Here is a 144,179-nt window from a genome sequence, read left to right as displayed (position 1 = left end):
ATGTATGCCAGGCCTGATACAGGGTGTAGAGCCGTGCTGTAAATACTGAGCAATGTTCCGGAAGCTGATACTGAAAAACATCAGTGCCAATGACGAAGGCACACCCGACACCCCGGTCAGTCCGAAAGTCATCAGTGTACACAAAAGTACTATTGCTAAGTTCTGTGCGAAGGTCACGAAACTGACGGTGATAGAGCGAGGCTGGAGTAGTGTCCTTAGGACGGGGATGAAGGCCAAGGTGAACACAAGCTGTGCATGAAGCCAAGGTGGTGAAGGGTTCAAACCCACCAGGAAAGTGGCAGGTAGTGGAAGCTAAGCTGCCAGAGCAAGAGCTGAATGTGAGCTCCAGGAGGTAACAGAGAAGAGGGGCGTGCCCCATACTCGTGATCAAAGGAGTCATCAAAGAAGGAGGCATAGGATGGGTGGCCATGCATGACAGACAAGCAGCATGCATAGGAGAAAGTCATGGTGGTAGGACAGTGGTAGTTCAGCAGCTTCTGCACACAGACTCTCAACCGGGCTAGTGTAAAAGGCACCAGTGGCCAAACAGATGCCACAATGGTGTATAGTATTAAGACAGTGTAAGAGGTGCGGATGTGCAGATGCATAAACAAAACACCCATAGTCTAGTTTCGAATGGACAACAAGCCAGTACAAACAGAGGGGGGTCATACGATCTGCTCCCCAGGAAATACCACTCGGGACACAGAGAACATTAAGGGACCACATACAGTGGGCTGCCAGGTAAGACATGTGGGAGGACCAAAAAAGTTTTCTATTGAACATGAACCCCAGGAATTTCATAGTTTCAATGAAAAGAAGAGCAACACGTCCAAGATGTAAAGACGGTGGAAGAAACCAATTGCATCACCAGAAATTCATACAAACAGTTTCATCAGTGGAAAAATGAAAGCCACTGTCGATGCTCCGTGAGTAAGGACGATTGAGACATCACTGAAGATACTGTTCAATGAGACAAGTTCATGGAGAACTGCAATAGATGGCAATATTGTCAACAAAAATGGAGCCAGAGATGCCTGGTGGGAGACAGTTCATTACAGAATTAATGGCGACAGCAAAGAGGATCACGTTCAGCATGGAACCTTGAAGTACACCATTTTCCTGGATAATGGCGTCCAACAAGGCAGAACCCACATGTAAGTTGAAAACTTGGTCTTTCAAAAATTCATGAAGGAAATGGGGCAGGCGGCCACAGAAGCCCCACGTGTAGACCGTACAGAGGATACCAGTCCTCCATCAGGTGTCATATGTTTTCTCCAAATCAAAAAACATGGCCACAGTCTGGGATCTCTGCAGAAAACCATTAGTGACATGGGGATGGGCAACTGCAGAATGGTGAGCTCATAATCCACACAGTGCAGTCGTTAGTTAATTGCGAGACTCGAGCCACCATACCAGCTGGGCATGAATTGTACGTTCTGTCACCTTGCAAAGACCGCTGATGAGAGAAAAGGGGCAGTTGCTAGAAGGAATGTGTTTGTTCTTACTGGGCTTAGGCAGGTGTATGACAGTGGTTTCATGCCAGTGTCTGGTAAACGTGCCCTCTGCTCAGATGTGGTTCTATGTATGAAGCAAAAAGTGCTTGCCTGCAAGAGAAAGGTGTTGCAACATCTGAATGTGGATATCATCTGGCCCTGAGGTGGAGGATTGGGATGAAATGAGAGCATGCTCTAATGTCCTTGCAGTAAAGGGGGCATTGTAGCAATCACGATTCTAAAAAGAGAAGGGTATTGCCCGAGCCTCCTTCGCTCATTTACGATGGAGGAGTGATAGTGGCAGGAGCTTGAAATGTCTGCAAAATGGCAGCCCAAGGTATTGGAGATAACAATAGGGACCACTATTGCATCATCTTCTACTATCAGGCCAGAAATTGGGGAATGGATCTTGATCCCAGAGAGCCGTCGGAGGTTGGCCCACATGACGGAACATGGATTGGAACTGTTAACAGAACTAGAGAATGAAATCCAGCTAGCATTTTGCTATACCAAAGAATGTGACGACACACTGCAGGCAACTGTTTATAATGAATGTAGTTTGCCATCATAGGATGATGATTAAAAAAGTGCAGAGCACATCTCAACTCGTGAATTGTGTTGCAACACGCCTCAGTCCACCAAGGGACTGGGACACACTGTGGTAAAGAGGAAGTGCGAGGAATGGAATGTTCCTCGGCAATATGGGTAATGTTTGTAAGATATTTGGTCTGGTCATCACACCTGGGGAAACATTGTTCATCGAAGGTTGCCAGGGAGTAGTAAAGCCTCCAGTCGGCCTTTGTAAGCTGCCATCTGGGTTTACATGTAGGTGGGGTAGGAGTCAGCAGATAACAAATGGGAAATTGTTGCTCGAGTATATGTCAGAGACAACAGACCACTTGAGATGATGAGCAAGCTGGGCAGTGCAGAAGGATAGGTCCAAATGGGAATACGTGTGCGTGGAGTCTGAAAGGAGCACGGGTGCTCCTGTGTTACGGCAGAGAAGGTTAAGTTAATTGAGAAGTTCAGCCAAGAGGGTACCTCGCAGATAGGTTTTGGGAGAACCCCAAAGGGGATGGAGCTCATTAAAGTCACCAAGAAGCAGAAAGGGGGAGGTAGCTGCCCAATAATCTGGAGGAAGTCTGCCCTAGTGACATCGAATGATGGAGGGAAGTAAACGGTACAAAGGGAAAAGGTCAAGTGAGGAAATTGTAACAGCTTGAAGGTGGGTAGTCAGGGAGACGGGTTGACCATTAACGTCATCCCATATGAGCAGCATGACTCTCCCATGAGATGCAGTGCTGTCCTCAGGGGGGGGGGGGGGGGGGGGGGGAGGTTGAAATGGTCCGGGAAGAACTGCAAGAGCTCAAAGCAGTTGTGAGGACACAATTTTGTTTCCTGAAGTCGGCGAACACTGTGATTCTAAGAGCAGTCATAAATTCTCTTTGTTTGATTGAAGGCCATGATCATTGAAGGAGGGTCATAACAAGGAAAGGGGAGGAGGGAAAAATGAAATGGTGTCACCTCAGTGGCTGACAAGTGCCAGCCTTCAAAGACTCACTGCTACAGGGTGCAGAGGCAAAAGCATCCTTCTCCATGAGACCTACAGGGGTGTCGGCATCTTCCTCTGTCAACCTGCAGAGTCCAGGTCAGAAAAATGGTTGGCAGTGAGCACCGGTGACATGGAGGTCGGCCGGGTGAGGGTAATGTGTGGCTACACTATCAAAGAGAATCTTCGAGTCGGTGAAGGAGAAGACCACTTGCCTTTGTCTGACTTCTTGAAGCCTTTCTGGTTGGCAGAGGAAGACTCAGATGTCTGTTGGCTGGAGGGAAATAGGAAGTCTTCTCAGTAGTATTCCTTCTGTCCTTTCTGGCCTGCCAGTTGTATAGCAGGTGACTTCACCTCGGGAGGCGAATGTTTGGTGGCTTGTTGCACAGCGGGGTGAGGAGATGGTGATGCTATCAAAACACTGAGCAATTTCACAACCTCAGTGCTGAATTTGAGGTTGCGTGTCTGTGTGGCCATGTCCTTCATGGAGCAATATGTAGGAAGTACAGTACAGTACAGTACAGTACAGTACAGTAAGTGCCAGATGGTACAACACAGGGTTTCCGACTAGCCAATAACCTGCAAGCAACAGGGTAAGGAACTTTCTCCTTTACCTTGATTTCCTGGACAGCACACTCATCAAGATACGTGGTACAATCTTGAGAGGATGCGGCCTGGTTGCCCCTGCAGATGATACAGCAAGGACGAGGAGGTGGACAACCACCCTTGTGCGCAGCCCTACCCCAGGTTACATATTTGGCTGGGTGTCGAGTGTGATGATGATGATGATGTTTGGTTTGTGGGGCGCTCAACTGCGTGGTTATCAGCGCCCGTACAATCACCCAATCTTTGCTCAGTCCAATTTCGCCACTTTCCTGGATGATGATGAAATGATGAGGACAACACAAACACCCAGTCATCTCGAGGCAGGTGAAAATCCCTGACCCCGCCGGGAATCGAACCCGGGACCCCGTGCTCGGGAAGCGAGAACGCTACCGCGAGACCACGAGCGGCGGACTGGGTGTCGAGTGTGGTTGAAATGATGACACTGGTAGCAGAGCATCAGGTTTGGAATGTATGGTTGGACTGTGATAACTTCATAGCCTGCTTTGATCTTGGATGGAAGCACCACTCTATCAAAGGTGAGAAAAAGAGTGCTTGTGGGCACTAAGGATGCATCTACCTTTTTCATCACCCAATGGATGGCAACGACACCTTTATCAGAGAGGTACATTTGGATTTTTGCTTTGGTCAGACCATCGAGCAGTGTGGTGTAAATAACACCATGGGAAGAATTCAGAGTTCTATGGGCCTCAACATGAACAGGATAGCCGTGGAGAAGTGAAACGGCAATCAGTTGTTTTGCTTGAGAATCAGTAGTCTCCAAAAGCAAAGTGGCATTATGTAAACGAGAGCAGGATTTCACAGGGCTGGTAACTCCATCAACGCCTTTCTGAATAAGAAACGGATTTAACTCTGTAAAGGATTGACCGTCTTCAGTATGTGAAACCACGAGGAACCGTGGTGCAGCTGGGAAGGTCTTTGAATCGGGAGCTTCATTCCGTTTATGTTTGGTAGACATGGACTGCGAAGATGACGATTGGCTCCTTGCGAGGAAATCACCCATGATTGCCAGCGTCTCTGATGGCACGCTCCTTCCCTCAGAGGGAGCCTCACCCGCCTTAGGTAATTGTTCACATCTCAGGTTACACCTCTCAAACACCTGAAAACCTGACAGAGGGACCAGTCGGCAGTTTGGGAAGGTAGCAGCTCAGGTAATCACCCCTCCCTAGGCCTGGCCTGTACCAGGGGGTATGTGCGAACCCTACCTGTCAACCTGGGGCTGGGAATTACATGTTACCCAGTCACCTGTTACATGTCAGACGCATGCAGTTGGCCTTCAGGAGCGCACAGGGAGGAAGAAGAAAAAGAGGAGCCTCAAATGCTGAAGCAGAGGAAGGATAGGAGAAGAAGAATGAAGAAAGGAAAAAAGAAACAAGAAACAGTAGTGAGACTGTTCTTATGACAGCTACTGAAAATGCAGAACACATTTCCAAAAACAGACCCAAGGGAGGGGAAAAGGAGTAGCAAGAGGACAGGCATGCAGCATATAAGGGAAAAGATGCTGCAAAGGCTGGGGCCATGTGGTAGCCAAGCACAAATGTGCCATAGAGCAGTGAGCCCTGGGGATAGAAGCAAGGGTGAGCACACTGTTTTAATAATTTACATCATCATCATTTAAGACTGATTATGCCTTTCAGCGTTCAGTCTGGAGCATAGCCCCCCTTATACAGTTCCTCCATGATCCCCTATTCAGTGCTAACATTGGTGCCTCTTCTGATGTTAAACCTATTACTTCAAAATCATTCTTAACCGAATCCAGGTATCTTCTCCTCGGTCTGCCCTGACTCCTCCTACCCTCTACTGCTGAATCCATGAGTCTCTTGGGTAACCTTGCTTCTCCCATGCATGTAACATGACCCCACCATCTAAGCCTGTTCGCCCTGACTGCTACATCTATAGAGTTCATTCCCAGTTTTTCTTTGATCTCCTCATTGTGGACACCCTCCTGCCATTGTTCCCATCTACTAGTACCTGCAATCATCCTAGCTACTTTCATATCCGTAACCTCAACCTTGTTGATAAGGTAACCTGAATCCACCCAGCTTTCACTCCCATACAACAAAGTTGGTCGAAAGATTGAACGGTGCACAGATAACTTAGTCTTGGTACTGACTTCCTTCTTGCAGAAGAGAGTAGACCGTAGCTGAGCGCTCACTGCGTTAGCTTTGCTACACCTCGCTTCCAGTTCTTTCACTATGTTGCCATCCTGTGAGAATATGCATCCTAAGTACTTGAAACCGTCCACCTGTTCTAACTTTGTTCCTCCTATTTGGCACTCAATCCGTTTATATTTCTTTCCCACTGACATTACTTTCGTTTTGGAGATGCTAATCTTCATACCATAGTCCTTACATTTCTGATCTAGCTCTGAAATATTACTTTGCAAACTTTCAATCGAATCTGCCATCACAACTAAGTCATCCGCATATGCGAGACTGCTTATTTTGTGTTCACCTATCTTAATCTCTCCCAGCCAGTCTATTGTTTTCAAGATATGATCCATAAATAATATGAACAACAGTGGAGACAGGTTGCAGCCTTGTCTTACCCCTGAAACTACTCTGAACCAAGAACTCAATTTACCGTCAACTCTAACTGCTGCCTGACTGTCCATGTAAAGACCTTTAATTGCTTGCACAAGTTTGCCTCCTGTTCCATAATCTTGTAGAACAGACAATAACTTCCTCCTAGGAACCCGGTCATATGCCTTTTCTATATCTATAAAGCATAGATACAATTCCCTGTTCCACTCATAACACTTCTCCATTATTTGCCGTAAGCTAAAGATCTGGTCCTGACAACCTCTAAGAGGCCTAAACCCACACTGATTTTCATCCAGTTGGTCCTCAACTAATACTCACACTTTCCTTTCAACAGTACCTGATAAGATTTTACCCACAACGCTGATTAAAGAGATTCCTCTGTAGTTGTTACAATCTGTTCTGTTTCCATGTTTAAAGATTGGTGTGACTACTGCTTTTGTCCAGTCTGATGGAACCTGTCCCTACTCCCACGCCATTTCAATTATCCTGTGTAGCCATTTAAGACCTGACATTCCACTGTATTTGATGAGTTCCGACTTAATTTCATCCACCCCAGCCTCTTTATTGCACTGCAATCTATTGACCATTTTTTCCACTTCCTCAAATGTGATCGTATTTCCATCATCATTCCTATCCCATTCTACCTCGAAATCTGAAACATTACTGATCGCATTTTCACCTACATTGAGCAACTCTTCAAAATACTCCCTCCATCTGCCCAAGGCATCCACAGGATTCACCAGCAGTTTTCCTGACCTGTCCAAAATACTTGTCATTTCCTTCTTACCTCCGTTTCGAAGACTGCTAATTACACTCCAGAATGGTTTTCCAGCAGCTTGACCCATAGTCTCCAACCTGTTTCCAAAGTCTTCCCACGATTTCTTCTTGGATGCTGCAATTATCTGTTTGGCTTTGTTTCTTTCTTCAACATAACTTTCTCTGTCTACCTGGGTTCTGGTGTGTAGCCATTTTTGATACGCCTTCTTTTTCCTTTTACAGGCTGCCTTGACTGTATCATTCCACCAAGCTGTTTGCTTCATCCTACTTTTACACACTACTGTTCCAAGACATTCTTTAGCCACTTCTAGTACTGTGTCCCTGTAACTTGTCCATTCCTTTTCCAATGACTGTAATTGACTACATTCAACTAACTGGTACCTTTCTGAGATCGCTGTTATGTACTTGTGCCTGATTTCCTTATCCTGAAGTTTCTCCACTCTTATCCTCCTACATATGGACCTGACCTCCTGCACTTTCAGCCTCACAATCCCAATTTCACTGCAGATTAAATAATGATCAGTGTCATCAAAGAATCCCCTGAATATGCGCGTGTCCCTCACAGCCTTCCTGAATTAATTAATAATTTACATGCCTGGAAATTTGCGGCACAGCTGAGTGATGGTTCAGATAATTGCCCATACTATTTACACAACTTACCTACCTCTCTTGAACTATTTTTTTACAGTTGTACAGATTTTTACATTGCTGCAAACTATCAGATCTTACATTGTGATCTCCATGTATTACCATTTTGCGTAACTTCAAGCAGTGAAGCAAGTGCTGACACAAAACCTTAAACCATTGTCTTTGGGGAACACTTTACAAATTGATTGATTGATTGATTGGTTTCTTTATTAATCCATGTAACAATTTACATTGTGTGGATTTCGTCAGCAAAATCATATACAATACAATATACCTACAATTATACACATAAAATTAGTATTTACACACATTTTTGAGGTATCTTAAATTAGTTTTATATCCTTGTGTAATTTGTAATTTTCTTATAGTACTGTACAATTTTGGATTTCATATTATAATTATTTCCTCGTGTATTACAATGCAGGCTACTTTAATTAAACTACATATTTTAATTCAGATAGTCTGTTACAGCGTAATAACTTTTATTTAATAAAATTTTTTTTAGTTTTTGTTTTGAACTGTCCGATTGTGTCAATATCTTTTATTTTTTGGGGTAATTTATTATATAATTTAACGGCATTGTACAACAAGCTCTGCTGATTTTTAACTTTATTTTTCCTCTCTAGATGCAGATTGTATTGGTTTCTAGTTTCATAGCTGTGTACTAAAGAATTTTACACATAGCAGTCAATATTTTTTTTACATACATAATACTTTGAAAAATGTATTCACAGGGGACAGTTTGGATTTCCAGCTTTTGGAAATGTTCAAGGCAGTGGGCCCTACTGCCACTCTTGGTTATTATACGAATTGCTATTTTCTGTAATTTGAAAACTATTCGAATATTTTTAATGTTGATTCCCCAAATTATTATTCCATAGGTAATAACAGAGTGGATATAAGACAAATATACAGATCTGACACATGTAGTATCACACACTGCAGTCAGAATTCTAAGAGCATAGCATGCTGTAACGATTCTGTTACTAAGTATTTTAATTTGTTCTTCCCACTTTAACTGACTGTCAACATGCATACCAAGAAATTTTGTGTAGTCTACACATTCTATAGTTTCAACGTTTAACTTAAATTTGTTATAGTGTGGTTTTTTGCATACATAGAAGTTAACAGCATTTGTTTTTTTAAGATTTAGTGTTAGTTTATATTGGATGCCCACTCACATACACTGTTTAGTGTTTGTTTGGCTTTTTTTTTTTTAGTGCATCTGGTGATTTGTCACTGATTAGAACATTTGAGTCATCTGCAAACAATATTGTTTGTCCATGCTTGATGCTCTGTGGGAAGTCATTTATGTAAATGAGGAATAGTATTGGGCCAAGGACACTACCCTGTGAGACACCTATATTTACATAATTTGGGTCTGAAGTATACTTTACAATATAGTTTGAGCAACTTGAAATATGTGAGATATCAGTTATCTGTCTTCTATTTTTTAGATATGACTGGAACCACTTTTTCACAAGTCCCCTTATTCCCAGTTCATCTAACTTATTTAACAATATGTTGTGGTCTACTGTATCAAACGCTTTAGTTAGATCAAGAAATATACCTGTTGTGTAGTTCCCTTTATCTAATGCTTCTAGAATGTGTTTTGTGAGGTGTGCTGTTGCTGATTCTGTGCTTTTCCCTTATCGAAATCCAACTGGTCAACAGACAGTAAGTTGTATTTATTTAAATAATTCATTAGCCTATCTTTCATAATAGTTTCTAATATTTTTGCAAAGCATGATAGTAGAGAAATTGCCCTATAATTTTCAATTTTTCCTGCATCACCTTTTCTGAAGAGAGGTAGTAATTTTGCATATTTTAAATAGTCTGGAAAGTAGCCCTGCTTGAAAGATTGATTTATAATATCAACTAAAGGTGGAAGTAGGCTCTTGATACAGTCCTTAATTATAAAAATCGGGACTTCATCCAGACTAGCTGAGTTTTTGTTTTTCAGTTTGCTGAGTGCTTTATAGACTTCTTCCTGTGTTGTAGGGAATAACACCATTGAGTGTGATACACCATTATTTGGCTTTTTGACCTGAGGGGCTGTTAGAAAATTTTCCTGTAATTTTATTCCTATGCTACTAAAATAATCATTTATATAGTTTGCCAAATATATTGGGTCTTTTATTAGAGTCCCTTCCTCTTTGATTTTCAAGTTTGACAGATTCATTTTCCTGGTACCACTTTCCTGCTTCACATTCTTCCATACTGCCTTATTTTTGTTTTCAGCAGAGAGGACCAGTTTGGAGTTATGAGCTCTATTTGCTGCAAGCAATATTTTCCTATATGTTTTCCTATATCTTTTATAAAAGAGTGAGAAAGCAGGATTAGTTTGGCTGTGTTTAATGGAGCTCAGGTACTTTAGTGTTTCAGACGATTTTTTGATTCCTTTTGTGACCCACTTGCTTTTTCCTGCTGTTGATAATGGACATAATACTTTAGGAAATGTTTCTTCAAAATTTAATTTAAACAATGTCATGAAATTTTTGAATTTTTCATTTGCATCTACCTCTAAGTATACTGAGTCCCATGTTTGTCCTGCTATCTGTTTGGAACACTCATGTCTATTTTGTTTAGAAAAAATTCATCTGTAAATATGAATTTTCTTTGTTTCTTCTGGGGCCACTTTTATATTAATGATTTGACCTGAGTGATCAGATAATCCTAGCTCTGCTACCACCACCTCACAGCTTTCTTTGCCTAAATCTGTTAATACCTGATCAACAGCTGTCTTTGAGTATTTTGTTATTATGGTTGCACTGTTAACTATTGGAACTAGATTGAAACTTTGAGCAAGACTTTGTAACGAGTACCGTGTAGAATCAAGATTCAGTTTGTCCACATTTAGGTATTCACATATGAGAATGTGATTCTTTGGAGTGGATATCTTGTCAAGAACATGACTAAGTTTGGAGAAAAAGATGTTGAAGTCTCCACTAGGAAATCTGTATATATATATAAGATAATCAAATTCCTACACCTGTATTGGTCCCTGATTTCAACTGCTGCCAGTTCAAAATGTTGCTCTTCACTGATTACACATAAATCGCTTCTGGTCTTATACTGATAATTTTGTTTTATGTAAATACAACTGCCTCCACACTTCATAGAAGTCTTACAGTATGCACACGCTAAATTATAAGACTGCAAGACTAATTGATTAATTTCAGCGTCATTGCACCAATGCTCAGTGAGACAAACAACTGAGCACTCTGTAGACTCCAGCTCCACTTCTAGCTGTTGGGTCTTATTTGCTAGGGAACATATATTTTGGTTAACAACTGTTAAGTAATTTTTTTCCAACACTATTTGCATTCCCACTTTTTTTCGTTTTAATGTCGTTCTGTTTTGGTTCAACTGCTTCCTTATTACGATTACACTCACGATTTTTGTTTGCATATGGTATTCTTGGATAGTCACACCCTGCAGACCGTATTAGTTTTCCTTTTTTTTTAATAATTTTACATAAGTCCAGGAGCATTTTACTGAAAGTCATTGCACCTAGTCTGTTTAGGTGCAGGCCTCCCTACCCAGACATTTGTTGTCGTGAAATTATTTGGGTCAACAAATACAACACCAAGTTCGTCGCACTGTTCCCTGATGCCAGTGTTTATTTTGTTTGTATACGCGTTACTCACCGATCTTCTTTGTAGAAATCCGTTGATAACAATTCTGGAGTTTGTAAACAAACCTTTGGCTGACCGAATTAAATTACGAATATCATTTATGATTTCTTCTTGTCTGCTGCTTCTAATAGAGTTTGTCCCTACGTGAATTATCACGCCTTTAAAATTTGTGTTGGAATCATTGTTGTTTTGGTTGGATTTTTCCGTGTTCCTAATGTTGTTGAAATGTTTCACAATCTGCTGTGGTCAGATTCCAGGGCGAACATCGACTTTATAGTTCGGAACCACTACATTTTTTAACATGGAAATGCCGATAACAAAGAAATCAATTTTGTCGATCTGTTTTGCTGGATTGCTTTCACATTTATCTTTTTTTCTTATGGTGTTCTTGGAATCATGCCAGACATCAACTAAAAGAAAGCCCCTATTTGATTAACATGATCAGAATATTGCAACCTTTCTGGTTATTATGTTCTTTGATCATTGTACATTATACAGCTCTATGTAGGTATAATATCAGAAATTATACTTACTGGGGTGGTTCTTACAAACCACTTTTTAAAAAGTTTCATATTTTTTCTTATGTTACCATGGTGCCTTCCCCCCTCCCCCTCCACTGTTTGGTTCCATTTCAAGTAAAAATTAACTGAACGAAACTGAGCTCAGTAGAATAAGTAGGAAGGGGTGCTCCTGGGCATTCAAAGTCAGAAAATCTAGAGAAAAAAACTGCAAACTTCTCAAAATATTACTTCTACATGATAAATTCATTCACTGCCTAATGCAACCAGATAGCTTACAGTATTTCAATGTCCTTAAATTAATGCATTCTCGTTTCACAGATCATGTTGATAAGGTAATGGACAGTGACATTAGAGTAGGTAGAGAGAGAACATAGCAAGTTGAGCTATTCTAAGTTACATAAGTCATTTATTTGACCCAACCCAGGAAACCCAGTTGCAGTTCACTTTTGAGAGAAGATAGTAATCATAGCAAGTACAATGTCTACATTATCAGTTTATTTATGGGAGATAATTCACTTGCTCAGGTCCTCTCTGCACAAAACAACTGGAAGTAAACCGTCATCTGTCAACCAATTGCTACTAGTTCTTTTTTACAATTTATGGACATGTAATTTACGTGTGAATCTAGCTTGTTGGGGAGCGATTATTCATTAGAAAAAAAAAAAAAAAAAAATCACAATACCTGATAAAGGAGCCGAGAAACTCCATGTCAAAATTGTGAACTTTCTATCAATAATGGAGGCAACCACAAGAATATGCTGCAAAGTTATTGGAGATTGACAAATGTAATGCAACAGATTTGTTTTCAAAAAAACTTGATTGCATAATGCATGCTTTTACTTTCAATATCATTAACATTCAAAAAGATAGTCAAACAATGGAAAATCCAGGATGTAATAATGACAATATTATGAAAAAAATAGCTGCTACTCACCATACAGCAAAGAAGCTGAGTTGCAGACAGGCACAACAAATAGACTGTCAAACAAAGCTTTCAGTCAAACAGGCATTCATCAAAACAGACAACCTGCACAGGTGGGAACTTTCCCTACAATATGTTCTATGTTCCTGTAACCCCACTGGCTTCAGCCTTCATTAGCCATTGTCCTTTACCCACCTATCCCCTTCCCTGTTCGCATGCCAACACTGGCCTCAATTCCAGCAGTGCACCCACAGTCTTTTTACTTCTCTCCTTTTCTGCTGCCACCTCCCTCCCCCCTCCCTCCCCTCCGTCCTCCATTCTAACCTTCTGACTGCACCTAGCTGTCCCACCCTCTCCCAAACTCACCCTGTATGCTCCCACTAGCAGCACTTTACTGTCCCCCTCCCCCTCCTCCCACTACCCTGCTATCCCTCATCCTCCCTGCCCCAGCCTCCTCCTTACCCCCACGTCCCAGTCTGCTTCTCCATCATGCGCTGCTGCTCGCATTCTGGCCTTGGCAGCCAGATACTGTGGTCCTGAGGCCGTGTGTGTGTGTGTGTGTGTATGTGTGTGTGTGTGTGTGTGTGTGTGTGTGTGTGTGTTTTATCTTCTGATGAAGGCCTGTTTGGCCGAAAGCTTTGTTTGACAGTCTTTTTGTTGGCCTATCTGCGACTCAGCATCTCTGCTATGTGGTGAGTAGCAACTATCCTTTCGTAATACTGTCAGAAAAATAGTCAGTTTTTAATAAACCATCAGTTAAAAGGAAGGACAACGTTCAGGCATGGATTTGATCAGCAGTTAGGTGAGAAATAAAGATGATGATTTGAGTAAGCAGAGGCAGCTGTGAAGAAGTGAGCGAACTGAATACAAAATTCAGTAAGTTATATATTTAAGTACTAATAAATTTTACACATAAATGTTTGAAAATAAAAGAAAATCTACTATTCATATAATGCTGGCAAATTTACTCTGATTTCGGGTGTTTAACTTAAAAGAAAAATGTTTATAAAACTCTCACTGAATGGAGTTTTTGTCATATACTGCAGCATTAGTTTATGACACATTATCAAATACAGGTCCTTTCTTGAGTGAAAAATACCTCTTATATTTACTTTGCAGGCATCAGGTACCTAAAATGATTCTCAGAAGCATTTTTTAGGAAAAGATGAGCATGTAGAAACACAAGCTCAATTATACCAGTCTTGAAGCTATGTCAAAATGCTTAGTTCAGAATGAAAGGTAATGTGCATCTGTGTTGAAGTGATCAATTGGTTGTTCTCACCTTAATTTCATATGTGGTGTCTGTTCTTTCAAACATGTTGCTCATACTCTCATGGGAATTGGTGAAAAGCCACACCATATAGAGTTCTTCTTAGCACAGTGATCCCTTTGATTGTCACTTGCCAGCTCAAGTGATGAACAAAGGGATTGCTGTGTTAAGAACAAATCTGCGGGTACAAGTCACAGAATGCTGGGCTCCGTATTGACTGGACCAGAGGTGGGATGCTTCCTAAATGTTGGTTGGGGCCTGAAAATAGCATAATGTAGTGCTGAAGCTGGTTGCTCAAATAAAATAACAACTGGAAACTTATACGGCTGGAAGTGTTTTGATTTGACATTTTATACTGAATAGGCAAGGTCCAGCTTCAATCTGTATAAAGATGGACTTACAGAGACCTGATGTTTCTAAAGTTTTGAAAGAAGACTAAAATGCAAATATGATGCTTTGGATTCAGAAGAGGAGTCAAATAGTGTTTGGACATGCACATTGATAAACTCAAATTTTCTTCTTGCAGTTATTATTCAAATTTGTAATGAGAACACCCACATATGCAAGTAATAAATAGCTTATACCACCCACCTAGTGTGACGTATGGCACCTGGGGCACAGGAAGATACTTCACAACATGGTGTTTCAACAAGAGAGGTTGCAGTTAATCATAAAATTTCATGCAATCCTCTACAGGCTCCACATCAGAGTATCTCAGAAAATCTAGGATTTAAAACCTATCAATTTGATCCAAGTGTTCCTTGAACTTTATGTGCTGATGGGGACACAAAGAAATGACTGATATTGGCTGCTAGCGGGCATTGATTTAAATCAATGGGGAAAGTTAAAAATTTTTGCTGGACCAGGACTTGAACCCAGGTCTCTTGCTTATTAGGCATGTATGTTGACCGCTGCACTATCTGGACACAGTTGTCATTGTGACTGCATGGACTGCCATAGCATACCTCTCGCCAGACTGAAATTCTCAACTTATCCACACACTACTGATGTAGGGCCCCCTTGCCCATAATATGGTGTGTATAAACATTTTCCTCAGAGTAATTATGTTATAACGTCAAGTTAAACACATATATTTCAAAACAACACAACATATGTAACTCACAGAGCAAGTTGACCAAGCAAAACATGTGAACACGGTAACATTCAAATTAGCACTGAGTCCAAGTCTAGCGGCCACTGGCTGGCTGGCCGCTTAGGTGGCGCGGCTGCTGCATGGCTGGCAGACAGCGCCACATGTAGAGGACGCGCGTAATTGTGCGGTGGCACTTTGAATGATCGGCAAGTCACAACACTTTTCCCCCCCTTTGAAATTTTTGCACTGGTCTTGATGGAGGTGGCCTGTAGATTGCTAACATCCATAGGCGTTGTTTGACTGGCCGTAAAGTCTCGAGGAGGAGGCTTCCCATACGGACGGGAGTGTCCCCGATGATAACGGGTCCAGATGACAGGAGACATAGGGGTCGAGTCTGCTGGGGCCCCGTGCACCAATCTGCCCATTGCGGCAAGTCCGGGGGCGATGTGTCGGCATCCGGCGTCGGAGAAGGAGGCGAGTAGAGTTGCTCCGACAAGTGATGGTCATCCGGTTCCTGCATGGGGACATCTCCTAGTGGCATCCGTTCTTGTGCTGGCACTGATATGATGGTGAGAGGGCAGCGTTGTGAGTAATGAGAGATGCCAAGATCCCGAGTGTCAGGTAGAGCCGAAGGTGGTGTAGCGGGATTCGGAACAGGCGATGCCGGCATACGAGGCCGAAGCTGGTCCAAATGATGCACTGCAACACCCGTGTCTGTCTGGATTTCATACAGGCATCGGCCACGGTGTCGTAAGATGCGGCCAGGACTCCATTTTGGCCGCCTGCCATATCCCCGTACCCATACAAGGTCGCCGACGGTAAAGTGGCCAAGCGAAGGCACCCGTGACCGTGACGTGGAAGCCGCAGAAGATGAAGTAGCGTGCGGGGTCATCGGCCATGTAAGAGCTCAGCCGGGCTGTGGTCGTCCATGGGGGTGAAATGATAAGAAGCCAGAAATTGGAGAAGCGCATCACCAGCAGCAGAAGAAGTCAGGAGTTTCCACATCTGAGCCTTAAATGTGTGGACCAGTCGTTCAGCATCACCGTTCGACTGTGGATGGAACGGAGGGGGCGTGACATGCATGACACCGTGACGGGCACAAAAATCCGCAAATTCGGAAGAGGCAAACTGCGGACCATCATCAGTGACAAGAGAAGAGGGAAGGCCTTCCAAAGAGAAAATGCGAGCTAGAGCATTTGTGGTTGCCGCGGTGGTAGGCGACGTGCAATGGACAATGAAAGGAAAGTTAGAGTAGGCGTCAATTACGAGTAGCCAACAAGTACCTAAAAAAGGTCCTGCGAAGTCAGCATGAATACGCTGCCAGGGCTTCTCAGGCGAAGGCCATAGTGACAAAAACGACTTCGGGGCGGCGGCCTGTGACGCACAAGGGCCGCAGGCAGCGACCATGTGTGCTATTTCAGAGTCGATGCCAGGCCAGTACACATGACGGCGCGGCAGAGATTTTGTGCAAGAGACACCCCAGCGCCCTTGGTGAAGCAGGCGCAAGACTGACGCACACAAAGACACAGGTACCACAACACGCGGCAAAGCATTGTCAGTGGAAAGGAGGATATCACCATCCCTAGCCGTGAGGCAGTAGCGCAAAGCGTAGTAGTTCCGCAATGGATCAGAAGTCTTAGCAGACGGATGATCTGGCCAACATTTCTGAATACAGCGTAAAACCCGGGAGTGGGTAGGGTCAGAACCCGTAGCAGCCACCAGCCGGTCCCCGGTGATGGGGAACCCGTCCACAACCCGCTGCTCGGCAACATCCAGGTGGAAACACAAAAGTTCGTCCCTATCGAATGCCAGATCAGGACCCATGGGAAAGTGAGACAGTGCATCACTGCATGTTGAGCCATCGGCCAGAAATGAATCTCATAATTGAAACAAGACAAGTAAACAGCCCAACGCTGGAGGTGATGTGCAGCCTTGTCGGGAAGTGACGTTGATGGATGAAACAAGTGGTTTGTGATCCGTAACAAGATGAAATTTGGATCCATAGAGAAAAACACCAAGAGCATAAATAATGGCCAAAGCTTCTTTTTCAATTTGAGAATACTTTTGTTGGGCATCTGTGAGCGTTTTGGAGGCATAAGCAATGGGTTGTTCAGAACCGTCAGAAAAACGGTGCGCAAGGACTGCACCAACCCCATATTGAGAGGCGTCCTTGGCAAGAACGAGATGTTGGCCAGGTTGATAAGTAGCCAGGCACGGGGCCTGTTTCAGCATAGTCTTCAATTTCTGGAAAGCCGCATCGCATGATGTGGACCAGTGAAAAGGCATGTTTTTATGCAACAGTCGATGCAACGGCTGAGCCACCGAAGCTCCAGACGGTAAAAACCTGTGACAGTATGCTATTTTCCCCAAGAAGGCCTGCAGTTCCTTAACAGATGTAGGGCGAGGAAGGGCATTGATCGCAGCAACAGTTTGCTGAAGCAGACAAATACCATCCCGAGAGAGTTGGAACCCCAAGTACATGATAGATGCCTGAAAAATTTGTGATTTCTGAAGATTACACTTAAGACCGGCAGTCTGTAAGACATGAAAAAGTGTGCAGAGATTCTGAAGATGGTCTTCAGTGGTGAAGCCAGTGACAACAATGTCGTCCATGTAATTGATACATCCAGGGACAGGGAGCAATAATTGTTCCAAGAATCGCTGAAAGAGAGCAGGGGCGCTGGCAACACCGAATGGCAATCATTGGTATTGATAGAGGCCGAAAGGCGTGTTAAGGACCAGAAACTGCCGGGAAGCAGCCAGTGACAACAATGTCGTCCATGTAATTGATACACCCAGGTACAGGGAGCAATAATTGTTCCAAGAATCGCTGAAAGAGAGCAGGGGCGCTGGTAACACCGAATGGCAATCATTGGTATTGATAGAGGCCGAAAGGCATGTTAAGGACCAGAAACTGCCGGGAAGCAGCACCAAGAGGAAGTTGATGATAAGCTTCTGACAGGTCAATTTTAGAAAAATACTGGCAAGTTTAGTGAACAATTCTTAAGGTCGGGGCATAGGGTAAGTGTCGATGAGGCATTGCGCATTTACAGTGGCTTTAAAATCACCACAGAGATGAATATCACCATTGGGCTTACCAACGACAATGACAGGAGAGGACCAATCACTGGAAGTGACAGGAAGCAAGACTCCTGAAGTTGTGAGATGATCCAGCTTCCGTTTTACCCGATCATGAAGGGCCACAGGAATGGGCCGAGCCCAAAAAAACTTAGGCCGAGCAGTGGGTTTGAGCGTGATATGAGCTTCAAAGTAGTTTGTACGGCCTAACCCAGGAGAATAAAGGGACGGAAATGTCGTCGACAAGGAATCCAGTTGAGCATACAGAATAGCATCAGAGACGATATTGACAGAGTCATCTATGGAGAACCCAAAAACGCAAAAGGCATCGAAACCAAAAAGATTTTCTGCGTTACTCTGGTCAACCACAAATATGGGAACAGCGCAAACGATGGACTTGTAAGATACCTCAGCATTAAATTGTCCCAAGAGAGGAATCTTCTGTTTATTGTACATCCGTAATTGCCGAGTGACAGGTGATAGGAGAGGAGAACCCAACTGAAGATACGTCTGAGAATTAATGATAGTGGCAGCAGAACCACTATCCACCTGCATGCGAACATCTCGACCAAGGATTTGGACTGTGAGGAACAACTTCCCTGAAAGAAAGAGAAGAAGTGCAATTGACAGACAACACAGAAGCAGAATCAGCGTCATGGTCATGAACATCATGTATGTGGTCGGATTTGCAAACGGAAGACACATGACCCTTCTTTTTGCAATTGTGACACAGGCCCAACGTTGGGGACAATCGTCACGTTAATGTTTCGTAAAACACCGCGGACATGAAGGAAGTTGCTGTGGGTTTTGCTGCAGTTTCTTAAAGGTTTGTTTACGGTTAGGCCAAGGCTGCGCTTGGAAGCGTACTGCGGCCACGTCGGCCGGTGGGGACACGCTGCATGCGTCGTCAACAGCGCACAGAGGTTGTATGTCCCCAACGTCACCCCACGCCTCTATTTGCACTCCAGCGGCGCAAACATTTCAAAAGACTGCGCGATGGATAGGACCTCATCTAGAGTTGGATTTGCCAACTGAAGGGCACGTTGCCTCACTTCTTTGTCGGGTGCCGACCTGATAATAGCATCCCGTACCATGGAATCCGCGTAGGATTCTTTGTGAACGTCAGTAACAAATTGACACTTTCGACTGAGGCCGTGAAGCTCAGCAGCCCAAGCGCGATAGGATTGATTCGGTTGTTTTTGACAACGATAAAAGGCAACACGAGAGGCTACCACATGTGTTTGCTTATGAAAAATACGGACAGAAGTGAGCACATTTCAGCAAAGGACAAAGACGCAGGATCTTTCAAAGGAGCCAATTGTGACAACAACCGACACATTTGAGGTGAAATCCATGAAAGGAACAGAGACTTACACTTTGAATGATCGGCAAGTCACAACAAATTATTCATACTTCTCATTTGTGTAGTTATCTCCAATAATAATCCAGTATGTATTTCCATATATTTATCAGTCTCACATACAACATGCACTGCAAAAACATTTGTGGTCAGGCTGAGACATATTTGTTATAGAGTTTCATACCTATTAAAAATGTTTACTTAATGAGACACTGAAATAGCAGTTTCGTAATATGTTTATTCACTTATTATTCACAATTTGGCATTAGGATTCATAAATATAACCATAGGAATTCAACATATTTATAATGCACGACTTGACATTAACACTGTACAGAAAGAGACAAGTCACTAGGCCACAAAATAATTTCACCTCTATTGAGTCTCTGTCATCAAGGAAACCATTAAGATCAGATTATGAACAGCTTTGGCCACGAAAGTAGCTAAACTCTTAGTCGTCCAAGGAAACTGGTACTTGGGGCTCAGAATCTGCAGAGGAGTATGCCAAGTTCTTTACTTCCTCTTTCATTCTTTACATTCCTCTGACATAATCATCAATATAATCTGTTGTAGCATGCATAAATTCTGTGGCCTTTGCATGATATCACCACAATATAATTTATCCCCATTGTTACATGCTTAATACCACCACAGTGTCAGTTAAAGCTGTCAGCTGCTGATAATGGCAATGGAGATGGTCATAAAATGCTTGAGATATCATTAAAAAATGACTTAATTCTGAGCAGCTTCTGTTTTTTACAGCACTTTGAAACTGGAACTTCATTTTAACAGAAAATCCATTTTATTCTCTAGATGAGTACTTTGTTTTTAAGAAAAATGAATAGAAATGTTCTGCTTTTTAGTTATTTCAGGCTCATAGCATTGTAACTGAAACAATCTAAGGACAGTAAAATAAAAAAAATAAAAATAAAAATAAAAATAAAAAAAGTTTCTTAATGTAAAATTTATTGTGAAACTCAAAACTTTAGTTTATAAATTGTAAACCACAATAACCTTTTATTGATGTAGTCAGTAGAATAATCTGAATAATGTCCTGAAATTTAAGTCAACTGGGTACCGTAATCTTCAGTTTTGATAAGCTTAGGCCGACCGGAGTGGTCGAGCAGTTCTTGGTGCTACAGTCTGGAAATGCGCGACCGCTACGGTCACAGGTTCGAATCCTGCCTCGGGCATGGATGTGTGTGATGGCCTTAGGTTAGTTAGGTTTAAGTAGTTCTAAGTTCTAGGGGACTGGTGACCACAGAAGTTAAGTCCCATAGTGCTCAGAGCCATTTGAACAATTTGATAAGCTTATGAATATCAGGGCACTATATATTAGTGCTATTCTGTCATCTGTCCAGTTAGTTTGCTAGTGCAGTCAGTATCCATGGAGATTAAAATACTTGTAAGTAAAATCACTTTATACAAAGAGCGAGCAGATGATGTCGACAATTACATTCCAATGTCCTCACTAATAAGTTTTCAAGGTTTAAGAAGGCTACGAGTATATCATGTCTCTGTAAGTTTAGTGAACAATTCTTAAGGTCGGGGCATAGGGTAAGTGTCGATGAGGCATTGCGCATTTACAGTGGCTTTAAAATCACCACAGAGATGAATATCACCATTGGGCTTACCAACGACAATGACAGGAGAGGACCAATCACTGGAAGTGACAGGAAGCAAGACTCCTGAAGTTGTGAGATGATCCAGCTTCCGTTTTACCCGATCATGAAGGGCCACAGGAATGGGCCGAGCCCAAAAAAACTTAGGCCGAGCAGTGGGTTTGAGCGTGATATGAGCTTCAAAGTCGTTTGTACGGCCTAACCCAGGAGAATAAAGGGACGGAAATGTCATCGACAAGGAATCCAGTTGAGCATACAGAATAGCATCAGAGACGATATTGACAGAGTCATCTATGGAGAACCCAAAAACGCAAAAGGCATCGAAACCAAAAAGATTTTCTGCGTTACTCTGGTCGACCACAAATATGGGAACAGCGCAAACGATGGACTTGTAAGATACCTCAGCATTAAATTGTCCCAAGAGAGGAATCTTCTGTTTATTGTACATCCGTAATTGCCGAGTGACAGGTGATAGGAGAGGAGAACCCAACTGAAGATACGTCTGAGAATTAATGATAGTGGCAGCAGAACCACTATCCACCTGCATGCGAACATCTCGACCAAGGATTTGGACTGTGAGGAACAACTTCCCTGAAAGAAAGAGAAGAAGTGCAATTGACAGACAACACAGAAGCAGAATCAGCGTCATGGTCATGAACATCATGTATGTGGTCGGATTTGCAAACGGAAGACACATGACCCTTCTTTTTGCAATTGTGACACAGGCCCAACGTTGGGGACAATCGTCACGTTAATGTTTCGTAAAACACCACGGACATGAAGGAAGTTGCTGTGGGTTTTGCTGCAGTTTCTTAAAGGTTTGTTTACGGTTAGGCCAAGGCTGCGCTTGGAAGCGTACTGCGGCCACGTCGGCCGGTGGGGACACGCTGCATGCGTCGTCAACAGCGCACAGAGGTTGTATGTCCCCAACGTCACCCCACGCCTCTATTTGCACTCCAGCGGCGCAAACATTTCAAAAGACTGCGCGATGGATAGGACCTCATCTAGAGTTGGATTTGCCAACTGAAGGGCACGTTGCCTCACTTCTTTGTCGGGTGCCGACCTGATAATAGCATCCCGTACCATGGAATCCGCGTAGGATTCTTTGTGAACGTCAGTAACAAATTGGCACTTTCGACTGAGGCCGTGAAGCTCAGCAGCCCAAGCGCGATAGGATTGATTCGGTTGTTTTTGACAACGATAAAAGGCAACACGAGAGGCTACCACATGTGTTTGCTTATGAAAAATACGGACAGAAGTGAGCACATTTCAGCAAAGGACAAAGACGCAGGATCTTTCAAAGGAGCCAATTGTGACAACAACCGACACATTTGAGGTGAAATCCATGAAAGGAACAGAGACTTACACTTTGAATGATCGGCAAGTCACAACAAATTATTCATACTTCTCATTTGTGTAGTTATCTCCAATAATAATCCAGTATGTATTTCCATATATTTATCAGTCTCACATACAACATGCACTGCAAAAACATTTGTGGTCAGGCTGAGACATATTTGTTATAGAGTTTCATACCTATTAAAAATGTTTACTTAATGAGACACTGAAATAGCAGTTTCGTAATATGTTTATTCACTTATTATTCACAATTTGGCATTAGGATTCATAAATATAACCATAGGAATTCAACATATTTATAATGCACGACTTGACATTAACACTGTACAGAAAGAGACAAGTCACTAGGCCACAAAATAATTTCACCTCTATTGAGTCTCTGTCATCAAGGAAACCATTAAGATCAGATTATGAACAGCTTTGGCCACGAAAGTAGCTAAACTCTTAGTCGTCCAAGGAAACTGGTACTTGGGGCTCAGAATCTGCAGAGGAGTATGCCAAGTTCTTTACTTCCTCTTTCATTCTTTACATTCCTCTGACATAATCATCAATATAATCTGTTGTAGCATGCATAAATTCTGTGGCCTTTGCATGATATCACCACAATATAATTTATCCCCATTGTTACATGCTTAATACCACCACAGTGTCAGTTAAAGCTGTCAGCTGCTGATAATGGCAATGGAGATGGTCATAAAATGCTTGAGATATCATTAAAAAATGACTTAATTCTGAGCAGCTTCTGTTTTTTACAGCACTTTGAAACTGGAACTTCATTTTAACAGAAAATCCATTTTATTCTCTAGATGAGTACTTTGTTTTTAAGAAAAATGAATAGAAATGTTCTGCTTTTTAGTTATTTCAGGCTCATAGCATTGTAACTGAAACAATCTAAGGACAGTAAAATAAAAAAAATAAAAATAAAAATAAAAATAAAAAAAAGTTTCTTAATGTAAAATTTATTGTGAAACTCAAAACTTTAGTTTATAAATTGTAAACCACAATAACCTTTTATTGATGTAGTCAGTAGAATAATCTGAATAATGTCCTGAAATTTAAGTCAACTGGGTACCGTAATCTTCAGTTTTGATAAGCTTAGGCCGACCGGAGTGGTCGAGCAGTTCTTGGTGCTACAGTCTGGAAATGCGCGACCGCTACGGTCACAGGTTCGAATCCTGCCTCGGGCATGGATGTGTGTGATGGCCTTAGGTTAGTTAGGTTTAAGTAGTTCTAAGTTCTAGGGGACTGGTGACCACAGAAGTTAAGTCCCATAGTGCTCAGAGCCATTTGAACAATTTGATAAGCTTATGAATATCAGGGCACTATATATTAGTGCTATTCTGTCATCTGTCCAGTTAGTTTGCTAGTGCAGTCAGTATCCATGGAGATTAAAATACTTGTAAGTAAAATCACTTTATACAAAGAGCGAGCAGATGATGTCGACAATTACATTCCAATGTCCTCACTAATAAGTTTTCAAGGTTTAAGAAGGCTACGAGTATATCATGTCTCTGTACATGTACTATGTCAGATACACACTTTGGCTTCAGAAAAGGAGCATCACCAGAAAATGAAATTTATTCTTTAATGTTCAAGGTATATTCTTTGATTTAATCTACTGACATTGATTTAACATATACATCTGTCAGTGTGGTTCACGTTATACTTTCGCATACATTGGAGCATTATGTAATTAGGAGAAAAGTTCATGTTTCCTTTCTTAGTACACAAATAGGAAGCAGGGGGGTTGTCCTCCAAAGTCAACAGGGAACAAGTTTGAATTTTATTAGGACATAGGAAAGTGGTGGAGCTATGACCTAAGTTCACTGCTTTTATTGATGCATTTCATTGATCTGCCTCTATACCTGACCGAATATTAAAAAAAGGACTAAAAATACCATATTTCAGAAAATGCAGCACATAAAATAAATGATCTTGCACACATGGTAGTTGGTAAAATCAGTTTTTGGCTTACAAATAACAAATTGTTGGTTAACTATAGCAAAACACAGTGTATGCAGTTTATTACACATAATATGGGAAAAATGAATGTTATCATTGAAAGATGATCAAACTGAACATTTTAAATTCTTATGGCTGAAGACGGGGGGAAAGCTGCTCTAATAATTTCACATACACTATCTGGTGCAGAAACTGAGTGCCACTATCTTAACTATAAGAACAGTTTTTATTGTCACTCCCAATGAGGTGTAAAAGCATGTTTACTTTCCTCTTTTTTGTTTTATTATGTCTAGTGACATTTTCCAGGGCAACTCTGTGTATTCACAAATAATATTTATACACCAGAAAAGTCAGAATGATTTGTAGTGGCTACTTGTCACCTTTGTTTGGACTGTTGTTCAAGTGTCTTGCAATTCCTAATCTCCCACCTTGCAAATACATCCTCTCAAGACATAACATACATGGTTAATAACCTGGGCACATAAAAAAGTTACATAACTCGTTCAGTGGACACGAAGCAGAAAAAAAAAAAAAAATTGCATTTGTACAGCACTACCATAAGTATTGTACAAAAAGATGTGCACTATTTTTGCAAGTTCTAGTTTCAGTATGCTTCCAGGAATACTGAAAGATGTAAATGATAAGCCCCATATTTCTAAAGCTAAGATGAAAGGCTTTCTTGTGGCACTTTCATTTCATTCTCTACAGGAATTTATCACTGTAGTTTGGAGCCCATTTGTGAATATAACTGAAAATTCCTGTATATATATTTTTTTAATTCTTTATTTCTTGATATTCCTTTTGTTGAGTCTATTACGTAATGGCTTGTCCCATGATAAACTGACTTCGGCTCACAATTTCATGGAAACTGAGGAAAAAATAAATACAAATTCAACATTTGTCTTGCAAACTGTGGTACCTTAAATTGTTCCACATCACTGAATGCTCTTCTTCATGAAGGGATGAGTGTGTGTGATGTCATGTAAACCAACTGACACATTCATTATCATAAGGAGATACTGTGAACTCATTCATATATCAGGCATATAACTAAGTCTCCAGGGGTAGTATCTAAGGATCACAGTGTCACTTGAGAAATATTTCACTCTTAACAGCATGCTCGCACCTCCTTTGAAATTCCTTTCGCCTCTAGTGTCCCATTAACTTCAAAAATGAGTCTCAAAAAAATCTTAACTTTCCAGTGAAAAGGGCTTATAGCACTGGCACAAAGTCATATATTCTCTTCTGTAATGGTTGATAAATGGCAGCTACATCAGTGATTTCATGCATAAAGATGATCCTCATTACGGTAAATATGTTTTTATAAGTTGACACAAATCAACCAATGCCAGATACAGCATCTGCTCTTTATCAGTCTGATACAGTGTGTCTGACTCTTAAAGCACCTTTCAAGTCTGGCCAAAGTTACAAACAATCAAATAATAGAAACTGCAGGTTGGAATAACAATAATACAATGAAAGGACAAATTGCTGCTTATCGTAAGGATGACACATCAAGTTGCATACAGGCACAATGAAAATATGCTTATACATTAGCTTTTGGCCAAAGCCTTCATCAGAAAAGGAAACACACACATTCATTTGCACAAGCAAGCACACCTCACACGCACGACTGCAGTCTCCAGCATTCTTGTCGGAGCTGCTGGAGGTGGCAGTCATGCATGTGAGGTGTGCTTGCTTACACAGCTATAACAACATCATCATCAATGCTTCATTCAAGATCAGTTAATATATTTTTGAGAGAGAGTGCAAAATCATTTTCCTGCATTCCATATGACCATTACAGCACGGAAAAAGCAAAATTTTGTAGCTAATGGCTGTGGCTTTTCACCAATGTATATTTCTATATAATAATACTTGATGAATGTGTAGAAAGGATTACTGCCATTTCACCCAATATTTTATTAAGCTTATTTCTCAGTACGCCTTTAATGAACGAGTTAGACTGAAAAAGAAAGGTAAAAGTGGGAGAGTGCAGCCAATGTTGAGGCAGGTGAGTGGAATGTGCTGGGAAAAGCATGGGATGTAGGCAAATTGTGTTCAGCAGACAATAGACATTGAGTGAGGGTAGTAGGAATGAAGGAAATGTTGCATAGAGTGTTACTACCTGAGCAATTCAAGAATTCTAGTATTTGTTAGTGTTGGAGAACCAAGATGGATCAGGTTCATAGTCAGATAATCACATTACATTGTGGTAGAAACTATGCAAATGGGTGGTTCAAAGGCTCTTCATCATAAATTAGCTGTGACTATTTAGCAGGATAGTTAGTTCATGGTCATACCCATCACTGCACAGTATACAACACAGGTATGTTCTCATTTGTTCTCCAAGAGCTATGGATATTCTGAAGGCACTGATATTTGAGGCAAGGAATAACAAGTGAAATGGTGATTTCAGGCACAAAGTGAAGAAGTGATTCACCAATAGTGTACAATCTGTAACGTCTGGCTACTTATTTCCCCCTCTACAAAAAAAAGCAAAAACTTATGACATGCTTTTGTACAGAAATCAGACGGAGTAGAAACCAAGGTGGTGTCTTTTTTTTGTCACTGGAATGAGGTATGGAGTTGCTTAAAGCCAGCACACCGCTCTTAGATTACATTAATTACTCATTCCATAGACCCATAAATCCTCCTGGGTGTGGAATCCTCCTGGGTGGAATCTCCCAGTCGTAGTCGGCTTCTCTGACCTTGGAGCCGCTATTTCTCAATTTGCATATGGAGGCTGAGTGCAGCCATTCCAGTTCTCCCACCAAGACCATCCGAGGCAGCACTACGAACTGGACACGGGTCCTCATCTATATTTAGTTAAATTGTCATACGAACAAAACAACTGATACTATGAAGTGTATGGAGGAACACACACTTATGATCCAAACATTATGACCCCAGCGCGAGACTGACTGCCGTTTGGTGGCGTTGTGGGCACATGATGCGGAAAGGGAAGTATAAGCGGTGCAGAAATGAATGTAGAACCATTCTAGCGAGGATCTACGGCAAAATTAAGCTTATCAATTTACCACTTTGACACAGAAAGTTACAACTTAACGTAAAATCAATGATAGCAGGCCAGTTACTAGACACGCAAGAAAAATATATTCGAGGTGAAGACAACGATGTGTTGCTCAATCCATGGCCGCTTTTGTTAATACACAGGCTACCGCGATCAAACACGAAAACTACTTGCAGCCGTGCGTATACCCAACCTAGGAACACCGCAGTAAATATTTTCTATACCGGTACAGATAACTGATTTTTCTTGTTATGGATGTATCATAGTCTACTGTTATGGAAATCCACCTTTTCTCTTTCGTTACAAAACCTCGAGTAGGCCTACGAGCTGGAAATAAAGCGAAAGATGTTTTGTGCACTATGTGGTGGTTCAAATGGCTCTGAGCACTTTGGGACTAACATCTGAGGTCATCACTCCCCTAGAACTTAGAACTACTTAAACCTAACTAACCTAAGAACATCACACACATCCATCCAGGATTCGAACCTACGAACTTAGCGGTCGCGCAGTCCCAGACTGAAGCGCCTAGAACCGCTGGGCCACACCGGCTGGCCACGGTGTGATCACCGTATCTCATTAGCTACAATTAGAACCTCAAATTACGTCTGAACGAATATAATTTACTCCACAGCCAGTGATTAACCAGTAACGACGCCCGTGTTTTTGTTTTGCGAGTGTTCTTTGTAAAAACGTCTCTTGATATGTTTATTCACGATAAGTCTATTGACACTTATTTGGAACAATCTTTAACGCTTATAGTGCACACAGTAACTTAAGTCCTTTTTGAAAACTTACAGGTTTGTGGCTGCTTTTCATATTAATGCCTTAAATTACAATTTACTCGACTGAATATAGTAATTTAACCATAATTTTTAAACTTTGGTTTCAGCTGCTGTGCTACGTTCCTGCAGTCAACACAATAACGTGGTTGTTACGATATTTACATGTTAATAAAACGTTACGCACATCTGTGACCATGTCTGACTAACGTGTGGTGACTGCTTGAGGAAAAATAGACTTTAAAAGACGTCGGCAAAGTTAGCTGTTCTCTGCCGAAATTTGTCATCTCTCGGTTTCGTTGTTCTAACGTCTGATTCCATAGATGCACTACCATTCGTTTTGAACAGTTTTGAAATTCAGAGCTGTGCTGCCTACATACTCTGACGGACCAATAGGAGGTGCGCTCGGATTCGGTTTACGCCGGTTAGCGTTCAGACAGATCCACCTTAGAAACCCGCAAACCACAAAGAGACTGGTGAAAATGACGTCCACAAGCTTTAACGTCGGGCTTGACGGCTCGAGCCGTAATTCCAGCAAGTAAGTATAAACTGTTTTGGACAACGTTTTATGTAATATTCACTCAATCACTGTTGTTATTTTTTTGTTGTTGTACTTGGTTTACAAATATTGGTAGTTTGTCATGATTTTGTGAAAATGCCTTTGATACATTAGCTAGCTATAACAGCAGTTAGTTCTCTTTTATAGCGTAATTGAATCCCCATTTATGGTATGTTCTTCTAGCATAGTTGTGGAGTGTTGAAATCTTGTGACTGCAGTGGCTCTGCTCTGCGGAAAAATTATTGATTTCTTTCGTGATTAGTATGGATGAGAATTTAGCCATTGACTCGTTTTAGACTGTCAGATTAACCACTTGTATAAAGTTAAGTTCTTTGTAATTGTAAAACGTGATGACTCCTGCCCTCCCACAATAGGCGGTTCAAGTGACAGTTGGAAGCGCATCGATTTGCAACAGATTTTCGTGCCATGCATCATTTATAAATCGTCATGGGAAGCATTACGTAGGAACACATCCTCTCGATGCACAATAACTCTGCAAAGACTGACACATATGGGGTTTTGGACATGTATATAACGCAAAAATGACCTTTTGCTACCATTCGTTGACAGATTTTAAGAAAGAAATGCAGAGGTATGATGAAATGCGGTGTTCGGCAGATTTACTAAGTATATTGACTGCTGAATGACTGCAGATAAAACTGCACTTAAATTATTGGTGTACTTATAATACCGTAAAATACTTCTCCAATTTGAAAGGGACAGACAGAATACACATAAAATAAAGTCTTAATGTTTGTGTAATCCAGCACTCATTGTGGAATAAATGTTGATACATCTTGTGCCCTTGTACTGAAATCGGAACTGAAAATTGTTGGTGATTGTGTTCAAACTGCAAATGTCTCCATTTAGAGTAGAACAGAATCATAACACAAGGAAAAGACTAAATTGTTGTCAGTGTGCCTGTTTTCTTTCCTGAAGCTGCTGATTCAATAAGTGGTCACACAACATAAAACGGTTTTTGGCGCACTGTCATTAGGCAGTACAGTGTAAAAAAACTAGCTAATAAAGTTTAATTCAAACTGTTCTAAAAAGTGTGTGGATTTTTGTTTTGTTTTAAAACTAGTGTCATGTAGTGAAATAAATGGACTGTTTTTAACCACAGCAATTTGTAAGCAAATGGGAAAGGGTGAGGAAAAATAAATTTAAATAGTCTGTTATTTATTCGTCCTTTGACTATCCAGCACAGCCGTATAGGTAATGTCTGTTACATTGCTAAAATAATATATATGTGTATAAACATATACAATACAAAGCAGACTAGGATTAGGTGAGGACAGAAAATTGGCCATTCCTTCATCAAAGGACCCATTCCTGCATTCACCTTAGCAATGTAGGAAAACCATTGAAAGCCCATCGGGATGACAGGACTGGGTAAGAACATCCTCCTGTCAAATGCAAGTCCAGTAAGTTTGCTCACTGTGTAATATGGAAAGAAGGAAAGAAAATGTCTCATCAACAAGAAGCTGACATCAAGCATAAGTAATAGGATCACTGGTATAACTAGAACATGGAAACTTGGTTATATTACACTTTTGAAAACATAAGCCCATTAGTTCATTATATTACGCTTCGAAAATTAGAAACAGAGTAAGACGTGCCCTCACTATAGCCATCACAACTTTTTAACTTTTGCTAAGAGTAGGTGACCTGTCTTCCAAAGTTTACCACCTTGTGGGTCAGATAATATTGTCGAAACACTTTGAATCCAAAACAGTCTGAGCACATATACAAAACAATGTATTTCTCAAAATAAAGGGAGTAAATGCCATGGTAACATATTTTTTAAAATGTGAAACCTTGTGTGAATCTGATTTTCTTTAAGAGGGCTAAAGTGCTGCTTTCATTTTTCTCATTGAATCCATTGTATAGAAATCGGATGATGTCAATGTAGAAGCCTGTGTAGAATTTCTTTAATGTATAGTGAAATCTTAAATCCTTGAAAATCAGAAATGTATTCACTTATAATATTAACCCATTTCTGAGTTATTTGCAGATAGACAGACAACTGCTCCCAGTGATTTGAATGGGACACAAGAACAGATTCCTGAAAGCATCCCAGCACTTACCTTTACTACATTGTAGTATATGTTTTGAGTTCTGACATTAGTGGACTGTCCTCCTACCTCACAACCAGCTCAGCTTTCAAAGCAAAATACCCTTGAAGACAAAAAAGCAGATACACAGCGAAGTAATTATCTGAATGGGACAGAAATCTGTAGATCTGATGTACATGTAAAGACAAATAAATGATTACAACTTCAGAAAAAGTGGATTGTTTATTCAGGAGAAAGAGATTCACAACTCGAGCAAGTTAATAATGCGTAGGTCCACCTTTGGCCCTTATGCAAGCAGTTATGCAGTGCTTGGCATTGATATTTGTCAGATGTCCTTGTGAGGGATATCATACCTAATTCTGTTCAGTTGGCACATTAGATTGTCAAAATCCTGAGCTCGTTGGAGAGCCCTGCCTATAAGCTCCAACAGTTCTAAATTGTGGAGTGATCCAGCGATCTTGCTGGCCAAGATAGTTTGCCAAGCACAAAGACAGGCAGCAGAAACTCTCACTGTATGTGGGTGGGCATTATTTTGTTGAAATGTAAGCCCAGAATGGTTTGCAACAAAAGTGTGTGTAGAATATTGTCAACATACCGCTGTGCTGTAAGGGTGCCAAGGATGACAACCGAAGGGTCCTGCTATGAAATGAAATGAAATAGCACCTGTGACCATCACTCCTGGTTGTGGGGCCATATGGCAGGTCGCAGCTTGGTTTCCCACCACTGTCAGAGGCATCTCAAGACACATCTTCAATGGTCATTGGGGCCCAGTTTGAATCAGGACTCATAACTGAAGACAGTTCTACTCTGGTCAGTGAGATTCCAGGATGAATGTGCCAGGCACCATGGCAAACGGGCTTGTTGGTATATGGGAGATCAATGGTAGTTGGCACAAGGATATCGTGAGCTCTGCCCCCTATCCATGAGCCGCCTATTAATGATCCTTGTGATCACTGAAGCATCAGTTGTACATTGGAGCGATGAAAATCAATAATAAAAAATCATCCAGGGCTTTGAGTACTTCTGATGATTGCTTGGTTCTCACATTCTGTCGTCTCTCTAGGCTGAACGCTACCTTCTTGGCACTGTGTTTGGCCATGGTTAACTCATTTCTGCAAACATTGTCCGATAGTGGCATTGCTCCTATTCAAAGGTAAAGTGATTCACCAATTACTCCAATCAGCTTCTTTTAGCCCAACTCCATTTCATGTCTCAAATGCTGATATCTGTGTACGTTGTCCGTGTGCCTGTCCGTGGGGCATAGGTACTGTCCCTCTGAGTACACAGAATGAGATTCTCAGAGACTTCATGACCTGGTATGAGCATGTCAGCTGTTTACTATCCTTGCAGCTGTGGGATGAAATTACGCTGCAGTGTCACGCATTCATCTGTTGGCTGACAGTTTACAATTTTATGTTTTCCTTTGACACCTGTATGAATATCAATTTGTGACCACCCATATGAATATCAGTTTGTGACCGGTTTGCATATATCTTTCGTGGTTTGTCGTCATTCTTGTCTGAGTGTACCAATTGCCCCTACACATGTGACATAAAGAAGTAGTAAAATACTCAGCTCCACATAATCTTTCTCCACCTGCCCAGTAATGTGAATACATATAGATAACAAAACTTAACTTAACACAAACTGCAATTGTACCTGCATGGTGAGAGCAAGAGCTAATGTTTCATTAAAATCTGTGCAGAAACTTGTGAGAACCTGCACCCAGTCTGGAAGGTATTCTTCCCACTTGTGAAGGAATGGATAAGTTCTTACTTAGTGGTGTCTATCCCCACAAAATTAAAAGGAGTTGTTGGTGTCTTCAGTCCAAAGTTTAGTTTGATGTAGTTATCCACTCTAGTGTATGTCCTGAGCAAGCCGTATCATCTCTGAACAACTCCAGTGAAACCTATATCCATTCGAATCTGCTTACCAGATTCATCCCTTGGTTTCTCTCTATAATCTTTACCTCCCACACTTTCCCCCAAAATCGACAGTTCCTTGATGTCTCAGATTGTGTCCAATCAGTGGATCCCTTCTTTCTGTCAAGTTGTGACATAAATTTCTTTTCTCCCCAGTTCAACTCAGTGCCACCCTATTAGTTACATGATCCACCCATCTGATCTTCAGCATTCCTTTATAACACCACATTTCAAAAGCTGTTCTTTTGTCCAACTGCTTATCATCCACCATGTTAACAGTTCCTCTTTTTCAGAAATTCTTTCCTTGCTCTGTAACCAGTCTTGTCAGCTCTGCTTTGACCACCATCAGTTATTTTGCTGACCAAGTAGCAAAACTCAGCTATTACATTAGTGTCTCATTTTGAAATCCATGCTTGCAGCACTGTCTGATTTAGTTAGACTATGTTCTGTTACCCTTGTTTTACTTTTGTTGGTGCTCATTTTATTATCTCTTCAAGATATTATCCATTCTGTCCAACAACTCTTCCAAGTCCTTTGCTGTCTGTGACACAGAATCACAATGTGAATGACAAACTTCAGAGTTTTTATATTTCTTCTCCCTGAACTTGAAATCTGTCTACAAATTTTTCTTTGGTTTCAGTTACAGCTTGCTCAGTGCACATACTGAATAACATCATGTATAAGCTACAATCTTGTCTCACTCCCTGCTTAACCACGGCTTCATTTTTATCCCCTTAGACACTTACAAATGCCATGTGGTTGCTGTATGAGCTGTATATAATCTTTCACACCCTATATTTTACTCCTGTTACCTTCAGAATTTCAAAGACTCTGTTCCAGCCAACATTGTCAAAAGCTTTCTCTAAGTTTACAAATGTTATAAAATGAGTTTGTCTTTATGTAGCTTATCTTTTCATAGTAGTCACAGGGTCAGTATTGCCTCATGTGTTCCTACATTTCTCAACACCTTGAACTGATATTCTCTGAGGTTGGCTTTTGCCAGGTTTCCCATCCTTCTGTAAATAATTTGAGTTAGTATGTTGCAACTATGACATACTAAACTGATAGATAATATTAATACCTGTCAGGACCCACTTTCTCTGGAATTAGAATTATTACTTTCTTCATGTAGTCTGAGGGTATTTCACCTGTCTCATATATCTTACTACACGCCAGTTGGAAAGTTTTATTATGGTGTGCTCTCCCAAGGATGTCAGTAACTCTGGGGATCATTGTTTACTCCAGGGGTCCTTTCGTGTCTTACGTGTTTCACTGGTCTGTCATATTCTTCTTGCAGTATCGTGTATTTGTTTATCCCATCTCATCTTTGTCTCCTTCCTCATTCCTTTCTATAACATACATTTGCTGAGGATGAATGCAGTATTAACCTATCATAAAGTTAACTTCCCTTGTAAAGCCCCTCGTTATATTTCTTCCATCTCTTCACTTTCCCTTCTTTGATTAGTTGGCTTGTCATCTATGCTCTTGATATAGATTATGAATGAAACATACACCCAACACTGGTGTAATACAAGTTGACTCTTACTGAGGAGGCAACAGCAACCAGCCACTTTTTGCAGTGCCATTCATCTATTTAAACCGCACCTTTACGCATTTCAAACAGAAAGGTTCATTTTCAGATGTTTAGTTCATGTTAAGATAAATTTTACATTAGCTTTCAATCTTTGTTTTCTCAAATTATGGAATTTTGGGTGGTGGTGTTCTACAACCAAAACAGTAATTAGTTTGTCGTTTAAAATCGTTGTGAGTCACAATTACAGTTTAAAAAAAAAAAAATTAACATTCTTGCATCTTGTTTTCATTGTAGGACACCACCATCAAAGGAAATTTCGTCATTTGACAGCTAATGTAAAATGTGTCATAATATGAACCAGCCATCTGAAGATGAACCTTTCGGTTCGAAACTGGTAATGGTGCTGTTTAAATAAATAAATAGTATTGTTGCTGTTGTCCTCTCTGTAAGAGTCAACCTATATTTTGTACACAGCCACGGGCTCAGAATGTCCATTTTTGACAAAATAGCAACTGGTGTAATATTCTACAATATTTAGTATTTATTACATAAACAGGTTTTTGGCTGCCTGCTCCCAGCATCAGGTACAAAGGTAAGTATGTGGTGTAGAGAAATTTTGTTGGGTCAAAGATTTTAAACTAGTGCATGTACAGTGTGTCTCCATTTCCAGAGATGAAAATATTAATGTTACAGTTATGAATAAAAGAGAGATTACTCACTGTAAATGCAGTGTAAGATTATTTAACGTAGATAAAATATGTAGCATATTAACTAACGGACTATAGACAAATCACAACAGTGGTATATAGAAGAAAACAATTGAACAATAAACTTAGGTGACATATTTCAAAGATATGGCTGAATAAAATAATCTTGTTTTTAATAGATCTAAATTACAAACAAGTAAGATATAATAGTGCATTAAACATGTGAGTAAAGCAGCTGTTGTTATACAAGAAAAGTTTTTTTTTAACACAATGAGAGAAGTTATTCTAACTGAAATAAAGGAAATGGAGCATATGACTAAGAGGGGTAATTTACAACACTGCCTGGATCGAATTATGAGTAGTACCTGCAGTTAGAAGTGGTCAGCAAGGGAGCTGTGTCTGGTCATACAGTACTAAGCTTGGGTTAGTGGACATGTTTCATTTCCATTATTTCAAGATAGTTCATCTTGGTTCCTTTATGGATGTGATGTAATACTTCATTTCACGTTGTAACTATGGTCTTGTTTAATCAGGTGGTGTGCAAAACTAGTCTCCTTTCCTAAGTTTCCATCCTGTGTGGTGGTCCTTCAAGCAGCTACATTCTGCTCTGCCAGACTGAACTATACAGAATTTACCACAGTTACAAGTAATTTTATATCTCTCTCACTTTTTACAAAGCTGGAATTCTGTCTTTACCACTGGGTTAAAGTGTAAAACAGTGTTGTGCTCATTAAATAATGTTTTTATGTTCCTGGATTTAACTTTCCTGGCTCCATCCAGTGAGACTTTTCCTAAGTATGGAATTGTGCATCATTTATGGCATTCATGAGGTGGGATCAAGGACAGGTAAAGAAGACAGTACACCTGGTGTTTCTGCTTTTTGTGCATTACGGAGTCCACTAAGGTATGAGGATATCAGTTGTTTGATGCTATTTGTTTGGTTGCATTTAATTCCATTTGAAAGTTGTCTTCACCCTTGGGGATGAATATTAACCAATGTATCATACAATGAAAGGCAGCATGTTTATGGGTCACCAAATGTTGAGAATTGGCCTGTATTGCTGCAGCTTTGGTGGTAGGTTTTGTATAAATCTTGAAAGTATGGATACAGTCACTGAGGTCTATCATTAGACCTAAATAATTTATGCAGTTACCACCAAGCTCCATTGTGAATTTTGTATATTGTTTAGCATTTAGTTGTTTACGGAATTTTTGAAGACTTAATTCAGTTGACTTACTGAAAAAGTTGAGACATGAAAATCCCACCTAGTTCTAAGCTGGTTTGTTTTGATGTTTTCAATTTATTCACCTGTTCAGGAGTGGCTTAAATTCTCACAGACTTACTAGATAATTCAGTAGTTAACATGGTTGTCACAGGTGATGTAAGATTAGCTACAGAAACTTGTCTAATATGAAATTATTTCTGTTTCAATGACAGGGTGTACTAACAGTTGAATGGTCTAGCTGTGAGATTGCCGCACAGTCCAGTCCTTCATGGACAATTTTGAAACAGTTTTCAGAAAATAATCCACCAATGCTGGTTTAGGTATGTTGATGTGTTATGCCAATGGACAGATGCTACCTAGCTTCAAAAATTTCTCAAACAGTTAAATTCTAAACACAGTATACAAAATTCACAACAGAGTTAGGGGGTAACTGCATAGATTATTTAGATTTAACCATAGACATCATTGACTGTATCAGTACTTTCAAGATGTATAGGAAACCTACCACCAAAGCTTCAGTAATACAGGCCAATTCTCAACATTTGATGACCCATAAACATGTTACCTTTCATTCTATGATACATTGGCTAATATCCACCCCCAAGGGTGAAGACAACTTTCAAATGCAATTAAATGCAACCAAACAAATAGCATCAAACAATAGATATCCTCATACCTTAGTGGACTCCGTAATGCACAAAAAGCAGAAACACCAGGTGTACTGTCTTCTTTACCCTGTCCTTGACCCTCACATCAAGAATGCAGTAAATGATTCACAATTCCATTTTTAGGAAAAGTCTCACTGGATGGAGCCAAAAAAATTAATCCAGGCACATAAAAACATCATTTAATGTGCACAACACTGTTGTACACTTTTAGCCCAATGATAAAGACAGCATTTCGGCTTTGTAAAAGAGTGGAATATATAAAATTACTTGTAACTGTGGCAAATTCCATATCGGTCAGTCTGGCAGGGCAGTATGAAGCTGCTTGAAGGAACACTTAGAAAAAGAGACTAATTTCCAGACCACCTGCTTAAAGAAGGCCATAGTTAAAAGGTGAAACTTGTAGTATTATATCACATTTATGAAGGAAGGAAGGAAGGTGAACTGTCTTGAATTAATGGAAATTAATAAACACATGTCCATTAACTGAAGCTTGGTACTGAAAAACCACACACAGTTCTCATACTCACAACTTCTAACTATTCATAATGCCCTCCAGGCCAAATCGTAAATTACCCTTTTTAGTCACATGCCCCATTTCCTTTATTTCAGTTACTATAATTTCTCTCATTGTGTTAAAAGAATTTTTATTCATAACTGTAACATTAACATTACCATCTCAGGAAATGGAGATACTCTGTATATGCATTAGTTTAAAATCTTGGATCCAACAAAATGTCGCTGCATTACCTGCTTATCCTTGTACATGGTGATGGCGTAATGGCTGAAAACCAGTTCCTGTAACAAATAATAAATATTGTGGAATGTTGAGTGAGTGTTGTGTGTATTTCATTCATGATGTGTAAAATATTCATACAAGACCAGACAGAACAATCAATCAATGCTTGGTATGCAGTTGCTTTCTTTCCCCTAAGATCTCTTTAGTATTTCTATTGTCTGTCTATATTTCTCCTAGATAAACATGCTTCTACAGTCTTGCACTTGTCCTCTAGCCATTGGCACTTAACACTTATGCTCTTTTTACCAACTTCATTTTTTAGTTTTTCTGTATTCTGGTGTGCCAGATATGTTTGCTGCATTTCAGTACTTTCTCTTTTTTGTCAAACTCAGTATTTCCTGTGTTGTTATCCGATGATTTCTAAGAGGCCTTGTCTTGTTAGTAATGTGAACATCTGCTGCCTTCACCTTCATCTCTCGAAGCTACCCATTCATCTTCTATTGTATTACCTTCTCCTGTTTTAGTCAAACATCACTTAATGCTCCCACTGAAACTTTGTTGTCTCTGGTGCTTTCAACATATCCATGTACCATCTCTGTAATTTCATACCTTTTTGCAATTTCTTCATTTTTAGTCTACAGTTCATAACCAATAAATTGTATGTCTGTCCTGAAGGTGCCACACAGTTTAAAATAAGATTTCAAAATCTGTGCCTTATCATTATATAAGTAGTCTGAAACCTCGGTGTCTCCACATCTCTCCCATGTTTCCAACCTTCTTACATAATTCTTAAACCAAGTGTGTGCAATCACATTCTCCTCCCCCCTCTAGTCCATCTTCTACTACTATTTTTCCTTTTTTCATTACACCACATTCCATTCTCATTTATTTAGATAAGGGAATGGGATGGATTTAGATAATATGTAAAGGAAGAGAGGGGGGAAAATAGTAGTTCAATGGAGTAACAAGCAGTAAGTATTGATGATAAACTGCAACATTCAGTAGAGAAGCCAATGTAACTTGAGTTGGGCTGTAAACTAGTGACTGTTAGCAAGTGTGTTTTAATATTGTTATTGTTTTTTTTTTAGTTTATTGGCATACATGCTGAATGATTACTAAGTCAGTCAGGTGACACACAGATTGCACTAGGTAACAGCATTTGATGACCATGTCAGATTTGCAACAGAAAAAGAAACTTAGACAGCACATCCTTCACATGTTGGTATATAACTGGTGACTGCAAAGTCAGTAAAGTGAACAATGATATGCTTCTGTTGGAGATAGCTAGAGCGTGTCAAGCATCAGCTATTCTTAGCATCAAAGCACATGTGATATACTCAGTAGTTACTAAGAAATATTGCTTTTATTTTTAGTAAGGGTGTAGTCTGTTGGTATGCAATATTTGCATATGAAGGTACAGAGTTCTGACAGTTGAAGGAAGTAAGTATTGTTGGAGTGAAAAATAACCATCTACATTCATAGCACCATCTGCTTCAACTCTTTAAACATATGTAGTGCGAGCCAGTTGTGACGATCAAAGAGAAACAAAAGCTGCAAAAAGGAGAAAGAAAAAAATTTACTACTCATTACCAGAAATTTCCCATTAAGGCTGCTGGACTCTGAGCCCAGAAATCCCTCATATAAATGTTGCAGGCTGTACACCTCACCAGAAGAAAAAGAAAGAAAAGGAAACCTCGTGATTGTCTTAAAACAATATGAATGATTACAGTCTAGGAATTTTAGCTTCTGACGGAAGAAATCAGTGTATGTTCACTAAAAACCCATTGGAAAGCAAATAACAAGATTGTACTAAGTGAATCACGCACGTTGGTAATTTGTTTTGGAATTGTTTCACCATCAATGTGACAGTTTGATTTTTTAGTTACCATGTATAGATATTAAAGCTCTGAAAGATTTCCTTGAAATAAAGACTTTAATGTGCTCTATGGACTGGGGTTCAACTTCAACACACTCAAAGAGAGGTGTTACTCAACATGGTTTTTTCCCAGTTATTGGAGAAATGAAACTTAAAAATTCATAGGTTGTGGCAGTGTCATGTAGAAAATGTCATGCAGGTTCAACATTCAAATTATTTTCTGTATTCTTTGTGGGAGTGTTTCATGCTAGCTGGACTTGTTAAAGTTTCATATTTGTCTAGTTGATATTCTGATAGTGAATACATCAAAATGTGTAAAGTGATGACAAATAAATGCTTGAGTTATCAAGACTTCATAATAGTTACTTAAGAGCATGGCGAGGTTGTGGAAAATGTTTTTGGAGTGGTTCAATCTTTCTGTTAACTCAAGGAGAGTTTGACATGATTTCTGGTAAATACATACATCCACCTATAGCAGCTTTATTAAAACAGTGATGAATGTATACACGTGGACACTGCTCATATTATGTTGAATCATTTCCCAAAGACTACAAAAACCACCTGCTAGGATGTAGTGTTCCATCTCCTCTCTCTGTTGATAGACTTCAGCTGTGGGCTTCAAATACAACCAAAATTGCTTGTATAATTGCTGCTTCTCCAGATGGTAGCTGGATTGAAAAATGTCTGAGATAGTGATAGGGTCATTCCATATCAAATCACCCAATAAAAAATAAATTTTACACCCACCTCCTTAGATTTTCGTGAAATTTGGCTCAAATGGTTCTAATACCATCCTGACAACACCTGCAAATTTTTTTTTTGCTGTATCTCTTATATATATATATTTTTTTATAAATTTTTAAAGTTTTTGATATATATATATATATATATATATATATATATATATATATATATATATATATATTTTTAATGGATGTACTGTTTTATAAGCATTGCAATATCTAGAGTCTCAGACCTGATAGAATGCTCAAATTTGTTTTAATTTACTCTTAAACATATAGGCTACTTGATAAAACAAAAATAATGATGGCTTTTTAACATGTTTATTAATTATAGTAGATTACATTAGAATTATGTACAAAGATAGTGTACTTAAGACACTTACGTATAACCCAACTGATTGCTTGAAACATTGAATTTTTTGAGTAATTTTCTTTTTAATAAACATTAATGCTGATTCAAACAGTTTTTCCACTTCATCCAAGAGCTTTCAGTTCTTTTGATACAGTCTTTTTTGAAGTAATACATTCTTCCAGTGCCGCTTGATTGAGGTGCGTCTACTACACAGACTATGTGCTCCAAAGGCACTATGCAAGAATCTTCTCTTTCAGGCCAATAAAATGATGTAGCTGGTCCTGAAGGAAGTAGAAATAGAATTTTTGCATCTTCTTCATCACTGAATATTGTTTTTACCAGTCTAAAGTACCAGTTACCATCATAATTTGCAGCCACATAGCTATTTATGGATGGTTCAACACGAACCCAATCAGAAGAGAAATGGAAAGAAAAGACTAAGGAGGGTTTTACACTATCTGTAGTCCTTCTAATTTCAAGGTTGTTTGTTGGAAGTGGTTTGAAGTTATGAAAACTTCTTGTTCCAGGAATGGTTCGGGTTGCTGAAAAACGTTTTTGTAGTTTTAACCGTAGCAAGTCAGCTTCTTTTTTGTCAATAAAGTGAAAATTAATGTTTTCAATATTTTTTTTCCCAAGACTTGTACACATAGATTGCTGTCATTATTTGTTCTTCGTCTGAAAGCTGTAGCCTGGCTTTCCTTAAAATTCTTTTAATAGTTCCTCCTAGGCCATCACAAATTGACTTCCCATGACTTGTTGCAAAAAAAAAAGTGTGTTGGGCCTTCAAATTAAAGTCTCAAGTGTTCAGTCAAATTTTTAAAACTGTTTCTATTTTTGTACTGCCCAGCACAACCATCTGTAAAGTAGTGAACTGAGGCAATGTCAGTATGATGCAATGACAGACACTTTGTAATTTCTTTTTGTACAACGTTAACAAAACCAGTGTAATGTTCTTGGTCATCACTAATAAAACAGTGGTTGGAAACAAAAACATTGTTTTCCTCATTTCTTAGAAAAACTCCAACTGGGTGTAGAGTACAACCACCTCTATTCCAGTGGTAACTTTGGATCTCATTTTGTATAACAAAGGAATAATTTTCACAGAAATCCATCACAATAATTGCCGTTTTGGGTGGTGGGTCTTCTTTCAATCTTTTAAAGGCTGCTGATTAGGATTTTGCTATAAACGAGTGCGGGATGAGCTTTTCCAATGACCTAACCAATAAAGAAATGTAGTCTTCAACACTGATAGACTGTTTGATCATTTCTGCCCTGTCTGTGTTAACCCACTGAATGATTACAATTTCTTCTTCTAAATCATAATCTTCACTTAGTTTTTCAGTTAAGTACTCAGTTAGTGCAGTATTTGCAGGACAGGTGTCTCAATGATGTAGCATGCAGTTTTGGTTTTCCGTGTTGCACTCAAGCATCTTAATTAGGTCTTTATAAGATTCTTCAATTTTCACAGCATCCAGTAATAGTTTAACATTCTGGTGGATACTGCATACACATACAGTGTGTGTGCCTGCAGCACCAGCAAGGATACACCATTTAGGTCTCAAGAAACAAAATTTTGAAAATCCTACTTCTACCTCGGGATTCTCCCGTTTGAAAGAATAATAGTTCTCTCAAGTTACACAAAATGACTCTTTTTTGCATGTACACGTTTTTTTGAACACTTACTTTGTCTTTTGTTCCAGGTAGCACTCTGGAACTTTCATCCTTTTCATAAAAATCTTTTAAAAGTCTTACTGTATTTTCAGAAAGAGTTTTACCTTTTTTGGACCAGGAGTTTCCAAAATACCCTTTTCAGATTTTTAGCTTTCTAGCTTGTCGCACCATGTACTCACTTACATTAAATTCTTTCATCACTTTACTTTGACTCCAAGAATCTGGAGCCAAGGTCAGAATCTGGATTTTTCTAGACCTCCCAACAGATGAAATCTTCTCTTTCATAAGAGAAATCATTACATCAAAATCCTTTGCTTTCTCAGCCACACTTGTATCTTCTTCGTCATCATCAGAACTTGGTGCATCATATTTTAATGCTTTTGAAACTGCATTTTTTGCAGTCTTTTCAATACTGCTAACCTTCCTTTTAAAATAAGACCCTTTACTTTGTTCTCACAAGCCATGAAGCTTTATCGGTGTTAACCTAAATTATCAAGAGCAATGTTTGTTTGTACGAGGGATTCATTTCTGGATTCCAATGATTCTAATTCAACCATGACTTCAACTGTTTCACTTTCATTGACTTCAACTCTTAATTTTTCTTCACAAAAGCTACGGCATGTTGAGTAAAGCTTTTGTCCAGGTTTTATGCTAATATTTTTTGTCAGTAATTGTTTAGAAACATCCAAGCCTACACTTCTCAACGATTTTTTGATGGGCCTTTTGTGTTTTTTTAGTGGGTCTACACATGTTGTTTGATACTTTCCAAAAGCATTTAAAAAGTAGTAGCTGTGGTGTGAACATATATTCTTAAATTCACACAGATTAATTCCAGATCGTAAGTGGATAAAATCTTTTTCTTCCTCACTCAATTCTGATACCGGTTGTAACTTTTTTGCAGGTGTGTAGGTTGTTTGGAAACAGTCAGATTTCTTAAATAACCCTACGCTATAGGTTTGAATATCTGACATACTGATTTCACTTTTGGTCTGATTACTTTTCTGGTTACTTTTATAGGATATTGGAAAAGAATCTCTGTAAACTAAGTAACAGTAATTACTGAAAGTTCGAATAAACTTAATAAAATACTATCCAAGCACTATTTAACACTGCAATAATTTTTTACTTCAAAACACAGGAGTAACAAAACAAAATCCAAGCATTCATTGTTACTCCAAGAAGACAAAAACTTATTTTCGGTGTCTGTCACTTGGTACTTTTTATTTTTAAAATATAATTAATATTATTTTAAAAATTAGATAACTATTAAACAGATTAAAAAGCCAACATAATTTTTCTTTTATCTAATAGCCTATACAATTAAGAGTATTTTAAAACAAATTTGAGCTTTCTATCAGGTCTGAGACTCTAGATATTGCAGTTTTTGTAAAACTAAACATCCGTTAGCTTAAAGAAAAGAAAGGAAAAAAAAAAAAAAACTTGTAATTTTTTTTTCATTTGGAAGGTTTTAATATATCTTTATGGTAATTTTTTTTTAACATTTAGATATAATACACAAACTTATTCCAAAATTTCATACTGATATCTTGAGTATTCTTTAATATACAAATTTTTTTAGTTGTGAGGACACATTTTAAGTTATGATTTCAGACTGCTGAAACAACGCCAAATCTAAAACCTTTAAAAATTTATAAAAAAAACTATAAGAGATAGAGCAAAAAAATTTTAAAAGTGCTTTCAGGATGATAAAAGAAGTAATTGTACAAAGTTTCATCAAAATCTGACATGGTTGGTGTCAAGGCCTTGGTGACTTGACGTGGAATGACCTGATAGTGACTGATAACGATTATATCCTGAGTATCGTACACTACAGTCACACTAGAATAAACTGAAGGAAATATTACTAGCACCATCACTGGGGATTCTGTGGTTGTCTACCAATGTTCACAAGTTCTTATCTCGATCAAAACTTTTAATTCACAGTTTGTAAAGCTATGTCTTACAGGTTGTAAAAGGAGAATTATGTCACTCAGAAATATTCTATTGGGCAATGTTGTTCTGAAGAAACATCAAAATAAAAGTGTTCTTTCAGTGGCATATGTTCTTGCTGATCATTGCTCTTGCAGTGGCGCTCTTCAGCAACCTTTGAAATTTGTGATCCAACAATATTGTCTCCATGGCCAAATAACTTGAACAGTGATTTTTTGCATTGTAGGCTATGCATGCTAATCACAATGTAAGAATCATATGTCATTAATTGTTGTTGTCAGTATTTAAGCCCAGTTATGAAAAGAAATGAACATTAAAATAAGGATTAAATGTGAGATTTCGTGTAAAATACATTGAAGTTTTATAGTCTGAGGTACATAAAGTGTAGTATGAAAAACAGTTTGTTAGCAACACTGCTCTTAGTAGTTGTAACATAGGTGTGAGGGATGGTAGACATTGAATCTTATCCGTAAGTTGTCTCTTTTGAACATGGTAATTACAACTTCATAACATTACAATCATCATCATCATTTAAGACTGATTATGCCCTTCAGCGTTCAGTCTGGAGTATAGCCCCCCTTATACAGTTCCTCCATGATCCCCTATTCAGTGCTAACATTGGTGCCTCTTCTGATGTTAAACCTATTACTTCAAAATCATTCTTAACCGAATCCAGGTACCTTCTCCTCGGTCTGCCCCGACTCCTCCTACCCTCTACTGCTGAATCCATGAGTCTCTTGGATAACCTTGCTTCTCCCATGCATGTAACATGACCCCACCATCTAAGCCTGTTCGCCCTGACTGCTACATCTATAGAGTTCATTCCCAGTTTTTCTTTGATTTCCTCATTGTGGACACCCTCCTGCTATTGTTCCCATCTACTAGTACCTGCAATCATCCTAGCTACTTTCATATCCGTAACCTCAACCTTGTTGATAAGGTAACCTGAATTCACCCAGCTTTCACTCCCATACAACAAAGTTGGTCGAAAGATTGAACGGTGCACAGATAACTCAGTCTTGGTACTGACTTCCTTCTTGCAGAAGAGAGTAGACCGTAGCTGAGCGCTCACTGCGTTAGCTTTGCTACACCTCGCTTCCAGTTCTTTCACTATGTTGCCATCCTGTGAGAATATGCATCCTAAGTACTTGAAACCGTCCACCTGTTCTTTGTTCCTCCTATTTGGCACTCAATCCGTTTATATTTCATTCCCACTGACATTACTTTCGTTTTGGAGATGCTAATCTTCATACCATAGTCCTTACATTTCTGATCTAGCTCTGAAATATTACTTTGCAAGCTTTCAATCGAATCTGCCATCACAACTAAGTCATCCGCATATGCAAGACTGCTTATTTTGTGTTCACATATCTTAATCTCACCCAGCCAGTCTATTGTTTTCAACATATGATCCAGTGGAGACAGGTTGCAGCCTAGTCTTACCCCTGAAACTACTCTGAACCATGAACTCAATTTACCGTCAACTCTAACTGCTGCCTGACTATCCATGTAAATACCTTTAATTGCTTGCAAAAGTTTGCCTCCTATTCCATAATCTTGTAGAACAGACAATAACTTCCTCCTAGGAACCCGGTCATATGCCTTTTCTAGATCTATAAAGCATAGAAACAATTCCCTGTTCCACTCATAACACTTCTCCATTATTTGCCGTAAGCTAAAGATCTGGTCCTGACAACCTCTAAGAGGCCTAAACCCACACTGATTTTCATCCAGTTGGTCCTCAACTAATACTCGCACTTTCCTTTCAACAATACCTGATAAGATTTTACCCACAACGCTGATTAAAGAGATTCCTCTGTAGTTGTTACAATCTGTTCTGTTTCCATGTTTAAAGATTGGTGTGACTACTGCTTTTGTCCAGTCTGATGGAACCTGTCCCTACTCCCACGCCATTTCAATTATCCTGTGTAGCCATTTAAGACCTGACATTCCACTGTATTTGATGAGTTCCGACTTAATTTCATCCACCCCAGCCTCTTTATTGCACTGCAATCTATTGACCATTTTTTCCACTTCCTCAAATGTGATCCTATTTCCATCATCATTCCTATCCCATTCTACCTCGAAATCTGAAACATTACTGATCGCATTTTCACCTGCATTGAGCAACTCTTCAGAATATTCCCTCCATCTGCCCAAGGCATCCACAGGATTCACCAGCAGTTTTCCTGACCTGTCCAAAATACTTGTCATTTCCTTCTTACCTCCGTTTCGAAGACTGCTAATTACACTCCAGAATGGTTTTCCAGCAGCTTGACCCATAGTCTCCAACCTGTTTCCAAAGTCTTCCCACGATTTCTTCTTGGATGCTGCAATTATCTGTTTGGCTTTGTTTCTTTCTTCAACATAACTTTCTCTGTCTACCTGGGTTCTGGTGTGTAGCCATTTTTGATACGCCTTCTTTTTCCTTTTACAGGCTGCCTTGACTGTATCATTCCACCAAGCTGTTTGCTTCATCCTACTTTTACACACTACTGTTCCAAGACATTCTTTAGCCACTTCTAGTACTGTGTCCCTGTACCTTGTCCATTCCTTTTCCAATGACTGTAATTGACTACATTCAACTAACTGGTACCTTTCTGAGATCGCTGTTATGTACTTGTGCCTGATTTCCTTATCCTGAAGTTTCTCCACTCTTATCCTCCTACATATGGACCTGACCTCCTGCACTTTCGGCCTCACTATCCCAGTTTCACTGCAGATTAAATAATGATCAGTGTCATCAAAGAATCTCCTGAATACACGTGTGTCCCTCACAGCCTTCCTGAATTCCTGATCTGTTATTATATAGTCAATGGCAGATCTGGTTCCCCTGCCTTCCCAAGTATACCGGTGAATGTTCTTATGTTTAAAAAAGGAGTTTGTGGTTACTAAGCCCATACTGGCACAGAAATCCAAGAGTTGTTTCCCGTTCCTGTTGGTCTCCATATCCTCTCCAAATTTACCCATAACCTTTTCATACCCTTCTGTTCGATTCCAATCCTGGCGTTAAAATCACCCATGAGCAGAACACTGTCCTTGTCCTTTACTCTAACAACTACATCACTGAGTGCCTCATAAAAACTACCCATCTTATCTTGATCTGTCCCTTCACAATGCGAATATACTGACACAATCCTAATTTTCTTGCTAGACACTGTCAAATCTATCCACATCAGTCATTCGTTTACATACCTTATTGCAACTACGCTGGGTTCCACTTCTTTCCTGATGTAAAGCCCTACTCCCCATTGTGCTATTCCTGCTTTGACTCCTGAAAGGTAGACCTTGTATTCTCCCACTTCCTCTTCTTTCTCACCCCTTACCCGAATGTCACGAACAGCTAAAACGTCCAGCCCCATCTTACTTGCAGCCTCTGCCAGCTCTACCTTCTTCGCAGAGTAGCCCCCATTGATATTAATAGTTCCCCATCTCATTACCATTTGTTTGCCAAGTCGTATCTTAGGAGTTCCTGGTTTGTCTGTTAGAGGTGGGACTCCGTCACCTCCAAAGGTCCAAGGCATTTTGCTCTGATTATTGCCAGCATCATATTTAAAGTACCAGGGAAGCAGGTTGCTAGCCTTACTTGCCCCGAGTCCCATTGGGTTTTACCCCTAACGGCTGAGGGACTAACCGGTGGATTTGGTAGTCTTTGCCGTATGAGCGCAAAGGTGACCACGACTCGGAATATGTCAGAGATGCCCAGCCTTATTCCAAAGTAACTGGTGTCCCGAATGTCGGGACCACTTACTTGGCCACTCATACGTTGCCTGTGGGCGCTAATGACCATAGAAGTTTTGCACCCTAAAACCAAAAAAAAAAAAATACGTTGCCCATGGTTCATGAACTAGGACATGACTACAGGAACCCACACCATGAACCATAATTACAATATTTTAGGATATTTTCTGCCAACTATCTTGTGAATACAATAAAGAAACTAATCTCCATTCAATGCAACAGATGACTAAATCTGCGAACAGTGAAAGAAGAGGAATGATTCTGTTGTACTCCATACAGTATACACACGTGGGTATTCGTGGGTATTGTCAGTAAGGATTCTTACACCAGTTACTGGATAGAAACAGGATAGACACAATTTTGGGTATTATGAGTGTGAAATATTTGTTAGATCTTTGAAGAAAAAGAAAAAAAACCAATGACATTACATCGTAGTACAGTGAATTGACAGTAGGTGCTAATGATGTAATGTGAAAGACCAGTCCACTTGTTAAGTTGTACTGACCTAGAAGACCGTCATTGGATGCACAGCCAGCTTAGAGGAAAAGAAGCTAGTAGCTCCTGTGCCAGTTGTGACAGTATTGGCCATTATCTGAATATGGGCCATGGGGAGATGCAGATTTTTTTTGTGTTATTGAGCTGTAAAATGTGGAACTAAACAAGATTGTTCATGTAAAGTAGTTAAAATGTGTGTAGCTTTGTCAACTTTATAAGCAGACTTGTATAATAATATGCTGTTGGGAGCTTGTAACTTAAGTGGACGGCTTACAGGCAGCGTACTATATTTTCTAAAAATAAATTATGATACAATTAATATACATGATATATTACAATGTAAGTAAATCCTGTACATTTCTCTCATTTGTGGAAGATTTTCAGGTTCTTCTGCCCCCCCCCCCCCCCCCCCAAATCTCCAGTTGTTGCAGCAGCCAGCCACTTAGTCGCATTGGGCTGAAAATACTGTTTTTACAATTATATTGAATTTAATTCTCCTTAGTCTGTCTTAAATTTTCCAGATTTACATGTGAGGGATGTTGTTAACAATTTGGAGACAGGCCACTTACAAGAATATTGGGCCTAGGAAACTGGGCATTTGTGTCTTTATTTAAATAATCACTGGCACATATGTAATTGATGCATCTTAAAGTGCAATACATGCTAAAAAAAGGGCCAAGCTTAAAGGTTTATATTGCATATTTACTTTAGTTCTTAGATAGATTATGAATTTTAAAATAATGACAGAAAATGTGTGTTATTGAACAGTTTCTTCCTCTTGAGTTTCCAAACTTTCTTGCTCACTCAACAAATGTGGAGTCCAGTTTTTGAGAGATAGGTGGCTCACATGCCAAGAAAATTGTGGCCTGCCCTGTACTTTGATGTTGTCAATCTAACACATTACAGGTGGAGCTGTGGTCAGGGTTTGGTCTCAAAAGTGTTGTTTATGCTAATGTTTGTGGGTCAGTCATTTATTATGTTTAGCACACCTAAGGCACCTGAAGAAAAGTCTCCAAAAGCAGCTGAATAACCTGAAGTGCCTTATTTACAGTACTTGTCAAAATAAGATGTCTTCTCCAGTTATATACAGCCCTTACAGATCCCAACTAGATTATGGTATATGGAAAGCCAAAACCTACATACCTCAATATTTAGAACACTGTGTGAAGTCTGGTGCCTACAGCACTGGCCCCAAACTCAGCCTCAACACTGAGGCTGGAGAGCCATCACTTGTCATCTTACAGCAGCTCCCTGTGGTGTCAGACTTACAAGTTCTTCACTGTGCCAGAATCATTGACTTTCAAATCATAGCTCCTCCATATGACTGAAATGATTTTCAAAAATACACCAGAAGCCACAAGATGATTCAGGATCTATGCAAAGCAAAGCTTAGTTGTGGTTGGAATGGGATGTGCACTAACATGAACTCAAGGTTGGAATTGACTGCCGTCCACATTACTGAAGACTTCCAGAATTATTCCTGGTGTATGAGAATGGCAGTACTGCAGTGTATATTTTTAATTCTACATTTTGTGAATTTTTAAGTGTTTGCTAAAACTAAAATGGTGGTATCGAGATGTGGGTATAAGCTGTGGTGACTTCCTTGACTGCTATGAAATTTTTTCCTGGGCTTGTTCACAAAACCACTCACCAGATGAATGTAAAGTGGTGCAATGTTTATTGTTTTGAGACACTGGAACAAACAAGGTAAGTTTGTGCGGTGAAATACGCAGTGCACTCAGGCTGCATGACCTGCTAGGATACAGAGCATAGATGCTAAACAGACTATTCAGGGCACAGTTCTCTGCCTGCAGGTAACTGCAAAAGACTTGTCACGGTGTCATTCTGCTGGATAGCAAGGCATGTGGGAATTCAGAGAAACAAATTAGATGAAGTGGCAGCCAAGGAAGCACATATTGCAAGTCCTGTGGCTTAAGGATCCATTCCACAAAATACTACCACCCTGCTGTTGAGTAGGTGGGAAGAAGATTGGTGGAAATGAGACAGAAAGTGGCAGCTGTTAGATTCCTCTACTATGACATACCTCCTTTCAGCCACTCTGAGGTGAAGTCCTCCTCCACTCATCTACAGCTATGACAAAGTCCAGTAATTGTTGAGTTCCTGCTTTGGTGATACCACGTTCCTAGGTGATTATATTTTAGATGTTGCATGCATTTCTGAAATAGAGTAGTGGATTGGATATATCTGTGACACTTGCACTGAGGAGAAGGGTGCGTCAGTAAGCTTTATGCACCCACGTGGCTCAACAAATTCACTTTATTGCCCATGAAGGAGTCACAAAAGCTGGATTCCATAGCAGCCCATTATTGCAGTTATTCCAGCACTCTCGGTGACAATCATCTGGGTGGCAGTATATTTTTTTCTCGTGACATTCTACAGCAACAGGTTACCTTCCATTAGGAATGGGGCTGCACTCAATGACTGTGATAGGACTTTGAAATGATACAGCGCAACAATCAATCGTCCTTTTTCTTGCAGGTTTTATTCGGCAAATCTAGGTTTCAACTAGTGCCTAGCCGTTATCGAGCACCGTTTCATAGTATCAATGCATGTTCTAGTACCTCAGTCCCCTGTTTGGGCATCTCAGGTAAGTGGGAAGATGATGGGTGAGAATCATGAACAACAGAGGACTGACGTACTAGAACATGCATTGATGCTATGAAATGGTACACTGATAATGGCTATGCACTATCTGAAATCTAGATTTGCTGAATAAAACCTGGAAGAAAAGGACAAGTGATTGCTGTGCTGTATCATTTGAAAGTTCTACAGCAAATTAGTGAAACCTGTAAAAAAATTCAAGTAAATTGAAGGAAACATTTGCTTAGGGTCTTAAGAGACCTCTTCTAGCTTTGTTCTGACACTTAAAGAAATGTATCATCAGGCTGGGAATCCTGTGTAAAGAAACCCACCTATGGCTGCTGTTGCATAGCCATTGTGTGTGGTCCCTTTGGTAATGGGGATACTGGGTTTTTACTTGAAAAGAAATTGGCACTGGTTAAGCCACCATGGGCCATAGCAACACATTTACATAATTTTTCATCGGCTCACATAAAGTGCAAACTATGCAGATGTAATGTGTGCTATACTTTTAACCTCAAACTAAAATTAAAGTAGTGTGGTAACATCATTGGACAATACAGGCATATTCAAAATTCTTTATAACATGAATCCTTTCAACAACAAAAAAAGTGTCAAGCAAACTGCTGAGAAACTTCCCCAAACTTACACAATTTGACAGTGGTGTAAAATTTCAAGGCACTTCATACAGTGTTTGTTGCAGTGTTTACACTACAGTTTTAATACCCTGATGTCCAGTGCCTTCACATTGCACAGTTCAATTTTGGAGAATACTGTAACTAGTTCAATTTTGTAGTTACTGTAGCAGAAAAACAAACTGAAATTTGTGATGAGTCATGACAGAACACCCCTCCCCCCCCCCCCCTCTCTCTCTCTCTCTCTCTCTCTCTCTCTCTCTCTCTCTCTCTCTCTCTCTCTCTCTCTCTCCCTCCCTCCCTCCCTCCCTCCCTCCTCCCACCCCCCCTCCCTGCCAACATGTGCCGGTAACACTTTGCTGTAGACTAGAACATCTAGTGAATCTCTGTTGGGTTTCCGTACCTCCCTACAGTTTTTTTTTACCTACATAAGTACAGGATGACAAATTTGTGCTGTATATTTCATTCACTGATAGGATTTAGAACATGCTTTGAAAATTTCTCTATATTTTTTGACTTGAAGTGTGATCTGCTAATAGCAAATGTACTACCTGCCTACAGGCAATGTTTCCTTTTTCATTCTACACTGTATAAAAAGGAGTGTTATGGAAATTTGCTGTTAGTTTTGAATAAAGCATCTTATTCAAACAATGTATGTCACCAGAAATCTGATTACCTTTAACTCTCTGTAGAGATGGACATTTTTTAAATTACTGTGATTTATAACAACTTTCCCTTGGAAGTTTTAATGAATAAAAAACTGCAGGTGAGTAAAAAAAATTGAAGCCTTTGTAAACCTGTTGAAAATATTGAATTTGTCTACTCTTGGTCATTAACTGTTTACCAGGTTCATTACTACTGGATCCCAATAGCCATTCAAGTACTTTCCCGTGATAGTTGCATTGCACAACTCTTTAATCCCAGTGGTTGTTGGTATAAAGAAGTAAGAAGCAGTAGTAGTTTTCATACATTGATGTGGGTGGACATATCAATTCAAATATGAGATTACATGTGCAGCCTTATTTGATACTTAAAACTGGGCCCTTTGTACATGACCTCTGGTCATGTTGGGATTTGGGAAATTAATGAGCTGACTGGATGGCCATGCTGGCCACCAGGATGCTGATTCTGGAAATGGCAGTGCCAGAACCGGACTCTGTCATTAATATGCCATCGATTGCTGGAACTCGTGACCTCAGAAAGGTCTCCCCAAACAAACTGAGGACCGTTAAGGAGATCACGACCATCTGGCCGTCTTCCCTGAGGGCTTCTTGCAGGGAACCCACTGTCTGCTGTAGACTCCGCATTGGCCACACTTGGCTGACCCATTTCCACATTCTCAGATCTTGAGGATCCCCCTGTCTGCTGATGCGGAGACCTCCTGATGGTGGCCTATTTACTCATAAACTGCCCTAATTTGGCTGCTTTGAGACAGTATCTTAAAAACACACACACACACACACACACACACACACACACACACACACACACACTTGCTTCCCCCCCCCATCTCTCCGTACCCCCCCCCCATCTCTCCGTACCCCCCCCATCTCTCCGTACCCCCCCCCATCTCTCCGTACCCCCCCCATCTCTCCGTACCCCCCCCCATCTCTCCGTACCCCCCCCATCTCTCCGTCCCCCCCCCCATCTCTCCGTACCCCCCCCAATCTCTCCGTACCCCCCCCCCAATCTCTCCGTACCCCCCCCAATCTCTCCGTACCCCCCCCCCCAATCTCTCCGTACCCCCCCCAATCTCTCCGTACCCCCCCCCCCAATCTCTCCGTACCCCCCACCCCATCTCTCCGTACCCCCCACCCCATCTCTCCGTACCCCCCACCCCATCTCTCCGTACCCCCCACCCCATCTCTCCGTACCCCCCACCCCATCTCTCCGTACCCCCCACCCCATCTCTCCGTACCCCCCACCCCATCTCTCCGTACCCCCCACCCCATCTCTCCGTACCCCCCACCCCATCTCTCCGTACCCCCCACCCCATCTCTCCCTCCTCGGGTTCCCTTGGCCACCCTTGCTGGCTGGCCCAGTCTGTCCTCTCTCCTTTCCACCTTTTTATTCTGTTTATTCTTCTTCACTTTCTGATTTTAATGCCTTGTCATGACTGATCTTTTAACTACTTGTCTGTGCTGTCTATTTTCTGAGCTTTATCCTTGTTTTTATTGTGTTAGTAACACTTGGGCTTTTGAGGATTTGCCTTTTGCCTCCTCCATTTTACAGCTACTCATGATTTGCTGTTTAACTGATGAAGGGACTGATGACCCTGCATTTTAGTCCCTTTCACTCCAAACAAACAAACCAACCAGCCTGGCCGTGATTTCTTTTGCTCATGGAATGGGATGTGTGTTGACAATGGCTAGGGCTTTCACAGCCCCAGGGGTCCCACTGTCGACTGTGCACCAGTTCGATAATGCCAGCTGCTTTGTCGGTCCAACTCTTGTTTAACCTTGTGCCACGGTCCAAAAGGAGCAGGATGTGCCTTACAAAATTTTTGTGTTACATCAGGGTGCAGGTGATATTTGCTTCATTGTCCTTAATACCATCATATGAGCCCAAAAACATATGCCTGTACTTGGTGTGTGCAGGCTGTTCCTCCAGCCTTGACATGTATGCTAATTTGTTGAATCTCGAACTGAGAAACCCAGAAGGTGAAATAGGTCTAGACCCAAGGTACTGACTGCTGTACACAATTGTTACCAAAAGCAGAGAGTGCACATGTTTCTTCTTGTACTTGACGACGACCTCTGTTGTGAATAGTCTGGTCACTGTAACTCAACATTCCATGAAACTGGAACAACTGTGGGGCCCCAGTTAAAGCATAGGTATTACTTTGTTGCTGATGGTTTTCGATGAACCAATGTCTAGCTGAAATTAAATTATCCAGCAGTTGGTGTCGGTGTAAAATGTAAACTTCCATGGCCAGAATTGCACAATTAATAAAATATTCCGAGCTATTATACTGTGGTCAAAGGGATTTCACTTTAAAATCTGACGTTTCATCCCCATCCAGTGAAATCCCTTAGACAACGGCATAATAGCCCGGAATATTTTATTAATTGTGAGTTGGTGCCAATATCCTCCAACACAGTGTCATCATTTTGTGAAAGAACACTGTACACATTACTTTCAAATCAAATACCATTAGAATTATCCTGTTGTGTAACTCTATACACTTTATTTTCAAAATTGCCGGCATTAAAATCAATCAATCAAATAAATCATCTGTGACACGAATGTGAGTGGAGCATTTGACAGTCCGACGTAATTTCTTCAAATAAATTTCCACCTTACTATTCATCTTCTGACAAAATAAGCACTTCATGCATATTAGCAACACAGAGCAAGATTTGGCTCATGAAGAGTTAACAGTGGTAGATGATTTGTCCTTGTTATGAGGCATAGCACAAGGCCTAGGTGCCTGGTGGTGTTTCCCATTTTGTTGTCTCGTGTGAATATCATTACACTTGAGGTCTGTCTAAAAAACTTTGGTTTTCTTGCAGTTGAGCACTTACATCTGTTTGGTCGGTTTGTTTGAAAGGGTTTGTAATATAGCTACTCGTTCTTGAAATGATTGCTCACGCTTCTTATGTGTACTGTAAAACTTATGGTATGCTGCTGCAACTAGAAATTTACTCTGAAAATATCCACGTAACATGTCCTCGACACTACTGTAACCCTCAGGTTTGTGTATGGGAAAAGTTGAACTGGTCTATACACATCAGCACCACCACTAGACAAAAGTGTCTTTAGTTACATCACCGAAATTTCTGTGTGCATTAAAATGTTGCCGATCTCTCCACGTAACTGGCCCACAGTTCCTGTACCGCATCAAATGGGTGGAATGGTGGTGTTATTAGCCGAACACTTGTGTCGTCGTTTCTGATTCTCCAGCTGGTGTACAAAGTTCTGAGCGGCATTCAATTTTTCCACAGAGGCACTGACTGCCAGCAGTACGTTCATAAGGCAAAGTGCTTGCGCCACCTAGGACAGATGTGAGACAATTAAATTCTTAATCACCTACTAAGACTACAAGAGGCAGAATCCTAGTCCAAAACATCCACCAAATAACCAAAAATTTAATAAAGTCCTACATGATCAAAACCAATTCAGTGAGAAAATCTGGTGACAAATATGTTCACAATAAACACTGAATGTTCTGAAGACAATATTAAGAGATAGGAAACCTGGAGAAGTACACTGTACTGTATAACTTTGCTACACAGAATTAGTTGTTGGTGAGGTCCACATACTGCCCACCGAAGTATAACAGCTGCAGTGGCTGTCCATAAATTTGCCAACTATCTGGAGAAATGCAGTACATGTGTAAGTCCATTGTCACACTGATGGAAGTATAGGTGTTGTCACCACCTTGACATGAACTCTATTATTTATACAATACAGACAAAAATTTAGTCCATGAGAAGTTAACACTTACAATAGTAAATATCCTCCAAATACTGTCTGTACCTGCAATGCAGCAACTGTAGCTGTGGTGATTTCAGTAGCAAGTCTGCTTACTAATACGGTGTGTTAAGACAATGGCATCGCTCAGTAGTTCATGCTCTTGCTTTGTAACTGTGACTGCAATTCGATCTGGAGAAGAACTGCAGCTGCCTTTGCCGATCTCTGGCCGCAGGTTACAACACTCGGATTGCTACGTGGGATCTGTGCAATCGGCTGCCGTTGTCTGAGATAATGAGCTTCTCACCTGTTGACTCTCCTGGTTAGATGTTGTTTTTGTAGTCTCCAGTTGGTGTCTGTGGTAGGTGTGGTACTCTAGTCTGTCCGCTGCAGGCGACATCTGTAAATGGCCACGGAGGCTCGCACTGCTCACAGTCTTGCCTGTGGGCCGTGTAACCTGAAACACGGTGTTATGGGAAGGGGTGTCTGTAAGGGATAGCTGGAGAATTCAAGAAAACCATCCTTTTAGTCAGAGGCTAAGTTGTTTACAATTACAAATTCACAGGGCTGCATTCCTACCATCCCCTACAATGAAAAATTAAACTATGGTGTTAGCCCTTTAGGATCTGACAAGAGAGCATTGTCTGAAGTGTTCCTTAGTCAGCCTGTTTACACTCAGTGGGTGGTGGCAAATGATGACTATCACATGGAAGTTCACCCAGTAGTGTTTGTATTTAGGTTTGATAAATCCAGGATACTGAACTGAGTGGTAAGTGCTATGAGCTGTCATTATCATACTTTTGGTGCACGTTATGACCACTCATTTGGTGCAACATTAAATTTTGTGTTGTGGAGAGAGTAAATTCTCCTAATTCTTTCGCTAAAAGTCTGGTAGGTGGTGTCATTCTATTAGTTATTGTAAACCCAAGAAGTGGGGAAATGAAAATAAGTAAGCCGACAGAAGTCAGTTGAAGTCTTGTTAGAGAAACATTGACATTGCACCATTATCAGTGAAGTTAAATACTTCACTGTCTTGTACCTCCTACAAAGTAGCTTTGACCGTCCTGTTAAGGCATTTCCTATTAGATGGGTATTAACCACAATTAGTGGGGCAATCAATAAGCTTCATATTTCAGCAGGGCCCACTTTGAGTGTTCCATAGTATGCAGGATGTGAATTTATATGTGGACCTACCTTCTGTTCCAACTGTGGATGTGATATGTGGTGCTCTGTATAAAAATTTGAATTAAAGTTTGTATTAGTATGGTATTTGCTGAAAAGATCATTTTAAAATGAAGGGGGTAAATTTAATAAAAGGAAAACGCGAGCCGTGTATATAGATATATGAATATACTCACACATTTAAAAATGATAGGGCAGGTGATCAGCCATGATTTTGTTGAAAGAAAAATCCTTGCATTTGCACAAAGTGATTTGGAAGAAAAAATGAGATCAAGATGACCAATCAGTTTGTGCCCCGATCCTCCTGACTCTGAGGCCAGTGTCTCAAAAAATGCACTACTTCATTCAGTTATGCCCAACATATTTATTTTATGTTTTATGTACTTGGAACAAATTGTGTTAATAACATAAAAATTATACTCTGTTCATGTAGCCTCTGACCACTTTTCAGTGCCTACAACCCCACGCCTTCTTCTATAAGGTGTTCGTATACAAGTTTTTAAGTGTTACAGTGATTGGAGCATTCTCTAGTGCAGATACCAGCAAGTAACATATCTTGCAGCCCTTAGTTTTATAGTTATATTGCCATTTCTTCCCATCTTTTATACTCAGTTGTATGTACTCTTATCAGTGACAGTGGTAGCTTCACTTGTATATTCCCTCATCGAGTTTGCTGTAAATAATCCCCTACAATGGAAAAGGAATAGTGATGTACATAATTACAATACCAGAAGAAAAAATGACAATCATTACTCAACATTCGAGTTATCTTTACCATAGAAAATGGTGCACAGTGCTGCGACAAAATTTTTATCACTTACCCAGTGATATAAAATGTCTGACAGACAGCAAAGTAAGATTTGAAAACAAGCTAACAGGTCAAGTTTCTCCTTGACAACTCTTATGGTGTAGAAGAATTTCGATCACTGTAATGTATAAAAAGTGGTGGGTAGGAATTATTAAATTGAAAACTATGTAGCAGCAAGATAATGTGCATTGCTTTTATATATTGAATTATTCGGTCTACATTTGTTACATTGTTGTTGTAGCATACAAGTGAAAAGGGGAAGTTAAGCACACAGTGGATAGGTCAAGCATTAAACGGAATAACTGAACTGGATGTTTGTCTTTTTATCTGGATCATTTATTTTTACATTCCAGGACCAGAGTTCATAATATATTTTTTTTTCCAGCAATAAAAATGTTGATAAATCGTGCATGTACTGTTTTCTGTGTGCTTTTATATATTTCAGATGTTTCTAGTGGTGTTTGAAATAGTAACTGCTAAACAAGTGCCTTATTTACGCAAGTGTGAAACTGAAGTGTACACATTTTGACACTCCAAATTTGTTTTGTACCTCTAAATGTGAAAGGAGGATATAAGATGGACATCAACAAAAGCAAAACGAGGGATAATGGAATGTAGTCAAATTAAATCAGGTGATGCTGTGGGAAGTAGATTAGGAAATGAGGCACTCAAATTAGATGAGTTTTGCTATTTAGGAAGCAAAATAACTGATGATGGTCGAAGTAGAGAGGCTATAAATGTAGACTGACAATGGCAAGGAAAAATGTTCCTGAAGACAGATTTGTTTACATCAACTACGGATTTAAGTGTCGGGAAGTCTTTTCTGAAAGTATTTGTATGGAGTGTTGCTCTGTATTAAGTTAAACATCGACGATAAATAATTTAGACGAGAAGAGAATAGAAGCTTTCGATATGTGGTGCTACAGAAGATTGCTGAAGATTAGATGGTTAGATCACGTAACTAATGAGGAGGTACTGAATAGAATTGGGAGAAGAGAAATTTGTCTCACAACTTGACTAAAGGAAGGGATAAGTTCATAGCATATGTTCTGAAGCATCAAGGGACCACAAATTTAGTGTTGGAGGACAGCGTGGAGGGTAAAAATCACAGAGGGAGAGAAAGAGATGAATACACTAAGCAGATTCAGTAGGATGTAGGTTGCAGTACGTACTTGGAGATGAAGAAGCTTGCACAGGGTAGAGTAGCATGGAGAGCTGCATCAAACCAGTCTCTGGACTGAAGACCGCAACAGCAACAACTATGAATGTGAAAGATGACGGGTCCTAAAGTGAGACTGTGGTCCTGTTGGCATTGTCACAGTTTTTTCCTCGTACTTGTGTAAAGGGGGAGAACTGCCACGTGATCTTCCAGTTAATGCTTAGTATTCCTGTTGTAGATTTTTACTGTTTATCAATCACACATTCAAGTATGTGGTGTTAATGAAATCCAAAAAGCTTCTTTAAATAATCTCAATCCAGTGTTACGCATGTAGGAAGCAGAATTACGGTAGCTTAACTTGTACGGAAGTTGACAACTGTGTAACCCTGTTTCTCGTGAGTCAGAATGAAGCTTTTGATCTGTAGCAGTATGTTGTAATATAGAAATTCTGGAAAGCTGAAAACTATTAACCCTCGCCGCAATCTTTCCCTTTATTCTGTTGGTAATGTTGCTCATGATAGTCAGATGCATCTTCAGTTCGTGGCCTAGCTCATAATTTTTTGTCAGTAAGCTTCAGGTTAGGTGATGTACAGTGTTGTTTACTGATGAACCTTTTTAGCAATGATGATCTTCATTGTCTAGTAGGTTAACACACGGGACAAGATTCTTTTTCAACAAATGCTGCTGTGCAAGAATGCTTACACACTTTCATGCAGCTCTGTTCTCTTTAGTGAGTAGTCACTATGTTTTGGAGTGAACTGTCATTTCTCATTTGTGACTAAACTCACTCCAGAATAACCAAAAGCTGAAAACAAAAGGAACTGTAACTTTTCAATAAAATGTGATTTCATTGTCACGTGGACCAATTTTTTGGCTACTGTTGAAGGTGGCTCTTATAATGCTTGTGGAACGCCTGTTGCAACAGTAGGTGAAATATTGGTCTTTGTAACATTATGGAGTTACATACCTGGAAAGATTTTCTTGAAGATGACAATGGCTGCAAATTCTACACTTACACAAAACTGTAAGTCATTGTATGTTTAATGAAATGAAAGCATTAAATTTAGCTCTTAAAAACCTCATATCTGCTTGGGCCGTGTAAAAACTTTTGGAACACATTAATTAGGGAGCTCTCCTAGTCACACATTTGCAATGCACTGCTCGTTATTGTTGACGTTGTCTTTGAGACATCTAGGCTGGTGACTTCTCTTTAGGTTGGTGGCTTTTTTGCAAAAACAGTCAGCTTCTAGGCTGCTAATGAAAGAAGAGTTCGCCATCAGTTGAAGAGTAACTGTGTATTTTCTCCTCTGAACCTGCGACGAACTACAGCGGCCAGTTTCTCTACATAAGCTGCCAAGCGTAAAGCTTCCGTCTCGGCTGACTGTTGATTTTTTGCCCCATTGCGTTCAGGTAGAGCGAGTTTCTTTCCAGGACGGCATACTTTGTGCTTTCAGTATTCAGATCTACTGCGTGTGATACGTGACTAAATTATGCTTTTTTTGTATTTACGCTTCTAGGTTAATCATAAATGTAAACCGTGTATTACAGTTTGGAGATATATGTCCAAATGAACATGATGTAAGTGGGATATGAATTATTACTGTGCGCGAAAAGCTGAAGGTCGTCGTGTATGGAGGAAACTGGAAGAGATCTATTCCTTACTTCTCTGGACATTTAATTCTGGTGAGGTTCTGAACTTGTTTACTCGCAAAGTATTAAATAAAGGTCCTCTGACATGTCAAAAGGGCGACTGGTTGAATTTTTTAGCAGAGTGTGTGTGTGTGTGTGTGTGTGTGTGTGTGTGTGTGTGTGTGTGTGTGCGTGCGCACAAAAAGTCACCACTCTTTGCAGAAGTATATATGTGAAGATGTATCCAACTATAGTTAATGGATTTTAACTTGTCATTGATCAGTCCCGGTACCAACTTGATCAGCATTGGGAAAAGGAATTCTTGACTAACCGAATCTCATGGAATCCTTCTTAATGGGTGTCTACTAGGGATTTTAGAGGTTCATGTGCCGTCTAGTTTACAGCCTTCCGATAACAAAACAACCAGCGCTATCTAGCTATTGGTTATGACTTCGAAAGCAGCAGATCGTCATCCGTCCACGGTGACATACCTTTGTCTGCTTCTGCATTTTTCGGCCGCATGCTGTGCTGTCTGTTGTAGTAGTAATGTACGTTTGTGTTTAGCGAAGGAAATTTTTGCATTTTAAGTACATAATTATTTTACGTCGGCCTCTGTAAATTGTCATCCATTAAGGGGAGGGGGCATCGGTCCTTCTTTGGTGAAGTCACTAAATCGCAATGATATCGTAGTGGCATTTAGTCTCATTGACCGAATTTCGCCTGTATGGATTAGAAGAGATTGTGGCACCCAATTTCTAATCAGGATGAATAAAATCGCAAAATTCTGCGCTGTCTGCGGTTAGTTACAACTCGCGGTCACATTTTGTATTCTGCAGGATAAAGAAGCCAGTGCCCGCTACATTGCACGGGCTGTTATCCCCGTACTACTGCTATTTCTTCGAGAGGAAAATGATATGCTTTTCCAGCAGGACATAAGGCTGCTACGGAGTAAGGTGATCATCGTGGTTTACGATTACTGTCCTAACGAACAAGATCTGATCTCTCGCCAGTTGAGACATGTATGGGACATGATAAAGCAAGAACTTGTGCGTTCTCCAGGACCTGCAAGAACCATTGCCGGATTGCAACAAAAGCCGGAAGATACTCAAGACTATCACAGGATGCCATTCGACACCTTTATGATCGTTTGCATGCGAGAATACACAACTGCTTTGCTGCTAGGCGGGTGGGGGTTGGCGCACTATGGCAGGATGAGATTGTTTGGACATTCTTTACTGTGACATGTAATTTTCTTTGTCTTTATTTACCATATACTCCTTCAATGACGAAGTACCTGACATCTCACATATCAGTAAAATGGCCTTGTCCTTCAGGGTGTTGCTTTTTTACCGGCAGTGCATAATCTTCCGGTCTGCTTTTCTTAATGATTTGTTTGCGTAACATTTCACTCACTACTCTTTTCATTTCTAGTTTCATTCCTGTCAGCAGAAACAGCAGCACAACTGTCATGCACTCGAGTACATCCATGTTTGCTATGGAGTTTTAAGTCTGACGCGCAATACGTTGTTGCTGGTAAAAAAAAAAAAAAAAAAAACCGCAACACTGAATGTTTCTCATATAGCCCTCCCCCCTTGTCTTTTCTGCTGCGAGTATCGTATTACGTGTTTCTTTAGCAGAATCTTTTATTTGTTGGTAAAGCAATCTTACTCGCCACAATAATTATTTTGGGAGACTGTATTTGCAGCAGTCTAGCAGAAATCCTACTTAGTGTTTTCATAGTGTTCTTTGGAGTAGGTCCAGTAACGATTTTGGTGTGAAACTAACACACGCCTTCTGCTAAGCAGTAGGCACTGATAGTGAACCTAGGTATTACTGTTCACATGTTAAAACATGACGGTATCATCGTGACCTGCGGTGTTATGATCCAGAAGCAATCGTCCTACAAATGACGCTCGGTCGTATGTCTCGCAGCCTAGTCATCGTGACTGACGAATGCGATGTAATATGCGGGCATTAGAAGTTGAAGAAGAGCATTTGTCCCTCGGCAGTATAAATTGAAGCACTGCAGTTTTCTTCCTCTCCTAGCATCCTTATAATAAACTTGTCCTCCCCAAGACAACCAGTCGTGGAGAGCTTGGTCTCCAAACCGGATGTTTAAAGTGATTCCAAAGTGGATCACAAACACTCATTAGACATATGATTGTCCAATTCATTTGGGAAGTTACGGAGTCAAAGGAACAAATTTAAAAGTGTGATAAACTAGAAAATCGCGCAAACTACAAACGGTTAATATGAGGATGTGACCAAATATAGCTGCCACATGTGTGTGGCAGCGACATGGCAAGTTCTCTAGGAGGTAGCTCAAGAACTCCATTGGTTGTGTTATCCTATTTCTAAGAAATACCTGTGGCCTGTGCGGTGCCTTGGAATTAGACTACGCTGGTCATTCCATAAAATGGATATCTGCACATAAATAAATAAATAAAATTCACGAGAGTAACTCTATAAGGATGGAAGCCCTGTCCATGAAGAGATTCTGAACTACCTCATAAGTAGAGCACCCAACTTCAGTGCTTCCTCTCCATATCTCTGAACACTTCATTACTTCCCCAACCACCTATGTAGACATGAAGGTAAACCCATCCGACATGCTTCCCCATATTGCATTCCCTCCAGCATCAAACTGGGCTCTGTCCACAGTATACTTGTGATTATACAGACTACCTCTTTCCTTTCGCATGACTGCGAAGAACATAATTCAGTAAGCGAAAATTGATATCTGAAGAGCATATTCCTGCATTCATTCATTGTCTAATCTTAATGTTGTTAACGCCACAATAAAGTAGGTCGTCTTGGCTACGCCGCGTGAAACACATATTGTCGTATGTGTGTAATACAGAAGGATCTGCAGTTTCACTAGGTCGTGCAGTTCAAGCCAGAGCCTTCACATTATGGTCTGGTACACTGAGTGCGGCTGAGACTGTGATCTGTCTCTAATCTGCTTAAGTTTTAGATTATTTTATCCTGAAAAACAGGGTTATCCTCTCCATATCATTTCGTTGTAAACTTCAGAACGAGTCTACGCCCTGCGTCAATGGAAGTGCGAACAGGAAAGGCACTTAATGTTGAGAGTACTGTCAGAATAGGAATTTCGATAATTTCATGCCACTGTAGTTTTACCGATATTCAAAACAAGTCATTAATAGTAGGAAGTCTGTTTCACTTCTTGGTCTCTATGGTTAGTCTGTTCTTAATTACGTACGGGCCCTAGCCACATACTTTGACTTCCCCTTAAATTCTCTCTCTGTTTTGGTCTAAATATTTTCAAGGAATATACCGTTCCTACATACTTTCATAATTTGAACAAATTTGTGGCGGAGTCGCCAACTCCAGACGAACCACAGAGGGACTGATGACCTCACTGTTTAGCCCTTAACCCCCAACCAATCACCCAAAACTGTGTGAGTCGAATTACTTGCGTAGTTGGGGTGTCGCAGTTGTTATCTGAATAGGATTTCGAAATGCCTCCGTTGGACCAATTGAATTCAATGCGAGACTGCCATGAGCGCCTGCTCTTTGAATTGCAAGGTCTTCTATCCGGCCTTGAGACATGCGTGGGATTCAGGTGCCGTGATCTCGCGTACATGGCATGACATGTGAGATATGTGCAGCCCAAATGGGATGTCGAGAGTGGGTTGATGTCTAAAGTGGTTAGGGTGTTCTAATCGGGGAAGAGGAAAGGATGAATAGGCTCTTGTCGGAAAAATACACGCAAGCACGCACGCACGGGAACAACCGCTCCTGTAAAAAAACGGCTGGTTACTGCTCAAATTGTAGTCATTCTACCTGCAAATAATCGATCCAAGTGAAGCAGATGGCTTCCATCTCCTTAATTTCCAAAATGCAATAGGCTCTTACCACATCGTAGACTACCGAGAAAGATACGACCGTACAGAGTATCTTCGCAGATACCTAATTGTATTTGTGAATATTTGACTAATAGAACCCATTTCGTATTACTGCAGAATGAATGTTCAACACAAACGAAAGTAACATCGGGTGCGCTCCAAGGAAGCGAAAGAGGCCCTCTAATGTTCTCGGTATACATAAACTTCCAGATAGGATCAATAGCAGTAAAAGATTGTTCACTGACGCTGCTGCTGTCAACAGGGAAGTTTAGTTGTTGGGCTATATTAAGGAAATGCAGAAACGTTTGGACAACATTTCCGCTTGGTGTTATGAATGACAGCTCTCCTTAAATGTGAATAAATGCAGGATAATACTTACAGCAAAGAGAAAAAATTGGTTGTATAATATTGAAAGACGAGTGGTGAACACCTTGACCATGTAACATCGTATAATTATTTAGGGAGCAATACTAAGCAACGTGAGGCAATCTTGTAAAATCAGTATGATAGAAGACTAATGGAGTACTTACATTTGTTAAATTATCCTGAGAAAATGCAAAGCATCTGTAAAGCAAATCGTATACAAGACTAATTGGACCATTTAGAAAGTATTGTTCCAGCATTAGAAGTCCTTGTTAAATAGGCATGATGTCAACATCGAACGAATTCAGAGACGTGATAAGGTCCTAACAGGTCTGTATAGTCCATGTAAAAGTGTAATAGAAATGTTTGGGAACTTAAATGAGAATCCTTGGAAGAAAGACCTAGGGTTGTTAAGATGTCGATATATCTATATTTTTTCCAAGAAATGTCATTATCTACAGACAATAATTTCATTCCAAATGTAGACATAGCAATGTCGAGTGCCGATATTTTTATTTTATATATTTTTTGCAGTTTTCGGTAAATGTTTGAAATTGTAGTTGAACATAATTTCACTTTAACTGTGTGAAGGTGTCCTACTTTCCGAGGTTTCATCACGCCCAGTATTTCTCTTTGACTGTGTGAAGCGAGAATAGGTGGCACAAAGTATTAGTCAGATTGCACTGGGTGGGTGGGGGGGGGGGGGTGAATGTAATAAAAAGATTTCCGATGAGAAGAAATAGCAGATCAGCTGCCTTTAAAAAAAAAATTAAAATCTTGATGACAAGATTCATCTTTGCTGTGGGTAGAGACGTGTGAAGGGATAGCTGACGTAATTCGCGCTCGGTGCTACCGACAGAAACCTGCAGCGTTTAACTTCGCCACGCATTTTTTTACTCTAAAACTGCTAAGTCGCTGGCGTTTGCAGAAAAGGCAAAAAAAGGGGAGTCGACAAGAAGCGTTCTGGACAAAATGATATGTGACGAAACCGACGACTGACCCACCGGACACCTTTTATTGTGCCACTCACATGCAATTACCATTGTTAGCAAAGTTATTATCGCCAAGCGTGAACGTGCATTGTTTTCCTTTCAGTTCTTGCTATAAGCAGGCTGCTAGCTTATTGATGTACAGAATATCTAATAATAAATCATTACTTAAATATACAGCTCTAAAAACGGCAATATATTTACACTGTGCAGCCGATATTTTCATAGGGCGGTATGTCGATAATTTATCCGTCGATATATCGATGTATCGGATTCCTGATATTTTCAAAAATATCAGCCGTTCTAGTAGGGATATGGATGATACATTTTTCTATCTCTCAGTACGTCAATAGAAAACAACAGAAAATAATTGTTGTACGAAGTTCCCTCCACCATACACTGTATAATAAATTGTGGAGTATATTTGTAGATGTAAATGCTATATTTCATTTCCCTAAATGTGTAAACGATTGTAGTTCTGCCGTATGGCTTAGTGAAGAATTTACTGCTCAAATTTTAGCTGTTCTTCCCACCAGTTACAGAAAGTAAACGATGTATTGGCGAAAACAGGATAACTCAACCCCTTGAGACGTTAGCGACTAAAGCGTAGATAATGTGCAGAGCACACAGCAAGTTGATGATTAGACATTATTATTATTGTTGTTGGTGTTGTGTCCTTTTCATAATCCTATAAAACATAACGAGCAGGCTGTAAAAGGGTTTCAAAACTCTTTTCGCTCTATGACCTCAAAGATTGTTGATTTACAATGTTTCTATTTGCTAGATAATTATTTGCGCACATATTCGACTCTGTGAATTCATAGCGACACACAGAAATATAAAAATTACTTTGAATGTGTAGTTCACGCGGCGCAATTTTTGTTCGCGGCTGTAGTCTGCCCACAACAGGCTAATCTGTCATGGGCACTATTTAAAACTCTCTCGTAAACGTACACCCGAAGAGAAACCAATGGACAGCAGCAGCAGCAGCTTCCTTCCTCTTTTCCATCTTCCTTTCATTTGGTATCGACGTGTCATTGACCAGTGTCCGCCGAAATAGTGTCAACAAGTTTCGGAAGGATGCCTCAGATATGGTGAAGTAAAGACCCTGCATATCCAGTTATTGCTGCAGGGGAATAAATGGATACTAAATCTTGCTCTTTATTAATAACTAATGGCCAAGAGCGGTCACGACGTGTGATTGACATGTGGAGGACAGTGGTTAGATTCCTGGTGCTGTCAGAGATTTCCCTTGTGCGAGGACTGGAACGGGATTAACTCAGGGTCGGGGTGCCATTTGAGGAGCTATATGAATAGAAGTGGCGGCTCCAGGGTCTGGAAAGCTGACGTCTGAGATCTTTGTACTAACTCCTTGCCCTTCTACACCGTATCCAAATGGGGTCATTTGGTTGTAATGCCACAACTGTCTGTCAGCACCGCGAGGTCTCTGGGCTTGGTTACCGATTTTCGTTTTGACATCATAACTTATAAAAAAAAGTCAGTGGGGTACCTACGAGGTATAGGCAGTTTCATCACTCCGAAAAAATAGTTAGATAATTTTTCTGTAGCTACATGTCTGTAGTCCTGTTGCAAATTGAAGAAATCCCCAATCTCATTATCGTAGCATCCTGCTAGAGGAGCAAAAACAAAATTGAGCAGCCTGTTGATGGTGTATCGTGCTGAAATTCCTTTTCGGCTGCAGCGTAAATGAATTACCGGACGATACTCTACTTCATTCATAGGCTGCACAATATTAATTTTGCTCCTAGAGGCATGCTGCGGTACTGTGGAGCGGGGATTTCAGTGTGTTCGACTTATGCAAACGTACCTTCAAAGAAACAAATATTGCATAGCTTTTTTGACTACGCTTTGTAAGCGACAAAGTATAAGAATAGTTGAAACCTGCCTGTGAAATCTTCTTTAGCAGTCAAATATAAACTAAATAAACTTCCCCAAAAGTGCACGAGCCCACATCCTGAAGGGGAAAAGGGGAGAGGGGGGGAGGGGTTCGATATGGTTACAAGGTATATGCCAAAGCAGTTTCTCTAGTTTTCACCTTACTGGGTTTTAAATTTCTAACCACTAAAAGTAGTAACATTGCAGAATAAGTTTCTTCTTAAAATCTATTAGATTAATGAGTTATAAAGTTCTCAAAGTTGATTTACCTTTATCTCTCACTCGTATTAGTAAGTTAAGTCTTTCATATTGAACCGTATAATAGTTGATCCTTCCTAATTATGTTTAAGCGTTCGTTGTAATCATAACTTTTGGAGTATGGAGGACAAGAATATTAGGTCATGCAGCTGTGCCGGTGAAAGGGTTCATCACACTTTTGTCTCAAGCGACACAGAAACCTAGTTCCTTTAAAGGAACTCATTGACGGCGAAACTGGTCACTAAAGCGCTAGAGCGAGACGTGCGCAGGACGCCATGACACTCTCCTGGTTGACCTGCAAACGTTAAGTGCTGGCTTTTCCTGTACGTGTCGAGTCGCACAGTGATCCCGTTGGGATCGATGCTCACTTTGAAAACAGTCTCTCTCTCTCTCTCTCTCTCTCTCTCTCTCTCTCACACACACACACACACACACACACACACACACACACACACACACAGAGAGAGAGAGAGAGAGAGAGAGAGAGAGAGAGAGAGAGAGAGAGAGAGAGAGGCGTGTGTGTGTGTGTGTGTGTGTGTGTGTGTGTGTGTGTGTGTTTGTTGTTGTGGTCGTCTTATTGAGACCTCGTAACAATCTAATGGACCCTACAGCTGCGAATACAGGCATATTTAGGATAGCTGCTGCTCACCCCCAAATGGGAAGATGAAACAGCAACACCGGAAGACAATTTCAAGCAGTCTGAGATTGCTACATCGTGAAAAGGAAAGAAAGAAGGGGAGACACTGTGCTCACAGATTAGGCTTCATATTCAAAACGAAACTTGGTAAGTTTCCAAAACGTACTACAAGCACAAGTAATTTAGGCATCATGATGACGTCTTAAACTTAAAACTGATCCCTAAATTGCTCTCGTAGGCACTTCCGCCTCTACATTTAGTGTAGATATGAAGAACGGACCCAGCCAGCTAGATGCATTGCAAAGATGTCCTATAGAGATAACTCTTGTGGGTTTAAGTAATAATTATTTAACTGGTATAGTAACGTCATTATTTAAATCATTATTTACACAGTTGCAGGCTTTCCGAAAACATGTTTGGTGGATGAAGTGAAGAAGGCTCTTGTTACTTGCCGGCTTTAACGCTTGAGTGGGTAGTGACATCGGCCGCGGGTAAAATGTTAGGGCAGCAATTGTCTCTGAACAGTAACGCCAATGGATTACCGCCCTCTTGGGTTTTTGCGTTAGACGGAAACTGTTGATCTTTAGCACAAGGTTTCGACTGCCTAATAGAGTCACCAGTGCGAAAACCAGAACCAGAAAAATGGACATCTGCTGGTCACTTCGGTCAACTAAGAATTACAATCCACCATAATCAGCAAAAAAAAGTGTACATAGGAGATCTGCTATTAATTTTCAGACTATTTTTTATGGTAGAGTTCCGAATATTTTTAGAGCGAGTGGCTAACAGTCTAGTCTGCACAAATAAGACTGCGAGACGTTGCGAATTATCGTTTTTTAGCATATTTTCTTAAAAAAGTTTAATAAGTTCTAAGTGGTCAACTATTGCAACCTTTCTTCGAGATCGAAACTGCAGGTTTAAGGAGGGGAATTTTGTGGAACTCGAGCGAATGCCATGAAGAAACTATGGTAACAAAGTTTCAGATATTTCAGACTTCTTAAGTAATAGAACACTATATGTTGCCCTCGACAGCGAGTGTTCATTGGAGGCGGGGGGAACATCAGGAGTGTCCCAGGGAAGTGTGACAGGACTGTTGTTATTTTCTTCATACATACATACATACATACATACATACATGCATACTTAAATGACCTGTCAGACGGTGGGCAGCAATCTGCGGTTGTTTCCTGACGATGCTGTGATGTTCAGGAAGGTGTCGATGATAAGTGATTGTAGGTTGATACAAGATTTAGACAAATTTTCCAGTTGATATGATGAATGGCAGCTGGCTCTTAATGTAGAAAAAATGTAAGTTAATGCGGGTGAGAAGGAAAAACAAAATCCGTAATGTTTGGATACGGCATTAGTAGTGTCCTGCTTGTCACAGTCAGGTCATTTAAATATGTAAGTGTAACATTGCTAAGCGATATGAAATGGAACGAGCATGTGAGGATTGTGTTGGGAAAGGCGCATGGTCGACCTCGGTTTATTGGGAGAATTTTAGGAAAGTGTAGCTCATCTGAAAATGAGACTGCATATAGGGCGGTAGTGCGATCTATTCTTGAGTACTGCTCGAGAGTTTGGGATTGAAAGGAGAAATCGAAGCAATTCAGATGGTAGCTGCTAGGTTTGTTAGTGGTAGGTTTGATGAGCATGCAAGTGTTACGGATATGCTTCGGAATCTCTAGTGAAAATCCCTGGAGGGAAGAAGACATTCATTTCGAAAAACGCTACTGAGAACGTTTAGAGAACCGAATTTGCAGCTGACTGCAGAACGAGCCTACTACCGCCAGCCACATAGGGACCACGAAAACAAGACACGAGAAATTAGGGCTCATACCGAAGCATTTAGACAATCATTTAACCCTAGCTCCACCTGCGTGTGGAATAGGAAAAGAAACGACTACCTGCGGTACAGGTTACCTTCCGCCACGCGCCTTACGGTGTCTCGCGGAGTACGTATGTAGATCCAAGTCTAGAAAGACTAATCTGATGCTACAAGACTAAATTGTTTGGTCCAGCCCATTGCTCATCCAGGGCTCTGAAAGCTCTAAAATTGTACCTTCTTGATCCATTCAAGAGCTCTTGGCGCATTGGAAGAAATATTTCATTACTATTCTGAATAGAAGTTGTGGTGCAAGACCTTTCCAGAGTCCCCTCAAAAACCGTAGTAATGAAGGATGGCCGCACAGACAGCATATAAAGATTAAAGTTCTGGTGTGCTTGAAATCTGGGAAGGCTTATGATCCAGATAACATCGCTTTGATGTAAATTCAAGAGTAGCGCCTTATTTCTCGGGTCCTACTCTCTTGATGTGCGAAACAGCGAAATTACGTGGTGGCGTAAAAAATTCAGAATTTATACTCTATTGTAAAAGTGATCATAGTGTGTGGCATTTGCAAAGGCGTATCACTGTCATATCAACATATTTTCAATTGAATCTAGCTTAATTGCCTTACAAAGTTCTGGGGGACTATGATTTCCAAACCATTACTGGTTACCAAATCTGTTCACGCAATAAAACACTTACGGACTGAAACATATCAGTGTACTTGCTCCATCATATTTCACCTTTCACTCGTCGTCTTCGTCGCACGCCGAAAACTGTTTTGATTCAGCTCTCCATGCAGGACTATACTTTACAAGCATCTTCATCTCTCAATAACTACTGCAACCTATTTGCATATGAACCTGCTTTACTATATTCATCTCTTGACCTGCGTCTATAAGTTTTGCTCCTTCACTTCCCTCCAATACTAAATTCACGATTCCTTGCTGCCTCAGAATGTGTCCTATCAACAGACTCCTTTAAGTTAAGTTATACCACACATTTCTTTCCTCCCAAATTCTATCCGTGCCTCTTTATTAGTTAACTCGATCTACCCATCTGATAATCATTATTCTTCTGTAGCACCACATTTCAAAAGCTTTCATTCTCGTTCGGTCTGAACTACTTATAGTCCACGTTCCACTTTCATACAAGGCTACATCCAAGACTAATACGGATACCTTCGGAAAAGACTTGCTAACACTTCATTGTTAAGAAATTCCTCTTCAGAAACGCGTTTCTTACCATTGTCAGTCTACATTTGGTCTCCTCTACTTCGGCCTTCATCTTATTTTACTACCCAAATAGCAACACTGATCTCATTATGTCTCGTTTCCTAATCCAACTTCCACAGTATCACTTGCTTTGACTACATTCCATTACCCTTGTTTTGCTTCCGTGGATGTTCGTCGTACATTGTCCTTGTAAGACGCTGTCTATTCTGTTAAATTGCTCCTCAAAGTCCTTTGCTGTCTCTGAAAGTACTAAGTCATTGATAAACGTCGAAGTTTATATTTCTTCTCCCAGAACTTTTAATCCGCCTCCAATTTTTTCTTTGATTCCCGTTAGTTATATACGGAATAACAACGGGGGTGGCTGCAACCCTGTCTCACTCCCTTTTCAACCACTGCTTCGTTTCCTGACCTTCCATTTATAACTCCCGTCTGGTTGGTGTAAAAGTTGTAGATAGCCTTTCGGTCCTTGTATTTTATCCGTGCTACCGTCAGAGTTTCAAAGAGTGTATTCCAGTCAAAATCGGCAATAGCTTTCGCTAAGTCTACAAATCCTGTAAATGTGAATTTGACCATCTTCTAAGAGAAGTCGTAGGACAACCAAAACTGATCTTCCCTTCGTGCCAGAATTTGGCAAACATGGAATACGGGTAGTGAACTGATAGCTCTGTAATATTGATAGCGATCAGCACCTGCGTTCTTTGTCATTTGAATTATTACATTCTTCTTGAGGTCTGAGGGTATTTCGTATTTCTCTTACATCTTGCACACCAGGTGGAATTGTTTTGTCATGGCTGGCTCTCCCAAGAACATCATTAGTTCTGAGGAAATGTCGTCTTACTCCTGGGGCATTTTTTCGACTCGCTTCTTTCGGTGCTCAGTCAAATTCTTCTCGCAGTATATTTCCCACCTCCTCTTCATGTACTACCTCTTCTCTTTCAATAATATTGCATTAAAATTCATTTCCCTTTTATAGCCCCCGTATATACTCCTTGCATCTTTCAGCTTTCCCTTCTTTTCTCAGTTCTTGTTTTCCTCCGAGTGCTTGATATTCGTACAGATGCTTAGAACTCTCTTCTCCAGAGGCCTCTTTCATTTTCCTGTGCTTATGCTGTATGAAATATCAACAAGCACCTGAAGTGTTGAGCTCAAGTATCATTTCAGCAAATGGGTTCCCAATTTTCGTAGGTATCCCTACGAACTGAGGCACAAAGATTATTGAATTGCAGTACGCACGCGACTGAAACACCACTTGGTACGCGAGGTGAGGTAGGAGATGCAGTAAACCTTCGAGCGCATGTGGCTGATTGGCGATCGCCATTAATGTTCATTAAATAAAGGTACCAGCACGATTTGCAACATGGACAGTCCTTCCAGATTTCAACATCTGTATCTTAGATACTGTATCGGAGTAGACAGACAACTAGTTACTAACGTATGCAAGCACTGTGCCTGTGAGCAAGAAGCGGAGATGATGATTAATCCATATCGTGCAACCATTGCAAAAATGGCGCATCTAGTAGTCAGGAATAAAAATCTGAGGATGTGCACATAGCTCATTGTGTGTAAAGCGGTTAACACCGGTATACGTCTCTGAAATTTTGTCTGTAACTCTTTAAGACTTGGAAAAGCTGTTGCGCTTCCACCAGCAGAAACTCTCATTATGAATATAAAATGAAAGTCTTAGCCGTCAAAATTAAACCTAAAAAGAGAACATTACTGTTCAATAGCAGCTGTGATGGTTAGGACGTATCCATTGCGTGAATGATCTAGACTTTTCTTAGAAAGGTGTTTCACAGCGAAATGTGCCCTGTTTAGACGCAGTGGAGTTTCTATGAAGTCGTGGAAGCAACAGGTTAAACCGATCTTGGAGATTTTCCGGTATCAATCCATATACACTGGAATAACTTGCAATAGATCTCAAATTCTATCGCCAAATTCCTCAAAGGTCCGAAGAAAAACGCCAGAACAAGACAAATGATGAACATAGAACCGTTGCCACATTGTTCACGCAGAAATCAGATTTCATACAGGATGTAAACGATAACTGTTTACAGTGTACTACAGTGGTGTAGTTGAAGTTGAAACGAAGTTTCCGAGCGGTCTAAGGCGCTGGAGTCGTGTACTGTGCGGCTGGTCCCGGCGGAGGTTCGAGTCCTCCCTCGGGCGTGTGTGTGTGTGTGTGTGTGTGTGTGTGTGTGTGTGTGTGTGTGTGTGTGTGTGTGTCGATAGGACAATTTAGGTTAAGTAGTGTGTAAGCTTAGGGACTGATGACTTTAGCAGCTAAGTCCCATAAGATTTCACACACATTTGAACATTTTTGAACGAACAGTTGGATAGAGGACACTTATTGTGTATCAAACCGGAAAAAAAAACAAAAAACTGGCCTTGCGAAGCCGCAGCGCATGCGCGCTGCACAGTATTTTCAATATCATCTTGCTCTCTCACGTCACCGGCTTAGTCGGCTATTTGGGTTAACATTGTTAATTTAATCTTTTCCGTTAGGGCAATGAAAGAAAGAGTTTTGTAAACGTAATGCAAAAGAAATTACGTTTACCATTCGATCTAAATTTATCCCTTACAAACAAAGCAGTTTTATAGTAAGTTGGCCATACAAACAAAACTATTTGATTGATACTTTATGCTGCTAAAATTCACAATATATTGAGGTAAAATTTAGAAAAGTGGCAGTTTTACATCCTGTAAATGCAATAACAATGTTTTTAATATTAAAGGACTATTTTTGCCAAAATCTCGCGCGGTGTAGCTTAGATGGGTTGTAGGCCATTTTGAGTCTGTTTCCCACAAGTGTCCAATCGGTCTGTGCATGATTCCAATAAGTTCCAAATGGCGCGCGCGAAAAAGCAGTTGTTGAGGGGGTTATATCCCTGATTCTTCTGATCGGAGGTGAAGCGTCAAGTACAAAATGTGGAAGACAATTTAAACTCAGAGATGGTAAAACAGTCTCTATTAAAATTGAGCGAATGTCCAAATCCGCAATAGCTGTTTGTTTTTCCACTCTGTGACGACAGGTTTCATACCCTGGAGGTATATCTTCAAGGTTTTACCGTGGAGTGACATGGTTTTCGCGCACTTGTAGCTTAGAATTCGTCGCACATGAAGTATCAGTTTTATATGACTCGAAGGTATACCTCCGGGCTATGAAGCCAGTCGCCATATAGTGGAAACTCAATCAACAGCTGTGCTGGTTTGGACTCAGTTTTAATGTAGACTATTTTAACATCTCTAATTTTAAATTGTCTGATTGTCCTTCACACTATGTAAAAGGTTTTTAGCTGTGGTGGTCCGATCTGTAAGGTTATTTGAAGGGGTCATGAGTTTTGGCCTAGCGACCATTTGTATACCCATCGAGAGAACGGGTATCCTTTAGCTATCTTGCTGTACCGGATCAAAATTTAAACATCGTACATGTCTTCCAGACAAAGCAAATTAAGCAAATCGGTTGGCTCTTTTGCATGAGGTGTGTTCTAGGGTGAACCTCAGGTGGCCTGTTCGTGGTTGGCTCCTGAGGAAATAGCCAAAACCCAAGATTTCTGGGTACCGAAGGTACTATTTGTGGGGATGGCCACTTCTATACTTTCTATTCATGGCAGAGCGTGGAAATTTTTACCATATGTTTTAAAATTGTTCTCAGGGAACCTCGAACATTTTTTTATATTGTTATTCGTTACGCAAATCTAGGTTCAAAGTTACCATACTAATGCACGTAATATCCGATCTGAGGCGTAAATGTAGTTTTAACTGACGTAGGGAACACATGGCAAGGGTTCTAGAGTCATCGCAAGGCATATGAGGTCACCAGATTGTGTTTACAGTCAGCACTTTCTCACTAATAAAATTTAATTACGCACTGTCTATATAGTGGTTACTTCATGCCTATAAAAATGTGAGCGAAGTGGTACTGCAGTTACGGAAAAAAAGGTTTTAACGTGCCTGAAAAGAATTTAAAATGACTGCCAAAATTGTGAAAAACTGGAAATACTGCAAATTCAGTAAAACGTTTCTACTAATATTTACAACTTCAAAGATGTAAATTATAGGCCGAGCGTTTTCGATGAATTTCAACTGGTGAGCAAAGTATCCAGAAAAACTGTAAAACGATTTTGTGTTAACCCTATAAACATGCGTACTTTTTTGTTTGTGTGACAAAGTAATCTGACACGATCATAGACCTGGTGTCGCAGTAAACGTGAGTCATTCGAACAGGCTACACGTTTCCACGCTCCAGTCTCTATGATGCCGTGCCCACCGCAGTCGTAGTTGACCAAGTCGTTGAGAACAAGTAGTGGTCGTCTGTTGCGCCCCATATTCGACAATGCGCTCTGAACGATGTGCTCCGAAACACTTGTCTACAGCGGCATTGTAGTCAGTCGTCAGATAAGGTCACCGCTTGAAATGAGGGGGCAAGCGTGCGACCTCCACATTCTGTGATGAGACGTGGACATTTAACACCTTGCCGCCGACTCGTGATTTCTATGGATGTTAACGACATTTGCAAGCGAACAGTCGAACAGCTTCGCAGTTAGAGATAGTCGTTCCCACGCAGCGGATGTAACAACCAGGCTTATCTCATAGCTGCTTAAGTTTGTGGATTTCACCATTTGCGGATTGAAAACGTGTGTTTTCAGCTTCAGATCTCTGAACAGTTGAAGTCCTGCTAAAACTCATCCGGTGTGGGAAGAATGTTGCATAGTTTGCGGTTCTTCTGTTTTGAATTTGGAAGCGTATTTTTCCGTGTGGAAGCTCCGTCGTACCTCCTCTTGAAAGCAAAAGTTATGGTTACAGTTTACCTTTCACACTTATTAACTGGCGTAAATAAAGTTGTATTGCGTAAATATGTAAAATTTAACTGTAGGATTGTGGCATGTGCATTTTAAGCTATAGGTGGTATTTCTCAAAAACGACAGGTATCGAAGGAAACATTGTTATTGTCGCATACCTACATACAGTATTACGGTTACGTGAAGGTCAAAGAATGCTGTGCAGAGTTTCACTGAATGAGAAACGCAAGATTTTACGAAGACCTACAGGTATCATTGTTACGAAATGTTAGATGAAAATCTGAAAGAGGTTGCACTCATTCTAAACTGTGAAAATACGCTTTCTCAATACCCAAAGCGTGGTAGCAGCAACTCCTACATTAGTTCAGATGCTAGCAGATAATCAATTTTTTTGCTATGCCGCAATCTGCAGTTTTTTTTTACTGTAGATCTCGAATTTTAGCATAAAGTTATTCTATCTCAATTACAACATATTTCAGTGGTATACGGTGGAGAAAATCCTGCAGTTGTAGCAAAAAAGGCCACTTCGAAAATAATAAACAGAGAGGTTATTACTGGCATCTGCATTCTGGTTATCAGATTTAGTCGTGTTATCAATGATTTTTTCGTTAAAGATGTTTGTAGAACAATAGCTACGGTGGAAGACAGCAGTGGAAATACGCCTTGCTTTAGTCAGTCTGGCGCTCCTGGGTGGCGAGACGATACGACTTCCGGCTTCCTGTTGTTCCAGAGCACGAGATAACTACTGTCTGTCAGCACTTCAGCGTAATGCCGCGCCTAGGAGCAAACCTATTCAGACATGCGATTTGCATTCTAAGTGTTACTCTTGAAGGTCGTGCACAGCGCGTATCGCTCAAGTGTCGGAGCGACCGTACATTTTTCACTCTTCTATTGCCAGATAGTTTTCAGTAAGTAACGTCTGTATTTGCTTTCTATCGAACGGATGAATCTGCATATCGTGAAGTAATTGCCAAATTTGTACGGTGCTCAATACATAGTGCATTTCTTGAACGGTTCATATTAGGGAAAGAAAAGCTTTACGATGTATGGATGTACCTAATTAGAATCATCTCCAGCAGTTGTATCCATGTCTCCAAACGACGAGAACTTTCTGTAAAACGCTGTTTTGTTGCAGGATTGTTTTTGTGTTCACTTGTGGCTCATTTGGGAACATTGTCGTTGTTCGAAAGTTTTTTTCTTTCCCCCTACTGATAGAAGGTAGACATAATTCTCTCTGCTTTATGTATGTGTGTGGCACTCATACAAAATTACTAATTTATTCAGATCACGTGATGTGTGACGCAATTAACCGTTTTCAGCTATCATGGCATAATATGACGTGATGAAGATCCCGAATATCAAAATCGAGCAGCACCCTATTTGACCATTAGTACAAATGTACTAGGTGGGGCTAGACTTCCCTGAAAGCCTGCAATGCGCGACAGACCGTCTTTGTTCCGTGGAAGCGCATGGTTGCCATTCTTCCGGACCTTGGTACGTGCTTTCTACGGAAGCCTGAGTGGTACGGATTGCTGGCAAGCTGTGCGTTGTCATTGGGTCCACGGAGAGTCCACAATGGCGCGAGTACACGCCCATCATCGCATGCTAAATCAAAGAGTGAAGGTAGTTTCTATACCTCTGATAATAGCAGTTCGTGTCTTAACTTTAAATGTCGACAAGAAAGATAAATTTAATTTCCGTATCATTATTGCAGCCCTCACCGAAACGCCAAATGGAAAATCTAACTCTGTACATAGCTGTGTAATCGTGATTAAAGTTCCAAAGGGCTGCGATTCTATCCTCGGATGTCGCAAGAATTTTTCTGTGGGTTAAGTAGAAGATATCTTCTACATAATAAGAAGAAAAATAAACAGCACGGTGGTTCGGAGTCAGCGTTAAACTCGGGCTACCATTGTAACTGACGGTGTGAGCATAGTGTTCGGTAATACGATAAGATCATACCTAGTAAAACACTGTGATGTTCAAACCAACCTTAGAATTGAAGACATCTGTAATTTTTTTTATCCTTTGGCCAGCCTTGTTGTTGTTCACCTGTTGCGGACAGTGAATGTTGTCTTTCAAGGCTCTGGAAGTCAGCTTATTGTTTACTCTAGTATCCGTTAAGTCGCTTATGGGAATTGTTTCGTGTGGTATGGCGAGATAAGTCACTGTAGCTACAATCCCTGTATCCAATTTTGACTTACCCGAAATGTAAATGACGTTTTGTGCATGGAGGGTAGGAGATAAACTTCAGCATCTAAACAAGGTGTAGTAGTCAGAAGTGAAGTAACGCGACAAGAATATCTTAACCATTTTAATTACGAGGGAGACTTGACTGGTACAGAGTCGCTGTTACTTTGTTAATCACGGCAACAATAGAGCCGATAATTTGTGTAATGGGTAATCACCTTTCCGCTAAATCTCTTACCTAAAGCGATTTGAGGCAGGGTTTAATGAATAACGACCGATGTGAGGCCATGATAATACACATGGAATGGTCTTCCACATTTCGTCACCCGCCTTTTAAGGTGTTTGTTTTGAGAGTACGGTTGATTTAATCAGTCTGTTACGTGGGAGGTTACGAGTACCTCTCATTTAGTTCTAAGACTTTGTGGCAACTATCGTCTTCGATAAAAAATGAAAAATTGCAGCGTAACTTGTTCTACGTGTTGCACTCTTAGGTTTGCCGTTAACTTAGGTTTGCGCACCCGTGGTTCACAGAAGGAAGCAACAGCATACCATCTCTGACTGTGTCTATGGTGCTCATACCAATATTCGTTGTAATGACATACGGTCTGTTAAGTAAGATCGTTGTCGTATTAACAAGTTGAAAAATGTATTTGAAAACACATATACACATACATACATCGTATATGAACAAACGAAAAATGCAGTTACAGTTAATAATACGTCAAGTCACCCGCAGCGTCAATAATTGCTTGGCATCGCCGAGGAATGCTTGAAACAGTTTTCCGCGTATACACGTGGAAGAGACCTACAGGTGCGTCGAATTTGCATTGGCAGCTGTTAGAGTGAATTTTGCTTGCGCTTGACGCAGTGTTAAGAATTGGTTTCCCGAAACAAGGTTAATACGTTTTTCCACTTTACCGATTGAGCCGTGTTCTTAAATATCATCCACGTTTTTAACCATTTTATAACGTTTTACCCCCTGTTGTACAAATGATGACTTCCCCATATATGTAGACGCCGCGCATGACTCACTTTCGGACCTTGGCGAAACACAGCCTCAAAACTCGACGCGTAAGCTGCGCTCACGTCTCATCTTGTGTATACCAGTCAATAATTTAAAGTAAACTAATACTTTATGTACATTGAATGAAGGATAAAGGTTCCTGCTGTTGGACGGTGGAAGAACTAACGTGATCTATTCCACTGTGTGTAATGCCGACCGGGCTCTTATTTAGTTAATTGGTATGGGTAGAATTTAAGCCATTATTCGGGACCTGTAACAAGGATGAATTTAGAGTTGCTGTGTTTTACGGAAAACCCTCTTGCCGTGACTACGTGCATAAAGGCTTTTTCTTTTTCACTAAATATTGTAAGTTAAAATCCTCTACCGTGATTTGCTGTCTATGTAAAGGCTAATCTCAGGAACTACTGCAGGGATTCTGATACGGTTTTCTCTGATAGACTGACTCACGAGGAAGGTTCATGTATATAATTTATAAGTATTCCATGCAAGTTGAGGGTGAGTGCCGATTGAGTTGTGCCTCCTGAGAACTTAGCTGGCGTAAATCGTTTAAGTAATAACAGAATTCGGAGTTAATATTCAGTTACCTAACGTTGTTCCCTGAATCTTAGCGCTACACAGTGGTCCGTAAACACAATTACCACTACGCCACTCAAGTCGTCCGAACTTAGGTCTTCCCGAGCGAACCCGGGGTGGATTGTTAGTAATATTCAGGGTGGTCAGAAACCGTTTAAGAAGCTTTTGAGGTTATTGCAGCGTAGGCTGCGTTGAGTAATAATTGTTTAGATAAAAATTTCGATACGTTGCCTCGTTTCAGAATTAATTAGCATTGAAATTGGCTAACCAGACCGTTGCACGGGCGCAAATTCAAGCGGCCCACCAGTTAGATCTTCTCATAGCGTAGAAAGTAGATGATAGCACATAAGGCTGCTCCTCTTTTGGTTCGAGTTTGGGCCTTAATAGTGTCCCAGATCCAATTTTTATATCGCTCTCTTGTTTCGATGCACAGTCGGTGACGTGCCGCTTAAATTTAAGCGCGCTACGGCCTGATTAGCTAACTTCAATGCTAATTGACTCGGAAACGGTGACTTATCGAAATTCTTTTCTTAATAATTATTTCTGCACAGCCTACTCTATAACACTCTTAGTCTTTCCAGACTGCTTCTGAACATCGTGTATAATTGTAAGTGTCCAGCCCAATCTCCTTGAAATAGGTTGACGAATCGCGATTTCACTCAACCCGCAGGTACATGTTCGTAACTTTTCTGTGAGAAATGGCCTATTTTTGTAATAAATAACTTTTTAATTACGGTTCGTTTTGATACTTATGAAAAGTTTCGAGGCTTTACTGTTTTTCAAGGGCTTCGTGCGTATTGTATTTGATGAGTGCGTTTCCCGAGAGGAAGTCGCTTTCATACTTAGTACCATATTTGTTTCGCTACAAAGCGAAAAAAAGTGGCATACGTACATTAGACAAAGAGAAATGCAGTTTAAGACATTTACTTGCAGCAAATTACATTAGAAGTAAAGAAATGCACTTAAAAAGTGTACTTTCCTTAGAGTGTATAAGGTCTTTGGAGATAATTAACACATTTATACATAGCACGCTTGTAGAATTACAGAAAAAACGTGTTAATATTACAAATTCAGTGGAATTACGATGTGCTGGTACCATCCGTTTGTGCGGTTCTGACAAGACTGCAGCGTTAACCAGTGGCAGTTCCTGTTGTTATGATGATTAAAAATGAAAGGCCATGTTTCTCAACAGCACTAATTTCCTCTATGGTTTTTATTGTGTATATAGGTTTTATTTAACAGGTTTGAGCAGCACAGCGAGCGAATTCCCTATGTAGGCAGTGAGTCATTACTCTTTCTCAGAGTTGAAAGTAAACACCTCACGTCTTAACAGTTCAAAAGTCAAGCGGCGGCGCCGGTTACTCATTAATCTCTGCTCCCTCGTCTACTCCTTGCAAGTTACTGCATGCGTCATTTGATACAGAGCAGAACGCCGTGCAAGCATGAAAAGAGTGTGATATCTTTGCCCGTGTCCCATCCTGCTATCACTAGTGTCAGAAAACAGTGTGATTCACGAAATAAACATTCACCATGAATCAACACTGCTATGTTTCATCTTAGAAATGGTGACACCTGAGTCATAGTTGTTACTGAGCAAGTGGAGTATTTAAGGATACGAAGATTATTGTAATAGAATATAACATCGCAATAAAATAGCGTTATTTCTGGTTGTATATACAAAATGGTTTATACAAGAGGTTGGTCATAAAGCTATATAAGAGTTCCCTTCTTGGAGAACCGTTTCTCAGAGATCTTCTGATTCACAATCTTTTCTTTAAAAAATGTTTCCGTAAACTATCTTTAAATACTTTATTTTTCTCTGAAGTCTGATAATGGATACAGCGTGGATGCGCTCGACATCAGCAGCAGGAGCGATGACTTCCTGTTGTATGCACCACTGGTTTTCAAGATGGAGGTAAGACGACTGCTTCCTTCTGCCGAAGTAGGCTGTTTTTCGTTTACGAAATCGTATCATCATCTTCGCGTTGGTTGTGCCCAAGAATAGAACTACTTCGTAGCGCAACTAGTTACTGAAAATGCGAATCGGTTGAAAACCATTCTTCTCGGTAGCCAAATTTTCCTGACACAGGAGACGATCAAATCGAGTGAGGCTAGAGTGCGTGCATGAGTAGGTTTCATCCTGCCTTCGTGTAACAATTTTAGTGTTTTCATCCACATTCGTTTCTTTTGTGTTAGGGCGTTGATAACCTCGCCGTTGAGCGCCTGTAAGCTCGAAACACACACAGACAAGAGACGAGGATCTAATACACACACCTCTGTAGCACTGTGTGGTCTAACCCTTGAACTATAAACATATCCACGATCTCTTGCTCATTATGTGTTATGGTATAAACGTCTCGTGTAATTAATCGAAGAGGTTACGTGTGACACGCAACACGTAGATTTCTTCTTACCTTGCCTTGCCTTATGGTTTTAGACGGAGGAAGATGATCAGAATTTTTGTTGCTAAGAGACACTGCAAACATTTTTAAAAAATCTTGAAAATAGCCAGATCCGTAACTCGCTAGGCGGCTAGAGGAACACCCCTACCGCCGGTGTTGCAGACAGCACATGCACAACACGGCAAGCAAAGTGGTTAACTGCACATCGATAAACAGATAACACGTAGTTCGTAAATGAAATAAACTCAGTTGTTCAGTTACCCTTCGCTCGAATTTTCAGCTCATTCAATATCCATAATAGCTAGTTGTTGCCTTTGCAGTATTGCTGAGTGTTAAGTGGAGATAAAACAATTAAATTTCTTAGTGTAATAACACATTTATGATTCATTCGGTTTGTGAGCATACTTACCTTTGTCTCTTTAAATATGCCTTAACAAGAATGAAGAAACCTGTAGTATACAACCACCAAAACGTACAACACAATGCACAGAGCAATACAACCACTTTCATTGCCGCGGCATTGATGCCATTGCTGCGGGAACTGCTTAGGATAGCGTCCACGGCTCTCAGTGGGCCTACGCGCGATGTGAATATCGACCAAAGCTCAATCAGTACACCTATCCGTACTGCTGTGTACCACTACGTTTTAACGTATAATTAACACTGCCGGAAAAAGAAACCAAAGACGGAACGTAGCAGTAGGAATGCAAGCTTGAGGGCGAATATTGATTGGGTATTACTGTTGTCAATAGCAAGCACCGTCACACACACCGCGTACCGTCGGCACTGCAATGTTGTGCTGTAATTTAAAGTGCGGTACATATTCTGATCTAATTTACATTTAAATACAAGATTGTAAGTGTAGCTAGGGATCATAAACTGGCGAAATGACTTTTCTTCGGTGTGGGGGGGGGGGGGGGGGGCAGGGGGGGGGGCGTAGTTTCTGCTATGAATGTCCGTCTGAAAATGACGGGTGTTTAGGAAATTCCAGCGTTCGTAAATGATTTCCGCGAAGCCTTCAGAACAAAACATTGTAAAGAAATAGCTCATTCGGAAGGGGAACGTTTTCGGAGCCTGTCAAAATTAAAACATTTGGTTTTGAATTCAGACGAACGGAAATCTCATTTTTTCCCCGATCCCGTTAAATGACATAATGGTTCGCTGGAATTGTGCAGCGCGTTTCCTGCTTTAAGCATGTCTCACACAGCTAATAGTTCGTCTTTAATTACCTTGGTGAGATTTAAATGTTAACCGCGATGTTCCTTTTTCCTAGGAGGCGATAGTGATGAATCATTCATAATGATAATGATTTTATGTTTTGTCTTTGAACTGTAAACGACGGCATTGTAGATCACGTAACACGTCGTTGTAAGTTTGATAGTCGCTTAGTTAGGAATATTTTTTAATCAAACATCAAATATTGCCAATTGTTCCTAGAGTCCAGTGTCTAGATACGTGTCTCGGCTTTTTAAATGTGCGAGCAGTAATTGCTTCATGTAAAAGCTTTTGCGATGCATGCCAAAATTCCAACCGTAAATTTCAGGAACTTCATTGGGTCATATCGTCGGAATTACTCTATTGACCACTGTAGTTGCCGCACTCTTAGATGAAATCTAATTGACTTAATACGGAATACCACGCAACACTTCGAATTCTTGTCGAGTCTTATGAATAATTACTTGCTGTCTTCGTATGGGTCTACTTTTCTCAAAGTGCAGCGTGAGAAGACGCACCTAGTGCTGTTAATTGTTCGGTTGTTGATTTGAAACTCTCCGACCCGAAACTCACTTAGAAATGACAATTCGTCGTTCTGAATGTTTTGATTTTTTGCTGCAAAGCTAATTGTGCCTCATCAGAATTAGTTTACTTTCCTCACACAGGAATATAGTGCAGATTACTAGCATCTTGGACAAAGAATAAAATCTGTGTTGACCGAAAGTTTTGGCAATTTGAAAAACATGGTCATTCGCGTGTTAAAGATTTTTGAAACTGAAATTATTCAGAGAAACCATTTGAAGAAACTATCCATACTAACAGGAAACTGCTTCAAAGTCGTGGTGACTCGCAACCCAAAAGTCTTGCGATAGTGGCAGGAGGTCGCTCGGTCTAAAGTGCATCTTCGTGGCTGCATTAAGTCAGGTGGCACCGGGTCGCAGGTCTTATGCTACCGTATGTGCCGAAATTTTCAATCATTGTAAAAAGCTTTGTTTCGTGAAAGCTAGTCACGGGTGTGCTACATTCCGTTGCCCTGGTCGCCTGAATACTCTTAACGCGAGCATTGTGCTAAGTGGCGAGCTGGGACAACATCGCCAATAATATTAGCTGTCGATTTGTGCATAGCAGATAAGTACGTGTCATTCGTCAGGAGAGAGCAGAGGGGTGGAGGAACGGCTTATCTGCAGTAGCGCCAGGCAGTGGCGGAGACGTGGCGCAGTGCCGATTATCGAACCGACGTCAAGCTGCTAAGTGCGAATGCTCCGCAGTGATAGGCGGGCCTGTGTCGCTGGGTAGTGTCGGACAAAGAAGTTGCGTAAGCGCGCTAAGGGTGGCTATGCTGCCTTATTAGGCAGCGCTGTGTCCGCTGCGGCAACCCTGGCGGCTCGTCTGCCCACATGTCGCGGCGGCCTCGGCTGCACCAGACTCAGCTTCCAGTCTCCTGCACGCACGCGCTCCGTCCGGCAGTCATGTAAGTCACGCCGCATGCAGCGACGCCCCTCGTCCTGCTTCTCGAGAACCTTCTCCTTCCCGCCCGACTATCGACAAGTTGCTCTAGAGTAAGACGAGAGATGCTCTCGTCGGAGCCGCTCAGCTGTGGTTGTCTTTTTGCAAACGCTGACCGCAGCGATACAGTAGCGTTATTCAGTGGCCTGCTGGGATAAGGCCGACTCTGTGAACGCCAGGCAACGAATCCTTCATTCGGATAGTTAGTGATTTATGCCTCACTCTTGATCCTCGTTCAGCCTCAGCGCTTCTCATAACCGAGTATGACAACACAGACTGTTAAAGGAGAGGATTCCCGAGAAGTGCGCTGCATGTTATTTCTGCGTATAGTCTGCGGTGCTCTGTTAGGTTAGTAGGTAACGTAGGACGACAAAGCTGGGTCATGTGTAACATTCCTCTTGTACAAGCCGGTTGCCCCGCCTCCTCACCTGCGGCTGTTTGTCGTTCACTGAGCCATTGCAGCACGGTTCGTAACTGCCGAACCTTCGCTGTGTGCTAGGCGCACTTGATGGCAGTGGAGTCGTGTAAAAGTAAATCCAGAATCAGTGGTGTAATGAAGAAATGTTTTAAATTGTAACAAGAAAGATTTTTCTAATTACTCGCGAGAAATGTTCTGTCGGAGCACTATGCGATCTTAATACAAGGCACCGCTGACTCTCTCTCTCTTTGTTTGTGTGTGTGTGTGTGTGTGTGTGTGTGTGTGTGTGTGTGTGTGCGCGCGCGCGCTGTTTCGCGGGCGCATTTTGGATAGGATGGTACTCGTTAGCTAGGTTTGAATGCTGATAACCATCTGGTATAGAAAAAGGTAAAATATTAGTTGTGCTGGCTTTTCATGCTAAGTCTGCACGAGACTGAGTAAACTTTTAACAACTGTTGTATTTTGGTTGTTTAGCCCAATATTTCGTGTTTCCGAATATGTGCCGCACATTCAGTTAATACTAGGAGCAAATCTGATGAGATCGTCTAACGTGGTTTTACTTAGTACAGGCCAAGTACTCAAATTCGGAAACCTGCATCCGGGCAGGAATTTTCTGGAAACTGAAAAATATTGGTTCTTTATTGCAGCTGAAACTTGTATAATAATTTCACGAGATTTGCTCTTCTAAACTTCTCGGAATCACGTGCAGTGAGTGGATAACTAGCCAACTATACTTGTTAACAAACGGTAATTAAAACAAGACAGGTGCAAAGAAACGTGTAAGGGATGCATTAAGACTTAACTAGCTGCACCGTAGCTTCGTTTTCGTCAGTCTTATTTCGCGGCGATCCAAGTAGCTGCTTTTATTTCTGGCAGGAATTCTCTGGACTATTTTAATTGCGTGGAGGATTCTTGAGACTGCCGCCTGTCCAGAGTGCGCCCAGTTTCATGTGTTGTTTGTGTACGGTTAAGTGTTCAGCCAACCACTTGAAAAAGCCATATTTGCTGCTGCTGCTGCTGCTGCCACAAATCGCAAATTACCAAGTGTGTCCCATGTGCTGCAAAGAAATATAGATAGAAGCGTCGTCTAGAAAGCAATTATCTCTTATGTGGTCAAAGGCTTCTGATATTTAGTAAACCATCCCATAGAAACTGATACATGACGTTTCGATGGAAGCGTGTCTTCGGGGTTCAAACAAGAGAAATATTAAATTATATGTAGCGCTCATGCTAACAGACTGACTGTTGTAAGGATAGCTTTTCTTTTGTGCCGTAAACCAGTGTCCAAAGAGTAATGGTACCTTTAAGAGCTGATCAGCACATACAGCAGCTTTTATTTCTGTGTTATTTCTTCATTGCTTCATCACAAGTGCATTTGGAAAACAGTTCGTGGGACGAATGGGTGACACGTTGCGGTACAGTTAATATTCTCGTCGTAAGCGCCATGAATGTTTGACGCCAGTATCTGTTTTAATTGGTAAATAAGTATTCTTCATTCTTAATTGTTTGTAAGAGTTAGAGGTAACATTTTTCTCGTATTATTCTTGTTTATTGCTATGAAATTTTTGAGATGATACATATGCATCGAGATGTAGTTGTAGACGCTGTTTCATCCAGATTCAATTTACCATGATTTCTTCTAAAGCACAGTAGGCGAACGTCGGGATGGTTCTTTTAAAGATTACACGGCTGAGTTGTTCTATGTCCAATACAAGCTGCTTATTGGTCTGTAGTGAACATGTTACACCGCAATATTCCTTCTCTCATTTCTTTAATCTTAAGAGCACTGAAGGGGGAGAACTTGCATTGCTACTAAACCATCGTAAACTTCACTGCTCCACATTTTATTCACAAAAAATGATAATTTATAGGTTATGCATTTGTTAAGTAAAATTAGATCTCCAAAGGCATGTTCCATACCAAATTACGTACAAAATGCCCTGTTCTATACACTACTGCAAACGTAAATTTTACGAGGGTTTAGTAATTCAGGGTTAACCACAGCCTATTATGACAGCTCTTCTTTGATATCGGCCCCCACCTTCTCCCCCCCCCCCCCCCCCCCCCCCCACACACACACACAGCATTCTCTTGCAGATGGCGTTGAAAACAGATTAGGAGCCACACCCTAGCTGTGGGACTCGCTGGGACATGATAGTCGTTGAGCGATTCTGGTTGTGTGCATGACAAACACCGAAACAGAAAACTGATTGTGTATGTGTTAGTAACAGGGTTATTTGGTAACCGTGATAGCGTTACGGAGATGTTTAACAAACTCAAGTGGCAGACTCTGCAAGAGAGGCGCTCTGCATCGCGGTGTAGCTTGCTCGCCAGGTTTCGAGAGGGTGCGTTTCTGGATGAGGTATCGAATATATTGCTTCCCCCTACTTATACCTCCCGAGGAGATCACGAATGTAAAATTATAGAGATTAGAGCGCGCACAGAGGCTTTCAGACAGTCGTTCTTCCCGCGAACCATACGCGACTGGAACAGGAAAGGGAGGTAATGACAGTGGCACGTAAAGTGCCCTCCGCCAAACACCGTTGGGTGGCTTGCGGAGTATAAATGTAGATGTAGATGTAGAAATACCGGTAATATAGGTACGGGAGTTTCATTTTTATCTTGCATTGAAGTAGAGCTTTTCAGGAAAGAAATGCAGTTTTAATTAGTAACATAGCTGTAATTTAATATTATTATCTTTGATTTTAATATTGTTACACGGAGGAACGTATTTAATTACCTATCACAGACTTTATGTACAATACGAAGAATAGCGTTTCTCATTAGTTGTGAATGTATAAAAGTTAGAGTTTTTGTTGTTACAGCTTCCTAATGCAGACATCTATGTTTGCAAACATGTGGAGAGCGTCTTTTATAGTTGCATTACAACGGCGTCAAAGTTCTGTTTAACTCTAGACCTCTAAAGGGGGGAAAGCTGCATTGCTACTAAACCACATTACATTGTAATGCTCCAGATTTATCCAAAGAAAGTCATAATTTACAGTTAATTACAATTATGATCTCCAGTGTTGCGCTACATACCAAATTACGTACAAAAGGTTCAAAAGGCCCTTTCAGACTGCAGTGATCTGTTTGCCCGTTCTATGGCCTAATTCTATTGCAGCAGTTATCTTTTCCATACCAAAATCTAACCGGGCCGTTCAATCCTTAAAACAATGTACGTCAGAAACCGTCTCTTGCGATGGCGCAGTGGTGCAGATCCTAGATAAGTATCTGCAAATAGTTTCGGCGATTTTGGTTTGTAATGGGATATCGGAAGACAAACATTTCGGCTCTTGCTATGTTCTAGTTTGGTTCTTGTTTAGACCACAAGTGTCTAGACGTAGACTTATGCCACCGGAAGCTGGAATACGACACTGTCGTGGGCCTTTGGAACGCAGTGGTTGACACTACAAACATTTTTAGCAAGGTAATCGAAGTGTCGTATGCGACGACATTGTGTCCCACTGATTGACTGTGAATCGTAGAAGTGTGTAACAATAATTCACACTCCTGGAAATTGAAATAAGAACACCGTGAATTCATTGTCCCAGGAAGGGGAAACTTTATTGACACATTCCTGGGGTCAGATACATCACATGATCACACTGACAGAACCACAGGCACATAGACACAGGCAACAGAGCATGCACAATGTCGGCACTAGTACAGTGTATATCCACCTTTCGCAGCAATGCAGGCTGCTATTCTCCCATGGAGACGATCGTAGAGATGCTGGATGTAGTCCTGTGGAACGGCTTGCCATGCCATTTCCACCTGGCGCCTCAGTTGGACCAGCGTTCGTGCTGGACGTGCAGACCGCGTGAGACGACGCTTCATCCAGTCCCAAACATGCTCAATGGGGGACAGATCCGGAGATCTTGCTGGCCAGGGTAGTTGACTTACACCTTCTAGAGCACGTTGGGTGGCACGGGATACATGCGGACGTGCATTGTCCTGTTGGAACAGCAAGTTCCCTTGCCGGTCTAGGAATGGTAGAACGATGGGTTCGATGACGGTTTGGATGTACCGTGCACTATTCAGTGTCCCCTCGACGATCACCAGTTGTGTACGGCCAGTGTAGGAGATCGCTCCCCACACCATGATGCCGGGTGTTGGCCCTGTGTGCCTCGGTCGTATGCAGTCCTGATTGTGGCGCTCACCTGCACGGCGCCAAACACGCATACGACCATCATTGGCACCAAGGCAGAAGCGACTCTCATCGCTGAAGACGACACGTCTCCATTCGTCCCTCCATTCACGCCTGTCGCGACACCACTGGAGGCGGGCTGCACGATGTTGGGGCGTGAGCGGAAGACGGCCTAACGGTGTGCGGGACCGTAGCCCAGCTTCATGGAGACGGTTGCGAATGGTCCTCGCCGATACCCCAGGAGCAACAGTGTCCCTAATTTGCTGGGAAGTGGCGGTGCGGTCCCCTACGGCACTGCGTAGGATCCTACGGTCTTGGCGTGCATCCGTGCGTCGCTGCGGTCCGGTCCCAGGTCGACGGGCACGTGCACCTTCCGCCGACCACTGGCGACAACATCGATGTACTGTGGAGACCTCACGCCCCACGTGTTGAGCAATTCGGCGGTACGTCCACCCGGCCTCCCGCATGCCCACTATACGCCCTCGCTCAAAGTCCGTCAACTGCACATACGGTTCACATCCACGCTGTCGCGGCATGCTACCAGTGTTAAAGACTGCGATGGAGCTCCGTATGCCACGGCAAACTGGCTGACACTGACGGCGGCGGTGCACAAATGCTGCGCAGCTAGCGCCATTCGACGGCCAACACCGCGGTTCCTGGTGTGTCCGCTTTGCCGTGCGTGTGATCATTGCTTGTACAGCCCTCTCGCAGTGTCCGGAGCAAGTATGGTGGGCCTGACACACCGGTGTCAATGTGTTCTGTTTTCCATTTCCAGGAGTGTATTTTACTAATTACGCGTTACCGGGATCAGTACGCTTTCAGAGGGCTTGCAACTTTTCTCTATTGTGTTTAACGGCGAAGAGCAGAGAATAATTATTTTAAATAGTAATGAATAAATAGGTATTCTAGTCAAAGCCTATCAAAATAACGACTGTAGTGGTTGGGGTTGGGTTGCTTGGGGAAGAGACCAAACAGCGAGGTCATCGGTCTCATTGGATTTGGGAAGGATGGGGGAGGAATTCGACCGTGCCCTTTCAAAGGTACCATCCCGGCATTTACCTGAAGCGATTTAGGGAAATCACGGAAAACCTAAATCAGGATGGCCGGACACGGGATTGAACCGTCGTCCTCCCGAATGCGAGTCCAGTGTGCTAATCACTGCGCCACCTCGCTCGGTCACGACTGTAGTGGGTCAGAGGTAGCTAAGCGGAATATTCTTATTATTTGTATGATGCTCCCATCTTCCGTCTGTTCGTCCTTGGCTGCGCTTTTTTTTTTTGTCTTGAAATTCACTCAAAGAACCTCTAGATTTAATTATTTAACAGCGAGAAAAAATGAACTAAGCTGAACAGAGATTTGTCGGTAATATATAGAACTGAATGAATGCCGAGTGACAGTTGAAGATGCGATTGCTAACATGATGATGAATGTCAGCTGGGCATATTTGTAAAGTAGACTCATTTCATGGCTAGTTGATCGGTAACATTAGTATATTTACCTACTCACTTCAACAAAGTTCTGTGGTGTGTTGCTTCTCTTAGATAGAGCAAACGGAAGTTGGGTTAGCATGCCTGGCTATGCGACTTGTTAACAAGCAAGCCTCTGCAGAAATGTCACACCGCCACGCCTTTACGATCTAATTTGCCGATGTGCGTTAACTACTTCACTGACGAATGTGACGGTGAAAGTGGTAAAACTAAGTGGAAGTAACTACTGTTCTGAAGTTGATAAGAGGCTATTCTACCGTAAGGTAGACACGGACATTCGAGGAGCTCGGTACAATGCTTGAAGCTGATCGATATGAAATTAGACATGCTATCTGTTAAGTTCGGGTAATGGCGTGAAGGAACACCCGAAGACATTTGAGAAATATTCACATCGCTTCAAACGTATTATGCTTCATTTATTTGTACTTGTACTAATCAACCTTGATATTATTGCACTTCACTGTTATCGGAAACAAGCGGTGACGTTACGATAAACAAGTACAGTGCTGACTAAGGAAAATGCAACGCACTGTCAATGCTTTCACGGTCAGTTGTGCGAATACTATCAGTCCCGTTTACTCGCTGACTCATATAGCTCGACCGAAGCATCGTCATTCTCAGTTGGAATAATATTGTGGTCGACTAATAGTTACAAACGTAAATCGTTGTGCCATTGTACGAGGATACATCAAAAAGTAAACATGCCGTCCCGCGCACTATTGCACAAGAAGAATGGCGCGTTTCAGAACAGGGAGTGCATCTTTTAGGTTTCCTGCATATGCAGTTCTGCTGTGGTAGGGATAACGTGCATCGCAGTGGGGAGTAAAATGGGACGGAAACTGTAAACTTACTCCAAAGTTAAAGTACGCGGGTGGGGAGTGTGATTTTTGTGGGCAAAACGTCTAAATTGCACGCGCGCGCACACACACACACACACACACACACACACACACACACACACACACACACACACACACACACACACACTGGCAGTGTCGCGTCCTGCCGTAGTGAAATGGTTCCAAAATGTGACTAAGGCCGCCCACACGTGGATGAAGGAAGGTCATCGACATCGACCACAAAGTCCGGCCAATCGAGGAACTGACTCGCAGCAGAAGCAAATTTTTCCGTGATGAAGTTCACACGGCGGTTCTCAAATGTCTCAGTGATCGTGGAGCGGATTTCTAGCGTCGAGAAACGGAACGACTGGCAGTGGTTAAAAGAGGCCTGCTGACTACGGTGAAAAAATCATGTATATGTCATTTGGAAGTGTGGTGTAGCATTCAATAAAAGTTAATCGGCCTGCTATAATAATGTGCAAGTAGCGTATAACATTTTGAAGTCCCCTCGTACTCCCCTGCGGGTCCGGGGGTTAGAATAGGCCCGAGGTATTCCTGCCTGTTCTAACAGGCGACTGAAAGAAGTCTCTCACTTTTCGGCCCTATGATATCAGGTCCCATTCTATGGTTTGACCTGCCACTTCCCAAATTCTACAGAAGTGCGAGCCATATGGGGAAGGATCCCTTACGTGGTGCATGATTTATCCATAGTGCCCTTCGATTAGATCTCCTGAACCTCTTGTCATGGCTTTGCATCTCCACCTGCAATTCAACTATTTGGGCGAGGACACTTTCTGGGGTATGTCATCTTCTTCCAATGTCTCCTGTCCTCTTTCGCCCTCATGACAATATTGGATTTCTCCTCATCCAATATCCAGAACGGTAGCCAGTCCGTTGTGGTGGGGCCGTCATGTAGCCATTTGGGGGTAGTCCCCTGACAACACAGGGATCGCGCTGCTGATACCTGAACTATAAACTCCCCACGTATGCCAAGGAGTAGATGCCTATTTTCCTGGGGCATCAGGACTCCTGGCAACGGCCATCATGGCAGTTGGCCTTTGCTGTGGCGCCCGTGGGAATAGCCCCTGTCGGAGTGGGTGCTGGTAACTGTACGGACCCAGCAAACTCTATGAAGGACAAGATAGAATAAAATGCCGACAGGTATGACCCTAAATAGTTTCCCACCCGCACTACACAATGGGAGGAACGTAGAGCTACAGAACGAAGAGAGCCATATTCGCCTCGGTTTTTAGTCTGTAGCAGACCTGAAGGGGAATTTTTTCTACCAACGAAGTCTCAGTTTTTCCTTGAACATCTTGCGGATAAGTTTGGAGAAGTGACAGCGCTGTCAAAGATGCGAAACGTCGCAGTCTTGATTCAGACAGCATCCCCAGCCCAATCCCGAGTGTTACTCGCCTGTGATAAGCTGGGTGATATTTCTGTTTCTGTCGTTCCCCATAAAAGCCTCAACATGGTCCAGGTGACTATTTTCTATCGTGACCACCTCTTGCAGTATGACGACGAGCTCCGAGCCAATTTAGAACGGCGGGGTGTTCATTTTATCTGGCGCGTTTACAGGGGACCCAAAGACAAAGGGGTTGCTACCAGTGCCGTCATCTTGGCCTGTGAGGGTGATTCATTGCCTAAAAAGGTAAAGGTGATGGTTTAGCGCTGTGACGTTAAACCATACGTCCCTCCCCCTATGCAGTGCTGGAAGTTCGGGCACATGTCTTTGTGCTGCACTTCCAGCGCCACATGTCGAGACTGCGGACGTCCACTGCACCCAGGTACTCAAAGTGCGCCACCTCTCACTTGCATCAGCTGTGGAGACTGCCCAGTACTCCAAAAGAAGCGGAAAATTGAGTAAAAGACCCTGGACCCGTTGACTTACACAGAGGCTAAACATAAATTCGAAAGATTACACCCCATTCAGTTAATGCCAACATACGTTGCAGCTACAGCTACAACACGATCGCTGTCCCTAGTGCCAATGGTTCCTCACTCTGTTTCACGAACAGTGGGCCCTCTGGGCTACCAGAATACATCCGCACCCTTGGTGGTAGGGGGTAAATCTTGCTCCGTTGCTCCCAAAGTACCTACTTTGGGAGCAAGCGTCCCCCCCCCCCACCCCAACGCAGGACACATCGGTCTCTTCCCCCCCCCTCCCCCCCCCCCTTACACCCTGTCAGAGAAGCAACAGCCTTCTCCGGCTCCTGTCGTGCGGAAGGGATCCGTTGGGGCCCTCTCTTCCCAGGTCGCCACTAATGCCATGGCGGAAGTTCGCCAGTGGCTTAAGGAGCCAAAAGCTGCTAGACGAAGAGCTTCACGGTCTTCCTCCGTGCCTGAAGATGCTTCGGAGAAATCTTCCCAGCAAGCTAAAGAGAAGTGAGAGAGCAAGCAAACTAAGTAGTAGTCTGCTAAGAAACAGGACGCTCAGGTGGCCCCAACACCACCACTCCCCATCAATACTGCATCTGAGGATGCAGTGGAGATCTTAGCATCCCCTGCGAACCTGGCTCTCACTGATGCCTCATCCACCATAGAAATGGGTACAAACACTCAGTCGGAGGCAGAAGGTGACCCTGAGGTATAACCTGCCTCCTTGCGCACTTCGTGCCTTCCCAACCTCACAATGCCCATGTGGGCACTTGCTGACGGTTAGACACATTTTAATGTCCTGTCCCGATCTTAACCAACTGCGCCTCGATCTTAACCTGCCTAATACTTTCGATGACATTTTAGCGGATGACCCACGAGCAGCTGCTCGTGTTCTTTGTTTTATCAATTTGACACACCTCGCTAAGGACATTTGATGACGTTTTTTAATCCTATGCCTGTCAGTCTGTCTTTTATTGTGTTTTTCCTTTTAGTTGTTGTTGTCAACTTGTGGCTCGCGGTGCATTTTTAGAGTAGTCAGGGCGCTAATGACCATTGAAGTTGTGCGCCCTAAAACCACAAAAAAAACAAAAAAAAAAAACCAACCTCACAATAACGTCCTCCTCCAGTGGAATTGCGGCGGTCTTTTCCACCACCTGGCTGAGCTACAGCAACTGTTAAGCCTTACACCTGCTTTCTGCCCTCCGTGACTATAAGGGATATTACAGGAACCGTAGCAACTATAATAGAGGGTCAGGTGGAGTTTGCGTCTATGTCCTGAACTCAGTATGCAGTGAACCTGTGCCCCTTCAAACCCCTCATGAAGCTGTGGCTGTCAGGATAAGGACGACGCAGGAAATAACTGTCATCCTCCAGATTTTGCAGTATCCCTGAATGCATTGGCTGCACTGATTGATCAACTCCCTAAACCTTTCCTACTTTTTGGAGATTTTAACGCTCATAACCCTCTTGTGGGGTGGCACAGTTCATGCTGGCTGGGGCAGAGATGTCGAAAATTTACTGCCACAACCCGACCTCTTCCTCTTAAATACTGGGGCTGTCACATGTGTGGTACATGGCACACATTCGGCCATTGATCTCTCGGTTTGCAGTCCTGGCCTTCTATCATCTATCCACTGCAGTGCACATGACGACCTATGTGGTAGTAACCACTTCCCCATCTTTGTCACTGCCCCGACGTCAGGACCAATGACGCCTGCCCAGATGGGCTTTAAACAAGGCGGACTGGGAAACTTTCGCATCTGCTGTCACCGTTGAATCTCCTCCACACGGTAACATCGATGTGGTGGTTGAGCAGGTAACTAAAACGATCGTTTCTGCGGCGGAAAACGCGATCCCTCGTTCTTTAGGGTGCCCCCGGCGAAAGACAGTCCCTTGGTGGTCGCCGGAAGTCGCTCAAGCAATTAAGGAGCGTCGGCGAGCTCTACAGCGGCATGAGCGCTTTGCTCAAGCCTCTGCGTCGGAGAACTACCCCCCCCCCCCAGCCGTTCGCACCCTCAACGTTTCTCAGTGCCCTTGCGCATTGGCCCTTGCACTTGCGCCCGATCGGATCCACAGTCAGACGATTAAACATCTAAACATCTCTCATCTGACTACAAGCGACATCTCGTCATCTTCAACCGGATGTGGTGCGATGGCGTCTTTACATCGCAATGGCGGGAGAGCACTACCATACCAGTGCTCAAACCCGGCAAAAACCCGCTTGATGAGGGTAGCTATCAGCCCATTAGCCTCACCAACGTTCTTTGTATGCTGCTGGAACGTATGGTGTATCGGCGTTTGGGTTGGGTCCTGGAGTCACGTGGCCTACTGGCTTTCGTGCCAGGGCGGCTTCCGCCTGGGTCGTTGTACCACTGACAGTCTTGTGTCCCTCGAGTCTGCCATCCGAACAGCCTTTTCCAGACGCAAACACCTTGTTGCTTTCTTTTCTGATATACGAAAAGCGTATGACACCACCTGACGGCATCATATTCTTGGCACATTATATGTGTGGGATATCAGAGGCCCGCTCCCGATTTTTATCCGGAATTTCCTGTCGCTCCGTACTTTTCGTGTCCAAGCTGGTGCCTCCCATAGTTCCCCCCCCCCCCCCCCCCCCCATATCCAGGATAATGGGGTCCCGCAGGGCTCTGTATTGAGTGTATCTCTATTTTTAGTAGCCATTAACGGTCTAGCAGCAGCTGTAGCGCCATCCGTCTCACCCTCTCTGTATGCAGACGACTTCCGCATTTCGCACTGCTCCACGAGTACTGGTGTTGCTGAGCGGCGCTTACATGGAGCCATCCACAAAGCGCAGTCATGGGCCCACGGTTTTCAGTTTTTGGCCGCGAAGTCGTGTGTAATGTACTTCTGTCGGCGTCGTACCGTTCATCCGGAACCAGAATATTAACTTACTGACGATCCCGTCACTGTAGTGGAGACGTATCGATTTTTAGTACTGGTTTTCGGCGCCGGATTGACTTGGCAGCCTCTCAATGCCCTCCCTCCGCTGCCTGAGCAACACCAACTGGGGTGCAGATAGCTCTACGCTGCTGCAGCTATACAGAGCCCTTGTTCACTCCCGCCTTGACTATGGGAGTGTGGTTTATGGTTCAGCAGAACCTCAGCATTGCGTTTACGCGACCCAGTGCACCACTGTGGCGTTAGACTAGCGACGGGATTTTTAGGACGAGTCCGGCGACCAGCGTCCTTGCGGAGGCTGGAGCTGCTCGCCAGTTACGTTGCACACGTTCTTAATTCTCATGCGCGTCCCATCACCGACTCCTCTGCCTTTACCACCTATACTCGAGGTCCAGTCGCGTACACCTCCATGGTGTACACCTAGGCCGCGGTTTCCCCTGGACCTTTCACATGGCGCAAAGGACTCAGTTCACCCCGCGGCTCTCCGCTGTCACTTCATCTCGACTGTTGACAAATACCGAGGCCATGAAGTGATTTACACCGACGGCTCGATGGCTGAGGTTCATGTTGGCTTCGCGTATTCCTTGCCCGATGGCTGCAGTGTTTTGACTGCAGAGCTGGTGGCTATATCTCGTGCTCTTGAGCACATCCGTTCATGCCCTGGGGAGTCATTTCTTCTGTGTACTGACTCCTTGAGCAGCTTACAAGCTATCGGCCACTGCTACCCCCGTCATCCTTTGGTAGCGATCATCCAGGAGTCCATCTTTGCCCTGGAACGGTTCGGTCGTTCAGTGGTGTTTGGACCCCAGGACACGTCGGAATCCCAGGCAACGAACTTGCCGACAGGCTGGCCATACAGTCTAGACGGAAACTGCTTATGGATTTCGGCATTGCAATAACTGCCGAAAAACCTGGCGAACGCAGGTCAGTTATTGCAATGCCGAACTCCATAAGCAGTTTCCGTCTAGCCTGTATGGCCAGCCTGTCGGCAAGTTCGTTTTGTGTGTGTGTGTGTGTGTGTGTGTGTGTGTGTGTGTGTGTAGCTCCCTCGCTTTATAGTTTGACTCTTCTTACGCACGTACCTTTTGAATTGCGGGACTGATGACCTCGCCGTTTATTCCGATAACCACACTCAACTCAATTAATAGGAAAGGAAATAGCTAGTAGTGGTACGTAATACCCTCCACCATGCACCGTACGATGCAGGCAAAATACAGCCCATAAAAGTTTTATATTGCCCTAACTGATGCAAGCGAGGCTTGCTGTCACAGAACAACAATCATATCTTTAATACTGAGAGGTCGGCTCTCCAGTTAATTTCACTGTACACTTTCATTTGCTACTGTAAGTACGTCAGTTTTTGGGCGTTCACCCGTTGCAGGCCATTGAAATAGACTTCCCGTTTTCACGTTTATATGAACGAAGTTTCATTGTTTCCGTTTAGTGGCTTTGACGGCGACGAGCCGTGAAGCTCAGTGACCATCACGTCATTTCCGGCACCGAGAAGTGAATGGGAGCTGCGACATCAGTTACCTGCGCTGCAGTGGCCACTATGTTGAAAGTACGCCATAAGTTATACCGAGCACGCGCACACCTGCAATGGGACACACGTATATTCTCTTCACACTTGTGGTATCAGCACATGGAGTGCATAGACATTGAGGCTGACATCCGGCTTAGCAGTATTGATCGCAGAAACCGAATACGGAGTTGGCTGGTTTCCGAAAGCCGAGCCATGGGCTTCCGCAGTGGCCACGTGCTGCAGACCGATTACAGAGCTGCGGTGTTGCGTTACCGGCTCTCCTTGCTGGCTTCGTTTTCGCAGCGTGGGATCCACGCCCCACACTTCACCTACTGGAAGCGCGTCCCGCGCGTGCATGTGCGTATGTGTAGTGGGCGCAAACCATTGGTACTACAACCAGCGTCGCGGTAGGTCCTACTGTTCGCCTTAGTAATCTGAAATTTTTAGTTTGCATAGGAGCACCCCGGGGCACTGATGAATGAATTTTCAACGATTTTCACAGGCGTAGCAAACGTGATACATTCATCTCGAAAAGCTTCAGGATAGTCGCTCTCCCTAGTAAAGCTATCTCTTGTTTACTCTTTGTAGAAGGTCTTCTAATCAGCTTTGCCTCTGAGCAGAATGTCAGTTATTCTTTCTTGTGTTCTATAACAGGTGCTATGTTCTGCGCCCCTCTTACACAGAGCTGAGTAACATTGTCTCATTTCCAGATACGATAGTTCGATAGTTATCTAAGAGTGCGAGTGCTGTTACTAGTTTAGAGTTTATCTTGCGCCATGACTCATAAGCCAAGTCTTAGCAGTCGTCTGCAGTTAGAATTGTTGGCTCCGTTTCGTTACGGTTATTGCTACTGACCGTTCGAATCGGCCTAGCCTTTCTGCCACTGGAATACTTGGAGGCATTTGTGTGGAGTTGCAGGGCATGGGAGAGGACGAGCCATTAAACGTTACAAATGCCCCAGCAGTGTTATTAGTACTCTATCATACTACGATGTTCATACAGGCGGACACTTCTCCATGCTCCTCCAAACTCCCCGAGTGGCAAAATTGCTTACCCTAACTTGAAACTGAACATGAGACAAAGGAAAGTACGGTCGCCTGAGAAATTTTCTGTTCACTACGCGTAGTCTGAAAAATCTATATTACTGCTATAAGTTCCTCTAATTCAAAGTACCCCATGCTTCCGCACTTTGCATCTTTGTGATATTTTGCTATTATTTTGAACTACAACAGGAGTTGCGTACTTTACAGACGGAGCTGGTCTTCTATGTATCTGGCTTAATTTACCGGTAGCAACCTTTGGTTTTTGGCTAAATTGCATTTTGCTGTTACTAATTTTCACAAAAAGAAATTTTCAATTGCCACCACCATACAAGTAAACCGCTCTGCACCTATCACGCTTGCTATAGATGTTAGTATGGTTATCTAGGTGCTCCGAACATCGGAAACTTCTTTCATAATATAAAGTTTATAGGAATCTCTGCTGCTCTTTGTGGTTCGTTTGTATAAAAATTGTCAGATATTTAAAATGCGGGTCACACGATTTATCATGTTTAAATTGGAAGTAGGTCGCAAAAGCATACTACTATATGGCTACAGAAAAATACTGAATGTATCTTTGGTCCGACAAGCTCGAAATTCAAAATTGCTCTACTTTCTGAAAGTCAGAAGCTAATGCTAGTTTTTAATACCTTTGCCGATTCTGTTCGGAAAATTACACCGCAATGTGCAATGTACATCGCAGGTTTTAGAATGCATTCAAAAAAACCCAGTACCTGTTGATCATTGTCACCGTGAGGAGAGTAGTTGAGTCCTAGGTGAATAACTTAGGCATTGAAACTTATTCACTACTTCTAATTGCGCTGAAGCTGTGAGGGCAGGAACTTCTGTTTATATCAGTTCCGGCTGTGTCACTCATCCGAAGTGCTTCACAATTGTGTGAGAAGATGCGTGACTGACGTTAAAGAAGTGTCCTCCAGAGTTAAAGCGTTGAGGATAAAAGACGCAGTTCCTCTTACGTTTTGTCGATTTATCTTGGAGTTTATTCTAAGAAGCCTCGAGCTTCCGTGCTGCGCAGTATAGCACTCCTGAACAAGGCATTGGAACGAGACCAGTTCACGCGTGAGTCACTCGTACGACAGTCCAGCCTTATCCAGCGATAGGCACGCATTAGCATTTAATGGTAAACATGTGGCTGGAACGCACGTTAAAGGCTTTCATTTTGTGTGTGTGTGTGTGTGTGTGTGTGTGTGTGTGTGTGTGTGTGTGTGTGTTTTTTTTCGGTGGTCTGCTGACAAAATATGGTTACGTGGGCTTTCCACCATTAGGACAAGTCTTGGCAACTGTAGATCGTGTTTAATATCAATGCATAAATGCTCTCTCTACTTACTGAACAAATAACCGCAAGCTGGACATTCTTGGATACATGAGTACACAATACGTACGTTTAGCGATGTTGAAATTACTCTTGTGATGCACACAACACACACTAAAGATTTTTTGATGAGAAATGAGTATTTGTATTGACAGTCTGCCTATTGTGAACAAGCGCTTACAGCTGTTCTTATGACTGCATCGTCAGACAACCTAAAGATTAATGGAACATTCAGACGCGCACGTAACTATTTACGTGCACGTCTGAATGCTCCGTTAATCCTTGATTGTCGTAGAATAGTAAACTGTGTGTCAAAGTAAAGCGGTCACCAATCTAGGCTGAACACCGTGTTTCATTAGGCGTTAACGCATTGAACGTAGCACACCATCGGATACACACAACTACTGGAATAGACAGTAACGATAAGTGACAAATGAAATCGTAAGACTGGCCAGAGATCTATGCTCAGAACGTTGTATATAGTCTGACGCTAGAACTCTTGTCTGTATCATGCCATGCTTTCGGATATGACTTAGTTTTTTCCTGCCCTGGAGTAGTAAAACATAAATAAAATGGAACGTTTCCATTATGTATACCCTGTGACATACACAGCCGAACATGAATTATTAATTAAATGGCACAAACAGTGGAGGTACAACGTTGTTTTGCTAACTGGGAGATCGTAATAGTGATGGCTTCCCCTTTATCATTGTTGTAATACTTGTATCGCTGATATGTGGCATGTACATTACGCACCGTAGTGCCGAACAAATATTCTCAAGCTGATGATTGACACCTGCAGTGCGTAATTGGCACATAATCTTTTGTATCGTCTAACTCATAACGCTTTAAAGAAATTGTGCGTGCAATTCCGGATCTACCAGGGTGTTGTAAACGAGTATGTCAAAGTTGGGACTAGGTATTTTCTTGAATTCCATTTTGTGTGTTGACGCTGTGTAGAAGTGCTGCACTTGAGCGCAATTTGAACTGGGTAATGCCAGACAATATGAAAATTTAGGCGCTGCTGATACGAAATCGGGATGATGGTGGTAATGAATTAGACTGCATAGCTTTACCACAGAAATGTACAGGTAGTAACAAGCACAGTAAAACGGATACCAGGAACTCGCAAATACGGTCTTCCCCTTTTTATGATGTTGCGCGTAGTTCCCGTTTGAGCGCGTTCAAACGAAGTAGTTTTGGAATCGATCGACATCGACAGTGGGAGCGGCTCGAGCGTCGTGTGTAGAGCGCAGGGTGTGTGACAATAGGCGGCAGACGCGGCGGGTGGAGAGCCCGTCGCGCCGCCCACGCGGGCCGCCGTAACAAAGGCCGGACGTGGGCCGCCATTGTCAGAGCCTCACGGGCGCCCCACGAGCGGTAGGCCTCCCAGCTCTTTGTTGCCGTAGACCACCACCACCACCCAGTGGACGACGCCCGTCACTGCCCGCTAATTGAGACAGATTCTACTGTCTCGTGTAATTGCTGCTCACCTAGTAGCTCTTTTTACGGACTTTCTTTATTGAATGAAAAACAGCCAGCCTTGTCAATTGAGAGCGCTCCTTTTCGGTCTTGTACTGCAGTGATTAAATCGTATCGGCCTGTAAAAGTTGCTGTCGTCAGCAGTAGCTTCTTAATTCGAACATTGACAAATTTTATGGATGGTTTTTATTTTCTGTTGATATTTACACCTTCTAGCAAAACACTTGTTTCATTATCATTTGAAAGTACACCGCAGCTTGAAACTAAATCAGTGTGCACAACAAATCATTGCTGTCATTGGAGACCAAATATGAAGTGCAATGTATTAATGGTTAAGTAAATCAGTTACAACTGGTTTCGCGGTATTATAAAGGCAGTGTCGGTAAACAGTACTGAAAATCCTCATTCCTTTTATGAGGAGGATGTTCATAAAGACCTTATTCTAAGCGTAGATGCGCTGTAAAGGGCCAGGCTCGAGTTCTATGCATTAAAGCTTGATGCAAGTCTGGTGTCACTCTCGTTAGCTGAGAGAGTGCACTTTCCGAATTCAGACAGTGTCGTAGGAAACTTGCCGAAATCTAACTGAAATAAATCACATAAGAACAGGGTTTCTGTGTGTAGACATGCCATGTGTGTAACTCAAATGTTGTAAGCGTAATAATTAGGGTAGTGAGAAACGAAATACTTACGTATTCTTACTTACCTACCATCCATTACATTCCTATCGATCATTACCGTTGTCAGTACTTAGTTTTCCGATGAGTTCTTAGTTCTGCCTGAATGTAAAGTAGTCCTGCATCGAGCGATGCGACACAGTGCTATGATACTGGACTCGTATTCGGGAGGGCGGAAGTTCAAACCTCCATTCAACCATAGGTTTTTTTTGTGATTTCCTTAAATCACTTGAGGCGAATGTAGGGATGTTTGCTTTGAAAGGGCACAGTCGATTTGCTTCTTCATTACGAACACATGTTCAGTCACTATTGACCTCGTCGCCAACGAGACGTTACTCTACTCTTCCTTTCTTGTCTTTTGGAAGGAAGGAAGTAAGAAAGAAAGATTAGGGTTTAACGCCCCATCGGCGACGAGATCATTGAAGGCGGAGGACAAACTAAGATTGTTTTTGTTAAGGGTGGGGAAGGAAATCGACCGTGTCATTACAAAGGAACCGTGCCGGCATTTGCATGGAGAGATTTAAGGAAATCACTGAAAACCTAAATTTGGATTGCCAGAGGCTGTTTTGCACCCTCGTCATCCCGAATGAGAGTCCAGTGTGGTAAAAGTGCGCCACCTAGCTCTGTCTGTCTGGTAAGCATTTCTTGGTGTTTGAGGCTGCCTGCGAGCGAGGTGCACAGTCATTAGGGCAATATACAACCATCTTTATTTGCCTGTATGCATGGCTTCCGAAGATCACACTAGCCGATGTGGCTGATTCCTTCAGGCGGTCTGATTGTCACACAAGGGGGAAAAAAAGTTGAGCTAAAGATCGTTATGACCAGTGGTCCAAGAGAAATGTTTAGGGCTGAAATATAGAATGCGTCGCAAAATGTATGTTAGGTGCAATTCTTCCTCTTCATATCAGACGTCATGCCATAATAGTGGTGCACAATTTGAAAACATTGTTGGTTTTTGCTGATACAGAATACCGACTGCTCGAGGGAGTGTATATTTGGTGCCGATGAATCTTTGTGGTTTACTTTCTTTATCTTAAGGATATAAAGGCTGCGTGTCTCGACAGGGCCGAGCGGTCTAGGGCGCTGCAGTCGTGGACTGTGCGGCTGGTCCCGGCGGAGGTTAGAGTCCTCCTTCTGGCATGGATGTGTGTGTTTGTCCTTAGCATAATTTAGGTTAAGTAGTGTGTAAGCTTAGGGACTGGTGACCTTAGCAGTTGAGTCCCATAGGATTTCACACACATTTTTGTCTCGACAGGACTTTTGGGTGTGTAGATTGTAAGATCAAAGTTTACAGTTCATAAAATTTTCTTATGACCTTTAGTACGACATGGAGGGCGATGGCATCGGATTGCTAAGGCGCATTAGTATGAAATTATAGTTTTTCACAGACTGCGAGAAGGTTCCCAGCAGTCACACATCGCATGTTTCCCCATTTTTCAGTTGTAAAGAAAATTCGATTTTGAAGGCTAATTCTCGCCGTTGCTAGGTTAGGTACTGTTCTCATAAAACCTACGGTCCTCTCGTCTTAAAATCAGTTACCGGTCCTAGAAATGTGTGCGATGCAGAGTTAATGCATTTACGATGTTTATATTCAAACGGATGTGAGAAACATACATGACAGAAATAAGCTTCGAAATTAAATGCCGAAGTTTTCTTCCTCCTTAACTGTGGGAAAAGTAGTCAGGGTAACTGTTTCATGTAGTTTAGTTTGCCGCTTGTCTGTAAAATTATGGCGGCAGCAACGGTAAAGGCAGAGAAAAAAATACCTCTAATTTGGACTCCCCGTGCAGCTGTATAAGCCTGTAATTTAAAATCCGTTCAGGCGTGGCTCTATTGTGCAACTTCGACTATTGAGATTGGAACATCTTTCGATCTGATTTCCTCTTGGGACGTTTACACAATGGCTCGGCTGATGCAAGATTTACTTCCGCTGTTTGTCTCAGCCACAGCGGGGGACATACAATTAATGATCAGTTTCTAGAGTCACGTGCGTGAATCACGATATTCGGGATGAAATTCACATGTGACGTGACCCTCCGTTAGAGAACGTAACAATATGGTCCCTATTACATGTGCAGTATTTATAAGCGCTTGTAGCTTCTTTTTTGTGCGAGGTGGAGAAAAATATACCCGGCATACATTCGGAGGGTAACGTTAGTACATGGCCCGTTTTCATTACACCGATCGGATTCTTTGATATATGTATAAAAAGAATGTTTTCCTGAGTTAGGTTTTTCACATTTCCGGAAACAAAATTTGAATTGTTTCACGTCCTGCAACCTCAGTTTTTAGAACTGTATTCTGATGTTTCTATAAATTATGTAACATGACACTTAGTTTCCTTATCTACTAAATTAGATTATTCGGCTCCAGCTTACAGTGTAAATTCGATTGCTGCACTTAATATATTTAACAGGTTGTAACAAATGTTGCTCATCAGATATATTAATAGGCCTCGGATTTCAGAGTCCATTGGAAAGCCTTCTATAAAGTAAGGCTTCCGTATTACTCGAGGTTTCCTGCCTGGAAACGTAAGAAGCTCGCGTGACGGAAATTGAGCCTTCTCTTTCAGGTCTCACTATTGTTACAAAGTTTCTTTTAAGGAGAGAACTTTGTGCAAAAAAGACTGTTGTCATGGAACAAAATTATGGAACGATGACTGAAACGTTTAGATTACATTATATTTAAAGCATTCGATCATTAAGTGTAATTACCCAGCGTTGTTCTTAATGTAGTGTTAATTCGGCTGTGCAGATGAAAGGTTATTTATAAAGAAATGCTATATGGCTTTAATACGAAGTATAGGCGAACTGATTGTTGCATTTCACTGACGTTTCTCGTTCTTTGATGTTTTCTTCATAGATATCCTCTTAATAATTTAACGTTTAACCCGTCTGCTGCGATGGCGTCTAAAAGTGGTTCAAATGGCTCTAAGCACTATGAGACTTAACATCTGAGGTCATCAGTCCCCTAGACTTAGAACTACTTACAACACTCATCCATGCCCGAGGCAGGATTCAAAAACCTGCAACCGTAACAGCAGCGCGGTTCCGGACTGAAGCGCCTACAACCGCTCGGTCACAGAGGCCGGCGATGGCGTTTAGCTGGACACATGAAATGCTACCGACCATGTGGTGGCAACATTGGTATGTTCTTTGGTGGAGACAGGTTCAAATTCTAACAATGTATTGTGATCTAAACAGTTATCATAGCTTCATAAATGTTTACAGGCAACCATCTTAAAAAGGAAAAAAAAGTTCTGTTTGTAGCGAAGAATAATATGCCAGAATTTTTTAGTATCGCCATTTCCGTACAAAGAGTTATCGCCGTGTAGTAACTATATGCAATATATACTTTAATATATCACTGATACAATTATTGTTTATTGGAGGGTGACCTGCAAGTTACTTCCGAACATACACCGTTATCGTCCGGTGTTATTCAGCTGGCGTACAGGTACTGCTGCCGTATATGCGCGCGACCCAGATGACACAGTCCGTTGCCCGAGCAAATTATTTCGGCCTGGCGTGCAGTTGTCTTGGTATTTTAACGGCACGAATCTACAAGCACACTCAACATAAGTATCCTTGTCTTACCTCATCTGGGGAGGGGAATTTCGTTCTGTGGTTGTTTTCCCGGTTGTTAAAATTACTCTCCTCACGTAATAGAATATTCGTAATGTACACGTACCAGTAAATGCAGGCACTAGCACTTTCGACGTGGACTATTCCTGTCTTTTAGAATGTGCTTTAAAACTGCGTTAATGTCCCGGACATGACATATTAAAAGTAATGCAGCACAGCGTACCTGCTTCTCATAGCATGACTAATGGAGGGGGTTGACGAGTAGAGCGAGGAAGAGCGTCGTGCAACTGAAATACTGAGTACTTGTGTGGAAAGCTAGCGCAGGTCACAGTTGGGAAGTGTAGAGGTAGATGCAGTGGAGAAGAGGAACGAAAAGTGAAAATCGGGTTGCTTGCGCCGATGAGCGTGGTAACATGCCTGTACGTCGCAAAGTGCACATCGTAACGCTCTCCTGTCGCTCTCTTTCCGCGCAAAATCCCCTGCCAGCGAGCTTTCTATTAAACTCGTGCTGTTTGACCGCAACCGAGTGACATGTGATCTTGCGATGATCACAATTTCCATAATGAGAACGTCATCACGATCTCCATAATAAGAACGTTAAAATATCAGTGTGACGGAAAGTTTTTCCTCGAAATTTCCCTGTGTAGATTCTTGGTTAGCACTATTCTTGAGAGGCTATTCTCAGTGACTGCTGTCGGCAGGGTGTTTGAACAGTAACATACATTTTGAAGTATGTAGGGACAGGGTAATATTATATTCCAGTACTATGTATTAAACGTAGATAAATATTGATCTAAAGTGTGTTGCATATTGCGCGCTTATAATAAATTCTGTGTATGGAAAGTGTTGTTTCTGACTCGTTAAATCTCTTTGCTTTACCGTGCGTAGTGGGTTTCCATTTATATAATCCTTTTTGCTGATATCACAAAGAGTCTCGGTCACTGTTAAAAACTCCATTACTGTCACTGCCTATGGCTGTTGGCGTGTACTTAGCTTGTGTGTGGCTGTAAATACTTAGTCAAAGGCAAGCATTCAGCTCTGCTCGACCTTAAGAAGTCCATCTAGGAAATCGGTGCTTTAAAAGGAAGTCTGCTTGTCATATAGCGCACTACTACCGCTTCGAAGGCTGGACAGCGGTTGAAAAGTGTGTGCAGATAGTAAATAACTAAAATTTACACCACCGGAATGCAAACAGAATTGTACTAGTAGCTCATATGAAAAAATAATACTCTCCGTAAATAGAATAGTTTCTCGCGTATGTTTACCACACCAATGGTTTTTTATCCTCATGTGGTGTCCCACGTAGTGAAAAATGAGCAAATCTACAGCATCCACAGTCATTGGAATAATGCATCTTGAGAAATGCACACTATGTGTCACATTTTCAGTGGAAAAATCGTTCGATGCACACTATAAATTCTTTCACCACTGTAGCGATTAATGTTGAAAAGTACGGTATCGGCTGACAAGTGGATGGGGGGAGGCTTGTGGTCAGTAGTACGCTAACTGTCCTGCAATTTGGCCCTCAGCGTTTTTGGAGCATTGCTATTGCTAGGGTTTTCACCAACAAGCAGCAGGCAGAACCGGCGTGTCACGGCTGATGGTTCTTGCCTGGTTGTCGTTGCTGAGCTAACGGTGAACGGCGCGCATCCGTAGCCATGACCACGGAACGTGCAATCTCCGCACCGGCTCGGCGCGGCTAGCCAGCAGTAGCGCTTCCTAAGTGGACTGCCGCTCATTAGCCGACGGACAAAGCAAGTTTATTAACGCCAACATGGGAGGCGGCTGCTAATAACCTGTACCGAAATTTGCTAGCACTATTTTTTGTTAGTATCATCTAAACCGTCACCCATTCGAAAATTTGATGCATCGACTCATTTCTTTAAAACACCAAAGATGTTAATTTTTTGATGTCGAATAGGGTTTGGGAACTTACAGAACAAGCGACTGTATAGCAGTTTGTGATCGAAAAACTAAATTCCAGAGCTGTAACTAATAATAAGAGCAGTGTAATAAAAGCAGTGTTGGTAAAAAAGAAACACTGGAAAAATATTTTCAATCTTTGAGGACGAAGTTTGAAGTCGTTACTCCTAGCGTAAATGTACTCTGTAGGAGTCCAGGCGCCAATTCCATCCTTTCAAGCTTAAAGTAAATCTGGCATGATGATATCGATGGCTGCCGTTTCCACCTTCTGAATTCCTACACTGTTGCTGGAAATTTTGACTGAATCTAACGATAAGAAATCGCATACAAAAAGGGATTGTTTGTGTAGATTTGCCATGTGCAGGTGGTGTTTTCTTTGTCCAGTGCTCGACGGATACTTCGACCTGCTAGGTGTTGACTCGCATCAGTCGCGGATGTCCTTACGTTAGTGTGATGGACGTCAGCTTGTTGGAAAATATGGTTAGGTGTCATTGCAGGTCACTATCGGCCGCAAATAATTTACCTCCTGAAGACAATGCCGGTGACAGCTATAGAAACGAATAGGGTTACAGTCGGTCATGCTACCGCGAAATACTCGCCGGCACAAGGTTGCATTTACATATTTCGTACTTTCAGCATAAGAAAAGAAGTCTAAGGTTGAAATTTGTGAGGTGTTCAAGAAGGCTAACTTGTAACAAATCAGCTGTACTAAAGCGTCACCCAAGACGCGAGTTTCCGGGAAGCGCTGAACGTTGAAGCAATTTCCGCCGCCTCCTGTAGCCTTGAGTTGTGTAACGTTGATCTTGCAAATTAAGTGTGGAAGCCGACGCCGGAGAGTGCGAAACGCGATCTTGCACAGCGGCTCCTATTGGATGAGAACTCGACACCGATCACTCGGGCTGGGCTTCCCTCGCTGCTTACGTTACCTCCTCTCTGTATCCTTAGCTGTCCCCACCTACTCACACTGAGTCTGAATAGGGAAAGGAAGAAAAAATGCCATCTTCTCTGTTGTTACATGAAGACTTGAAAAGTATTCGCCCAAGATTACAGGGCGAAGGGTAACATTAAATGTCCCTTCGTCGTAGACCACTGCCTTAGCTAGATAGTGAAACAGAAGGAAATCGACTATGGTCCGTTAAAGGAGCCATCTCAGCATTCCTCTGAAGTGATTTTGAGTAATTGAATAAAAATTAACCTTATTACTGGACTCCTAATTTGAACCCTGCTCGTACTTATTAAAAATTCAGTGACACTGCACCACGCACCATCCACTGCTGTATCGCAGGTTAGGTTTTTTAATCTGCAAGAATCGTAACCATTAGCTTTCTAGAAGATCAAGAAAGAAGTCCTGCTAAAACATCAGTAATTACTGACGGTTTGGATTAGCAGTAGCAGCAGTAACAGTTCCGACAAAATTCACGACTGGTGATGGTTCAGGAATATACAACGTGGCTTCGAACATTACTTGATATTTTGAAATACAACTGACGTTCCCTCGCAGATTTCGAAATGTTGCAATAACAAGCATAAATGAGGTTTCTGTAGGTGTGTAGACTGTTCGGAGGTGAAGAACGTGTTTGTACTATTACGGTTCTCGGCATTTGGATTTTGATTGACAACATGATTTCATTTCTATGTGAGTCACTGTTGCTTTGTTTCAAAATATAGTGTATGACAAACATTGCTACAGAACATGTCAGCATGCTTTAGCTGACGTACTGCACAAAATACAGGCGTTTAATTGTACATGAAAAAATATTCACGATAGAGAGAGATTGCGGGATGAATGCTTTCCAGGAACCATGCGGACGTCAAACCATTAGAATTAATACGAGGGTAATCCCAAAAGTAAGGTCTCCTATTTTCTTATAAGTACATAGACCTTTTTATTTCTACAATGGTTTGCATCAGTTTACAGCTTGAACAGTAGCTGTTTTTCGGCATAATCACAATTTCTGTCGATGCATTTTTGTAGACGCTGTGGCAGTTTTTGTATGCCCATGTCATACCAGCTCGCCGCCATGCTGTTCAGAAAGTTATGAACCTCTTATTTCACCTCGTCGTCGGCGCTGAATCGCTGGGACCACAATTAACGCTGGCAGGTACGGTGAGGCTGAAAAAACTCAAACGGGCAATTCAGAACCGGAGAAGAGCAATGTTTACCAAGGGCGTACACATTCTCCATAACGCTCGCCCACACATCGCTCGGCAAACCGATGCTCTCTTGCAACAGTTTCAGTTGAACATAATCACCCACCCACCCTATAGTCCTGACTTGGCGCCCAGTGACTATCACCTGTTCCCTACGTCAAAAGAACATTTGGCTAGAAAGCGATTCAGCTCCTACGACGAGGTGAAAGAAGAGGTTCATAACTTTCTGAACAGCATGGCGGCGAGCTGGTATGACATGGGCATACAAAAACTGCCACAGCGTCTACAAAAACGCATCGACAGAAAAGGTGATTATGTCGAAAAATAGCTAAATGTTAAAGCTGTAAACTGATATAAACCATTGTAGAAATAAACAGGTCTATGTACCTAAAAAAAAGGGCCCTTACTTGCGGGATTACTCTCGTATTTTGTCTTGTCCTTAGTAGTACTGAATGATAATTTGCTGAGTTATTGCCTGCCATATTTTAGAGACTAAATTCCATATTTTAGTGACTTAAGTGCACAGCAGTTTTATGCCGACTGTTACAGTCTTACATTTGGGGACACATCGTCAATCAGTAGGTTGTAATACAAAGGAAGCTTAGATATTGTGCACAGGATATAAGAAGTGCAGAATTACATTGATTGTATTGAAGGAATATACTATTTACGCGTTGAACGTTTCCCGAGATATTGAATACTGTTCAATGCTAAGTAATTCTTATCAACTGTACAGTCAGACGGATTAGAGTTCGGTAGGAGGGGCATCCAGATCACCAAACGGCGAGACAGTTTGAGGTTTCCTGCGGTTTGCGTGTGTTAACTAAGGTAAACGGCCCGTTGCCTGTACCATCTGTGGCCAATTATTGCTTGTATTTAATGGTGCCGTCTTGGACTGCACGTTACTCTTCTTGCCGTCGAGGTTTTTGAATGTTTACGTTGATCTTTATCAGAATTTCTTATATGCTTTTTTTATGGGAGTTCAAGTCGAGCCTCACTATACAATTTGACAGTCAAGAAAGAATCTGTTTATCGTCTATAGAAAACTATCATCGAAAAGTAAAGGGCAAATTCAGAACATAATAAGCACTAGTGATGAAATATGCATAGTTTCAGTGGACGCTTCATTTGATGGGTGAGGTTCAAAATAATGTATCAGTGCATTCAGCTCTTTGTCCTGAGATACTCCTTACAAGGGAACCTCCCCATCGCACCCCCCTCAGAATTAGTTATAATTTTGCACAGTGAATAGGCCTTGAAATACAGGAGGAAGTTGTGTGGAACTAGGAAAAAAATAACCAAATATACAAACTGAGTAGTCCATGTGCAAGATAGGCTTCATCAAGGAGAGTGTGAGCTTAGGAGTGTCGTGGTCCCGTGGTTAGCCTGAGCAGCTGCGGAGCGAGAGGTCCTTGGTTCAAGTCTTCCCTCCAGTAAAAAATTTAAATTTTTATTTTCAGACAGTTATCAGAGTTCAGGCACTCATACGTAATCAATTTCGCTCTCCAAAATTCCAGGACACGTTCAGATTTGCTTGGACATATGCAGGATTTGACGGTCTACACACGGAAAAATTTGAAAACGTTAAAAACATATTTTTGACAGAGCACAGAGAACACTGTGCGACTGTGAAACTGCTGCATTCATTTGTTGCAGTTTATGTGACACACCATAATACATAAGATGTTTAACCTTTCACCTTCGAAATGTCACTTTTCTTTGCTTTTTTGGCTTATACTTTCCTTGAAACAGTTAAAATTTTTGAGGTTATGGGTGGAAAGGAGAGACTACTGGATTTGTACCATAGGCGCGGCAAACAGATGGCCCCTGGGGAAAGTGTTAGCGTCTTGTAGTTCTTGTGTTCTCACTATAGCTTTCGCTGCCCATCCAGTATGTTTATTTCATAAAATTTGCGTCTGCATTGTGAGGACAGTGAAAAAAGCGACTTGGTAAACGGCTTTCGCCGTGACACCTTTACCGAGAAAAGGCGCAGAAACCATTCCAATGCAGACGCCGGGCGGACAGCGGCGAATTGGCTTCTGGAATGTCTGAGTGCATTTTAGTGGCTCGCTGCTTAGTGTAGGAGTAGACGATAGACGAACCCTGAAAAATTTTGATGCCCTATCGCAAGCAGATGCCTACTTACCCCCGATACCGGGAGGAATTTCGAAATGATTGGCTGGATACTTCAGTGGTTTCTCTAAATCTGCTACACTTTTGTAGGTTTCACTCGGCATCGATCTATAGTAACGAACGTGTACGCTCTCAGAGATACAGCTGTTTTTTGTCGCAATTATAGAGCTACATGGAAGAACAGTTCCCCCCCCCCCTCCCTCCCTCTCTCTCTCTCTCTCTCTCTCTCTCTCTCTCTCTCTCTCTCTCTCTCTCCCCCAATAGGTTGAGCTTAGTACTTTCAGCGAATTCTCTGTATGGCTGGAAATTACAAATCGTTACACACACTCTGTATCTCCTTGTTCAATCGCTGCGTAACCTCCACCCCCATTCTCGTTGCTTGTTGTGAATTAACAAGACTTTTATGGGAATACTACAGGTGGATTGTAAATCCCATGCCACAGGAATTGCTTTCCATGAATTATTCTAGTCGAATTACAACTAGATACCTACGGCACATAGAAGCGAGAGCAAGGAAGGAAGGGGGGGAGAGATTTAACGTCCCGTCGGGAGAAGGAAAGTAAGAGATTAGCCAATCTGTTTGGGAATCAGTTTACCGATAGAGTTGTTTGCGACTTATCTCACTACACGGATGTTCGTATTGAAGCATAAATGTCTTCTTGTAAATAAATTTTAGTCCACCTTCTTATCACCGAACTTCAGCTGTGTGAATGAAGCCATATAGATGTCCACGTTTACATCTTCCTGGGGCAGTTCTCAAGTACATATCGGTTTGCCCCTTAGTCGGATGAAATTTGGACACACATTCATGACTCGCATCTTGTAAGTATATTACCCGAAATTCGGAATGCACATGGAACATCCCTCGTGAAATACGAAAATAGTATCTCGTTTTCGGAGCGCGCTAGGAATTTATTTTGGCGTGATACTACAACTGACGAAAAAGACTTTGTGCCATTGCATCTCTTGACAGAGGACTTCATTTGCAGTTTTTGGGGCAGAGTGGTGGCTAACTATATATAGTGTGTGTTTTGGTGCGCGCTGGGCGTATCGACGGCGAGAGCCCCCCGCCGTCCTGCTTGGTAGGGTGAACGAACGGTACGCCGCGTCGCGCCGCGCCGCTTCCAGGTGGAAGGGTGGAGAAGGGAAGGGAAGCAGTCTATATAAGCGCGCGGGAGGCGGCAGGCGCGCAGTTGCTCGCTACCAGGCGTCATGGCGGTGTACGCGGCATATCGACATATCGAGCTCGACAACGTGGGCTACGGCAAAAAAAGGTGAGGCTGCAAGCATGCGCTAGTCAGAAAATTGACATAGTCTGACTGCGCGAAATACCACTAGCTACCCTAGTGTTAATTCCCTTTTGCATTTCTTATATTCCGCCCCCCTCCCTCCAACAAAGATACGTGGGAGGCTTCGCACTTCAAATTATCCTGCAACACCTTTAGGAAAAATTTAATTAATTAGTCCGCCAAAATACTAAAACTTAAGTGCTCACGATGGACGTCTCTTGTCTTACGCTGAATTCGTCATAAGAAAAAGAAAAATTGCTGAAGATTGTCTAGTGGTATGTATGTAACACTACAATATTGTTAATAGTTTCTCGCTGTGTTGTGCCTAAATTTTTGTCTCCGTTAAATCCAGAGTATAAGCCTAATTTTTTCTGTAGTGATAGCTCTTATTAGACAGGAGTTCATTGTGTGATTTGTTCATCGAGAAAAACTGGAGAAATCATTTCCGGACAGTTATTTTCAGGTAAGTGTTGGTTTCTGTCGCCATTATATATTCGAAATGCTGGTTGAAACAACATATGCTTCATTTTTATGTCGGGTATTATTGTCGCAGTGTGTGTTGGGAGAGTGGGGCGCAGAATGGGGTGCGCTGCGACGCGTGGTTGGCGCTTTTGACTGCAGCAGGCGAGGGGTCCGAGCAGACTGTCTGTTCTATTCTGTTTTGACTTCCGCCCCAGAACCGGAAAAGCCCCTGTTCGATGCTTAGGGTTCGTTATTAAGGCGTCGAATGTCACTCTACTGTTCTAGATATTTTTCCTCTCTTTAGTGAATTCCGTTCAAATGACTGGATTTTAGTTAGGAGAGTGCAGAATTTAACTGCTTCCACAGAAAGCGGATTATTTAAATTTTCTGTTACTGTAATCAAAAAAACACGCGAAATTTGAGTAGCTTATCGCATGCAAGTAGTCACACAGTTGGTGTACACCTATCTTCAGCGCATTTCTCGTGTGTTTTAGATTGGTGCAGTGAGTGGAAGTGGCAACAGTACGAAAAGAAATAACAAACAGGCACAGCGGATGTGTCACGTTATGCGTGTTCTGCGTTGACCCTGATGCGTTTTCGTGCGTGTGGTTGTTTTTATTGCATGTACCAGTATAATAGTGTGATATTAAGGCAAGTTATCCCATCCCTGTTTCTACATTTGGTCGCTAAGAATTTGCGATTTTTAGACGATATGTTTATTAAGCCACGTCATTCTCATGGCCGTTGACTTGGCTCCGTTGAGGAATGTTTAGTATGAAGGGCCAAAGTAACAATATTTACACGTTTTGTCGGCTTCGACCAAGTTTACACAGAGGTTGTTAAAAAGAATGGCATAAAGAAGATTGTAGTTTGCAGACAATGGAGCTACAGATAGTACGATTTGAACATTCTTTGTCTGTACATAGGGAATTTTCAGGAACACCATGTAAGCCCAGTCGTCGTGTAGTTGTACTGTGGAAACGCTAACGCGAAGTACAGACTAATATTCTGAGACTTTGTACATTATTATTAAGTCGGTGATCCTAAATGCCCACAACATAAGTCAGTTTAAAAAAAAAAGTGTTTTAATGAGTCAAAGTGGTTCTTGATGAAATACGAAGTTCTTAACCTATGGTTATGATATTCAAACGCTTGTAACTGAATACTTCTGAGTTGTTGCGCGAAATAAAACGGTCGATGTACAAATGCACAACTCCACCTTGGTTCAGTGCAGCCCCACAGATATCCATAAATAGCTGGATGACAGTTTCAGACAGAAAAAAACGATTCACCTCTATGTATAACCACCATGTGGTATTAACGCTAAATTTCAGGTTGGTTTAGTTAGTTCTACATTTAAGTGGCACTAAAAATTGTAATGTTTCCAGCACTAAAATGGCGATACTGTTTAGTTTGTGTCGAAACAGTGGTGCTTTCGCTTTGATATCTCACTCGTACGTATTTGCTGAAAATAATCAATCATGCGTCTGTACTGTATTCATTGGAACCTATACATAATACTAGCGAGAAACTTAAATTACTACTTGAAGAAGACTTATCTGGGAGGTTCTATTCATAAAGTTCGAATGATACGTAAGAGGAGGTATAGAACTATTAAATAACTTGTAATTTTCATACATAGTTTTACGTCTCATTGGTGCTTGCTCTTAGATAAGACTACTTCACCAGGCTACTGTGGATCTCCTCAAACTTTGGAACGCTAAAGATCGACTTTCCACTCTGCAATACGAATAGATTCTAAGAAGCATAATATATGCTATCTGATGACAAGTATATGGACATTGAGAGATGTGTCCACCCTTCGCCTTTATGCCAGCGTGAACTCTTCTGGTGACACTTTCAGTGAGGTGTCTGAATAAGTCTTCGATCCAGACTATATACCAATCAGGTTCCTTGCAGAGTATGCTGATGCAGTAGCTTCACACTTAACGATTGTAAACAATCGCTTGCTCGACGAAAGATCCACACTCAAAGACTGGAAAGTTGCACAAGTCAAACCAATATTCATGAAAGGTGGTAGGAGTAATCCACTAAATTACAGGCCCGTAACATAAACGGCGACATGCAGCAGGATTTTGGAGCATATATTGTGTTCGAACATAATGAATTACATCGAAGAGAAAGGTCAATTGACACACGGTTAACGCGGATTTAGAAAACATCCTTCTTGTGAAACACAACTAGCTCTTTACTCACACGAAGTTGGTTCAAATGGCGCTGAGCACTATAGGACTTAACATCTGTGGTCATCAGTCCCCTAGAACTTAGAACTACTTAAACCTAACTAACCTAAGGACATCACACACATCCATGCCCGAGGCAGGATTCGAACATGCGACCGTAGCAGTCGCGCGGTTCCGGACTGAGCGCCTAGAACCGCTAGACCACCGTGGCCGGCTCACACGAAGTGTTGAGTGCTATTGACAAAGGATTTCAAATTGATTCCGTATTTCTAGATTTCCAGAAGGCTTTTGACACTACCACACAAGCGACTTGTAGTGAAATTACATGCTTATTGAATATCGCCTCAGTTACGTGACTGGATTAGTGTATTCCTGACAGAGGGGTCACAGTTCGTAGTAACTGGCGGAAAGTCATAGAGTAAAACAGGAGTGATTTATGGCGTTCCCCGAGGTAGTGTTACAGGCCCTCTAATGTTCATTATGTACAACGTATATAAACGATTTATGAGATAACCTGAGCAGCGGTGTTGTTTGCTGATGATGATAATGTTGTCGTTCACCATCTAGTAAAGTCATCAAAAGATAAAAACAAATTGCAAAACGATTTAGAAAAGATATGTGGGATGCGGCAATTGGCGCTTCACCCTAAATAATGAAAAGTGAGAGCCCATCCATGTGAGTGCTAAAAAGAAATCCGTTAAACTTAGATTACACGATAAATCGGTCAAATCTGAAGGCTATAAATTCAATTAAATTCCAGGGAATTATAATTACGAACAACTTAAATTGGAAAGAACACACAGAAAACATTGCGGAGAAGGCAAACCAGAGACTTTGTTTTACTGGTAGAACACTTAAAAAATGCAACAGATCTACTAAGACTGCCTACACGACGCTTGTTGGCCCTCTTTTGGAGTACTGCTGCGTGGTCTGGGATCCTTACCATATAGGATTTACGGAACAAATCGAGAAAGTTCAAAGAAGAGCAGCGCATTTTGTATTATCGCGAAATAAGGGAATGTGTGTGTGTCACTGACGTGATACAGGAGTTGTGGTGGGTTTTTTCGTTGCGGGTGGGTTTTTTCGTTGCGGGTGGGTTTTTTCGTTGCGGGTGGGTTTTTTCGTTGCGGGTGGGTTTTTTCGTTGCGGGTGGGTTTTTTCGTTGCGGGTGGGTTTTTTCGTTGCGGTGGAACCTTCTCAAGAAATTTCAATCACCAATTTTCTCCCCCGAATGCGAAAAATATTTTGTTGACTCCGACCTACAAATGGAGACATGATCATTATAATAAAGTAAGGGAAATCAGAGCACGCACGGAAAGCTATAGGTGCTCCTTTTTTTCCGCACGCTATTCGAGAGTGAAATAATAGATTCGAATTATTGTGACGGTGGTTCGATGAATCTCTGCCAGGCACTTAAGTGCGATTTGCGGAGTGTCTAAGTAGACGTAGAATGACAGCCCATTCTTCCTCAATACCCAAAACCAGAGACGTTAGTTATGTTGGACGCTGGTGCCTGGAACGAAGTCTAAGCTCTACCTCATTCCAAAGGTGTTCTGTTGGGTTCAGGTCAGGACTCTGAACAGGTCATGCCAGTCGATTTCAGAAAGGCTACTGTCCACAAACCATTGCCTCACAGATGCTGCGTTTACAGGGTGTATTTTCATGTTGATACAATGAATCATCTTCTAACTGTTTCTCTACTGTGCGCAGTGCGGTAAAATGTGTTCCGCATTTTAAGCTACGTAAGGGGGACCACAACCTAACGACGAAAAACACCTACCCTGCCGTGACGCCACCTCCTCCTCCGTACTTTACCTTTAGCTAAGTGTCTTATAACATTGACTACGTAAACGTATGGCTAACGAGGAGCTGGCCAAACATTGTATCCTATTCTTTTTATCTCTCTGCGCAGAGTCATTGTGTAGCTGGAGTGCTAGTAGCATTTTGGAACTGATGAGTGATTTCTTGTGCTGATTCCATATCGTATTTTTATAACCACCCACCATAGTGCTCGTCACTCCTTTTCGGTCAGTAAGAGGTCTGTCTAATTGAGGTTTAGTTGCGGTTGTTGGTTTGCGTTTCCACTTCATAATCATCAGCAGGCGACTTGTGTGGCTTTAGAAGGGGTGAAATGTTCCTTTTTGATTTGTTATTCAGATGACATTAAAGGACGTGGTATACGTTCGATATTACTGACCTTTCATGGTTGACGCACTCTGCTGTTAGTGCTTCTCCAGTGACAACATACTACTTTCCGCCTACTTTTACACAGACTGGTCCGCCTCATGACATCCAGTGGTCAGTTCCGCATTACATGTCCTCCGGATACTTTTGGTAATGTAGTGTCAAGTTCTTGTTTCAAGCAACCAGTGCACAACATAACTGTCGATCATGATGGCAAGATTACATTTCATTACTGGTGGGAGCAATTATTATTACCTTAGCAATACTTACTGATTTAGTTTTAGCAATAAATGTAGCAGAGAAGTCATGTTTCGCCAAATAAGATCAGTGGATACTTTCAATCCCTGCTGCTTAGCTAATGCCGATTTGCTGACAAAGTATATAACTAAGGGTCACATTCTACTAAATACCTTTGCTGTAGACATAAAGTGGTTTGTAGGACCTGTCGATTTCTTTTGCGGACGTTGCCCTTCCTCTTTTAAGGACCAGCTCCACATGGCCACAACCTGCTTTGTGTTCATATTGTTCATAGAATGCGCTAGATAATCCTGTAATCTCATTTCGACAAGGTCCTGCCTTGCTGGTTCATAGGAAATTTCGCTGAAACTTGTTTCTTGTCCTTCGTTCCAGTTTAGAAGCCACTTACTAGTGTTCAACAAATAGAACGTTGGGCTGCGGCAATGTTTGCTCTGAAACAGAAATACATGGCTAAAGTGGTAGATGTGTAGACAGATGCTGTTGGTACTGTGACCTGTTGCCTTTACAGAGGTTGGTACTGCTAGACGGTATTACAGTAGTACACTTGTCAGACATCATCCGCAGAGAAAGGAAAAATGCTGGTTAATTTCTTACAATTTGTCAGAGATATAACGTTAACCACCTTTAGCGCTTTCCAGATGTCTCATTACATTTGTGGATGCATGGTGACACTCCCCGGCATCGCGAATTCTATAGAGACTTGTACGTATGGTAAAGACGTTAGCAAATCATGTCGCGTCTCATCGTCAGTTTCGGCGTCTAGAGAAGTGTTTCGCCGCCTGACAAATTGTAAAAGTCAGAACAGAAAAGGCTATCTTCAGCTTCGTCGCATTAAGTGTAATTTCGTCTCTGAGCCTGTAAAATCGTTCGCGGTTTACTTCTTATTAACATTCTCTGATGCCACATCACCGCAATTTACCGTTAAAGGTGACTACCATATAATCAGAATGAAACTAAATGCAATTGTTATCGGCTTAATTTGCGATGATGATGATCTTGGTAACTCATCTTAAGTCCTGATGAATCGCTCAGAATATCTATGCTTAAAATAGCCATCACAACTAGGTGTGACTACAAAGACTGTTTGCATCAGTTCGTTTACTTCAATGTCTGTACGATATATTTTTGTAGAAGGTACATTTAGTAATTTGTATTAAAAGATAGCAGAATTCCTCGACATTCCTCAGTTTATTGCGTCTGGATTCAAGTATTATTACTCAGATAGGTTCTATGGAAAGTGTTAGGTTCTGGTAATAAAATACACACTGCACATTCTTGCTACAACAACTGGCTAGTAGATTTTGTTTTAGTCATTAATCTCGATTGCAACTTGCTGGATGTACTTTCCACTTTCGTACTGACATTTTCAGAAACTAACCTAATGACATTGCTACAAGATGGTGACTCTTTAAGGACGTAGCGTTTCTTCCAGATGATTCATAGCATTTTTCAAATAGACTTGTTACGCTATCAATCAAGACAATACTAAATATCTGTAGATTCATTTTTATGGGCGCTAATGTGTGTTGTTTTTAAAATTGGAAATTTTTTTCAGGTGATGGTGATGATTGGTTATCAGAGCCCGTACAAATTCCCAATCATTACACTGTCCAGTCTCCCCATTTTCCCGAATAATAATGAAATGACGACACAATACTCAGTCCCCCAGGCGGAGAAAATCCCCGACCTGGCCGAGAATAGAACCCGTGATCCAGAGGCAGCAGCGCTAACCACTAGACCACGAGTTGCGGGCAGTTTTTCAGAGAGAATAAACGCAACGCGGTAGACACTAAGGCGTGTTCGTTGCCAAGACTGAATACATTGACTAGCTGGTCTTCACGTCCCTCTTCCATTACGGCGCAGGGTGGGTGGGTGGCGCGTCACGCAAGGTAGGGGAGAGTGGTAACAAGCACGGGGAGCGTTTCCGTCTCTCACGGAATGGATCGAAGTACAGACACGATTGTTGAGCTCGGAAGTAGTTCGGCGTGTAATGTCTGTAAAATTCTGAAACTACTGATTAATTGTCGAACAAAAAATCTCGAACAATGCGCGCGATGAAATGTATGGTACAGTGGTTAAACTTCAAACCACAGTAATATTATGATGTGGAACTTCTGGTGATCAACATGTTTCACACAGAACCAAATTCCCCCAACAAAATATTATGCTAATATCTTTGTAGCAGCTACATTTGGGCTGCAGACACATCCACGTGGATGATATTTGAGATGTTACATTGGTAATTTCTTTCCAGCAGAAGAAGATGTTGTTCTTGTTTGGGCACATGAACATGGCAGATGCAAAACAAGTTGTTTTTAAATTGCTGGTGTTTTTGTTAATTAGAGGGTGTGGGGAGCGGGGGGCAGAGACATCGACCCTTTTCATCTGGATATTTCATCTCTTGAGCTTCTAGCTAATTCTACCTTAATATTGCCGTGAAGCATTCAGCACTTGCAAAATTTTATTTTTGGCGCATTTACTTTATTTTTCTTCCTTATTTGGGAGGTAGAACTTAGCACTAAGCCATTTTCTAATGAGATGACGATTATTGTGCGATGTCTATTTTTAATATCACAGCTGTCTGTTTTGACTGAAGTCCTAAATGTGGATGTTTCCATCAATAATAGAATACCGTGATTTGATTTAATTTTAGAAATATTTGTTCATTTGGCAGAGTCATAATTAATGCAATGTATTATTTCCATGACACTTTGTTAACAAGTAATTGCATGTTTAAATACATGCACGATCAAACTGACAGCTGTGGCACCACATGTGACTGAACTTGCAGTAACTCCTAATACAGTGGCATGACAGTAATAAGAACTGAAGGCAGTTGTCTCATCAGCTAATATCAGTAACAGTTAGGGTGACGTTGTTGAATGGCTTAACAAAAATCTGTAGTTTTAACTGACAGAGGGATATGGAGCTACTGATAATAGTATTATTGTCCTTGACACTGGGAATCCTATAGGTTTTGGATTCCAAACTTAATTGAAACTACCTGTAAAATGCAGCAGCAGATGGCTTAACTACCAAATTTGGCAGAAGTGGTACAGCTGAACACACTGCTTCAACAAGTGATGCCCTACTCATCCCTGTGATGCAGTATCATAAAGCTGAAAAATTTGCCATTTTATCTGCATTCCTATATGCTTCAATAGTGTAATATTCCAGGTCAGTGAAACCTCCAGGTGGTGAATGCCATGATCTCTTTGGAGCAGATTGTAAAGGATCACCAGGTCACCTGAGGCAAGTACAATGCTTAAGAAAATAATGCTGGAAACGCTACGATAAGATTTGTTAGAATGTTTTTACTATCTAAAAATTAATCCTTTAGCTTTTCTTTGCAGTTGGTGATAGATTTTATGAACAAATTACTTGTGAAAAGGGTCAAACTGTAGTTCAGCAGGTCTTCTCACTCGGTTCATTAGTCCAGCATATTTTGACACTTTTCTCGTATGACTTTCTATAAGATAGTGTGACCAAAAAATCTTTAAAATGTTAAGATGTGTCATTACAGTGTGGAAAATTTGTGTTTTGAGGCAGTGGAATGTCATACTTGGATCATAATAAGGGGCGGGGGGGGGGGGGGGGGGCTGGTGACAGTGTTGTTGGAGGAGGATTCTTTTGGGAGTTTCATGTGAAACATTTATGGTTGTAGCTAAGCATAGTTGGAGTGGAAACACAGCAACAATAAGAAGTGTCATTTGCTGTTTTCCCAAGTTGTGATGGTATCTGTACATCCTATATTTAGTTACTTTTAATGTTCATTGCCTGACACAAAACTTTAAAACTGCATGTCCTTTAGCTGCTTAGAATTGACTGACTATAAACTGGGTTTTTATACAGTGGTGCTGTGTATGTGATTCCATTGACAGTGAGGTCAAAAGAGAGAGATGGAGCCTGAAACATGGCATCTGTATGTGGATTAATAGCTTAAAATAGCACTAAGGTATTTGAAAAGTTTAGGCTGATGATCCATCCTTTAGATGGGATTCTGACATGCCGTACTTCATGAGACATCGTAAAAGATTTGGGTTTTGATTCAGTATGTGGGTTAATGATCTGGTAATAAAGAGCTCTGGTCGACCACCTACTTTCTACGCCTAGGTTTAACATGGCAGTGACATCTGAGTAAGACTCCACAACTGTGTGTAAGCTGTTAAGAGTGTACAGACAGGTATTACTAAGCACACCTTTGAATTTAGTTTAAATCCTTCATTGCTTAAGTGTGAAGTTATTTGTATGACATAATTCATTTTATTGCTTCTACTACAGTGTAAAATTGAAACTGCTGTTTGTTAAAATTCAGCAGTTTGTTACTACTGGGTTCCATATCCTTTTGTGTGTTCAAATGAATCAAAATATTTGAATTAAAGTGTTAAGAGAAATCATGGCTCTATTTTATTTCTAGTGCATTGAAGCAATTTTCCTTTAGATGCATAAGTAATTATGTTGTGTGTAGCCTGAAATTTTCATTCATGTCTGTTATGTCATTGCAGGGTACTGAAACCACCAGGTGGAGGATCAAGTGATATTTTTGGGACTGCACCTGTGGATCAGAGCCCCAAACGCCGCACCAATTATATGCAGTCATCATTATTCGTTGAACCAGAATCTGTTAATACTACACCTGCTCGTGTAAAGTCTGGTAATGATACCCACAATAGATTATTTGGTGAAGTGACCACGAAACCTGTTACTCCATATTCATTGAAATCTAAATCTAACCTTGGCTTTGGTGATGAGCTGGATAACACACCTGCTGCTAATGGCAAGAACATATACTCTCCCAGAGGTGAGTGGCTGTCTCAAAATTGCATCTGTTTCTATGGCATCTATCAGGGACCTTAAGCATTTTTGCCAGTGACAATTAGAAGCCAGATTCTTGCTACTAGCGACTGGGAACAATAAATATTGGCCCAGTTTTGTGATGAATATTGTCAAAACAATTGAGAACTGTAGAGAAAAATCTAGTTTTCTCTCTGAACAGTTTGAGATAGTGTTTTGGAGCGATTGTTCTCACCTTTAGTTAACAGATGCAGTTTGAGACAACATTATGTAATGTTCAAAAGAATTTAAAGTTCCTGCATATCTCTTGATTCTGCAAAGGATATCAATGTAAGTGACATGCATGCATTATTTTGGCACAGGTATCTGGTATGAAAGCATGTTTCCAGTTCTTGCCCAATACCTCCTAAGGGTGCTTAATGTTTGTTAAGTAAATTTTCTTCTTTTCTTTAATAATTGCCACTTATGGTGGTGGACATGATTCCTGGAAAGTTGTAAGACATCTAGCTGTTCAGTTATGGTTTATAGGGAATTATTTTTCATGTTTTGAATAAAGGTATTACAAAAGTACAAAGTCTGCATACTAAATATGTATGAGTAATCACATGAAAAATGTTGTGGATTGTGAGCATTCAGAGGTTAGAGTGTGAGAGAAATGGAGACTGTTTTTACTAGCCAGAAAGATTTCTCTCTATGCAGACAGGGTCTCCAACCTGATCCCTTATTTTTCACAGGCATTGCTTTTACTGATAAAGCTGAGTTTAACTCGTGATCTGCCTGCAAGCTTAAATTTTGCTAGTGCACTTCTTCTACATTCTAGACACAAAATTGAAACTGTGGTTCTGGGTCACAAACTGAATAGCTCAGTCAGTAAGAACATAGCCATGAAGGCAAGGCAAAGTGCTGGTCCAGTGCACAGTTTTGACCTATCAGGGAGTTTAACAAGAATATCTCACTATAAAGTGAAGGATTAATTCTGGAAGAAGATAGAATTGCAGTTGAAACTCAAGTGTTGTCAATAGTAAAATGTTTTTCTCGTCTTTGATGTAAGTGAGTTGGTAGAATCATTCTAATAAAAAAAAAGTGTAGAACTCAACATGTTTGGTTAGACATTTAGCTTGTTGCTGGAGGAGGGGGGTGGGGGGGGGGGGGGGTTACAGTGTGCTAAATTCTGAAATATTCCCAGATTGTGCTTGTAAAATTTCAGAAGCAAAAGCAGTCAAATTTAGTGTTAATATTAGTCATCTATAAAGTTTATTATAAATCTGAATATACCTCATGAGAAAGGTGCAAGTTTATTGAGACTTGTATTCAGACACCTGGTAAATACTTGGGAATGTTGATGGAGGAAAACACAGTGTGTGTGTGTGGGGGGGGGGGGGGGGAAGAAGAGAGAGAGAGAGAGAGAGAGAGAGAGAGAGAGAGAGAGAGAGAGAGAGAGAGAGAGAGAGAGAGAGAGAGGGGGGGGGGGGGGGGGGTTCATTGTAAGTCTTTGAAGAAAGTTATTTGCGGTTCTTTGAAAACTACATATTTCCTGCTGAAGCTTTATTCTCTACTAGAGTTGTTTTTGTGCAGTCACCTTACTTTCCTTCTGTCCACCCCTTTGTTTGAAATAACTGTTCTTACCTGCTTTATAAATACTGTGTCAGTGTACTTAGTTGTGGGCTGTAATCTATGGCATGTTTGGTGTGGCATGTTCTGCGTTTTCAGCAGAAGTCCGTCGTAACCCTGTTACTGGTGATGGTATTGAGAGTGCAGATGGACTTAACAGAAATGTACGGAGGAGGATAAATAAATTTCTTGGTATGTTGTATAACATAGTAGTGTTTTTGGATTAGCAATCTGCCTGCTGTGTGACTGTAGGTAGTACTTTGGGTCATAGAGCTTTCACACATCTCAACATAGTGAAGCAGTCAGGGCAGTAGATAAATATATTTGTGTAACTACTGCATAGTTCTACAAAACAGACTGCTAAATACAGGAAACGTATGTGTAAATTAGTCTCATTTTTAGTTCGTATCAGTGTAGTGTCTTAATTTATTTTGATGTTCAAAATAGTGTGTTGTTCATATGCAGTGTTGCACAGTACTAAATATTTTTCAGAAATAGATCCTTGTTAGAATCTTTTAGAATAGATCATTAACAACTGCAGTATATTTTTCTAGACTGTATTACTTGGAAAGTATTGTGTTCAATTCAGACTCCAAACTGCTCATGCGCTTCTGTATGCCTTACATTCAGTAGTTACTTTAGTTGACCACATGCTTTTCCTTTCAGGTGAGTGCATGCTTTATATAGTAATAGTACATTTGTAGAGCACAAATTGCATGATAATTATGAAAGAGAGAAATGCATATCCAGATAATGGCTTGATGGCATGATAATTTCACTGTAGTCACACATTGCTATTACGTTATTTAGCAATTACCAGGTTTGACCATGAGATTCCCCAACTCATTCCTTACAGTGTGACATCTTCAAGTTGCTGGTTAAATATTTTGTAAATCACATCCACAATAAAGGTTTTAGTATGGGAGGAGTCAACTGTAAAACAGTTTCATGCTTGAATAAATATTATTACTTGCTGGCCACTTATACATGTCTAACTACTCCAATACAAGAACTTATTCACACCCACCTGCGGGTCCGGGGTAAGAATAGGCCCGAGGTATTCCTGCCTGTCGTACGAGGCGACTAAAAGGAGTTTCAACCGTTTCGGCCTTCCATGTGATGGTCCCCCTTGGGGTTTGACCTCCATTTTTCTAAATTTCTACGGAAGTACGAGCCTTTTGGGGAAGGACACCTTACGTGGTGTACCACTGGTCCTAAGTGCACTCAGACCTTGGCACTCAGCATTGCACCGGCGTTGTAACCATACCCACTATTACTCAAATTGGGCCTAAACGCCTTCTGGGTTGTCCCAGTTACGCCCATATGCGTCTCCATCTGCACCAGCGATCATGATGGACTTTCCATGGCACCAGAAATCCAGCACGGTAGCCAGCCCGTTGTGGTGGGGTCGTCATGTACCCTCTAGGTTGTAGCCCCCTGACAACACAGGGATCGTACTGCCGATACCTGAGCTGCACCCTCCCCACGTCGGCCAAGGAGTAGATGCCCGTCTCCTTGGGGCATCAGGACTCCCGGCAATGGTCATCCTGCCAGGTGGCCCTTGCTGCGGCTGGGTGGCGCCCGTGGGGAGAGCCCCTGGTCGGAGTGGGTGGTATCGGGGCGGACGTTTCGCAGATGAAACGTCACCACGTATCGGGTCGCTCTGCGGCCGAGTCTTTCAAAAGAAAAGGTACCGTTTCTAGTTCTGGTTCTCCTGCCCCTTCCCCCTTGGCCACTCCATGGGAGGAGGGACAGGCCCGCCGGCTTGGAGCGAAGTACTTCCCCCACTATTTGGTCTGTTCTCGAACCGATGGGGGGACATTCGCCACCTCCAAGCCCATGTTCTTTGTTCAGCACATTGAGGACATCTTCGGGGAAATCGAGGCTCTCAGCAAGATGCGTTCAGGGTCCGTTCTTATCAAGACCACGTCCGCCACACAGTCGGCGGCGCTCCAGGCGTGCGACCGCCTAGGGGAAATCCCAGTCTCCATTGTCCCACATCTGGCACTCAATAGGACGCAGGGGATTATTTTTCATCGTGACCTCCTGCTACAATCTGATGAGGAGCTCAGGGCCAACCTGGAGCGCCGAGGATTGCATTTCGCCCGGCGAGTCCAGCGCGGCCCCAAAGACCGTCGCATCGACACTGGGGCCTTTATCCTCGCCTTCGAGGAGGACGTTCTCTCGGAGAAGGTAAAGGTAATGTGCTACCGGTGTGACGTGCGACCCTACGTTCCGCCTCCTATGCGCTGTTTTGGGTGTTTGCGCTTTGGGCACATGTCGTCACGGTGTGAGGCTGAGCCCCTCTGTGACGATTGTGGACGTCCTCTTCGTGAGGAACATACATGCACCCCACCACCTCGGTGCGTTAATTGTCCTGGCGTCCACTCGCCTAGATCCTCAGACTGCCCCGCATATCAGAAGGAGAAGAAGATACAAGAAATCAAAACTTTGGATCGGCTGTCTTATTCGGAGGCCAGGAAGAAGTACGACCGCCTCCATCCCGTGCCATTGACCACTTCGTTTGCCTCAGTTGTGTCCACTCCTTCCGCGGTATCCTCACCCCTCTCCTGTCCCCCCTCCGCCTCCTCCGCCCATCAGGGGGCTCTGCCTCAGCCTCCCAAATCCCTCCCTTCCAAATCCTCCTCCCCCGTGGCCCCCACCCCCTCTGCCCCAGGGGCCACCCTTCCTCCTCCTTCTCCCCACACGCCACCTGAGAAGCGATCCTCTTCTCAGGCGTCCATCGGGGAAACGTTCCGGACCCCGGCTTCCGAGGTCCGGCGTTCCAAAACGGACCCCGCGCGTGAGGACCTTCTTCGGGTCCAGCCCACCATCCCTGTGCCGCCTCGGCCTTCCAAGAAGGCCTCCAAGAAGTAGTCTCTATCCCCCTCTCCACCCCGGCGCGTTTAGACTGACGCTCCATCCGTGAGTCGCCGCTCCCGGCCGTCCTCAGTTTCGCCGGGACGCTCCGCTGCCAGGCGCTCAGCTGGCCTTTCGTCGGCAAATGATGCTGCCCCTCCTACACAACCAGGGACAGCGGCCGCAGCTGGCGACCAGTCGATGGAACCGGATCCGCCTCCCGTCGGTTGTAGCGTTGTTCCCTCACAACCTGGCCCTCCGCGGCCGTCGAGGTGACCAGCTCTTCCCCCGTCTCGTTCCCCCAACTTTTTGACTAGCGATGCCGTTGTTTCATTGGAACATAAGAGGTATTCGATCTCATCGGGAGGAATTACAACTGCTCCTCCGCCTGCACTGTCCGCTCGTCCTTGGACTCCAGGAAACCAAGTTGCGCCCGACTGACCGTATTGCCTTTACCCACTATACCTCGGAGCGGTATGACCTCACCCCTGTGGACGGTGTCCCAGCTCATGGTGGGGTCATGTTGCTCATTCGGGACGACGTCTATTACCATCCCATCCCATTGACCACCCCACTCAAAGCAATAGCTGTCCGCATTACTCTTTCTGCTTTTACTTTTTCAGTTTGTACCATCTACACTCCACCGCCGTCTGCTGTTAGTCGGGCTGACATGATGCACCTGATCGTTCAGCTTCCCCCGCCGTTTTTATTGTTTGGCGACTTCAATGCCCATCATCCCCTTTGGGGCTCTCCTGCATCCTGTCCAAGAGGCTCACTCTTGGCAGATGTCTTCAACCATCTCAATCTTGTCTGCCTCAATACCGGCGCCCCGACTTTCCTCTCGGACTCCACTCATACCTACTCCCACTTGGACCTCTCGATATGTTCTACCACTCTTGCCCGTCGGTTCGAGTGGTATGTCCTTTATGACACCTATTCGAGCGACCACTTCCCCTGTGTCGTTCGTCTCCTGCACCACACCCCATCCCCACGTCCTTCGAGCTGGAACATACTGAAAGCTGACTGGGGACTTTACTCATCCCTGGCGACCTTTCTGGACCACGATTTTCCCAGTTGTGACAGTCAGGTCGAATACCTCACGGCTGTTATCATCCATGCTGCCGAACGTTCCATTCCTCGTACTACTTCTTCACGTCGCGTTTCCGTCCCCTGGTGGAACGAGGCTTGTAGGGACGCTATCCGTGCTAGACGACGTGCTTTACGCACCTTTCGCCGCCATCCTACGTTGGCGAATTGTATTGAATACAAACGACTCCGAGCGCAATGCCGTAGAGTCATCAAAGACAGCAAAAAAGCTTGTTGGGCCTCTTTCACCGGCTCCTTTAACAGTTTTACTCCCTCTTCCGTCTTTTGGGGTAGCCTGCGCCGGCTGTCGGGCATTAAGGCCCACTCCTCGGTACCTGGCCTGACCTCAGGTAATGCGGTCCTTGTTGATCCGGTGGCTGTCTCCAACGCCTTTGGCCGCTTTTTCGAGGTGGTTTCAAGCTCCGCCCATTACCATCCTGCCTTCCTTCCCAGGAAAGAGGCAGAAGAGGCTCGGCGACCTTCCTTCCACTCGCTGAATCTGGAAACCTATAATGCCCCCTTTACTATGCGGGAACTCGAACGTGCGCTTGCACTGTCCCGGTCCTCTGCTCCGGGGCCGGATGACATTCACGTTCAGATGCTGGCACACCTTTCTCCGGCGGGCAAAAGCTTCCTTCTCCGTACCTACAATCGCGTCTGGACCGAAGGTCAAGTCCCCATGCGTTGGCGTGACGCCGTTGTTGTTCCTATACCCAAACCCGGGAAGGATACACCTTCCTTCTAGTTACCGCCCCATTTCTCTTACAAGCTGTGTCTGTAAGGTGATGGAGCGCATGGTTAATGCTCGGTTAGTCTGGATTCTTGAATCTCGACGGCTACTTACTAATGTCCAATGCGGCTTTCGTCGCCGTCGCTCCGCTGTTGACCACCTCGTGACCTTGTCGACATTCATCATGAACAACTTTTTGCGAAGGCGCCAAACGGTAGCCGTGTTCTTCGACTTGGAGAAGGCTTATGACACCTGTTGGAGAGGAGGTATCCTCCGCACTATGCACAGGTGGGGCCTACGCGGTAGCCTGCCCCTTTTTATTGATTCCTTTTTAACGGATCGAAAGTTTACGGTACGTGTGGGCTCCGTATTGTCCGACGTCTTCCTCCAGGAGAACGGAGTGCCTCAGGGCTCCGTCTTGAGCGTAGCCCTTTTTGCCATCGCGATCAATCCAATTATGGATTGCATTCCACCTAATGTCTCAGGCTCTCTCTTTGTCGATGACTTCGCGATCTACTGCAGTGCCCAGAGAACATGCCTCCTGGAGCGCTGCCTTCAGCGTTGTCTAGACAGCCTCTACTCATGGAGCGTGGCAAATGGCTTCCGGTTCTCTGAAGAAAAGACGGTTTGTATCAACTTTTGGTGATATAAAGCGTTCCTTCCGCCATCCTTACATCTCGGTCCCGTTGTTCTCCCATTCGTGGACACAACTAAGTTTGGGCTCACGTTGGACAGGAAACTGTGTTGGTCTCCACATGTCTCTTATTTGGCAGCCCGTTGTACACGTTCCCTTAATGTCCTCAGAGTTCTTAGCGGTTCATCTTGGGGAGCGGATCGCACTGTCCTGCTTCGCTTGTATCGGTCCATAGTCCGAAGCTGGATTATGGGAGCTTCGTCTACTCGTCCGCTCGGCCGTCCCTCTTACGCCGGCTCAACTCCATCCACCATCGGGGGATACGTCTTGCGACCGGAGCCTTCTACACTAGTCCTGTTGAGAGTCTTTATGCTGAAGCTGCCGAGTTACCGTTGACCTACCGGCGCGACGTACTGCTGTGTCAGTATGCCTGCCGGCTGTCGTCTATGCCCGACCACCCCTCTTACAAGTCCTTCTTCGCCGATTCTCTCGACCGTCAGTACGGGTTGTATGTGTCTGCCCTGCTGCCCCCCGGAGTCCGCTTCCGTCGCCTGCTTCGACAATTGGATTTTGCCCTCCCTACCACCTTCAGAGAGGGTGAGAGCCCGACACCACCTTGGCTCCAGGCTCCGGTTCATATTTATCTCGACCTCAGCTCACTCCCGAAGGATGGTACTCCGGCTGCAATGTATTGCTCACGGTTTGCCGAACTTCGTGCTCGACTTGCCGGTCACACCTTTATTTACACCGATGGCTCCAAAACTGACGATGGTGTCGGCTGTGCCTTTGTCGTCGGGGCCGCCACATTTAAATACCGGCTCCTCGACCAATGTTCCAGCTTTACGGCCGAGCTTTTTGCTCTCCATCAGGCCGTTCAGTATGCCCGCCGCCACCACCATTCATCATATGTACTCAGCTCTGACTCACTCAGTGCTCTTCAGAGCCTTGGAGCTCCCTATCCGGTCCATCCCTTGATTCAACGGATACAGCAGTCCCTCCATTCTTTCGCTGATAACGGTGGTTCTGTCAGCTTTCTGTGGGTTCCCGGACATGTGGGAGTGCCTGGAAATGAGGCTGCGGATGCTGCAGCCAAGGCTGCAGTCCTCCTGCCTCGGCCAGCCTCCCATTGTGTCCTGTCATCCGACGTTTGTGGGGATGTCTGTAAGAGGCTTGTGTCGTTGTGGTGGGATGCTTGGTCATCCCTCCAAGGAAACAAGCTCCGGGCAGTAAAACCGCTACCAACTGCTTGGACAACATCCTCCCGACCATCTCGGCGCGAGGAGGTCCTTTTGACCAGGTTGCGGATTGGGCATTGCCGGTTTAGCCACCGCTGCCTGCTCTCCGGTGACCCAGCCCCGCAGTGCCCTTGTGGTCAGGCATTAACAGTGCGCCATGTTTTATTGTCGTGTCCCCGTTTTAGTCAATTTCGTGTTGTCCTGTCCCTGCCATCTACTTTACCGGATGTTTTAGCTGATGACGCTCGAGCAGCTGCTCGTATTCTGCGTTTTATAACTTTAACTGGCTTGTCCAAAGACATTTAATCTTTTTACTTATTTTGTCTGCATCTTTGTCGGGTCCTTCTGGTGTCCCCTCCATCCCCTTGAGTTTTACCAGATTCCATGTGCTCTAACAACAGTGACTGGGCGCTAATGACCTCAGCAGTTGAGCGCCCTTAAACCCAACAAAAAAAAAAAACTTGTTCACACTTTTGGAACGTGGAAAGAAAATAGAAATTAATCTAAATTAAGTGCATGTCTACTGCTGTTGATAGTTGTATTTCTGTGAGGTGGTTATCAGAATGTCTTATAGCTTGTACTTCATGCCATTATGGGCTCAATTTGTGACATAGTATAGTAGTGTAGCTCATATTTCCTCCTAGTATTGTACTTTTTTACATAATTTTTCTCAAGCTAAAATAGTTAGCTGATTTTAGTGGAGCTAATTAGTATGAACCTATAATTATTTCCAGTTTCTTGTTTAAGTTATTGAAAGATTGACATTGGTGAACAGTAACATAATGTAAATTCTGTGGTACAGAATCTACACTTCAACAAAAAGTGTAGATGTATTCTCCCCCTCCCCAAAGTATAATCCTGCTGTTCCCTGATGAATTAAAATATACCAAATGCATTGTAGTTCGCTGTTATCTTTTCGCAAAAGTATCTAAAAATAATGTTTCTAGCAGCTTTATTTGGACCACTTCCTTTTTCAGTTTGTCACTGTATACTTGTGACAAATTTTAACTCTTTTTCTGGTGACTTATTTCTTGCTGGTATGTTATGTTCTTCACTGACTTTGAAAGATATCTGTTGGTGGCAAGTAGTTAAATACATCCATAAAATTATCATTGATGATTTTTCTCTGTAGATGTATCTGTGGTTTAACAATAAGCACTTCAATCATCTGGAGGTGCAAAAAGCCTCCTCTGTTTGCAACTACAGATAAATAAGTAGTCCACATGGGGCCAGAAGAGCAGCATGATCAAACATTGTGTAGAACCCGACTCCCGTAGCATGTCTCTTTGTCTTCCATGTACGAGAGTTCTTAATTATCAGAAGTATAAACTTGCTTCTGTCTTCCTTCCAGTAAAATTCTCCATTATCTTTCCAGAATATTCCTCTCTGAGAAAACTGTTACAATAATCCACTATCTAATTGAAAGTATCTGGACACCCATCAGTGGACATTAATATAGGGTCTGTCCACCCTTTGCCTTTGACAGCATGAACTCTGCTGGGGACACTTCCAGTGAGGTGTCTAAAAGTCTGTGGAGGTATGGCAGCCAATTGTTTCTCTATAGCTGAAACCAGAGAACATAGCGATGTTTGATGCTTGAGTCTGGAGCTAAGTTGACATTCCAACAGTCCCAAAGACGTTGCCTTGGGTTCAGATTTGGACTCAGGGCTGACCATTCCATTCAAGAAGTTTCTTATCCACGAACCATTACCTTGCTGATACTGTTTTGTGAGAAGTTATATTGTCATGATGATAAACTTGTTGCCTCCAAACTGTTTCTCTACTACACAAAGCACACAAAGATGTAAAATGTGATCATATCCATCTGCATTTAGCATTTCCTTGAGTGCAATAAGGGGACCACACCCCAAACTGCCCTAAAACTGAAAAATACCCTCTACTGTTCCTCTACTCCACTCCCCACCCCCCCACCCCCCCCCCACCCCATCCCCCTCCTCACTGTTTTCAGTGTTGGCACTACACATGATGGGAGGTAAAAGTTTTCCAGGCATTCACCAAACCACTCTCTTCCATCGAGTTGCACTGGGTATGATTTGTTTCGTCACTCCAAGTCACTACTTTCCAGTCACCCACTGTCCAGTATCGCCAATTTACAATGCATCAATTTGGACTGATATGAGAAATGTGTGGTTTATAAAAAGCTAACTGACCATTGTACCCCATTATTTTCAACTCCTTTTGCTCAGTCATTCTGCTAGGTGGACTGCTCGTAGAACTTCAGAACTCAAATGGTTCCTTGACTGATTTTGTGCGATTTGTTACAGTCACCCTCCTTAGTGCTTTAAGGACTCTGTCCTTCAGTACAGGTCGTTTTGCCTGGTCTTGGTTTAACTATGATTGTTCCTTCACATTTCCACCATAGTCACATCACCGACAGTTGACTTTGGCAGCTTTAGTGGGGTTAAAGTATTCTTGATGGATTTGTTACTCATGTGACATCCATACTCTAAGCCACTGAGGTCACCTGACAAAACCATTCTATTATTTTTGCTTCTGCATTGATAACACAGTACTCCTCACATCCTTTTATACTGGTGGGTTTGCCTCCCATGACATCTAATGGGCAATTCCGCATTACATAGGGTCTTCGGATACTTTCAATCACATAGTGTGTAACTGTCTCAAGATACACAAATGCAACTATTACAACACTGGTTAGTGTTTGGTAGTAGAAAGCAATTAAACTCTCACATAACTTCGTTATCATAAGGGCAGCTTATTGTTTAAAACAGCTGTCATACAATTAACAGAAACTTATATAAATTGATCTGTAATTGATAAAAGTAATTTATCCCAGGTTTAAGGGCAATGTCTGTTATGTTACCTCTTTCTACCCTTTGAATAATATTATGATAGTTGTAGCCTTCCTTCTACAGCATTTGCCATTTCCCTTTATTTTCTTAATTTCTCTCTTCAGCACCTAAACAAGTAAATTGTTCTGAAGGCTAAAATTTGGTCATATTTTTCTTGTTCTGTCAGCTCCACCAGCCCTCCTAAGTTTGGGTAAGTACATTCTTCTTCAGTGTAGTTTGCAACTTTTTATTTATACCTTTCATTTTTTAAGTGTTGTTTAAGTACCCAAATATTTTTTACTTACAGTGCCTGGTATAGTAAATGGTAAATACACATGTTAGTGAATATTGTTAGTTAAGCTATACAGAAGCTCAGTAAAGTAAGAGATGTTAAGAAAATTTTTTGTACACTTGAGATGTGTTTATCTGTTGGATTTTTCATCAGTTCTTATTAGATGTAATCTTCTCACAGGAGAGGGCACCACTACGAATGGCGTGAAAGAAGCATCTGTTACAAATGGCAATGATAATGCAAATGAAACTACCAACATTAATGCCAATGTCAACAATGAAAACACTGCTGCCTCTGCTTCTGCTGCTTCGGCCCCTGCTGCTTCGGCTCCTGCTGCCTCCACTGCTACATCTTCTCCTGCACGAGCTGCCACTGCCCCACAGCGAAGCCGTGTCCCTCCGGGAGGCTTTTCTTCTGGGTTGTGGTGAAGCGATACTGTCTTGAAGTATTCCTCTTTGCGTGTGCTGAATAAAAGTCCTAATCTAACGTATTATTTCTCTATTCTTAATTTTGTATTTTAAATATTAAGTTCATATGGCAAGTATTTTTTGTTACTTATTGTCATTTTACCACACTGTGTTTGACATACTTTGAAGGTTTGACTGATATATTTATTTCATATTTGATACTTATTATTTCTATTTTATAGGATCAGTAATAAGGAAGTATTATCTCCCTTTCATTACTTTTTCCATCACTGACTGACTTCTAATTTTTTTTAAAAAAATGAGAAAAGGGTGTTGATACTTAATTTTAAAAATAACTGAGAAGCTTTCTACTTTCAGGAGATTTTGTCATTAGTGATAAAAAAATTCTAAGCTGTAATTACACATGGAATGTCCTTCACAGTTGAAGAAGTTAAGGAGAAATGTAAATTTATTGCTACAATATTTCAGAACTTAAGCATTGTTTGCTTCCAGTTGACATATGGCTATAATAGTCAGAACTGACAGGCTAATGTAAAATTTTTTATAACAGTGCCTCAGAAAATTCATAAAAGATTGTGTTGAAGTGCCTTTTAAACCACCCAGTGGTACTGTGTATGAATTAGAAGAATTAAAGAAAAAATTTAAAAAAAAGACCTTGTGTCCTTATATCACCCATACACTTTGACACTCGAACTACCTCCATTTACCAATCTGAATGATAAACAGCTGCTTTTTTTTTTCCATCATTAATTCGTTCTTGTTTTGGAAATCAGCTATATAATCCAACCTAATGCTGTTTAATGATGTTAAATGCATTGTATTTCACTTCTAGATGCAGGACCTTTTTTGTATCTTTTGAGGAGATACCGATTTTAGAGTCTTGATTGTTTGCTGACATAGGTTAGTGGTCTCGTTCCTCAGCGCATTTGTGTTATTTGATTCGCTTCAGGATTTGTATTTGTAGTGGTTTTACACACACACACACACACCTCAAGAGTTCCTTCATAGCTCTTTATAAATATATCTATAGAGGTAGTATTTAAAAGCAAACAGATTCTTAGAAAATGCCAATTAGCAGCAGAGCTTCTTGTAATTAAAATTTTCTTTCTATCTGCTGTTTAATCGCTCCTTGATAAAAAGTAATTTTTCTGTGTGTGGATACGTTAAATTTCTCCCTGAACTTTTTGCTGCTTTATTTATATTGCATCTGAAATGCCTAATAGGTGTTTCACAGTAACAATTTATTGCCAGGGGTGATAAGTGATGGATAAAATTCTTGGGCTGACAGATTTCTAATCCCTCACCTTTGTATTTTTAGTCTGATGCCTATCCATGGAGCCATAAATAAAATGAAACGTTTAAGATGATAAATTTTTTTATGGCTGGTTTTCCATGCGGGGTGCATTGAAGATTTCACTTTGTTAGTTTCACAATAGTTTTTGAGGGGTTATCTGTCCAGAGGAGATCTGTCCCCATGAGTCATTCCTATTTTTCCACCAGGTACCCACATGGTGATAGCTGCATCAGAGTCAATAGCAATAAAATAGTAAATGAACGGATTCATTACATCTGGGAAGAGTTTCTTTTTCAGGTCAAATTTTGTAACTGGACACCATACAAGGACGTTTAAAAATATTTTGTAGTGGAATGAGAGATCCGGCATTTATCTCTGTATATCACTTGAGGAACAATGTTCAGTGCTTATTCATTTCCACATGTAATTTACCATAAGAAGATGGCAGATCCTTTTATGGCATTCCAGTGTTTTCTTTAAATCTTTAGTTGAGGACTGAAGAATATTGCTGGGTATGTCTGGTAATAATTACTATGTACGACAGCAGTAATCTTATATAATAGGTAGGAAACTGAAAATGTAGCATCTATTTTTTGGTGTACTGTTTTGGTTGTAAATGAGTAAGTGTACAAATTTAAAAGGTTTTCATGCTACATGACTGAAGGCTGAAGCCTTAGTGCTTTGAAGCTGACTTTAAAAAGGGGGGAAATGATTGGGAAGCTGTTTGGCTGAAATGTTTGCTTTTGTCAAAACTTAAAACATTTTTCCAAAATGGTCTTTGCTCATTTTCTTCTTTTGGCTGTACTCAAGCTTTCAACAAATATTTTTGTTGAGAAGAAGCAGCAGCGTTTTCCCTCCAGTGAACAGTGTGGCTCTCTGATTTATACAGTTTCTCAGTATTATTTTTCTTTTTCCATCCGATTCCATAACCACAAAATCAGCAGAATTGATTTTTGAGCTATAGTTGGAATTCATAGCCATGTGACCTTTATTTGATAATGCTGCAGATAGAACTAAGAAGGCACTTAGTATAGAATTAGATCCAAAAATAACTCCCAGTCCATGTTATGGGCATTCTTGGTGTGGTCGAAGTATTTTGACAGGTTTTATTTTCTGGTTGCCATAGTGCTGAATGAGGATACTAAGTCTTTGTCAGCTGTGAACATGAACAAACTAGTATTATAAAAATAATAAAAGAATACTAAGAAGTTCACAATGCAAAGTATTTGGCAATGGCTGTAGTATAATTGCTTGCTGGTATTGGCAATGTCGTGAATGAGGTAAAGGCCCAACCTCTACTGGTATTACACACACACACACACACACACACACACACACACACACACACACACACACACACACCCTTAATCAGCCATGTTAGTGTCCACACGCTACCAACTTTTGATCTTTAGCTAGTATTTCTTTGTTGTAAGACAATAGGTCCCACTACTGTCCTGTAGTGCATTACATGCTGTGTATCTTCTAGTGGCCACAATTGGTGTGGCACCAGAGCATTGAGTCTACTGATAAGGTATTGCATTTGTGCATTTATTTTACATACACGTTCTTACGCACATTACTTACCAAATTGGGCTTCTCCAGATGGTGTGCCATACCAGTAACCGAAAACAAATTACATTTTCAGTATTTGTATACCGAAAATAAGTCTCTCTCTGATACAATAGTTAATCTGGCTACAGTTGAGTAATTTTCACTTTTGAATTTTGAGGCAATATTTGCATTTATCGAAAATGGGAATTTTTCAGGTCTCCTGTAATAGGTAAGGCATGTAAGATTGCATAACACATTACTGAGGCAGACTGCAGGGATACGGAATTCAGAGCCATCTCTGTTGCCATGATAAAATACACAGGTCAACGAATTTTTTTTAGAAACTTTATTTTGATAGCTGGTCTTTATAGATTTTATGAGCTGAATCCAAATCTGGCCTCAGTGTTTTTTTTTTAATCACCCATAGTTTCCGAGCAATGTGTTTTTCATTATATAGTATAAAAATCTTATGCTATACGGTAAATGGGGAAATTAATGAAACGCTTTGTTACAACATAAGCATGGTTTCTATTTACAGTAAGCTACTTAAAACAATGATGCATGTTAATAGAGGTTTCACTTGTCAGCTGGAATTGGTTTATATTTTCTGTTTTTTCATTGAAGCTTCTTCTGTAGCTTTTTCTACAATGATTCACTTGCTGAAACTATTTAGTGAAGTGACCAACAGTAGTCCCCCCCATCATGTTGCTGTTCCAGTGGCCTTGGTAGCATTTTACCATCACTTTAATGTCCTGGTGAAAACACTCTCTTTGCTTCTCACAAACATCTCCCATATTGTTCGGGAAGTAATCAAGGTGACTGTTCAAAAAGTGAACTTACAGGCTCATTAAACATCCTAAAATTTTAAACTACTTTAACATTGTAGCTATAACAGAAACACTTTCTGGGTATTTTTTATGTCCTAAGAACTTCGTAACAACTTGCTTGAATGATACCCATGCTTCTTTCTCATTTAAGTTCATTGTGGAGTCAAAGTTAACATCAATTTTCTGTCAGGTCCGACAAAGACGCCTTCTTTTAGTTTAGCTTCTGAAAGGTGTGGAAACATTTGGCAAAGATACTTTAAAACATGGTCCATATTTAAGCAAAGCCTTTACAAACTGTTTCATTACGAATAACTTTATATGTATATGTGGTAGGAGTACGTTTTTTGGATCTACGGGTTTTTTGCGTAGAATGTTCTTCTCACCAGGTTTTAAAGACTCCCTCACAGGCCAGTTCTTTCTGCACCAGTATTGATCCGTAGCCCTACTGTCCCATTCACACAAGAAACATGGAAATTTGGTAAAGCCACCTTGCTGACCAAGGAGCATGCATGCTACTTTTAGATTGCCACTTACCATCCATGAGCAGAATAGCCTATTTTATTTAGGACTATTTCTAGGTTTTCATAGCTTTCTTTTATATCTACAGAATGTCCAACAGGTATAGATGCATACATTGTGTAATAAAATGGCCTTTAAATTACTTTTGGATGAATCAATAAACAGCCTCCAGTCTCACTTTTTGTATTAAATACCAGACTCATTCATCAGACTGGGAATGTCTGAGCAGTACACAAAATCACCTTCTTGTTGAAAGAACTTGGAAAATTGCTGCTCTCTCTTTCTATACATGTGTATGCTGGTTCCAACTGCCAAGAAGTTCTTTTCTTTTAACCTAGAGCCAAGCAGTTCAGCTTTTTCTTTCATTAATCCCAGACCCCTAACCAAATCGTTAAGCTCGGCCTGAGTAAACAATTTGGGCTCTAGACTTTCTGTTTTACTGTGGAATTCATAATCATCTGGTGGTTCAGGAACCGGAAAATCTACACCATGCCCTACTGGTTGGATTGCTGGTGGAAGGTTAGGGGAGCTTATTACCTTCTTGTTTTTTGAATTATAACTAATAATACCATCACTGTAAAAGTAGCATCATTGGCATGATTCCTTGGCTTCCTCCATATCTTAGGAACAGCAAATCTAAAGGCTTTTTTTCTCCTTTTTGGACCATTTTCTCAGATCAACACACACAACATAGCTTATGTGGTGCCGAAGATTTATCTTGCCAAGTTTAGATCCAAAGTATGATAGATAAACCTTTTTCACAAAGTCTGTAATGTTTCTTTGGTATTTTTAATCACAAATTCACCACAAATATAACAAAAATTGTCAGCATAATTTTTACAATCACGATTAGACATTGTACTGAGCACATGTACAGGAAACGGGAAAGTGAGGTTAGGTTGACAGTAAACAAAACTCCATCTGTTAACACAAAAACAGAATCGACCCTTTTTGCCAGCAAATGTTTTTCAGCAATGCTACAATCATGATCTATATTCATTACACCTCCTTTTTAAATTATTTTAACTATATAAAAGCTGTTAATTTCTTTAAAAAGTTGCTTAATTTAATAAATTTAAATGTAAAATGTGAAGAAATGGTGGGTGATACAGTTTTTTAAGTATCGTATTTGGATTCCCCACCATAAAAACATAAGAAAAAGATATTTTCAGTAAACAAGTTTTTCCATCATTGGCCTGTGATATAGATATCACATATTTTCAGCAGTGTTTCTAGAAACTGTACAATGCCATCCTTACTCTCTACCCAGCATACATTATGATTGCTGTTAAATCAGTAACTTACTGCTGCTGGTGCTTTGCATGTAATAATGACCTTTGAAGATTTTGCTACACAATTTCCCTGCAAACGATTGCTATAATGGCAGTACTGTATGTGAATATTTGTTGTAGCAAGTTCCTAAATGGCACACTTTGAATCATTAACAAAGACTGAACAACTATATGTACAAATTCCAACAATCTTCACTGAGAAATGTATGTGCTAAAATGATTCCAGTTAGATGACGCACTTAATTTGCGTTTGACACAAGCATTCATTGTGAGCATTGTAGAATGTAGTGGAATTCCCCATACAAATGATAACGGAAAAAAATTCTGCTTCATTAAAATTTCAAAGTGCTGTTTCTTTCTTTGCTATGTTTCATGAAATTACTAGGTGTGGCTAAAATAATAATCTTCTTTCCCTGTCCACACATATGTAAGTTGGATGTGTATTTTGTTGATGTAGTGTTGAAAGAAATGTTTCTAGATGACATAGTAGAACACGGCTGTGAAATTTCCATTTTTAAAACCGGATTATCTGTATAGGAACCAAAATTGTCAATTTTTGTGCTTGTAATGTATTATGTTTTACTGCTTTCTCTGTACTGAAACAAGGAAAAAACCCACGAGCATATACTGCTGTTAATTGGGCATAATTTTTCTAAATACTTCAGAACTGCACCAAGCGAGGTGCCACAGTGGCTAGCACACTGGACTTGCATTCGTGAGGACGACGGTTCAATCCCACGTCCGGCCATCCTCATTTAGGTTTTCCGTGATTTCCCTAAATCATTGCAGGCAAATGCCGGGATGGTTCCTTTGGAAGGGCACGGCCGACTTCCTTCTCCATCCTTCCTTAATCAATGAGATCGATGACCTCGCTGTTTGATCTCTTCCCCCAAACAAACAAACCAACCAACCAACCAACCAACTCCAGAACTGCAATGTCTCCCTGTGAATAAGCGTGATTAGGAATGTCACGCATAAGTCGTTGATAAATAAGGGGTCTGTTTAATATTCGTTCCACTGGTGAGTCAAATGCACGCCGAGGGTAATCATAATATGAAACTGATACCCATTCTTAGAGTAACATCATAGCTTTGGCGAAAGTTTCTAAATCCAATAGAAGTGTACAGAATCTAGTATCTAATGGAAGTGAAATGTTAATTTGTATTTTCGGCAATTTCCATTGGTAAAATAAAGCAAATTGATGCTCATTATAATTTGAGTTCAGTATTGGGACACTGAATGACAGACTGTATAGTAGCTATGATAATTCCGGCAGTTTACTCGCACTTCAGGCATTAACTTCTTGTATGTAGGCTGAAGCAATGAGTGAAATTTTGTACAACGGTTGGGATTTGAACTCTGGTCTCCTGCTCATGAGGCAGATGCACTAACCACTATGCCACCCTGGCACAGTGGCATTTCACGACTGCACAGACTACCCTAGCATGCCTCCCTCCTCAATCCAAATTCCCATTCATGCCTCAGTCCACTTGGTTTTAGGGGGAATACCAAATGGGCTGGAGGGATGAATGGGAATTTGGATTCCCCCTAAAACCAAGTGGGCTGGGGCATGAATGTGAAACTTGGATTGAGGGAGGCATGCTAGGACAGTCTGTGCAGTTGGGCAAAGCCGCTGTGCCAGAGTGGTGTAGAGGCTAGCGCATCTGCTAAGTGAGCTGGAGGCCTGGGTTTGAATTTTGGCTAGGTACAAAATTTCATTCTTCACTTCAGTTTCATATGCACACTTGATTATGCTAAATTAATAACAAACTTGAAAAAGTAACATCAGTTAACATCTAAATTTCGTAAAAAAAAATTGTGGTCCATCTTTGATAAAGAGGTTTCCACATGTCCCGTATACAGACCACAGGACAACGGTGCTGAACAAGTATATCTGAACAGAAAACACTAAGTAGATGACTCCCAAATCCCTGAAAGTTTTCTGACAGGTTGTAATTATTTTGCATAATAGGAAATCTTGTTGTTGAGAAATGTGATTGACAATAATCGATACAAAGTTGATTCCAGCAACACACACTGAAATATTTCACAACATTACCAGTTGCATCATACTGCTGGCTGCCTTCACAGCTAATAAAACTCTAGATTACAGTGATGCACCATTATAAAGAAAAATTTGGAGAAGGAATTAAAGTTCAGGGAGATGAAATAAACACTTTGAGTTTTGCTGGTATCATAATTTTGTCAGACAACAAAGGACTTGGAAGAATAATTGAACAGAACGGAAAGCGCCATGAAAGGATGATATAACATGAACATCAATAAAAGCAAAATGAGGGTAATGAAATGTAGTTGAATTAGATCAGGTTGTGCTTAGTGACTTAATTAAGAAATAACAGTAAATGAGTATTAATGTAGTCAGTAAAATAACTGATGGCGATAGTAGAGAGGGTATAAAATTTAGACTGGCAATAGCAAGACAAACATTTCTGAGAAAGAGGAATTGAACATTCAATATCAATTTAAGTGTTAGAAGTATTTTCTGAAGATATTTGTCTGAAGTTTAGTCTTTTTAAGGAAGT

The 144,179-nt window shown here is 41.8% G+C and overlaps 1 protein-coding gene across 4 annotated transcripts; it reads left to right on the top strand.

Moving 5' to 3' along the window:
• The first annotated feature begins 28,638 nt into the window (after nt 1-28,638).
• Nucleotides 28,639-136,415, top strand: LOC126183903 (microtubule-associated protein Jupiter-like). Of its 4 annotated transcripts, XM_049926243.1 has the most exons (4): nt 85,529-85,706; nt 122,849-122,923; nt 124,177-124,325; nt 135,906-136,415. In XM_049926243.1, exons 1-4 carry the CDS (start codon nt 85,633-85,635, stop codon nt 136,151-136,153), a joined length of 546 nt encoding a protein of 181 aa, XP_049782200.1. In that variant the 5' UTR covers nt 85,529-85,632; the 3' UTR covers nt 136,154-136,415. The 4 variants fall into 4 exon arrangements, with proteins under 4 accessions (XP_049782203.1, XP_049782201.1, XP_049782200.1 ...); XM_049926246.1 differs by lacking the exons at nt 85,529-85,706; nt 122,849-122,923 and adding an exon at nt 28,639-28,813; XM_049926244.1 differs by lacking the exon at nt 122,849-122,923 and having other exon boundaries at nt 85,528-85,706.
• Nucleotides 136,416-144,179: the final 7,764 nt, after the last annotated feature.

This window comes from Schistocerca cancellata, chromosome 4 (genome assembly GCF_023864275.1).
Source record: "Schistocerca cancellata isolate TAMUIC-IGC-003103 chromosome 4, iqSchCanc2.1, whole genome shotgun sequence".
NCBI lineage: Eukaryota > Metazoa > Arthropoda > Insecta > Orthoptera > Acrididae > Schistocerca > Schistocerca cancellata.
Note: the sequence above shows the minus strand (reverse complement) of the source record. Positions and strands in the feature narration are given on the sequence as shown.

Coding starts and splice junctions, on each gene's coding strand:
- LOC126183903 (XM_049926243.1), top strand. CDS start 85,633: ATGTCGCGGCGGCCTCGGCTGCACCAGACTCAGCTTCCAGTCTCCTGC. Junction 85,707..122,848: donor GCGCTCCGTCCGGCAGTCAT/GTAAGTCACGCC, acceptor GTAATATTCCAG/GTCAGTGAAACCTCCAGGTG. Junction 124,326..135,905: donor ACCTGCTCGTGTAAAGTCTG/GTAATGATACCC, acceptor ATCTTCTCACAG/GAGAGGGCACCACTACGAAT.